The sequence below is a fragment of the Mytilus galloprovincialis genome, chromosome 14, assembly GCF_965363235.1.
Source record: "Mytilus galloprovincialis chromosome 14, xbMytGall1.hap1.1, whole genome shotgun sequence".
Classification (NCBI taxonomy): domain Eukaryota; kingdom Metazoa; phylum Mollusca; class Bivalvia; order Mytilida; family Mytilidae; genus Mytilus; species Mytilus galloprovincialis.
The window spans coordinates 18,163,380-18,307,543 of record NC_134851.1 but is presented as its reverse complement, the minus strand read 5'-3'; the positions used below and the strand labels follow the sequence as shown (position 1 = coordinate 18,307,543).

Sequence of the window (144,164 nt, the reverse complement as noted above, 5' to 3'; positions counted from 1 at the left end):
CAGTTTATGTTCTTCTCATATATTTTATGATAGTATTATACTAAACCCCTAACGGGAGGGATTGTGCCTGATATTCATGTGATGAAGACATAATCTGTCAATCAGTTTATTGGGGTCTAGAGCTTGCATGTCAGTTAGCTGCTAGTAGTCTGTTGTTATTTATGATGTATTGTCATTTTATTTATTTCCTTTTGTTACATCTTCTTACATCGCACTCGGACTTCTCTTGAACTGAATTGGAATGTGCGTATTGATATGCGTTTACTTGTCTACATTGGCTAGAGGTATAGGGGGAGGGTTGAGATCGCATAAACATGTTTAACCCCTCCGCAATTTTGCGCCTGTTCCAAGTCAGGAGCCTCTGGCCTTTGTTAGTTTTGTATGATTTTTAATTTTAGTTTCTTGTGTATAATTCGGAGTTTAGTATGACGTCCATTATCACTATACTAGTATAAATATTTTTTAAGGGACCAGCTGAAGGATTCCTACGGGTGCGGGAGTTTCTCGCGACATTGGAGACCCATTGGTGGCCTTCGGCTGTTGTCTGCTCTATGGTCGGGTTGTTGTCGCTTTGACACATTCCCCATTTCCTTTCTCAATTTTAACAAAATATGAACTCAAATAAAGTGAGTAAGTAAGAAATTTGTTTAATTGAAATAAAATGCAGACATTGGACTATTATCAAATGAACATATACATACATGTGTTTGCACATTTGAAGGGGATTATTAAACAACAATATATTGAACAGAACAAGTTTAATCTTTTTCATTTTTTTGTTTTTTTCGTCTTTTTCATTTTTAGCCAGGCGTTGTCAGTTTCTTTCGATAATGAGTTTGACTGTATACTTATGTCTTTGTTATAACAAGGCGTTTACAGGTTATTTCCCTTACTATACAACAACAAAAATACTGTAATTCAGTAGAAATAAATTGCATCGAGGTATACCAGATATAAAATTTTATTTTAAATCTTACCTTGTATTGTTAAGTTTTAAGTCTGCCTCATATCTTTACTTACATCTAGAAATTGACAATAAGGGTCAATTGAAAACAAAACATCACGACAGAAAAGATGATTTTAGCTTCCCAATTGTGAACTTTCCATTTCTATGTCAATGTATGTTGCATCATTCCAGCAGTATCTGCATACAGAGTATATATCTCTCAATTGATACAATATTCCCGTTTTTGTATTTCCTATCATGATTTCATTGATAGAGGGTTACTGCTCACAATTAAGCTATTAAACCGAGAGTTACAAATGGTGAAGTTTGAATCATCCCTTCGTAAATTTTACGGACGCAATCACGAGGTTTTTATTACCGTTATGGAATAACCGTTTTACAGATAATACCAGATATGTTCCTTCTGTCGTAACTTCAATCCCTTTCCCTTTTCATGAATGTGACCTACCGAATAAGACTATTTACCGGATTTGCCAAAAGATGAGCAACACGATTGTTGCCACATGTGGAGCCGGATCTGACTACTTTTCCCGATCACCTGAGATCTCCCCCAGTTTTTGTGGGGTTCGTGATGCTTAGTATTTAGTATTCTATGTGGTGTCTTGTGTTCTATTATTTGTCTGTTTTGTCTCTTTCTTTTTTAGCTATGGCGTTGTCAGATTATTTTCGATCTTAAAAGACTGTGTTTAGGTCACCCGTTGTTGTCAATATAATAAAAATCTTTTCGGCTTTTATACAAGTAAGAGATTTGTTGAGCTATAAAACCAGATTTAACCCACTATGTCCTACATAAACAAAAACCAATACCAAAAGAGGAAGAGTTTTACATTGTTAATGTCGTTGATATTGCCATTTGTTATGGGATTTACGGTTTAAGAAATGTTCTTGTTTGATATTTTTGTTATCTCACTTTTACTTTTCACCTTCTGTGCCGTTTATTTTTCTTTTCTTTTTTAAGTAAGGCATATATACGTTTTATAAAGACAATACCAATATATTTGGTCTTATTCATCTACCTGTCATTGACTTTTACCATTGTATTATTATTCTATAGTATAAATCTGAAGACTTATTTTCATTCAAACATTTAACTAATTGAACGCCAAAGTATGACTTGGTTAATATATGTTCAAGTTTCCTTTATGACGGAGGAAATAATTTAAATATCCCAAAATCGAACGCCCCACAAAGTAAGTAATGTGTATCAAGATTGTATCATACCAGAATACGGAACAACCATTCGAAATTATAATGAACGGCAACACAAAAATAGTATCACAGTTATCCGCTTCTCGCATATTTCACTCTCTGACCCTGCTGATCCTTCAATGTTCACGTAGAGTTTCAATTAGGTTCATAGTGTTCTATCAGTAGTACAATTTCAATTCGTCATTTATCGTTTGATTATGCCACTGCTTTTCTTTCGTCTCAGGTTTTGTTTGCCTCATTTGTTTTGTTCTCTATATTTTCTTGCCTAATACAATATGAATTTTAAAAAAAGACTCTAACTTGACGAACAGTAACAAAAGATTTGTTTTAGTAAGACTATTTGTTTTATCATGTTGTAATGACCGAAGGCATGATATGATTTATTCCCAATTGTTATATGTTTCCAAATGCATTTATGATCATTTAATCAGAATTCATCACAAAAAAATCACGAGAAATTAGAGAACAGATAGAAAAACATAGCGTTATAAGATTATAAAGTTGATAGTTTTCTTTTAAAGATGACTTTTAAATTCTATAATTTCTTTAATGACAACATGAGCGAGCCTTTATGCCACAACTGTTAAATTGTAGTGTTCAAATATTGTATGCATTGAAAGCTAGTCATCCTCTTTTGTAAGGAAACATATTTATTATTCAGAAAAATTAGAAATAAATTGTACTTTCCTGCTTTTGAATTAATTTTGATATTTTGACTGTACTCGTAGTTAAATGTATGAATAAGAAAACGTATCACCTAAATAATAATGTCATGTTGTATTACAAAATTTTTGTTCAATAGTATGTCCAATCATTACATACCATTAATCTACAGCTATTATATTTTGTAAATCAACAGATATACCAAAAAAGGTAAATAAACTTCATCAGCAAGGATTTATATAGAGAACATGCACGATCAAGTCACATAATAGTACTTTTATAAAACTGAAAACATTTGGCGTATGTCTTAAACTTGTCAACCTAAGATCAATGATTTTAATATCCGAAATAACAGGTTATTTTTTTTAAGGATGTAGGTAGGTGAAATTAAAAACAAATATCTAAAAAGGTAGATGAGCATTAGTTAAGGAACAAAATATGCTTAACATATAAGGCGATATAACTCCTCCTTTTTAAGATATCTTAAAAATGTAAGAAAAAGATGACTCGGACTTTTACCTTATTCAACATTGACATTTTAGGGTCTCAAATCATAAGAAACAAAATCTACAAGCTTCTTATTTGTTGGTAATGACCTTTTTACAAACTATTAAAGTATTCAATAATGACAAAAACTCCTAAACCTGTCCTCACTACATTCTTCAGTTGACACATTTCATAACGTTTTACACGTGAATTATGTCTAATATCATGAACTGCAAATAAGTGAGGCCACTCTATCTCATGGCAGCTTTTATACTAAATTAAAGTAATGTAGGTTTTTAGATTATTTTTTTTTAATTGACACTATCTTCAAGTCTTGTTTCTCTTTCTAAAGTCTCATAAGATCTAGACAATTGCATTTGTTGTGACGTGCTACCAACTAATGCTTGATATGAATCGCTATAAATATCTTTCGGATCCGTGGTATGTCTGCTAGCTTCTGAACTGCTACTCCCGTCTTCCGATAATTCAGAAGAATTATTGCCACTGATTTCACTATGAATAGAACCGATAACCTGAATATTGATAACGTTGGAAGATGAAGCATTTTCTCGCAATTCCGGGATTACTTCATCCATGTCATGCACTTCTATTTCTTCGTAAGGACTTTCATCTTCCATGTGTTGTCTCGATACATTTATATCCATTTTTTTCTTTTTCTTTTTCCAACATAAATAGAATGAAACGTATACAATCAGAACGGCCAAACAAATGACGGAAACTGTGGAAACTATCACAGTTGCATTCTCAACAGAACTTCGTTGTATTACTCCTGAAATACAATGTTAGTATGTTCATGAAATATTTTCTATATCTATATTATTTATTATTATTATAAATTACATGAAAGAAGATGTTGTATGAGTGCCAATGAAACAACTCTTCACAAGAGACCAAATGACACAGAGATTAACAATTACATATGTATCATTTAATTATAGGTTAAGCCTAGCATCCATTAACAACTGTTTTATTTCCAACATGGCAACAGTTGGTCTTACTTAGTATTACACATAAAAATGTTTATTGCAATAGCTTACATAGTAGTAGATAAAAATTGTAGATGTCTCATATTTTCCACTGAAGTACAAAAACACATATATTTCTCAAAATGAGTTATATGTTACTATGGAAGATTTAAATCAATGTATAGCATCTTACGAAGTCGGAAAAAAAATAATGTATCAATGTAGAGCACCTTACGAATTCGGAATAAGATAATGTATCAATGTAGGGCACCTTACGTATTCGGAATAAGATAATGTATCAATGTAAATCTGATGTTTAATGGCAGTTCGAGGTTGGTATATATTTTCGTTCAATGGAACGTAATTAAATGATGCATTTGTATTAAACATTAACATTTTCATGTTTGTGTATACTTCTTCCCTTCGAGTTGTACTTTTAATTTGTTTATCAGCAATATATATCAGTTCCGAAATCTTAACTTTTTTATGTCTAATTCTGTGATTTTATAACTAATAAAATGCTCTTGCAATTTGAAGACTAGATAATTCTAGAATTTAATCACTTAAATTTTCGTAATTGAAAGAATAGTATAGTGTGTATGCTTAATTTTGGCAGCCATGGTATTTGTTTAGGGCGTACTCGGTTGATTCATTGATTGATGGTTTTAACGTCAATAAAGTAAATTTCAAATAAGATTGTTTTGAAAGAGTAAAACAAACACATAGATTAAAATTAAACAACTTATGCTAATTTTCTCTTCTTAATCTACATATTTTGATATCTCCCTTATAAATATAGACCTCTCGACCTCAATCTGATATAGTTAAATCAAAATATGACGACTGTATCATCTTTCACACAAAATACCCCAACTATAAATTCTGTTATGGTACCTTTGTCATACTTCTAGGAATGTAATTTGTTAAAGCAAAAATTTGGAAGCAGTGTATATTTCATTTAAAGTCAGTGGGCGTGTTTTATTTGAAATACACAATGAGAAATGTTAGAAGTAGAGTTATGTTTCTTAAAAAAATACGGTGTTGTTCTCAAATCAACATAGATTGTAAACATACATAATTTTCATTGGTCATACTTTGAGAATAAAAACAGGTCATAGATACATGAGAGGTGCTGTCTTTCACTCATTTTGATCACTGTAACAACAACTGAAAAAACTACGTATAAATGCCCCAAATTTTATAGCAGAAAAGATAAATGAGTTACATAGTCTGATAGTGACATAATACCACTGGCCGCATCTGGAATATACTAACCCTGTATATATCATATTTGGTCACACGCACAGTGTGTAACTAATGCTAATACTTGATACTAATACTTACTTTCAGTTTCTACTGAGATGTTATACTGTCTTTCTCCAAATTCATTCTTTACAGTAAACGTGTATTTCTGTATCTGATCAGGTCTTAAATTTGCTATTTTGATTGTAATTTTGTATCCTTTCACTTTAACTATCGAGTTATAGATAATATCATCGATGTAGGTATGTTCCTCAAGTATTTTGACCTTTTCCCCATCAGCTGAAACTCTAATGCCATTATGATTCTGTATGAGCAATTCTGAATACTTCGGATGGCTAAATACGTTCACTGTTATATCAATTGATGCATTAAGTATTCCATAGAAAGTAGGTTTATTTTCAGCTGTAAATACTGGCATGCCTATACATAATACAAAAATAAACTCAAGTTAGTTACAAATTTAGATAAGCCTTTTTGCCACAGTAATCAATATCAAACTTCCTTTATAGCACAACTTATCGAACTAAGATTACATGAACTAATTTTTTTTTTTATCTGAACACCTCTTTAAAGACTAAAAAAATATATTATACTAAAAATCTCCTTTAATAATCAACAATGTTTTATTTAAAAACAAATGCAGGATTCGCATGTTAATAGGTTAATTACTTTTCACATTCAAGTAAGCTGAACCACTCCGTCTGGTTATTCCATTTTTATGTGGTATTCCATTGCTGACAGTACATGTATATAACCCATTGTCTTGATAAGGATGTTTGCTAGAAGGAAACTGAAGAATACCATCTTTCGATCCACTTATAAAGCGAATATGATCTCCGTAGTCTGATCGGTGCTCCCAATCGTAAAACGTATACATCTTCGGGATGCCGGAGGGGTTACACTGCAGTTTTCTGACACCTCTATTCTGAGTAACGTTTTGATATTGGATGGTAACATCCGGTGCATCTATAAAGAAAAAGGAAGGAAGTTGCTCTCTCTTTCTTCATCTCTCCCTGGTCTAAACACAGACCACACACATGACCAGTCTTACGTACAGCAATTGATTAATCTATATTTATTTCACTTTATGATGCCAACCTTTTGGCGAGATACACCCAATTGCGATCTATAGAAATGTAAGATCTCACAAAAAGCAATGTCTAAAAAGTTCATGTTAAGTATATTAATTAAAAAAAATATTCCATTTATCCAGCAAATACTTGTTGTAATATAAAAATATCCATGAACTGCTGTAGCCATGAATTAAATAAATCGGACATATGCTTGTACTATAGACTGATTGAAAGGGATATTACAGTATTGTAAATGGTATTTAACTGCAGAAATACTTACACATGACTGTTATGCTTGTTTCAGATAAACCTTTGCCAATGCTATTCTCAGCTATGCAAACATATGAACCCGAGTCTCTTCGTGTAACCAGATTTATTTGTAGCTTAGCACCAGTTCCAATTTCTTTATCTTCATGTGTTTCTCTTTTATACCATGAGATGTTTACCTCTTTCGGGTTACTATCAATGTTGCAGTATAAAACTATGGCATTTCCTTCTAATACGTTAGAACTACCATCTATATTGATTGAAACTCGTGGTCTATCTACAAGTGTAAAAAAGGAGGGAGCACATGCAAAAACTCGAAGGTTATTTAACAGCAATGCATATAATGTTTGGCCTGCTAACATGAACAAAAACAAACATTTTAAACTGGTTCGCTTTGAACTAGCTGTCAGTAACTGCGAGTACTCTCAGAACTGTACTACAAAGTGTCCTGTTTGTTGTTAGGAATGTATAAATTCCCTGTCACGTCTAATATGTGTTTTGTTAGATGGGTTTCTTTCTGCTTTGTATCAATCTATTTTCAACTGATTTATATAGTATGTTTTTATGTTGTGCTTTACACCACTGTCCATGGTTAGGGGAGTGTTTAGCGCTCACAAACATGTTTAACCCGGTCGCATTCTTTATCACATGTATGTGCCCGTCCCAAGTGAGGAGTTTGTAGTTCAGTGGTTGTCTTCGGTTTATGTCTGTCATATTTGTTTTTCGTAAATTATTTTGTCAAAAATTAGAACATTTGTTTTCTCTATTAAATTGATTCAAATTATTCATATCGGAACCTTCTATATTATAGCCGATTATACGTTATGGATTTTGCTAGTTTTTTAAGGCCGAACGGTTGCAATAAGTGCTTACACCCACTTCATTTGAACTTAGGTGGATATTTGTTTCATTGCCAATCATACCACAGCTTCTACTTTATATCGATATAAAGCCATTTTTATTGATGCCTTTTCGGGGGAAAGTTGAGGGGCGCTATATGGCTGTAAAGTAAAAACACTGTAGAGGCGTCTAAACCTATTAGACCTTTAAAGTCAATGAAACTAAACATATCATAGCCAAAAAGTAAGACAGTAAGACAATAAAATCGGTCCATTACAAACTATACACAAAACTAACTACCCGAAGTCCAACAAAACATGAGGCGAAAGGGATTGCAGTATCTTCTCCATGCACAATACAAAGACCTATTTTGTTTCAAATTTTTGTAAAAGTGGAAAAGTGAAACGATATTTCGCTATTCGTTGTCAGTTTTGTTCAATTTGATTAAAGATACGATCGTTTTATTGGTTTGCAAGTCAACTATTCGACCTGATTTTAATCCGCATTCATGTAACCCAAACTTGAACCTTAGCTAAAGATGGATTACGTAAGCCCTAAACTTGTTCCCTTACTGAAAAGAAAAGAATGTCAACACAATGGAGCCACCATTAAAAAAGTTGACCGATTCGGCCCATAAAAATCATACATATACAGGTAAAACGACGATTTACATAATTTTTAAATGTTTTTTTTTTCATAAAACCAACCAGACCTTGAAAAAAATATACTGACCGACTCTTGAAACGCATTACTTGATTATTTTTTTTTAATTCCTATTTTCAAATATGCAATTTTTGTTAAACAAAAGTATGAACATAAATTTCATTCATTACTTCATTGTCTAAACAAATTTTGCTGTTAGAGAGTTGAATTGATTACGTAACTTTTTATGTTCAAATCATGTGGTATGCACTGAAACCCTGATTTCCCCCTTATCAATGGATTTGTCACCGTTGAAGGCAATCACTACCTGTAACCAAATCCAAAATTATTGTCAGAAAGGTGAACCAATTATGTTGGGCATGTTAGAGTTCAGTTTTGTACTGTCTGATTTTGCCTTTGTCCAACCCATTACAGTGTGTTTTGGCAATGAAGCGGTTTGAATTTAAGAGCTTTAAATGTTTTTTTATGCAGTCGATTCTTTGGCATTCATTTTATGGGGAACATTTGTGGCATGAATCTGTCTGCCATGGCATTTGGCGATTTGATTAGCTATTGGCGTTTCGGCCGTTAAACATGTATTTTGCGTGTGACGTTGCGTAATCAAATTCTATTTACGTTGCGTTGTCACTGCATATTAATCTGGTTATTGATCGTCATCAACAAATCCCACCTGCCTGTATCGTTGTTGGAAGAACTTTAAGACGAGTGGCTGACGTGGTTCTCCGTCTTTTTATCTTTATACTTATGTTTATATCGGGTCGCATGACTACCAGCAGTCTTCAGAGATTATCTCGATTGTTAACGAGATTGCGTTTAATCTGAAATACGCGCGGAATGCTGATACGTTAAAACGAGTCCATGCTTTGTAATTGTTTTCTTTGATTTACATTTCAGTATATTATGAATCAAATATGAAAATCAATGTCAAATCTTTGATCAATAATTTGAAAGATAATGCCACTTTAAAGTCGAATATCTACACATTCGATTAAAACCTGCGTTTCCCTTTTGTTACTGCTACATTTGATTACATCAAAAGCAATTGATCTATAGAAATATAACACTGTTTTAATTTGCTGTGCAAACATTTCTGAAAATTATTGTTCGCTATATAGTTCAATTACACTGTTTAAATAAATCGGATGTACGTCTTTTCCAAATGTTTTAGTTTATATGTAATGAATTGATCAACAATATTCGCTCCGTTTTATTATCTAACATTAAAATAGTTTCTTTAAATTCAAAACAAAGTTAGTACATGTGCATTTCGACCAGAACGTTATCAGTGTAGAGACTTTGTATTCTCGTCTACACTATCAAAGTCAATGATCACTAAGGTCAAGTAGGTATTGCTTTTACTTCCTGATTACATATTTATCAACACGATAAAAATCTTTGTCCTCGTTCAGAGACAAAAAAACTTGGATGTTTAATTATCCATTAACATTTGTAAGTTAACGCAAAAGTAAACCGGTCAATTACGCTTACAACAATTGAAGGTAGTGAAATATTAATCAAACGAAATAATTTGTATGTTTAACTTTTTTACGTATTTTGTTTTTTGTCCATCGTATCAGTGTTCATAATATTATAGCAACTAAGCAATAGTATTAACATTGTATAATTTAAAAAAAAACACCCTAATTGAAACATGAACGAAACATCATTTGTTGAAATAAGATGTAGGAATAACTGTCGAAATGTTAATTATGGATGGTCGTTGTTTAAAACCGTCAGTTGAGCAGATTGCACCCAGTTATGTCACGATTAGAACAAAAGTAATGCTTTGTTGATTTCCTGCATGATGCCAATATAAAACATAGAATAAATACTGTTAAGGTTTTCAATCCTGGAAACGGTAATTGATAGGAAAATGTAACAGTTCTTTTGATGGAATAAACCTCTGTGTTCAGGTAGATTCCTCCCACGTCCCCACGTTAACTCAAATCTAATCATTTTATACGAACTGCTACCTTATTCTTTTTTACAAAAGTAATGTTGGAATAATTTTTTTAAGTGTGTTATCGTTATGAAAGTCTATGGTAAAAATGACAAATTACATACTTTGAAAACATTAACTGATATCGTATATGATTGCAAAACTAGTCACTATAATGAATAATGACGATTTACCGCTTTAATCACAGGTAGTGTAAATGTACACACAACTAATTTAAGATATACTCACACAAAACAGTTAAAGCAATGGTTCTGACTAACGGTGTCTCTAGAACAGAACTATTTGCGCTACATGCGTATATTCCAGAATCAGATGGTTTTAGCTTTAGAATAAGTTCAAGTGACCCAGCGGCATCCCTCTTTATTGTGTGGTCTCTATGGGACCACATCATATCTTCCTTTGGAACACCACTTGACAAGTTGCAGTGTAAAGTCAATGTTTCGTTTTCTATTCCATAAATCGTCATAGCGTCTTGGTCATAGTTACTAGTGATCTGACTTGTTTTTCTAACAAAAGAATAAATTTGTAGGTCAGATGGAAGCTCTGAAAAAATAAATTAATTCATATTAAAATATAATTGATAGAAAATCAGTATTTAACTAATGTATAAATCTACTCCTAAATCTATATATGATATTCCTTTAATAGAACAGAAACTTTATCAAACAGAGGAAAATTGCACGCTTCGAAAGGACACGCGACTCTTTCTAGAAATACAACATATTCATTTCTTTTTCAAATAAAAATTAACCCTGCATTGTGTGTGTACTTGCTCGAAGTTCTGAATCTTTTTTACAAAATTGACCCCAAACCTCCTTATATGTATGAGTTGGAAAATGTACATTGTTTTAAGAATTGCACAGATTTACGTTTAAAGTGGAACGGGATAACCAAAATATTTCAGAATTTACCGCAAATCTGTCTTCAGATGATAAAATTCGCTATGTATTTTGTTAAAGAGAATATTCAGGGAAATATTGAGTTCATGAACAGAAGTCATCACGTCTTGTCAAAATGCATGTTTCTGTTGACTAGTATGTTACAATATAAGTAGCATGGATTCAATTACGATGCTTGTAAAACTAGTTATTAAAACAAAAAGTGTTTTTTTGAATCTATGTCACTTTTCAAATTATGCGTATGATGTTTTTGTAATTTTCAGAGTCGATGAAAACTTGATGGACTTTTCGTAGCAGTTAGTATTGTGAGCACACTTCTAATCAGGTAACATGCAAAATAGTTGAAACGGTTATTCTTGTAAATGTACTGTTGAAAACTGTTTATTTTTTGAAACACTAAGGATAGTTTAGTCATGGAGATGGATAACCTTAGCTTATTCGTAATAAATACACTATTTCGAGATATTTAGATTTCAATGCTTCTTCGTTTTATTTTGTTTTGTATAAACATTATCAATTCAGCATTTTCGTTCCACATGTCAGGTCACACGTTAATCGTGTTAATATATAATTGCGTAAAACATCGGCAAACAAATAATAATATCATGAACATTTCCTGGCCAAAAAACATTCAGAATTCTAACATTTTATAATCATGTAAATACTATCAATTAAAGCCCTCTTTTGCATGAAACGTTGATAACAATAATAATACTAATAACGGACATTATAGTGATGAAAATAAGGCAATCCAAAGAAGGCAATAATAATCATATATCAAAGGACGGACACCCTGGCATACTGATAAAAGAGAAAACAGAAAACAGAAAACTGATAATAAATTATATGAAAACGGTAAATATCTGACAAATGTCTCTAACAATTGAAAAAGAATTTGTCATTTCATAGTTAAACAGAACTCATTTTTTAGGTTACAATACCCTAATCTGTGTAAAATGCATTTACTTGTTTGTGTTAAGATTTTTACTGATCATCATCACGTGCATGCGAACTATTCCTTCTCTGTTTGACTTACTGCTATAAATCATATGAATGTTTAATATCTTCAGAGGGTGTTGTGATTGGAGACTTGCATAAAGTCTTTCTCACGATAGAATTCGAAGCTTTGCATATTCGTTCTATCTATATATATGAAATATACTTAAAAGTGTTAAATTGGCGATCAGAGAATTATATGGACTTGTTTATCATATATAAATGTAGATACATTTGATTTACTCAAAGTACCCCGTAAAAAGGAAGAGATTTCGGTTGACCGTGCTGATCAGACAAATTTATGAAAAAAAAATTGGGTCCATATCTTTGTTCGTATTCACTTGGAATAGCCTAACTGGACACCAAATAACGTAAAGAATAATTGTGACATTTTTTTGTCACTTTAGCATATTTTGCTTCTCTTCCTTAATGAAGAACGCATGGAATATGCTCTGGCTATTTTATAACAATCCTCAATGGCACTCAAATAAGACAGTTGTAAATTTATAACGACTTTTGAAAGTGTTGGACACAACAACATCCACAAGGTTTGTTAAATCTTTTTTTCAGATCATATCACTATGTTTTCTAGTGATACGCATAATGTTTATATCTAATCTATTTTCAGTTCGTGTAAACAATACTTTTTAAAAATTTCACAAATGTAGTCATTTTATCTTTCCACTAATTATTTAGATAGAAAAATTACATCAAAACAAAAATAAAAATATTTTTCCAATCAAATCAAAAATCATCATATATCGAATCTCATTTTTCATCTTAGCATACATGCATGTATAAAATATCTGTCATAATTGCTATTAGATAAAAAGGTAGGTTTTTACTTAAATATCCTCCCTTCTAAATTGTTATGGTAGGCATTTAATGTTTGTTTAAATATTCAATTGCAACATAAATAGCCTCCTATATGACGACTTAAACTCTGTATTGTTTATTATTGTTTATTATTGTGTATCATTGGATCTTATTCTAATAATATAAAAAAAAAAAGTTTACCGTTGAATTTTACACTACTAATATAAAAAAAGAAAAAAAAAAGAAGTTGCAGTATGAATAAAAAAAGAGACAACTCTCCACAGGACTATGAAACATAACCGAACTATACATTTTAAAACGATTTACGATTCTCTTTCTTTGTGACAAATGAGCATTTCAAAGAGTTTTTTGAAGAAGTCAAGTCAGCATGAAAACTTTGATTTATCATTTAATTTATTTTTCAGTCACAGTGATTTTCTTGTGAATTATAGATTCAAACTGATATGTCATATTTACATCAATGTAACAGTAGTTTACAGTAAAAATTAAACTAAACATATTACTGATTTGGTACCATTTACTAGGAGAAATTCACCTTTTTTATTTGAAATGATGTTGCTAAATATGAAGGGTTTGCAAAAAATAGACTCGGACAATTTTGTATCTATATTAGCAACGATATTTCATCAGTGATACGAATAAGATCCAATTTTAAATAATAAACTAAACATATAACTAATTTAGTACCATTTACTAGGAGAAATTCACTGCTTTCATTGAATCTGTGTAACAGGAACATCATGTGAAATGTTTTTGCTAAATATGAAGGGTTTGCAAAAAATAGACTCGGACAATCTTGTATCTTTATTAGCTACGATACACTGATATTTTATGCTTTAAACTTCTATTGAAATATCGTATGTTCTAAATCCATCATAGATATTGCTTATCAAATTAAGGTCATCATGTAACACAGTACGTGATATATTAGGCATGACGATGGAATTGATTGCAGATTTGCTAAATTATCTATATATATAGATAGATACATGTAGCATTCAAACACCTGATATAACTTCAGGTGATCAATACCAAGGGTTTAGCATTGCTATATTCGTTAAATACCTTTAAGGGTCCTTTCTGTCCATGGACTATAAACCTTATATTTTATGCTACCATAGCTGAGGCCAATGTATTGCATAGCGAAAATATATGCATGCTGCTTTATCTAATAGAAATGAAACAAAGTATCATGATATGTCAATAACATTATTTATACTAATCATTATGTCAATAGATGTACACAATTTGTGTTAAATATAGTTTGTTTACGCATAAGTCATGCTTTACACCATATGATGTAAAACTCTCGTACTTACTTATCAAAATCAGATTAAACTTGAACTCAAATGTTATGTCCTTTAACGCTCTGGCACAAACATAAATTCCAAAGTCCTCCTTCTGAATATTTCTTATTTCTAAATTATAGTCTCCTAATTTGGAATTGCCTGTTATACTGAAACGTTTTTTGTCGATGTATTCGTTCAGTTTTTGGCCTTCTGATATCTGTAAAATGCCCTTTTCTCTAAACCATGCTGTTGTTGATATAAGTGATCGATTTGGACATTTTATTTCTATTGACGACCCCAGACTAGCATAGAGTTGTTTTCCTGCAAAAACCTAAAAATACAAGAAATTCAGATTTTGCTCAATAATTTTTTCTGATAATGCAATATTTTTCCAGCCATCATTTAAAAACAATAAGCATCAGGAGAATGTAAAAATAGGTGAACATTTTGTCGTTTATTGTCTATATTAATTATAGAATCTAATATGAATATATTAACATGTATCTTCTACATTACCATTCGTTGACCAGGTTGGAACCATCCAATTAGCCATACCATTAGAACTGATATTACTTTATCGAACGAAATAATTTTTCGTATATACATCTAGAATGCTATTTTTCAATGGGATATTAAATTGAAATTCATGATCGAAAACGATATTTAACATATGAATAGAATAAAATGTCTAATGTTGAATGTTTCCTGCATTGATTGTCCAAAGTCCTGTTATATTATAGAGTTTGATCTCTTTTCCGTTCATTCCGTTTTCATAAAGCTTAAAACAACTTTAGTATAAATTCCAATAAACGGACATGACAGCATAAAGATGTTGTACAAAATGATACGACACAGAAAATGTGAAACTTAAACGTTTCTTAAATTAAAAGGTCTATTTACAAATTGCAATAAAAGCTATCTTAAAACAAATGTTAAAAATTCAATAGCTTAAATCTGGTTACATAACTCATGTTATGATAGTAATAGTCCCTAATGTAATAGCAGAAAATAATATTTGTACACGAGTCTCACTAATTATGCTGATTTAGAAGATCATTTTAGAGTTAAAAAGAAATCAAGAATATATTAAACATGTTAAAGGGAAATTTAAACGCATACGTCGAAATCAAACAAACATCGACATGACAAAAATATTTTCTGGATTGATAAGTATCCAACGGAGTTCAAATGACTTGGATTTAAGCGAATATAGTTCACAATAAGACCTTCAACAAATTTGAAAAACTAAAACAAAAGTCAGCTTTAAAAGTGTATTAACATAAATCACATTATTCGTCAATTATTTGATAATGAACTAACGCTTTTGGTTTACTGTCTGAATCCTCTGTAGATCATTATAATCTCAAATGAAACGTGAGTTTTACGACTATTTTTTGTTTGGTACATGTATATTATGAAATAAATTGAATTGAATTTCGAAGTAATCCATTATTTTAGCTATTTTTTGAAATAACGTAAAACAGAAATAACTCAAAAGTCAAGGGTTTATTCAATGCTACCATTCTAACATTTTCCAAAGATGAAATATTTTGCTTAAGAATTAAAAATTTTCCATGGTGAATTTATAATGAATGTAAATCCAGAACAGCATTTCGGACCACACAACTTATAAAGTACATCAAGATATCAAACAAACAAACTGTAACATATCTGCTCCTTAAACAGGTTAGATGGGTTAGCTATAAATTAAGAAGATTTGGATTTGTATTCTTGATCCAGTGCAAATGGAAATTAAATCATCAATTAACATATATTTGTTTATGATTTACATTCCTCGTAAGAATACTATCTATTTCAAGGTTGAATACATTTTATAAATGCAGGCCATGGAGTAAAAATAAAAGAATATATTATGATAATCTGATCTGTTGAAGATAAGGACGAAAGGCACCAAATTTTCATTCACAGCTCATGAGTCGAGAGAAATTGAAAACTCCATGTCAAAACAAAAGACAAAAATAAGACAGAGAAGTCTCCTCCTGATCAATTAGTTGTATCCGTTGGTCACTCTTGTCCGTCAGAAACAAAGCTGTCCTGCCCTGAAAGCCTCAATAACAGGCTTATTGTATTTTCTATCTTTTCAGAAAAAGTATGAGTTTGTTCAATATTGGAACGTTCCTGGTGTGGATTGCAGTACTGATGGTGACAGGTAAAATTATTTTGTGTAGGAAACGGGGAAAGCTTGAGATTATAAAAAAATATTACATTTGAAATAAGTTTCTAAATCAATCATATCATATCATATAGTATGCTTTGGTTGTAAATATATCATACATTAAAATTGGAAAATGCAGTTTTACTTAGTAGTACTATCAAGAAAGGCATGAAAATTGTGGGGTGGTTCTTTTTTTGCTCCTTATTGAAGGCCTCATTGTGACTTTGATATGAAGAACAGCAACAAAAAAATAATTTTTAATTTGAATTAGTGTCGTAACATCATCCACGACTCACTCCGTACTTACTGCTTAAAATGGATAAAACGAGAACAAGCTGTCAAGATTTCATTAGATTCTTTTTTTAATTCGGTAATGAACATAGTTGATATACGTATTCAACATTTTAAAGATCATTTCACTCCTTACAACAACCCGATAGTCATTATTGTTGACGTAAAGTCTACATTGAGGTTCTACAAAAGGAAATCACGAATTCACCGACATTCCAACTGACTTATTTTTCTGGAAATGACATCTGTAACAAACATAAACTTTTAACTGCCTCTTTACAAGCAGAACCAAATACAATGAAAGTTCCAACTATGTACTGGCTTCCGAAGCTGCACAAAACTCCTTACAATATAGATGTATTTCGTCTTTAAGCCATTGTTCCACTACTAAACTATCTATTCTAGTTACTAGTACACTTGGTACAATAAAAAAAACCTGGTAATTAATTCTTCAAGTAAGGCCTTTGAAAATATTGGAATTGATTACTTTTGGAGTGTCAAAAATTCGATGGAAGTACTTGATAAATTTCATGCTTATGTCAGTGATTTCGAATCTGATCAAAGTTTTGATTTTTCTACCCTATATATCACTTTGCCTCATAATCGCATAAAAAAAAATTTACACTCCTGATTAAATGGGCATTTAAAAAGTCGGAATGTGAATATATGTCTTCAAACTCTTTTAGGTCATTTTTTAGTAACAACAAACAAAAGAACTATGTCAATTGGACCTGTTTTGATACTATAACTGCCCTTGAATTTTTACTAGATAAAATTTTTGTTCGCTATGGAGATTCCATGAACACTGACCTTTCCTGGATCTTGATATCTTTATCTTAAACAGGAAGCATAATACCAAAATTTATGATAAAAGATATGATTTTTCTTTTCCTATTGTTAATTATCCATTTTTAGATGGTGACGTTCCCTTGTCACCATCTTATGGTGTTTATATATCTCAACTTGTTTGATTCGCTCGTGTATGTAATAACGTTTTTGATATTCAACGAAAGAAATCTCTGTATTACTGAAAAATTAATACACCAGGGTTTTCGATATCACAAACTAGTCAAAACATTTACTTAATTTTATCATTGGTACAAGGACATCATTCGTAAATATAAATCAACATCCAAATATCTTATACGTTCAAGAATTTCACATCCAATATTTTATGGTAATATTCTTTACAATGCAACAAAATGTCGGCATTCACCTCAAAAGCTAACCAAACCTATAAACAGACTTACTCGGAAAAAATATAGTAACGATACTGTTGTCCGGGTCATTAAGGATAGCGTATTTTGGTATTAATATTGATTCACTCATAAGGTCTTTGCATCGGAAATAAACACATTTATTTAAAAACCAGTTGTTGGAATGATACAGGTTATGTTCTTCTCATAAATTTTATGATGGTATGATATTAAACGCCTAACGGGAGGGAATGCACTTGATTTCCATATAATGTAAACATAATCTTCCAATCAGTTTAATTGAGGTCTGGAGCTGGGTCAGTAACTGCTAGTAGTCCTTTGTTAATTTATGTATCATTGTCATTTTGCTTAGTTTCTTTTGTTACCATTTCTGACATCGGACTCGTACTGTGCGTATTGCTAAGTGTCTCTTTATTCTACATTGGCTGGAGGTAAAGGGGAGGGTTGAGATATCACAAAACATGTTTAACCCCACCGCATTTGTGCGCCTGTCCGAAGTCAGAGGCCTCTGGCCTTTGTTAGTCTTGTATGTTTTTTTTAATTTGAGTTCATTTATATGTTTTGGAGTTTAGTGTGACGACCATTATCACTGAACTAGTACACAATTTCATTTAAGGGGCCAGCTGAGGACCACATCAGGGTGCGGGATTTTCTCGTTGCGTTGAAGACCCATTGGTGGCCCTCGACTGTTGTCTGCTGTTTGGTCGGGTTGTTGTCTCTTTGACATATTCTCCATTTTCATTCTCAATTTTACTGTTTTGTGTTATGGATGGATACCCCATACCCCGTTTGCAAAATGAATATGCCGCTTTACTGTTATTCCACATGATACTGTATCATTGTGGCTTAAACGTTGAAAATGCAATTTTTGTACCTATATTATCAGTGAAATCATCAATTTGAAAGGCCAAAGATAAAACGATGACATGGCATTAACGTATTGTCCTTAAAAACATAAAGATGGCTTTTTCATTTATTAAATATAATATAGGGGTAAGATAGCAAGATAGAAGTGTAGGCTTAGTAACGGGTCAGAATTGATTACAGAATATAGACATCCTTTTTTTTTCATTGTTTGGTATTTGACATTTACAGTGCGTCTTTGTTTAAATATTGTTTCATTTTAAATATCATTTTTGTGTTTTTGGGAAGAATTTTGTATTGTGGGGAGATCTTTAATAGTAAGTATGATTCTATATCTGTGTGATGGGTTCTGATAATATCTGTTATCATGGTTATTGTCATCTGAAGTCTTATCAACATTTTCTTTCATTCGAGGAGTCACAGTAGAATGATACATTTTATATCATACTAGTGTAAGTGTCGTTTTGTTAACCCATTAAAACAACGGCATATGCACAATTAGATAATATTAATCACTATATCAAATTTTTTAAATCTCAATATTTTAGGGCTGACGGATTTACATATAGACACAGAACCAGTGATTTACGGCCAGGAATTATGTTTTGTTTGTTCGTCTAATGTCACTGATACATCTTCGTGGTATTGGTTTCTGAACAACAATATTTTGTTCAGAAGTGGTCTCCCTGGCAACGACGTTGATATACACAAGTATAAAGAAAATAGAGTCACAGAAAATATTAGAAATCTTACGATTTCAGATTTTGAATTTTCTGATATTCAAAATTACACATGTGTGCATGCATTAGAAGGTGCCGTGCTTGATCTCACCAGTGAAGCATACAATTTTGTGTGTAAGTAGGTTTTTGACATTTTATCATATTTTTTTGATAATGTAAACAAGTAAAAACTCTTCGTGAAACTTTTTACATATCCCGTTGAGTTCTTCTATTAATCTTTGTGATGCTTTGAATTAGTGGAAGTCTCGTAAATAAAAAGTGTCAAAAATAGAGTTTAATGTACTCACTATTCGTCAATACATGTTTTTGGAACCTATCATTCATGACAGTTGACCCTTTTTAATAACCTATTAATCAAGTTTTGTTTTGTTTACGTTTCAGTTTTATGGCTAACATTTGATGAGATAGCTTCGCGTTATCATTTTATGCATTTATTTGAAGTTAAACCTTAAATAATCTAAATTAGCAATGTAAAATAAATTGTTGTGTATAAAAACTTGTGAATTCATATTCGAGTAGATTTTTCTTTTGAAATCAAATTGACAAAAATTATAGGAATTGTCTAGATATAATCAGTTACACTAGAAATGCCATATTTAAGGATCCAGTTCATTATGTAACCGTTTTACACTTTCCTTTTCTTTCATTTAATCACTTTGAAAATGCATTAAACGTTGTTGTATCATGCACAAACCTTTTCAATTGGTCAATCAACTTTTCGATTCAAACATTTTATTCTTTTTTCAAGTCTTAGATAACTCGACCAGTATTGAAACTAGACTTCACGGCAATCTGACTATTGTCGATCTTTTCAACGTCTCACCAGTACCAACATGCAGTATTTTCGTTAAGGTAATGTAGTTATTCTCAACATGAAGTACCATAACGAGTTGAATGTGTTGCTAGTATATATGTTTTATTGTGCACAGATGAATCAAATGTTCAAATACCTATGGTAACTGTAATTTCCGGTGTCTCATTTGTAAAGATATTGTGTAATCGTTTATGTCCTGTGGTTTAATTTTATCTTCATATGTAATGATTATGCGTTTGCATTTGATGTTTTCAAGCACAATATATATTTAATTGCAATACGTATAGAAGAAGACCCTATATCAATACTGAACGAATAACAATGAGATGAAGAACAACGATCAAGAGTTGTTGACGTATTTTCTAAACTATGTTGAAGTCCTTCCTTTAATCACAAAGGGGTTACAAATTAATCTAGAGTTGTCTCTCTTTGTCTGTTGTTAATTGTAATTAACAAATACCAAAATTAAAGTACTAAAGACTTTCTGTATATTATACTCATTTGTGTAGAGGTTCCATCCTCTGTTTTTCATTTATAACTTTTACAACTTATACAAAAACAATCCTTTGAATAAAACATACATTTGATTACACCAACTTGTATTTACATTTTCATGACTAGAATATACATTTTTACTTTGTGGCATTACTTTGGTTAACAGAGTATTCTTTAATATTTTGTTGAGGCGCCAGAGTGACTACCGATTACCTATACACAATGGCTATCAGCTGACCTATGTTGACATAGTGTCATAAAACCCTTGGTGGTTAAACACGGTTACACCATTACCTACCATGGGGAGTGACCGGGGAAAACACTCGTATTACCAATGCTCCAGATATCAGTGCCCAACCTGTTGGCAGGTGTAGGCCTCCCCTCTTTAAGATGAGGAGGTCCCAGAGTTACCCATCTGTAGACCCCATCGTTACCACTAACCACATTTTCGAAACCTGCCAATTGTAGAACTTGTCAGGCCCAAAGCAAAGGCTGAGTGAAATAATCCACCAATCACTACCAGTCTCCCTGGACAGCCACATGAGACCCCAAGTCAGCTACCAAATCTAACTTGGGTTCTCACCTCCACAAAATTTTCATTATTGAAGCATTGGAAAAGTGGATTTTGTTGTACGTAGGAAAGACTCGACCCCTCTGTATATTATTTAAGAAAAACTGATTTCCAGTTTGTGACAACTGCGTTCCATCTGTTCTGAATAAAGACACTTCACTTGCCCTAATGTTCTCATGTAATATAGCTTCCCCCCCCCCCCCCCATTTTCTATTACAAAATTTTTGACCACTGAATTTACTCTTTGTCTCTTCTGTTCGATTATTGCACCCGCATTTAAGGGTGCAAAATGCCAGTATCTGCACTGTAGTATCAAAGACCATATTATAATAACATTTCTAAATAAAGCCTGGTAACGTATGATAGAACATTTTACATTTTCAATCAAACACTTCCCTGTCAATTCTAAATCTGTCAAATCATTAGCTCCACAGTGAATAATAATAAAATTAGGAGAAGGTAACAAAAATCTTTTTGCATCCAGTAGGGAGTCCAAATCTTTAATCTGTAAACCAGGTTGCCCAATCCAGTATGTTATAAAACCATTTGACCCCAGTCCCAGGTTGTTCTTACCATATTTCTTCGCCTCTTGTTTGGCCCAATAAACAAGGGAACTTCCAACAATCCATAAAATCTTGGGACCTGTTAAAACCTGTAGCTTGTTTTTAGCCTATTGAAACTAGAAAAATTGCAACCTAATAGAGCTAGAATAAGCATGCGATTTCCATCTGCCTAATCTCATAATTACCTCCTCTGAGACCCCCTGTCTGGCTAGTTCCGTGGCTCCCCCAATTCTTAAACTATGTGACCTAAAATGACCTTTACTTATATGAAGAAAACGTGAAGCCTTTTCCAGTATACTACTGAATTAGTATCTAGTTAAAGGCATACCAGTATTATGAATAAACAAATCTGTATTGTTACAGGTAGGTCGTACCTTTAATTATTCGTTAATGAGTCGTATCGGACAGTAGTTTTTTTCTGTTCTCAGGTATCAATAAAGTAACAGACTTTCCCTTTTGGTCAGTTTTTGACCACCTTACTCTTAGCTCCAGGACTTTTTTCCTAACTTAAATATCAGAAATTGTGACGTTGGAGCCATTTATAACAGACGTAGTTTTTGAAGTAGTGATTTCCCCTACCCTTAGGAAACCAAAGAAGGCAACTGAAAAAGCTGCTGAAAATAAAACAGCTTCATATTTATTCGTACATACTGTATCTAAACAACTAATCATATCTGATAACAATTGCACTGTAATTGGTGCTGTAATGTCATTACGTTTCCCTCCTTGAATTCTTTTTATTCCTTCTAATGCCTTTCCAATTATTAAGAATTTTGTAGTATATTGTATGCCTTGTATTTTATGATGGTATGAGACTGCTGTTATATTAGATGCTATGGTACCCCCCGAAAGACCCTGTACTGACAAAAACGCTATAAAATTTAGTAAATCATTGACTGGCACCGGCCAATCTTGTTTCAATTTGTAAGATGATCTAAAATTTAAAAGTTTTGACAGAGCCAAATTGTATGATTTTTGTGTATTTTTGGACACACCTTGATTGACAATATAATCAGCCACATGACTTAAATGTTCCAGATCTGTGTTGGAATTTTGGTTGGCCTCTGGTCTGCTTCTGGAGCTAGGCTTCTGAACTTCCCCCACTGAGAACGAGAAAGACAATCAGCAATTTGGTTTTGTTTTGAAGGGATATAAATTGCCTTAACTGACGTATTGTTTTTTAAGTTCATTAAAACCATTTGTCTAACTAAAGTTATAACTCTACTTGATTTGCTAGTTTTCATAGTAATGATTTGAATAACCGCCTGATTATCAACATGAAAAATAACTTTTTTGTTAACAAAATACGATTCCCAGGACATAAGTGCTGCTACAACTGGAAACAACTCTAACAATGTCATATCTCTGGTGATTCCAGTTTCAACCCAATGTTTTTGCCATATGCCTTGGGCCCACTGACCTGCAAAATAGATCCCATACCCACCTTTGGACCTCCTTGCACTATTCGTGAACAATTCTTATTTTTCATTTGAAACCCATACATTGTCTGTTATTACAGTGACACCATTGTATTGTTTTAAAAAGTCTAATCAAACTTCTAAATGTGCTTTCATCTGCCTGTTTACTCGAATTTTGTAATATGATTTTCTTACCCCGATTGTTGAATTTATGAGTCTGCGACAGAAGGTACGGCCTGGAGCAACCATCTTACAAGCAAAATTTAGGAGCCCAAGAAGGGATTGCATATCTTTAGGAGTTATTTTAGAACTGTCTAAGGTATCTTTGAGTTTGACAAGTTTTTCATTAGGAAGCCGCATGATTAAATTCTGTGTATCAAATTCTATACCCAAAAACATGAGTAATGTAGAAGGCAAAGTAGTCTTGTCACTTGCAAGAGGAATACATATTTTGTTGCATACCTCTTTGAATATCTTCAAAGTATTGCCAACTTTTGATGTTTGGCTCGACTTGACAAAAGAAAATCATCTAAATAATGGAGGATATCATCATTTCCGCTTTTTTGCTGAATTATCCAATGCAAAGCTTTTACAAATTTCTCCCGCAGGGCACAACTTATTGAGGCCCCCATTGGGAGCATTTTATTAAGACAATATTCACCCTGAAATTTTATCCCCAACATGTCAAAATCGTGCGGGGCAATTGGCAACATACGAAATGGCGCTTTTACATCACAATGACTTAAACGGGCAAATATTTTGTGTCTATTAATCAAACATGCTGCTTCGTCCATTGAACTGTACTGCACTGAACAATGATCTTTATCAATAAAATCGTTTATTGAATTATTCTCAGGATAGGATAAATGTTGAATAGGTCTGAAATCCCAATCCTCTTTTTGCACTAGCCCCATTGATGATTCCTGACGTGTGGGAAAAGGCGCGTATCTGAAAGGACCAGCAATGCGACCAAGTTTAACTTCCTTCATTAATTTTTCTTTAAAAAATTTGGGTAGCTGTAATGCGCTTTTTAAATTGGAACTCTCCCTTGGTTCCCTAGAGCCAAAATATTTTAATGAAAACCCGTATTTGAAACCAGATATAATTCCATGTGCTACATTGTTAGGTGTGTAGAATTCTAAATAATTTTCCAAGACTGATACTTTAATAGGAGTATTTCCTAATGAATAAAAATTAATACTTTTTGTTACTTCTTCCTTGGGCCCGGTTATTACATTTGGCCTTTCTGTGTTTGCCACTGCATATTTCACATACGTGTTTAAACCTACAACGAGAGAAGTAGGGACAGTCATTACCATTATTACAGTATTAACATGACATATTTACACTTCCACTAGTTACCTGTGATTGTTGATGTGTTCTAGTGTTTGAAAGTGTAGCTGCATTTGAGTTATAATTACCACGATTTTGTGTATTTGTTCCATAACCCTGTTATGCACTGACACACTGTTTTGTAATGTGGGAGATGTGATCTGTAATAGCCAATATTCAACGTGTATATTTCCCCAAGATAAATTTGGATTCTTCTCTATTTTTAGTCTAAATTGCTCGTCATAGGTGGCCCAGTTTTCTGACCTCGTTGCCGCTATTCTTATATCGCGTATATATTTTAACAATTCCTCTGCCCATGTGTTGTATTTCTCAATGTAGACACTCATAAAAACCATGAATGCTGAAGTCCATTCATTTAGGGACAAATAAACACCCGACGATCTTTTTTCAATGCAAATTTTCCCCCTTTTTAATTTCAAATCACTCTCGTCAACCTCTTCCATTTCTTTTTGTGTTCTGAAAAGAGAATGAAGCTCTATACACTTTCCCTACCAAATCTTTTCCTTAATTTCAAAATGGCACGTATTCCTCCACTGTGTCATGAATGCTAGATTCTTGTGACGGAGTGAAATCAATGGAATTATTTGCAATGTCAAAGTTTTTGTGTAACGGGTCATGCCTTAAAGAGGGGAATGCCCGTGCATCCTCCTCCGACTCATTACCTGATGATATATCAGCAGTTTCCTCCGGTCCTGCTGCAACCACGTGCCCCACCTCTTGTGTTTTCTTGGCCATTCTTTTCCGGCCAGATCCGTCCTTCTTTTGGGGGATTTCTTCGTTTTGCACTCCCTGTCCTCCTGTCCTGCTGATCGTTCTTCTCTTCTTTCCCATGGCCCTTGATGGCGATCCCCTTGCATTCGTTTTGTTTGGCATCTTTTCTTTTTAAATAGTTTAACTAATTTGTGTAACACCTGCTTTGTTTTCGACAGCAAATAAACAAGTGCTCGATACGGGAATTCCAAAATTCTGATTCAAGCTGCGAGCGCCATCTATGGCCATGCCAAATATGGCAATGAGCTACAGGCTGCAGCACCCACGCATCCATACAAATATTTGATTGAATTAAACCAGATAATTGAAATATAATTTTTTATAATCTCTACTATTCTACATTTTCAGTTGCTCCAATTATATTTTTCTTGTGTTTGGTAGCTATACAGATTGCTGTTATCATTTGTCTGCGACTGATGAGATTGAATATTTCTTTTGTCTTCTGCCTCTATATTTCAGATCATACTATATTTCACTAAATATGAACATTTCCGATATGTTCTGCAACTTTATAATACACAATTGAACCAATATAATGAATTAACATACAAAAGTATCATGACATGTACTTGCCCGATTTCTCACCAGCCGATCCCATACGAAGAATCGTTTATCGTGCGCGCAACTTTTATTGAATTACCTTCAACGGGTACACTATATATCATGATCAAAACGTTTATATTATTAAGACAAGACCACATTTCAGACTTTTTTCCCTATGAATTTGTACTGTGATATGTTAATATGCTACTCTCCCTTTAAAATAGTTATATTATTCAATATGTCGACCATAATGTACATTGAAGGAAAATTGATTTCTCTATCTCACTATAGCCACAATCTTGTTTAGAATCACGATTTATCAATCAAATATCCGATAACATGTTTGAACTTGTTGAAGATAAATAATCAAATGTGCTGATTGAAGAAACTTTTAACCCGCTTATGTATTTGTAGAGTTATTACCAATTCAAGAAAGGGGATATAACCTCTTCGTTGTTTTACTTTCTAGAATAGCTACATACCTATGAAAGAACATAGTATATACAAAGATGTCTACCTTTACAATGTATCTTTCCAACTAAATTTGCAGTGTAGCAATCAAGTTTTAATCACACACGTCCGGTGTGATGTTGGTGGATTAAATTTAAATAAAAGTGTAAACATCAACTGTCCTTTGTCAGGTGAGAATTTTTTAAAGCCTGTTATACAATTTGATAAATGAATAAATACCAAAGAGGTCAGAAAAATCCAGCTTCAGGGTATTGCATCAATACGGATACATGTATGGTGTAGGTGCTGTTACACTTTTCATATAATATAGAAAATAGCGCATATGCACGCGCAATGAATGAAAATCTACATTTTCCTTCCAATTACATAATACGATATTTAAACAAAAGTTTATGTTTTGATTTTTGTATTACTGGATGTTGTTTTATCTCATTATTTCTCCTAGATGACAAGACAAAACCACATACATTGGGAATAGCAGTTACCATTTCCTTTGTATTGATTGCAGTTGTCATGGTAATATCAATAACGCTAGTTATAGTGCAAAGGAAAAGAAACCTGTTGTTATCAGGAGGCATGGAGATAGGTAATTAAAGATGAGTTTGTCATACAATGATATCTTGTTTATCTTCAAAAACTAAAAACAAACAATATAAAATAGAACTGGCAAGCACATATCACCATAATCAGAATTTGTCTTGAAGGATGATGAAATAACTCATTTTTTTTGTCAGACCCCCATTTTGTATTGATCAGGCTCTTTATGTTGGTCCGTGAAAAAAAGTTGTGTTTTTTCTTTTTTAGCCTGTTAACTTGACTTGTAAAATCTGATTTGTCTTTTTAGTTCGTGATATATACATAACATAGACAGGGCGAATGCTGTTCGGAGCTCAGAGTTTTTTACGTTAATAAGATATGCAAAACAGTGCATGTTTACTTTTACACGTTCAACGATATATGATTGCCAATGTATCCAATTTGTAAAACCTGCACAAAACGAAATTTTAGATTATCTTTTCTGTTATTTATGGAATTAATGAAATAAATATAGTGACGTTAATCATATGTAGTTTTCTTATGATATGTAGGTTTTTTGTATGAAAGGTAAAACAACAATAATAAAACGAACTCTAAGTAAAATGCTAAACGGAAAGTCCCAAAACAAAAGTCAAAATCAAAAGCTCAAACACTTCAATCGAATGGATAACAACTGTCATATCCCTGACTTGTTACAGGCATTTTCTTATGCAGACAAAGGGGGATTAAACCTTGTTTTATAGCTAGCTAAACCTCTTCCGTGTACGACAGTCGTATAAAAATTCCATATTGGCAACGATGTGTGAATAAAACAAATGAAATAATACTGTAAACCGAAAAAATTTCGCGAGCGATTTATTATCGATAAAAATAACGCAAATTTTAATCGCCGCAAACCATCGTGTATTATTTTTGAAGTAGATACGGATTATATATCGACTAGGTCTTGGTATCTTCCGATGAACGTTTTTAGAAAAAATTATGAGTGACTACAAGGTTTTATTAAGAATAATATAGAGACAAAGAGTTCTCTGTGACATAACCAAATTTTAAAAGCTTAAACAGTTTCTCGGGTCACAAAAATGATAATAATAGACATGGTTGTGCAACCTTTCCTAACAAACTTGATACGGAAAATGCAATTATTCTTTTAAGAACTATATATGGTCTGTCGTTTTTAAACTGTTTTTTTAACTAAGTTTTTGCTGAGACTACTATATCAACATAAAGTAGTCTCAGGTATTTAAAACAAGAAATTTAAATGGGAATTAGTTAAAAAAAGTCAAAGTTCAAAATCATAAATAAGTGTTCTGTATTAGATTGTTTTCAAAAATCATTTTTTTTTTCATAATTCTTTAATGTAATAAACGTATTTAAATAAATTCGGATCTTCCCTTCTCGATCACCAGCATGGTTAAAAGAATTATTCCCATAGGTATTGTTAGGTGACACGTCCAGGTATTCAAGCGATTTACTGTCGGGATTAAAAACTCTTATTACACAATTACATGATGCAAGTTCATGCATCGCTTCACTTCTGAGGGTATTGATCAGTGTACACGGTCGATAACTTGTAACTTTTCATTCAAAACTATCAGATGTAATATACATCTGTGTCTTGCGTGTCCGATAGTGATATACTAGTCATTACTAAACTCATACGCTTGTTTATAAATAACGTTTCTGGTGTAAATAATGATATTTATGGAAATCTCAATAATTCCAAAAAAAAATTATAAAATAAAAATCTATTTGAATATTTTCAAATGTAAGTATATACTCGTTGTCAATAGTAATGGACATTTTGAAACTTACAAATATTGATATTAACAAATATGTACGGAATAGATTACTTTAGCTGTATTTGGCAAAACTTTAAGGATTTGTTGGTCCTCAATGCTCGTCAACTTCGTACTTTATTTGGTCTTTTTTACATTTTTTGATTTGAGCGTCACTGATGAATCTTGTGTAGACTTTGCCATGGTACATTCTGTATCGGTAGTGATTATTAACCTTGACAGTTCCGGGTATAACAGAGCTACTTGTATATTACCTGTATGTGGTAAGGTGACGTCCCATGAGTTCTTACGTATACAGGTTCACATTTATAATGGTTTCTAATATAACAATGTTTTATGACATTCACACTTCTGCATGTTCTGTATACCAAAATTGAAATTCTCATCTTTTTTTCAGACTGAATGAATCAAATATTTCGGGATTTTTTTTCTTTCCTGTTATCAGATCACAAAAATTTAAAAAATATATACTGCTTGTCCGCTTTAGGAGTATTCTTGTCAGTTTAGACAGACATATATATGTCTCTGGTTTAGAGTAGTTTAAGAATGAATGATAAGTCTTGCAAAGGTACAAGATATAAAGCACATTGAAAATTTATTCCGCCGGTCTGTCTCCATTCAAAAAATGGAAAATTGACGTTATTAACATCGTTGGTCAAATAGCTAAAGTATTTATACGTTATGAGATTCAAAATATTTTAATAAGGGAATTCCCGATTAGATAAATGGACATCGCTTTGAACGGACCATACTATATTAATGTAACTGATAATTTTCTCTGCACATTTAAATATTCAAGGTTACCGGTGATAATTTAAATAGTACAGTTTTTCGTTATTACGCTCGTTTTTGTGGACAATTTTCATTAATAAAATTATTTAATTGTAAGTTATCCAGAATTTCGATGTTACAACAAAGTACTCTTCTATTTATTTAAAAACTGAGCTAACCTAAAATATAAAAAAAATGTATAACGGCGATTTAGGTATTTTGCCACCATATTCCTCTCTTAATAATTTTTGTTTGTCTCAAACTCGCACTTCTCTTTTATCATTTCTTTTATGTTTTTCACACACTCTAGTGAATATCAAAAGATAAAAATAAAATAATGCTAATTTTTTAATTATCGTGAATTTAACCACGCCTTTACAAGGTAGTGTCAGGGTATAGTAAGATTCTTACAAATGTAACACAGTACTGGCAGGAAATGTTTGCTAGACTGAAATAAAAGGTGGGAATACAAACATGCATTTTTATAACACTATCAGTTATATATGTTTGTTCAACATATCCGTCGAAAAAAAAGTCATGAAAATAATCTTTTGTATGATTTACTCTTATTACTATACGATGCAGTCCGGTGTATCCGCGAACCTAAGACTTATGACTTCACTTTATTAAACTGATAAAACCAATAATCGGATATTATTTTGTGTACAAATTCATTACATACTTTTATTTCATAAAATCCTCTATATGTATGGTTTCACCCGTAACACTTTGAGTAACGTGTGTCAAAAATTAGGGAAACCCTTGTTTTGAGAGTTCTTCAAATGTCCGGTGATTTCGCGTTCTAAAAATAGATTTTTTTGCATAGAGGAAAATTTGTATAGAACGAAATATAGTTGAATTAGAACCGAACATTCTGCCAAGGAGGCAGAGAAAAAAATATTTCAATCTGAAAAAGATTTGACTTATATGAAACAATTTTTCTCTGGTGATGTAATCTTTTTAATTGAAATTGGCTTAATATGGTTAATCATCGAATTGTAGTTATAAATTTACTTTTGAACTTATCAATTTTAATCTTTTCTGTTCCTTCGGAATACTCAATCAATTACAAGAACGATTATATTTGTGTAACTGTTACATTGTCGATATGATGAAATCAGGTAGTGCGCAATATCGCCGGCCGTGCGGACACCGGGGACTCAACTGTAATCATATCAGAAATCCCTAAAATATAAATCGTACATTTTAATTTTAAAAATTACACGGCTGATCACTTTTCTCACCTAAATATTAGTTGGTTAATAGATACGCAAAATAGTCGTCGATGCGCCTTAAATCGCGTTATTAGATGATTACCTTATTAAGACTTAATATGAGATTAAATCCACTTCCGGCATTTAGACTAAAACTACGCCACAGTAGTCAGGAAAATCGATTTAATAAAATTAATATTTCCAAATTTTCTTCTTTATTAGTGTTCATATCCAGATAAAACTTGGTGAATATGTTTTTAATGTTATTATGAACATAATAAGATGATAGGTAAGAAATCGCGACTTTTCCCTTCATCTTAATAAAAAATACTTTGAAACAACCATCTTAGTCCCGGTAAAATTGTATTCCACTCTAGGAGTGGTGAATTATTGTTTTAACCTTATATATCCATTCGGTCGTACAGTCGTTCAACAATTTTTTCACCAGTACTTCTAAATAGAATAGCCTCAAGTTGAAGAAACCTGTAAGTGATTGTTTATTAGTTCTAAATAAACTCATCATACACACACAAAAAAATATTACTAAGTAATTATATTTTACTTGAATTAAGTATTCTTTTTTATTACTCATTACTAGGAATTACTTACCAATTACTCACTATTACTAGCAATTACTTATATTTTACTAGATATGAAAATAGTTACTTGAAACAAGTAATTGTTTTACTGAAAAAGTGTGTCTATCAAAAAAAATACTTAAATTAAAACAAATACTAATAATAATTTTACTCACTTGAGTAAATGAATTACTTAATCCATATTTAGGTAATACCTTACCCGTACTGTTTTTAGTAGAAAGAAATAACTTAGATTACGTCATATATTCAAGAACTACACATTTTTTTTAATTTATACTAAAAAGCTGTACGAAAGTTACTGGAATTACTTCTGAAAACATGGATATAAAACTTGTTATTACTAAGTAGGTTAAGGCACTATATCATGTTGTTTTCTTGCATAAGGCTTATCATATATAATAGTAAATGCTTCCTATGAAATTTGACTCCATAATTTAACAATTTCAACAATATGTAGGTTTAAGTCTGAAAATTGCATAATTTTGGATAACAATTTTCTTTAAACAGGCAATTATTCCAACTTGGTAATATTTTTAATTATATGGAATTTGCATAATTTCCTGTGCTTGAATTTTTTTATAAATTTCATGTATATTCTGTAGTTTAATGTTCAGTGTTCAACACTTTCTATTCCAAAGTAGATAACACATTTTCAATAGAATGTACTGTGCTGCGCAGAAAACTATCTCTACAAAATACATTGTATGGAAAGTATTATGTAATGCTTACAAATAATAATGCAGAATAAACATGGAATTTCAAGCACAAGACATCAATCATGCAAATTACATAATCAAAATTTATTCCAAATTGAAAAAATAGCCTGTTTTTAGATAATACTTTGAAATGCTTAAAAAATTTGATCGGAATTACTTAGTGTAAGAATTACTAGTCATTACTTAACCTATTTTCATATCAAAATATCTTCAAATTATTATTATCTATTTTTAATATAATTTTTATAATGTAAAATAACATGACTTAGTTTTACTAAAATTAAAAATTACCTATTTATTATAAATGTACAAAATTGTATAATATTTCCTGTATTTTTAAGTAGTTTTTGATTTGAGACTGAAAAAATATTCGGCCAATCAGAATTAAGGTTTCATTTGACTTTGGTAAGCTATTTTTGAAAATTGTCTGGAGCTCATTCAGTTTTGAATTTGAACAAAAGTTTACAGAGTTTGTTGAAATACTTACACGAATTACACACATGAAAGGAAAGGGGAACCTTACAAAAAGGACACTTTGCGGGTTTTCATGTTTCTGGCTACTCTTTGTGTACTAATTCAATTAAAGGAAAATGTAAAACAAAGAGTTGTTGGGGAGGTAGCCCATGTTAACTTACAACAAACAAGAGAAATGGATTATAACAAAGGATATAGTATATAATAATTCTATAAAAAGGTATGTTACTATTTCAAATTATATGCATTTATAATAAAACAGTGTAGAATTTTTATTTTAATCTATAAATATATTATAAATATATATATAATTTATGTGTAAAAGAATTACTCAATAAATATTAAAAGAATTACTTACTTTTATTCATATAAATAATCAATATGCATTAAAAGAATTACTTACTACCATTATCGATACGTATGATGACGAGTGGCATGTTTGTCAAACAATACATTGCGTACAATGTCTTGTCCAGAATAAACAAATGTCAGTACAATAAACATTTTGGTTATCTACAAAATGTTTACAATCCTTACTATTAAAATAGAAACATTCTTAACTAGACTGTGTCTGAAATTGAAAGTTGTTCAAATGTATGATAAGGAAAACTTGCAGGGTTTATATTATGTGAAATTATTTTATTATTTGTAATTTTGAAATCAATTAGAAAATTTAAAGTACATCTAATCACAATGGAAAATTGTAAGACGATCTCATAAGTTACGCATATACCACCAGTCATTACGGTGGGAAAGGATGGAAAACCAAACAAATAGACAAAGCTCAATATTATTCCAAACGATACTTGTTTGAATGCAGAAGCTCTGGAAGAGTACTTATTCTTGTCTGACTGACAAACATGCTAGGTTGATTTGGTCAGGTAGGATATCAAGAACGAGAAAAGACATCAAGTATTGTGTTGTTTGATTTTTGATAGAAGAGTCAAAACTCTGCATAGTTACAACTTAATGTTCGTGATGTCTTTGTCGGTAATCATCATGAAAGAAAGTAATTCAAATAATACATTGTCGTCCATCGAATAAATTGCCCAGTAATAAGATGTCTGATATATTCAATTATTTTCATTTTAGATTCTGATGCTGATAACACTACCAATGCAGAACCATTATTAGATGAAAACGTATCATCGATCAACATACAGTCTTAGTTTTCCTGGGTTTAAAACAAATGTTTGTTTCTGAAAATTATTCAGTTTCGTCTAATTTTCTCCATAATTCTTGATACTTCAATTTGTATGATAAAATATACAAAATAGTCTACTACACAATAAGAACAATTACAGTGATTTCCCGTTGCATTTATTTCATTTTTAAATAATAGGAATTGACCGTTTTTATCTAAACATAGTAACTGCTCAATCATTGCATGTTATGGATATGGAACATGTGGAAGGAAGACTAACGATGATAAACATGTTTTCCCTCATGAGATTACTTTTAATTATTTAGTTTTTTTTATTTAATTACAGTTTTGATAATTATTGTTAGATTTATTTTGTGTATTCGTTCTCTAAAACGTATGATCAGTGTAAGAAAGGATTAAATTGATCGATGATTGTTTGGTTTTTTTAAATATAAGTCGCTTAATTGTCATAATTCATAATTTCCAGATGAGATTAAAAACAAATCAAAAGTTTCTCCACATACTTTTACGCCCTGAACTCCTTTAATATGTAGAAAATAGGCATTTTTACTACTTGTGTTAAATGTCAGAATATGCGTACAGTTTGTAGGTAAACGCAGATTTAAAAAAAAACACCATTGTCACATCCAGTTATTACTATTATGATTTCAACAGAAATGTTTTGATTCTTCTTTTTTAAATGTATAACTGGGTTTTTTTTTCAGTACAGTAAAAATTTGTCCCAAATTCTGATCTGGAAATTATCTCAGATTAGGAACTCAATATATACAATTGAACAATTCGTTACATAGCATTAGGATATTAGTTTGTGGTCTTCTGTATTTTTTTAGCTTTTATGTTCAAAAATGCACAAAAAATGTTATATTTCTACACCTTGTTTTATACTGTACTGATTAGGTGCCTATCTAATACTTGTATTTATTATTTTTAACTTAGCATTCATATACATAAAACGGCTCATCCAAGAGAACAAAATTGTTATTTTCGATATTGTATTGTCAAGGTAAGTTACAGGGTAATATATTTGAAAAAATGAGTCTTTTACAAAATAGCATTTTCGCACTGTGAACATATAAGTGGTTGTTTGATGTTTGCTGTGCTTAAAACTTTAATGCCATATACAAAATTGACAAATCTAAAGTCCAATCATTTTACAAATAGGTTTGGAATTTAATAGTCTAAACAATAAAAGGATATTTTTCACACGAGATTGTCATAGCAAAGTATTTAATAAAATATTTCAAGATGAGAATATTTTGGCTGTCTTTTTTATTCAGTTTAGCAATTATACATAGTAAAATAGATTTCACTTATGACCACGTTATTTTCTCCTCAAGAAAACCCTTAGTGTCTTCTCCGTTTAAAACTTTAGATAAAACAAAGTTTACAAAAAGCATTTTGCTACCAATATGATACTGATATATGTTTTTGTGATTGTCTATTTGTGTTTGTGTAATTTTGCACGTGTTTGTATGTGTTGTAACTAATTTTTCATGTCAAATATGTCCTAAATAAATACAGATTTTTTTCACACTACAAGTTCGTTTATTATTTTGTCATCTAAATTGAAGGCTCAACAAACTATTTAATAAACAAAGCATAATTATACTCGACATTTGTAATGCCACGCATTAACTATGGATCCCGCTATAATGTTTAATCATGCAACATTATATATGTATGTGTCTGTCCCAAGTCATGTGCCTGTTTAAAGTTATGAGCCTGTATTTCATTGGTTGTCGTTTGTTGATGTGTTACATATTTGATTTTCGTTTATATTTTTGTACATAAATTAGGCCGTCAGTTTTTTAGTTTGAATGGTTTTTACATTTGCCATTTCGGGGCCTTTCATAACTGATTATGCGGTATGGGCTTAGCTCATTGTTTAAGGCCGTACGTTGAACTTAACCTGTCAAATTCCTTTGTCATTTGGTCTCTTGTTGAGAGTCGTCTCATTGGCAATCATACCACATCTTCTTTTTTATATTATGAAAGTAATACTCATCATCAGAACTATTTTGTGTTTCATATATCTTATTTTCTGGTATGTGCGTTCTGGCAGTACCCGATTTAGTGGTGTTAAACATGAACTCGCAAAGCGACTAATATATGCATAGCAGGGTACACATACCTTGTTGGTGAACAGTCTTGCTCCTTTTGGAGTCAATGCAATTTCTTTTGTGGGTGTTTGTTACTTTGATTTACCTCTTTTTTATCGACATACGACATTAGCAAAACGGTAAGGTATATCAGTTTACAAAATCATTGAAAAAAGTAAGAAGGCACCGATTGGACAAAAAAAAACGTAATTATAAAGGTTGAGATCGTGAATAGCGGCGAGCATTTCCTGCTCTTTATGTCATTTAAATACGTTCAATCATAAGCAGGGTCGTGGTGTATGTTGTATTTTGGTCTTAACATGCTAAGCGAAAAACAAAGAATGGCAGGTAGGAGTCACAACGATTTCAATGACATGTTTATTCCAGCGTGTACTTGCTTAATCATTCTTAAACTTTGCGTGTCGAATACATATATGCAAGTTGGCATATAGCATATTCACTTTAGAATGCAACGGTTATTATTCTGTGTAGTTGCATTTGCTTCATAAAATATTTTAATATTTTGTTTTTACCTTTCAAAATTACAATGAAGCGCTGTGTGTTTCCTTGCAACTTGAACCATAAACAAATCACATCCTTTCTATTTTACTTTACCAATTAACATAATTTCCTAAAATCAAAAAACTTTCAGGACGCAGATTTATAAGAAAAATAAGATTGTTTGAATATCTTCGTGTTGCTTGATACATGTTTTTGCGAAATCAAATTATTTGTTTATCTTAGCTTAAATGATTTGATTCAAAAATAGAATTGTTACAATTTTGACCAATATGCAGCATAAGGGAAATAGGAGTTCATATATTATTTTCTCTTCCCACATAATGGTGTCTTTTCTTACTCGAAGACTTACAATCGTTTGATAAATGTGTTATGTGATATGAGCGTCACTGATTAGTCTTATGTAGACAAAACGCGCGTCTGGCGTGCTAAATTATAATCCTGGTACCTTTGATAACTATTGCGTACTCGCTTATGTGGAAGTTTTCATATAGAGTATCGATCAGACCTTCGTCTTTTGGAGTCTAGGGGCTGGTTAGCTAACCTCTATTTGCATAACTAACACAACAAACGTCAGTTAATAATGCAATAACATATTTTCAAAAAATTTGTGACGGAAGCTAGCATAGTGACGCCGTTTACCAAACCAAATGAAAGCTTAAGTGTGACGGAGTGATGGCACAATTTAACATCAAATAACTTTTTAGCTATGCAGCACATAGTTTTAAAAATAGATTAAGGATAACTGTCACTTTTCATAAGTAATATTTAGTTCATACTATTCTTCAATTGTGAAATGAGGCACTTATAGACAAATATGAGCTTTTACAAATGTGGAACTTAAATCAAAATTGAAATATATTGGACTTTGCCGTTTACAGAATTTTACAAACCGACTAATTAACAACAGTTTCAAGTGTGTCATATGGTAATGGAATTGGTCGATCTCCAGTTAACTGTTTATATGAAATTAAGATCAAATCTTTTGTAAACGTGTCATCTTCATCAATGTCGTTTTCGCTACTTTCACTGCTGCTTCCCGACGGAAAATTCCTCTGGTCACTGTTGCTTCTTTGTATAATAACAAAATTTTCGGGTTGTTCATAATCGCCGTCTATATCTGTGACAGGTATTACATCGCTAGCAGCGGTTTCTACATCATGCACATGTACTATTTGATTCTCGTCGATTTCATCATATTGACTTGCTTCAATTTTGTAAGTTTGAGTAAAACTGTGATTAATCTGGATCTTTCTTCGAAGACATCTTCTTATACCATACGCAGTGAAGACGATACTGAATGCCAATATGAAAGAAGCAGACCCAAACAAAATATTATAGGAAGAAAATCCTGCGTTTTCATCTGAAAAAAAAACAATGCTTATTTTTTTTTTTTAAATACATAAAATCAAATGATCGATGAATAACAAAAAGATATTATACAATTACTGTCTTTTGATGGGGTTAATGTGTGGTTTTATTGAATTTTGAAAACCTGATATTCACTTAGGCCAACGGTCGAAGTGAATATCAGTTTTTCAAATTTCAATTAAACCACATATTTACCGAAACAAAAGATAGTTAATGTTTTATTCCATATTCCGAGAGAAATGAATGTTATGGAAAATATTTACCAAAACCAATTGTACATCAAACGTGTTGACCAAAACTATACACGTAAAAGCACGCGACGTTTTGCGCGGAGAATATCCTTTTTACGCAGGTGAATATGCTTATGTATTCAAAATCCCATTTATATAGAAAAACCTACTAAAATTTTATCAATATGGAATAAAAGAGTTTATTTAACATTGACAAATGTTATCACTGACGGGTTGCAAACCTTATGCATTTACCATCTGTTATGATAAAATATTTTGCCTGCTTTAAATATAAAAACCGCTTAGCTGATTTGTCAAAAATATATAACAAAAGGCGCTATTCTGAATTTACCTCTTATTTCTAAAATATCGGTTCAAATGAAAAATTTTGCAACTGTTTTATGTTATAGGTTTTTTAAACGTATTTACTTATGTCGAAATATCCGATAATCATAAATAAACTCATCATAGATACCAGGATAAAATTTTGTATTAACGCCAGACGCGCGCTTCACTACAAATACACATCAGTGACGCTCGAATAAAAAAAAAGTTAAAAAAATACCAAATAAAGTACGAAGTTGAAGAGCATTGGGGACCAAAATTCCTAAAAGTTTTGCCAAATACAGCTCAGGTAATCTATTCCTAAGGTAAAAAAAACCTTAGTATTCCAAAAATTCGAAAGATTTGTAACTGTTAATTTATAAATATGACCATATCAATAATAACTCATGTCAGCACAGAAGTGTTGACTACTGGGCTGGTGATACCCTCGAGGAAATAAAACTCCACCAGCCGTGGCATCGAAAACCTATGTGATTAAATATACATATGTCTAATTAAAACTTTAACATACTTTTAATTTCTAAAAATTTTTCGTTAGTTCGGTTACTATCACCAATTCTATTTCTAGCAAACATTCTAAAGACATATAAAAACCCAGCCTGAAGATGTTGAATAGTCCAGGATACTCTAACATTTTGTGTATTGTTTAATGTATTAACTGTTTTCCACACACTACTGTCTTGTTTTCGATATTCTATGAAAAAGTTCTGTTTCAATCCACCATTGAAGTTTGGTGTCCAATCAATTCTTGCGTACTTTGCAACTGGCTGTACGGTGAAATTCAGAGGTGTATCTGGATAACCTGAAATAGTTATCAAAGGTACCAGTCTTATATTTTGATACGCCAGATGCGCGTTTTGTCTACATAAGACTTAACAGTGACGCTCAAATCACCATAGTAAGAAATCCAAACACGTCTTAATTTGAAGAGCATTAGGGACCCAAAATTCTAAAACATTGTGGCAAATACGGCCAAGGTAGTCTATTAGATAACTTGTGAGATGCATCACAATTATATGCAATAAGCGGTAAATATTTATTGCTATCTTTTAAATCAAAATATGTCATGTTTGTATCTATATTATTATTCGAGTAAATAGCGATCATTTCCATGTTTTAAATTGTATTTGTTGCAGAATTGTCGGATCTTTACAGTGTTTACTTGCTTATTTGATTTAGCTTTGCAAAGTTTTTAAATGGCCGTTACTAAAAAAAACAATTGATTGGTCGAATTGATAGAAAATACTCAACTACTAAACAACCATCGTATTTTGTGAGGCAGTACAATGATTTCACTATTGGACAAATTCTTATACCTCACTGCATGTTCAAGACTCAGCGCAGGTTTTTAGGAATGTTTAGAATATGTTTACCATGCTACAATATCCAATCATGATAAACCTTTTAACAAATGCAGTTAATGATTGACTGACAGGGTAAGGATGCATATTCCATACCCCAAATCAAAACCAAAAGTTATTTATATATTATCTTTTTAACTAATTTCTGAAAGATGCAATGCTTCGAGATCATAAAATAATACATTCAAAGGGATATACTACCATGTGGTAGAAATGGAGGCATTTGCTATGATAGCGAACAAGAAATCATCATACATATTATTTCAAGAAACTTACTTGCAAATAAGACACTTGTTTGAAACTGGTTATTCCCATAATCATTCAGCACGAAAACAGTGTAGTTTTGAACCATATCAGATCTCAACGTGGTTATTATAAAGGTAGTTCTATAACATTTTACTCGTACTCTTGATGTATGGATAACATCTGTGACAAACATGTGTTGTTCGCGCATTTTCATACCAATACCATTGCTTAAAAGCCTATTTCCATCTTTATACTTTATGATAACATCTGAATACTTTGGATTACTAAAAATACTGACAGTTATTTCTGCAGGTTCGTTTACAACGCCGTAGTATATATTTTTGTTTTCAGCAAGAAATACTGGAATGCCTAAAATTTAAATTTGTTTTATGTTTACCATAGTTTGTAAATATCGTAACTGATATAGATATTTTTTATCCCTAAATAAGATATATGATGTATAAATTACACTATGGAATATACTTAAAAACTGCAAAAACAAATGTTATGTTTCGATACACTATATTAAGTACATGTATGTATGATGTTCAATATTATATTTATCAATTGGTATGACTCGTTTTGTTTTATTCAAATTCATCACTTCTTTGACTTTCTTCTAAATTGTGCAATCCTATGTCAACAAAACTCTTAAAACATGATAATTATATCATACCTGTGATACTAAGATACACATAAGCTGATCCATTTGTTTCGCCTTTACTGTCAGCTATTCCATTAGTTGCAGTACACATATAATATCCGTTATCCTGATATTGCTTCGACGAATCTGTTATTTCCGGCAATAGTAAACTACCATCTGCTATACCGGATAACAAACAAATGTGGTCTCCAAAATCGGATGTGTGCTCCCAACTATAAAAAGTGTACACATCGGGAAAGCCTTTTGGTACACACTTCAGCTTTCTATTTTTTGAATTTTGTGTGTAATTTTCATATTGAATGCTGATATCAGGAGCATCTGAAATAGGATCTTAGATTGTAACTGTTCTACAACATTTTATCCACTGAAGTCAAAATGCAATTTGCATACATTCATGAGTATAAGTCGGGAATAGACAGCAGCAAAAAGGTAAAATTTCTGAACAAAGCATAAATAGTATATATTGAAATGTAACTGTTTTATATACAATGTGTGTGGTATCGACGATTGTCATATCGAATTGTCAAGTTTAACGAGATCAATTTTATTGTACAAGATGCCAATTATGACTGTTCATCTCTTTAGACACTTGTGCTCGAGACCAACGCATTTTCAACATTTACTACATAATATAAACATTTAAGAGATGAAAGTCTCAAGAAGAGCATATGGAAGACGAATTCGGACGAGAGTATACTTTTGAAGGAGATACATTCTAATTAATTAATGATTTCAAAATACTAAAGCATTCAATGTATATAAAACTACAACCGTACCATTTGATACTAACTAATTTATTTGATTAGGGAGCCTGGCATATAATGCAGTCGTCGCATATATGAAGCTGTATCGTGTCATATTTATTGATCATTCAGTTTTTATAGAAATGTGCATATTTTATAAAGATTCATCTAAATTAAATGTGATCACAGCAATATAAAAATCATGTGTAGTAGAAATGTACTAGAAAAAGAAAAAAATAATCTTTTTTTTTTATACCGATAACTTACACATAACCATGATTTCTGTATAAGCCATACCGCGTCCTTTTATATTTTCTGCTTCACAAACATACTTTGCAGAATCCCGTCGTGTGGCTAGATTCACATGCAGTATTTTTCCAGAACTGATTGTTTTATTATCATTATCGAAGGTACGCCACCAGGTTACGTTTATTATTTCCGGATTGCTCTTCACATTGCAATAAGCAGTCAATGAACTTCCTTCCACAATATGTAAAGTGCTGTTTACACTGAGTGATACTCGTGGCTTGTCTAACAAAGAGAAAATTGACAGCACTATACATATGTGGTAGAAATTAATTAATACGATAAAATATCAAATCAAACATATCAAATGCAAGAAAAAAGAAAAAATAAACTGTTATAAATCTGAAAAAACTTCATATCAAAAAAATTGATTCATTTGTAATAATTTGCATAATTCAACACACTGGGGGACCAGAAAGAAAAAAACGTCGGATTAAGCAGGGTGTCGTAATATTCATTTTTTTTCTGAAAGGATAGGAATATTTTTGGACCATGAAAATATGTCGGTTAAAGCAGGATGTTGGAATACTCAGGTGTCGGATTTGGCAGGTGACACTGTAGTAGTGAATAATTTCACTATATAATTGATACATATAAAAATTACAATTCAATATGTCGATATAATTTAATCTTGAATCATAATTGGTTAAAAGTTAAGTAATTACTAACGTTTTGAATATGTCTATAAAAAGATCAAAACATCTTTCAGTCTTGTAATGATCGTAGTCAGTATTGTATACAGTGCAATAATATGATGTTCAGATTAATAATCTAGTAATGTGTCACTACGAACGTTTATGACTTTTCTGTAAGTCTTCGCGTCATGTTTTGACCTAAGTGAGAATAAATACATAGTACATATGTGGTGATTACTACCTGACAGTTAAGCATATTGTTTTTTTCTGACGGAAAATAAATTATACTTCAATTGTAAAATTTCATCACTTATGAGCTTTATTGGTAACGAAAACCGGAATGTCCGGAAAAAAGAACGACCCATCGGTAGGAAAACTGAAAAATTTAGTCAATTGAGATTTGAGTCGAGCGCATCTTCGCCGAACCTCAGTGTTGACATGCTAGTGATACAGTAGGTAATGGAGAGGCAAAATACAAAACCACACAAAGAGCACTCAAATCTAGTATGGGTCATCTACATGCATAAGATGCTCATTAGAATTATGAACTTATTTTCAGATTAAGAAAAAAGATTTTGGTTAGTTTAAATAAAAATAGGGAAATTTGGTACTATTGCCAAAAGACAAAAGCAAAGCAGAGATCAAAGGGCGTGATTATAAACTCCTACATGGATTTTATATTTGTTTTGATTCCTTTGCAGATGAACGATAAACTCCACTAGCATTGGTGTTGATCTAGGTGTTGTTTACGGTTTTAATGTTTTATTACAATTAATAGCGCGAAGGCATCAAATAATTTCTGTCAATCAATATTTGAAAATCAATCTGTATTTCCCTTTAGCAAATACATTTTGTAGTCCTCCTAAAAAGTGTTTATGAAACATTACAAAAGGTAAAGTATACCTAAGAGTTGATTTTGTGTTAATATTTGAATAAACAAAAACTAAATTTCAGACTGTTTGTCCTCTCGAGTTTGTTATTAAAAACACTGATGCCCGTTTTCAATGTGGTTGGAGCAACAAAAAAGCTGCATAATCATTTTCATAGAAATTCAAAATATATCGTCCTTGCTTATTGATCATTCAAATGTAAGTTCGAAAACTTTATTATCTTTTTCATTTTCAAATACATGTGAATTTGTATTACATGAATCAGCTACACGTAGTCGTTGTTTCACAATGTTATATTGACGTTTTATTTTCAATTTTAACATTTCCTTGTCTTTTTATAAATAACCTGATCATAGATGCCAGGATTGAAATTTGGTATTTGCTCTAGATGCGCGCTTCGTCTACAAAAGACTCATCATTACCGCTCGATTTACAAAAGGCTAAAAAGGCCAAATACAAAACGAAGTTGAAGATTATCTATGACATTATCTGTCGTTTAGCTGTAAATGGTTTGTGATGATAGAAAGTTTATTTCTAAACTTTGTAATGTGTTATTTTATACTTTTGTAGTTTATGTAAATCACGTGATCAATGCGGAAACAGATCTGAACAAACAATGTATAATTTTGAATTGTATTAATTTACACTTCCGTTTAACCATCGTACAATGTGAAACGTTGGTACATAAAAACAAAAGAGGAAGTTGTTCATTAAAAACCTGACATCCATTATTCGCAATGATTTACGTTATAAATGTAATTCTAGAAAGCGACTCAAGGTAGCTGAAGTTCCCAAAAGCAAAAATATTTTATAGTAAATGACAAAAAATATTCATCATTTGCCATTTTTTGGTATATGTTTCAAATGAAAATCATTCTTTCAACAACAAAAAATCAAGTGCATTTATTGTTTGATTTTCACAAGCACAGCTGTAAAAGACGCAGAATTGATTGTCTAAACAAAAGTGGAGGAGGTGTGATAGTCAATGAGACAACTATTCACCAAAGCTGAAATAAAGTTGTTGTTAGTAGTTATACGCTTCCGTGAGGCCTTCAACAATGAGAGAAATACATACCGTATAGTCGGACATAAAAATCTCCGACATGAATAATTTATTATGACATATTTACTACGTCCATTCAATTGCATTAGAAATATTAATAATAGAAGGAAATATGATGACTTACAGAGAACGTCAATGTTGACTGTTTTTATCATAGCTTCTTCAAGTGCAGAACTATTTGCTTTGCAGACATATCGTCCGATATCCTTCGGCAATAAGGTGAGTTTCAAATTTAATGATCCAGGCCCTCCGAAATTAAGTATTTTTCCTTTGTAAAACCACATTAAATTTTCCTCGGGTATACCACTGGTAATATTACACACAAGATGAATAGTTTCTCCTTCATTTGCAGTAATTCTATCGCTTCCTGCAATGTTGCTGTGGAATATAACTTCATTTTTATGAAATGAATAGATTTGCATGCCTATTGGAGATCCTGAAAATATAATCTTTCATTATTCGTTACACCCACAAAGATACTAAACTTTATATTGACATCAAGTTTTTGTTTTCACACAGCTAGAATTAAAGGATATGTTAAATTTGCTAAGTATGCTTCTATTTTTAAATAATTCAAATGTTGCATTGTTTCTCTAAATGCAGTACCGCGCTCATAACTTGCTTAAACTAATTTTTAAATATAATACACTCCATTAAAAAGCAAGATGATTTTCAAAACATATACATTATGCCATTATCCTGTTAAGCTCACTAAAATTGATGTTTCAAGCATCTTAAAATAAAACACAAAGTTATAACTGATACATAGAGAAACTTACTTAGTTGTATGAGATTCAAAGTAAATAATTGCGAAACATTTCTGTCCGTTATTGAACATGAGTACTCTCCGAAATCTGACTGTATGATATTCAAAATCTTCAGGTTATATATTTTAGAGCTGCTATTTCCTATAATCTTGAAACGGTTAGAATCTATTTTTTCATTCAATTCATTTCCAATAGAGATTTGCGAAATATGATCTGATCGAAACCAGGCTGTTTCCGAACTTGTTGTATGCTGTGGACATTTCATTTCAGCTGAACTACCAAGCTTAGTATACACATTGGACCTGACTGCAATTTTAAGATATGATAATGAGATTGGTCATGCAAAGTATGTTTACAATAAATCGTTAAACTTACATGTAGTTCTTTAAATACTATTAATTTTACGAATCAAGTCTTTACAATGAAATAGATTTATTTACTACGGGCAACTCCGTATTTTTTATGTTGCAGTGTGCAAGATGTTGTCGTATAAAGTGTTCAGAAAAGTTAAACTTGGAGGAGTATTACTTCTATAACCGCCTGAAAATTTTTAGTTACATAGTGTGCTAGTGAACTAATATGGTATATATGGGGTCAGTAAATTCCATATGGGGTGAAAGCGTGTGAAATTTAGACTATTGGGTTCGTGTTGTTTATTCTTTAGTTTTCTATGTTGTGTCATGTTTTCTATTGTTTTTCTGTTTGTCTTTTTCATTTTTAGCCATGGCGTTGTCAGTTTGTTTTAGATTTATGAGTTTGACTGTCCCTTTGGTATCTTTCGTCCCTCTTTTAGACTAGTTACCTATCAAAATGAGCAAGTATTCAATACTGTAAACATTCAGAAATTACTTACATTGATCCTACAAAAAAATGAATGTGTTTTATGAACTTATTTAAATCTTGATCATCAAATGAATGTCTTCGTGTGTTGAAAGCTTTAAGTTTATCCTCAGTACCATTTTGTTTTAATAAAGGGACGTAACACCAGTACTAACCGTGTATGAAATAAGCCCCGCCTCCTTTCTAACCTAATATAGAATGTAAAGGGACGTAACACCACTACTAACCGAGTATGAAATAAGCCCCGCCTCCCTACTAACCTAATATGAAATATACACGTTCTCCACGTGGACGCTTTTAACCAATCATATTCCTAGAAATATATAGGCGGTAAGAAAAAGAAATATACCTTGTATTTGTTTTTGTAACTGTCATCTAACTTTTTATAGTATTATATTTACTTTTTTTTTAAGACTTCAACATAAATATAACTTCAGTCGGTAACACACTTTCAAAGATACTTTTACAAGACTTGTACAGTATGGAAGTAATTGAATCTTGAAAAAAAGAAGACTTTTCTGAAGCGCTCCAGAACTGTTATAAAAGACCAAAATTATTTCCTTTACTGAGCTGAATTTCGTTGTAAATTTTGGGTTTTATTCGTTGATAAATTATGCAAATAGGAGAGTTGAGCGCCAAATAATCGTCATATGTGAATGAGTATGTACAAAATATGAAACCTTGTATGAGTGATTTAATTGTCAATGTATGTAATGTTTACCTTTAACTGTTTAATAGGTTTGTACAATTTATTATACTGCATAATGGTTCCGAAATATAATTACCTTCTCGCAAATTTACGGTCAGAAATAAGAACTGAAGCAACCAGACACACTGCCTGGCAAAAGAAAATGAATATATAAGCCATGATAAATTTCAGATCATAGTTAGAAAGCTCTTTAAAATTGTGTATATATGTTCATGTAATAATGCCTTTTTTGCGAACGAAATGGCAATCAAGAAAACAAGACTGAAAATAATCCGACCTACCGTAAAATCATGTCAACTGATCCGTGTGGTTATATACTGCGTTGTCAATTTTCGATTTTATTTGTTAGATTTATATAGGTGATAATTTTTGCATTTCAATGTTTCAGTCTATCTGTTATCATGGTTAAATAACTCAGGACCTACATGTTATAGAAACTAATGGTTAAAATTTACCTTTTAATGATTGAAATCCTTTAAGGTGTCAAATGACGATTCCTGGTAATCTTTGCTATTTACAGTCTCAATCTCCAATTGTATTTATTCAAAACACAAACATGGTGTAAACTATGATTGAAATTGATTGGTGATTTGACAGTGGTGACTATTTAGATCTAATAAAGCTGTTCATAGTTTCTCATTTTTTTCCTTTGCCATTATTGTTTTTCAAAATATAGCCGAAATCACAAACATATGATTCAACCATCAAAGCTAAATTACTGCTAAAAAAATTAACTTAAGAGTAAGTCTACTTATTGTCGGTTGACTCATTTAGCTATTTGTCCACGCATTTACAAATTTTGTCCTGCATATCATTTTTGTTATTTACATTTTTAAAACAAAAGCAGATAAAAGCAAAAATTGCTTTTTTTTTAAAGGGGAACAAGAAGTCGTATTACTTAGTTTATTCAAATTTAAAATAGGTTCATGCAATCTATGTTCAATTTGATCTTTATTACCTTTTGTAGAGCAAGCTGAATCAGCAGATTATTTGTTCAAACTAGATTAAGTAGATATTTATAGATACTTGTTTCTAAGGAGTAGAATTTTGTAAAATTTATCGGATGACGGATGACAGACGCCAAGTAATGGTAATAGTTCACACTGACCTTGAAAGAATACGTATATATATATAGTTAATCATTGCATGAGGTAAAAAGGGGTGACTGAAAGCAGTTTTGACCAATCGCTGCGCAAAGGCTTATACATTGATTGATTCATTGTTGGTTGCTAAACGTCCAGTGGAAATTATGTTCTGCATGTGCAGGACGAGAACAAATTTACAATTCATACAATGTGTACACATGTAAATTTAATTCATACAATGTGTACACATGCCAATTTAATTCACATCAATTTCACGCGAAGTTAAATTCATGTGAATCTCACATAAAATTCACATCAATTTCACCTCAAACGAGCTTATACGTGAAACTCACGGGAAATCAGTTTATGTGAGTTTCACATGAGTCTCATTCGAATTTCAAGTGAATTTCATGTGAGGTTCACATGAATTTTGTTCACGTGAACTTCACACAAATTTTTAAAATAAAGTAATTCAAACAACATCTGAATTTTAAAATTTTATCAAAATCATGAAAAATATCAATTTTTGTTTAGAAAAGTTCACGTGAAATTCATGTGTAATATTTCACATGAGAATCATGTAAATCTCAATTCACGTGAAATTCACATGAAAATAGTCACGTGAGTTACATGTATTAGTTCGTTTGAGGTGAATTGTGAAATGTAAAATTCACGTGAGCAAATGTTGACTGTCTAGGTGCCGCAATAGTGATAGGACTGCATGAAGGTCGGCAATATTTAAACTGCTATTTAAAAAAGAGGGCATAATAGATAAGAACGAACCTTTTTTTTCCTTTCAACAGGCCACCTACGGACCCTGCAAAAAGTTATTTAAATGGTTGTTAAGAGCGTGACTCTCTCTATCTCTAGTCGAAACATCGGATTTTACGTTATTAATCTAACCGGTCAATGCTGCGAACTTGTATATCAAACACAGCCAAACGGATGCCCCACTTCGACAAGGTTTCTACTGTAGATAGATAGTCGATATAAGACCTAAGTGACCCTATTTGTATTCCCCAATCACCTGTACAGTGGTGGGCAAACTTAAATACAAGATTCGTGGTTAATTTAAAATCATCAAATGATACACGAAGTTCGAAATGCAAAATCAAATCAAATCAGCTGAAACATAAAAAAAAATATTTTGACAAGAAAAGAAACATTTGAAAATAGAATCTGCTAAAAAAAACTTATGTCCATTGACTAAACCGTTGCTATTGAGTGCTTTAAATGTAATCAAAGATACCTGGATTATATTTTAATATGCCAGACGGGCGTTTCGTCTACACAAGACTCATCAGTGACACCCAGATCAAAATAGTCATAAAGCCAAACAAGTAAAAAAGACGCATTTTGCATCAAACCTTTATTTAAAGAGAAACAGAGGTATACTACTGTTGCCTTTATTTAATAGATTCTTTATCTTTCTTTCAAAATAAGTTAAAATTATCCATTCCAAAACAGGGTTCAATGTTTAACGCCACGATATTAATTTCTTTTTGTCAAATTCCAATTCTGCGTCGACACGTACTATGTGTTCCATCCTTAGTAAATAAATTTGCAGACCATTCTGCTATCGGAAAGTACTAGTTCAAAACTTAAATAAAGAACCTAAAACACGGTAAATCCTCACATATTATATTACTTTGTTTTATCTAATGAACTTATTTGCAGATAATGAAATACATTGGGTTGATGTAATTGTCCTAAGTTAATTACCTAGCCAGTGATTGCGTCTGTTATATCTACAAATGTTTAGTGAATTTAAGATTGTCACTTTAAAATGTCTTCCCGTTTTTATCAAACAGGGCAAATGAGAGCTTGATATACCGTAAAGGTATATATGGTGATAGTTTAAAACAGTATGATGACCTCTTGATGGTGTTTTTTTCCTTTGTAGTTTGTTTGCTGTCTCATTGACGTATGACCAACATGTCCTCATCTAAACATTGTTAGAAACAAGATTCAAACACTGTATCTGGTTAGTGAATATGTAAAACGCTCGGCAAGTTTTACGCTTTCATTTTACGTTTTTGAAGTTTCATCGTCTCGAGAAGTGAAACGTCTTACTTGTTATAGTTTCTCTAAAACAAAACGTATTTCATAATATTAAGTGACAATTTATTATCATGATTAAATCTGCGTTGTGTCATAACCAAAATGACACATACAAATCATCTAATGCAATACACTTTCAATATATCAGTCTTAATAAAATTAACGGTACCAATTTTCTTGCACCAGATGCGCATTTCGACAATACATGTCTCTTCAGTGATGCTCGTGGCCAAAATATTTGAAATCCAAAGCTTATATAAAAGATGAAGAGCTATAATCCATAAGGTCCAAAAAGTATAGCCAAATCCGTGAAAGGAATCAGAGCTTTCCATGAGGGAGATACATTCCTTAATTTATAATAATTTCTATCATTTTGTAACTGTTTCAGTAAATTTTAATAACACAAAAAATCCATATTTTCATGCCAGTACCAAAGTACTGGCTACTGGGGTGGTGATACCCTCGCGGACTAATAGTCCACCAGCAGAGGCATCGATCTTAAATGTTTGTTTATAAGATTACCCTATTATTATTATTAGTCATGATACTTTTTTGACTCATCTAGCGTATAATAAAAGAGGAAAACAAAATAACGGTTTGGTAATCTACAAATCTAAATCAATTGATATGACTTAAATAGTTAACGTAATGATTAAATGCCTATGACTTACAATAAACGAATATATAAACATCTTGACATTGTGTGTTAGTTTCCTTAATGGTTCCTGCAAACATACGTTTTCCTATATGTTTACGTGATTCCAAATCATTAGCAGTATCCAGTTGTGCAATTTGTTAAGTCTGTATATATATATATACATATATATATATATATTCATATATTCAATCATGTATTTTATTGCCTGTTTACTTCCTTATTATAGCTGTTACGTTGTATTCACTTGTGATCAATGTAAGTGCGGTATAAAAATGTGCAATTCATGTTTATTCTATAACTCTATTACCAAAAGAGACAAATATCGCAGTTACCAAATTAATGCATGAACTTAAACTAAAACAAAGTTGTCACGTAGGGATTGGTATGGTCAGCGTTGCTGTGTGTGCATTGGTCTTCGAACGATTTTCATATTAAGGCAACAGTAGTATACCGGTGTTCAAAAGTAATGAATCGATATTGACATAATACAAATCTGGGTTACAAACTTAAACACACGAACTAAGAAAACAAAGGAACACCGGAAAACTGCAGTGCATACCCCCACTTTCATAGAATCAAACTATTTTCTTAACGGAGGAGTCGATTTTTTCTATGTTGATGTGGTTGGAGCTGTATATGATGTGATATACTGTCTTTTTAAGAAATATCTGTTATCTTTGTTAGAACAACAATGACGACGACGGCATGTTGCCATGGTATACGCGTATCCATTTAAATGAGTAAAAACGTTTGAAATCTAGTTATCTGCAAATAGTTTCCACACATGGGTCAAAATCTTTAATTGTTTATACATACGCGGTAATGGTAACGTTTTTTCCTGTAGCTCAGTCCATATCGTAAACTTGGATATGTATGATAGATCGTTTCGAAGCTGTGACATTTTCACATATGTGGTTAAATTTTCGGGGTACGAAGTGAGATTACTTTTTCCGTAAATTAGCATACCCCGGACATCCTTTTGTGATGCGGCTCCTTGTGGTAAAATATGACCTTTTTAACACAATAAGGTATTTGAAAATTTAATACTTTGAACACATTTAATAGCTCCATAGTTTTTACACATTTATTCTATGTTCCTCTTCTTTCCTAATCACCACAAATGGTTAAGTTCAGTCATTTGTAAAAAATAGAAACATGTCCAATATCACTACACAGAGATTTTTTTCTTTACACGTGACTTTTGAGTTCCTCATTTCGAGGCGCATTAGGGATGCTGTCCCATATTGAAATCCATAGTTCTGATTTTTCCAAATATTTTTATGTGATCTTCATCGGTATGACATTTTGAATAAATCTGTGTATTTTTGTCCATTTCTGAAAAAAAATAAAGTTGTTTCAGCACTATAAGGCAATGACCTTTCATCGCTATATTTATTTATTTTGAATACAATGTGTATGCATAATTAATTTCTTCCAGTATACCTTCACTAGTCAAAAGAAGGACAAAACATCTAAAGATAACCTTAAATTATAATACACAGACCCTGTTAAAGCATTCAATAACATTTTCTGGTGCCAAAAAGTGCATTTTGACAGAGAAATTATGCAAAAATGAAGATTTCATAAAAAAAAAACACCAAAATACTTAATTCTTAATACCAGTGGAAACCTGGTATTTTATACTGTAGAAACCACTATAAACTACTGTAAAAGTCATTTTCATCATATAATTAGAGTGCAATGAAGTGCAAATTTTCAAAACTTGTCCTTTCACATAATTCTATTTGAGAAAAGAAGGTTTTTTACATGTATTTCAGAGAAAACCTTTTATCAGTGAGAAATCCACATGAGGTATTAAAGGAAACATTGTGACATCACATGTATTATGGCGTCATTAAATAACAACAGATCAAAATAGTGCTAAATATAGTTTGCAGTGTTACATGAGAAACAGTAGCCGCAAGATTTAACTGGAAATATCGAGTCGAAAAGATCAGCAACTAAGCCTTTTCATTTAATATCAAGACCATAGCAACAGTTTTCATATTGGCATATTTCTAACATTCCGACTGTAATTTCAATTGCACAAATACCATGAATAAACAATTAAGAGCTTGCCTAATAAAACAAAATGCTTACCAGTTATTCAGGATTTTTTAAAACCTCTAGTTTGCCCTCTCATGTTAAATAGTAATGTATGTCTGGAACTGAAATAAGATAAAAAATTTACTCAGGCTGTGTTCTCATTTAATTTAAATACATTTAAGTATTATTGAGAGAAAAAAATCTAATTCTTGAAAGTTTTATCACAAAGAAAGAAAATTGCTTCTCCCTTGTGGCTTTGCCATCTTCATTTAAATCTTTTATATTAGAAGCAATGGGTGGTAGCTAACTAGCTTAATAGTTGAAAAGGTGCAGCAATATTGTTTTCAAAAGGTTTGATCCTCCCCCTTTTTCACTGAGAAAAGACAATATCTTGTGATTTGCTAGTGTGCATTAGAAATAATAATTCATGATTTTCTTAATACATGGACATGTTTGTCTGTTTATTTATTTATGTATTTGCATATGATATCTACTGACCAGGGGTCAAATTATTGGATAAAAGCACATATAATGATGTATCTCACTTTACTCGTATGAAGTGTGTTATCTCCCTTGATTATCAGTTATTCCTGTAAACCGGACTGATAATTACATAACAAGGACTGTATTGTATCATGTTTACTTACAGCTAAAACTATTATGTTAGTTCATGCCTTTTTCAATTAATAAACAAATGACTTTCGGATCTCTCGGGGGTAAACAAAGTTAGAATTGTGCCTAAAAAAGTGTTCAGCCCCGTGCCAGTAATGCATTTTAAAAGCAAAAATTCCATAGAGTTTTTGCTGGTATTTATCGATAATGTTTATCTAAAACCATCTGGGATATCTAGGTATAAATAAAAAAGTACTAACCATCATTTTCACAATTTTTTCTGGTGTACAAGGTGAAATCATTCATAGATCACTCTGAGAACTTCCGATAATCTTCTTGTAATTTGGGTCAAAATCTTTAATTGTTTTTACATACGCGGTAATGGTAACGTTTTTTCCTGTAGCTCAGTCCATATCGTAAACTTTGATATGATAGCTCGTTTCGAAGCTGTGACATTTTCACATATGTGGTTAAATTTTCGGGGTACGAAGTGAGATTACTTTTTCCGTAAATTAGCATACCCCGAACATCCTCTTGTGATGCTGCTCCTTGTGGTAAAATATGACCTTTTTAACATAATAAGGTCTTTGAAAATTTAATACTTTGAACACATTTAATAGCTCCATAGTTTTTACACATTTATTGTATGTCCCTCTTCTTTCCTAATCACCACAAATGGTTAAATTCAGTCATTTGTAAAAAATAGAAACATGTCCAGTATTACTATACAGAGATTTTTCTTTACACATGACTTTTGAGTTCCTCATTTCGAGGCGCATTAGGGACTAAACATGTAAGCGGGATCCCAACCCTCCCATAACCACCTAAACTTCCTTTCTTAAAAAAATGTTGAAAATCAAGACTCTTTCTAGTAATGTGCATTGTTACGTAATAGTTTTAGAAAATGAAACAACACTTTACTGCATCTGAAACTACTTAACAATGTTTAAACAAAATAAACATGTTTATCAGCTCCACATACCACTTGGTACAAATGCAATTTTGGCAGTATAATACTTGTTTAAATCATAAGACCTGTGTCTAACACACTTGTGGAAACCTACCCGGATATGCAAACAAACAAATATTTACCTGAGATTCATTAAATCATAGGGGTGTTTCTGTTTTTGACGGATAATTTTATTTTGAATTGAAGGGTATTAGTTTGATTCCACTTACTTTTAACTTTAAAATTGTAAAGTTGCAGGATTATAACCATTTTCAAAATACAATCTCGTATATTTAAGCTGTATGTTTCATCTTGAATACCCGATCTCCCTATATCATTGTTACACTGATGACGCATGCGTTCTCGTCTCATTTGGATCTTGGGTTTGTCGATAAAAAGATGGTAAGTCTTTTATAACTTAAAGCAATGAAATAATATGATTTAGACTTATTAGTTTTTGCAAGGATATTAAGTTATTTACTATATAAATCCTTATTTTTCTAAATCAGTCGTTGAGAAAATCCAATGATGCTATTTAATTATTATTGATAAGTGCATAAAATATCAAACTATTTTTTTTCCAGATTCTGATCTGAATTGATTAATCTATAATACCAAAAATATTGGAATTTTTGGGAAATCTAATTTCATTGATATGTTCACCCAAAAAAGATTTTAGATAGTTAACATGTTGTTTATTTTGAAACCGAAAGTTAAATCGTATGTGTTATCAACGTAATACCTGGTTGTGTGTCCTTGTTCAACTTTTAAACTAGGACACCTGTATATTTTTTTTCTATTTCAACATTTAAGCTTAGTCATGTCTATTTTTAGCTTTATCACGTGGTCGTTATTATACATTTACATATTAGTCTGCAGTGTTGATGTTTTGCAAAATGGGTGTATTTAAAAGATTTACCTAATAATTTATTTTTGTTTATAAATATTTTGTAAACCAAAACTTTAACGTCATCGTTTACACATTTGACACCAATAATATTCTAATATAAGAAGAGCCATATGAAAATAACTTCACTCTAATTGATAAAAAAGAAACGGAAATAGCCAATCTATTGTACAATTTTCTCTTATTTCTCAAACTTAATTTTTTGATTGACTAAAATCAATGTGTGTTCCCCTAGGGACTGTAGGTATATCATGCTGGTATTTAAATGTGAAGGCTAATGAGGTATGTGTACTGCTATTGTAGCGTTAGATCGTGTGAATCGCTTAGAGTTTAAAAAATGTCATATGATTGTCCAGGTCCAATCTAATTCAGGTAGAAAAACATATATACGAGATTACAGGACCGCGTTTTGTCATTCGCAACAAAGTAATCCCCTAACCTCTGACCTATGAACCAACATGTCGTTATGAGGTTATATCCTATTGCATCAGAATGCAATGAGGGAATACTAACATACTACATAATGCTGCATCTAGAGTATTTTGACAACTTTAGATCAGATTAAGTACTTCAGCATAACCATCAAATAATTATTGTTTTTCCTGATGGTAGCGGTAGAGCGGTGACAATTATAACATGTGTGCAGCTATATTTCCATAAAGGTAGCGAAGCTTAGTAGTGAAGGTGGTAATGAAGCCGTCGGAACAACATAGAATTTTCATTTGGGAGGTGCAAGGAACTTTTGGTTACCAAATGTCGAAAATTTGGAATTTGGCAATGGCTGGGAAGTTGGATGATTGTATGTTGGTCACGATGTAGGAACCTGTGATCTCAGCCACACGGAAGTGGCTGTTGCCATTGTTGGGCAGCTACTCCTCTTTAATATGACGAAATCAGAGTTTTGTTAGTTGGATTGACGCACGTATAGACATTTTATAGTCTGACATCATGCAAGCCACAGTTTTTGGTGCCGATGGTGACATGTTTTGAAGCACATTTTGAAGATCCAAAACAGTTTCAATTGTCATTAAGAAGACAAAACAATCATCCGTTACGATAATCAGTTCAATTCGATCTATAATATGTCGGTATGAATGAAGTTAACAATAGTTGATCATATTCAATTAAATAACTCACATTCTGTAGTGTTTATCAATGAGCGAACAATTTAGTTTTTTTTATATCTATTTTTAGAACTATATTAGCTATAAATAAATTGTCAACATAAATAGATAAGTCGCAAAAAGATCAACACATAGGTTATGTTTTAACATAACTAAGTTGCTATTCGAGTCCCTACAGAAGTTTTGTGCTTTACTGATGATTTTCACACTTTTTTACGATTTGATTATTATCAAAGAACTTTGAAAGATGAAAACAAATGAATGTTTCAATAAACTCCATCGAAGTGTTAATGTTCTTCGGTAATCATTTGTTACGATTTTTTGTAAGAAAAGAAATCATGAATAGCTTGGATTAGCAACAGATATACAATGTACAAATAGTTAAAAATTACTAATGTTTTCTAAACCAGCCATGGTTCGATTAGCTTATACCAATTTTTCAATTAAGTATAATTTATCAATCAAACTATATCAGTTGAGGATGAACAATAAATACCAAGACGAAGTGTGTTTTTGTTTATTTCATAAAATGAAATAAAATAAAATAAAATAAAATAAAATGATCGTGTTTCAGCACTATAAGAGGTTATGAATACCATGTGGAAGTATATTTGATGTCTTCCAGTATACCGTCATATGTCACAATGAAACATCTGTTGATTATCGTCAATTACAATATACAGACCCTGTTTAACCATTACTGAAATTTTCTTATGTCTAAAAGTGTATTTTCCCAGAGAAGGAATTCAGAAATGCATATTCTTTGCAAAAATCTTAACATAATCTTACTCAAAATTGATTGATTTTCTAAATATATTTCAATGATAAACTCTTTATCACTGAGAAATGCACTTTTGGTAAGTTAATAAGTGAATGAGGTGAACTCAGGTGTTCCGAAATATTTCATTTTATCTTACCTCCTATGTATTTCGAGAAATATGATTGATTAAAAGCGTCCGCGTGGAGAACGTGTATAATTCATATTAGTTAAGTAGGGAGGTGGGGGCTTATGTCATACACTGTTAGTAGTGATGTTACGTCCCTTTATATTCCATATTAGGTTATGAGGGAGGCGGGGCTTATTTCATACACGGTTAGTTGTGGTGTTACGTCCCTTTATAAAAACAAAACGGTACTGAAAAAACTCTTAAAGGTTTCAACAGACGAAGAAAGATTGAAATAAATTCCTCCTGTTCAACTAGTGATATTAACCGTCGTACAATTTGTGTATATGCGTTATAACTACTGCGTACAAAGTATTATGCAGTTAAGATATTAGCCGTTTGAAAAAGTCATGCGCTTAAATTATCTAGCGATTACACCTGTTTGAGTGTCGGTTTTACATGAAAAACGTATATTTTTTGTATTGAGTATGACCTCAATACTTTCTTGGTGATCATTTAAATGTGGGAGTGAGTCAGTCCACACAACAAAAATGAAATACTTGTTTTAATAGTGTGTCCCTTACAAAATTATCCGATTTATCAACTGATATACAAGAACATATAACAAAAGTAATTGTATATTACAAACACCTATAATATTTTTTTATTTCCCACAATCCCGAACTACCATGCATCAAGCTCTACGAAAACAGTGAACTGAACATTTTATTATCTTTCTTATTTCATAAAACATCTGTTTTTCATGCTAACTTTGTCTTTGGGTAGGATTTTATAACAGTACAAGATCTGGTTATCATTGACCGTCCTTATCACGTCAGCTTTCCGTGACATATTCATGAAAAGGAAAGTGTTAACCTCCTGAGCAGAATTGTAGAATAGTCTAATGATATGCCATAAAATAAATCTGCGTTTCTCATGTTTTTATGACCTTACCTCTTATTTTTTTAATAAATCGTTACACAAAACATTTGATAACTTTCATTTTTGGACAAAATCGTAACAATAGGTTAAATCAACTACTTGAAAAATGTTGATATGTTGGTTTTCAAGACAAAACTTTGTTTCATTTTCAAACTATTTAAAAATTGCTACATTTCTTATTAAAAAAAAACGAAATCAGTTCATGCAGTTTAAGTTGTTTTCTTGTCAAATTGATGTCTACTGTTAGTCTTTAAGTAAATATTGGCAACCATAGATATGATGAATCATGAACTTGAATGTATGCCTTCAAGTTATAGGAAGATAATTAAAATGGGTCGACTTTTATACAAGAATATGAGGCCTTAATGATTAACCTTCATATATTTAGCGTATAAATGTGCAAACTAAACTCAACATGTTTACTTATAGAAAGTGATATCAATTCATTCTGATTACCGATTTTGCTTATTTCAGAGGGATATTTAACTTGTGTTAAAATGGCTAGATTGACTATTTTGGTGTTTGTTATGAACTGCTTCATTTGTTCAGGTATATATATTTTGTTTCTTCAATGCAATTCACAACCACTTACACAGATCTTTTTTATTATTAAATCTTTAATATTAAAAATTGTGAAAAAATATGCCCGGGAATTTTAACTATTATTCAACATCAAGACATTTAATTTTGATTTTATTGAGTGTCTGATATTGCACATTTTACAATTATGGATTTTTGTTGTAACTGGAGATGAATAAGAATCAAAGAAAGGACACTTACATTATGAAGGTTTTTAATCGCAATTTCAAGTTTCCTGCAAGTTCACTTTAATTTACAATACTGTAAAAATGTCTTTTTTGTATTATTTGTACAGTTTAATTTAAATATGAAATTTAAGTACATGCTATATGGTTTTTATATCATGACTTTTGTATTTTAGCCCAAGTTACAGTTTCTCTTCAGTCGTATCCTGTGCGGTATGGAAAGGTTCTAAAGTTGGTGTGTTCCTCAAGAGAGTATCATAGAGTTTGGCACTGGTTTAAGGGCAAGGCACTGTTATACAGAAACAACCAACCATCTCGTGATATTGATGTTGATAAGTACACGGAGGAGATAATTGATAGCTCTCATAGACAACTCACCATTTACGATTTCGAATTTGATGACATCGGTCGATATGTCTGCTCCAATGGATTTTTCCAAGATTTTATTGATTTATCAAAGGAATCTGGAAAATTCATATGTAAGCAAAATGTAATCTTAATAGCAATTTTTAATGATGCCATTTATTTATTAACTATACATTTAATATAATACGTGAGAGGAAACCAATTACAGAGACAAACTCTCATTCGAGGACAAACTTACAATCCATACAAATAAAAACTGAAGCAAAATCACAGTCCACATAATCCAACATAAAAAATTTAAAACAAAGCATCACAAATTACACAAAACAATTAAGGCAATCTAAAGTTCTCAGAGAGGGTCAGAAATCAAAATCTTATCACATTTTATGTTTTGCAGCATTACTAACAATCACGTTACAATTACAGTGTGTTCAATTGAGGCATGATTTTTTTTTTGATTTTTTAATTTCTGAACATATGTAGTCTATCAACTGTTAAGCGAATGCCAATTATTAGTTGTAATAGAAATATCTGACACATGCCATGATACAATATAAAATTGAGAATGGAAATGTGGAATGTGTCAAAGAGACAACAACCCGACCATGCAAGGAACAGACAACAGCAGAAGGTCACCAACCGGTCTTCAATTCAACGAGAAACTCCCGCACCCGGAGGCGTCCTTCAGCTGGCCCATAAACCAATATATATATACTAGTTCAGACTAGTGATAATAAATGCCATACTAATTAAATAATCTTTTTTTTTTTTTCATTGTTGGCTAAGCCATTTCATCATTCCAACTGAGTTTAGATAATTATTTTCAGCTTAGATGTGTTAACGAGATTTATATGTATGTATATTGAATTTTAGATTGTGATAATTCAACAAAAACTAAAGTGAGACAACAAAAGCAAGTTTTTGGTATAGGTATATCTACAGGCGTATCGAATGTATCTCCGACACCAGTATGTCAGTTAGAGGTTGAGGTAAACTATTCTTTATGCTCACATATGTTTGAGAAAAAAAATCTCATATTTTATATGGGGCGTATAATTTTATGTGTATAAACACTCTTAAAAGTATCAAATGTTTTTCAATTGAAGAAATAATTCTCGGATGACATAATTTGTTTGATGTAGATTGTTAAGCAAATAAGGCCAAATAATTCAAGATCATCATTGATTAACACATGAAATTGATCTGTAGGGATACACTTGTTCTGTATAAAGTTAAACGTAGTATAGTTGGAGGGAGGAGACACACCTGTGCTGTTGATATATGCTTGACTTCACTTTTGTCAATTCATAGAATTTTTCTTTTTTTATGTCCTTTCAGTATTGGTCATTTTTAATCCACTCATACCTTTGCATCTGAATATCATTCTGACTTGTGAGATTTCTTACTTTTGCATATTAAAACCAAATTAACAACACACTTATCATAGATACCAGGATCAAATTTTGTATTTACGCCAGACACGCATTTCGTTTACAAAAGACTTTTCAATGAGGCTCGAATCCAACAAAGTTAAAAAGGCCAAATAATGTAAGAAGCTGAAGAGCATTGCTGACCAAAATTCTTAAAATGTTTGCAAAATACTACCATAGTAACATTTCATTGCCGTTGTCTATCATTTTCCGACAAATCAATAGTTGTATTATATTATTAAGGAGTAAACAACCAAGTTGACTGGTTGTAACAAAAAAGAAAATCCTCTTTAATTTACTTATAAGGTGTTTTGTTCTAACAAAAATATATCTTACTCATATTTAATTATATTCGTGTATATTCGTGTTATATATACATGATATACATGTATGAATAACGTTTATAGAAAAAATGAGCCTGTTTTATAAGTTATGATATTTCTTTGTTTCAGAACAATACTTTTCCTGTGACAATATTTAAAACAACAGGCAAAGATCGAATAGTTGATGTCATTTTCAAGACAACACTATTTAATACTTCATTTTTCTGCAAAAAGCCTGGGAATCCATTCATTTTTGCCTGTAATATAAGTGGAATTGTCTTACGAAAAAAAGTTACCAAAATATGCCCAGGTAAATTATATAAGACCTTTTTATACTGGCACATTTTATATCGTTTCATTCTATGTTACATCTTGAGTCATGCTTTTGCTCATATTCAATGTTTCGAAACGTTCTGTGCCAAATAGCAATTGCGTGTTACATATGTTAATCTAAATATAACACATAATACATATCAGTAATATTTCAACGTTGAGGTAAACAATAACATTCTTACAAGTCATAAAAGTGAGAGATTTAACTATCTATAAAACCAGGTTTCATGCACAAAAGCTTTCTATATAAGAAAATGCATGTACCAAGTCAGAAATATGACAATTGTTATCTATTCGTTTGATGTATTTGAGATTTGGTTTTGTCATATGATTACTGACTTTCCGTTTTGAATTTTCCTCGGAATTTCAATATTTTTTTATGTATTTAACTTTTCATCTACATGAGACTCCCAAGTGACCTTTTTATCAAAACAGTTAGAAAGAAAATCAAAATTTAAAGCCACAAAAAGACATAATTTTATAAAATGGTTTACAAGATAACCAAGTACCAAGGATAATAAGGAAAAGCATAATGATGACAATCCTTTAAACGCAAGATAAGCCTCTATAAGACCAAAGCTATTTGTGCTTTGACTCCCAGCTTCATTTTTTTTTATATATGTTGTAAGCGTATGAAGCTTAAATTCCATATTATTAACAATGATGTGTGAACAAAACAAACAGACATAATAGATTAAAAAAAATCAAAATGAGGAGAACTTACGTCTTTCGAATTATTTATAAGCACGGTTTCTCATAACACAAATAACATATATGTGTTTCAATTCACTATCGATATGATTTTGAAGTTTAATATCTTACTTAAGATACCAGAAAAGTCATCTTATCTTTTATTTTACTAGTAGTGAAAGTTTGACTATCTTAGAATTCGCATGGCGGGTGGTGTATGCAAATCAGGTAACGCTTATCTTCTGAACGTACCAAATCTCGCTATTTTTTTTTTTTATTTAATGAGAATCTCTCAGTTTTTTGTTTGTTTGTTTTGTTTATTTGAGGTTATTTTTTATTTCCTTAACATATTTTTTTCGCTGTCGACAAACCCATTGAACCAAAGATTGTACCCATTGCTTTTATGATTAGGTAGACCGTTGCAGTATAACTGTGTCGAATATGAACTATGGAGAAATACTACTTTTCGTAGCCACAATCCTGTCCCTTTTTACTGGATAGTGATTGTAATTAATGCCCCTGAATGTATTCTAGCTAATGCATCCTACTGTTCAAAAAGGTTCACATTATGGCACGTGGCAGATATTTAACGATATCAATGTGTAGAAAAACCTAATATTTACTTATATTTTTCAGATTTCAAGAACAGAAACCATGAAAAGTCATCTCCTGAATATTCACAGACTTTAATAATTATAAGTGGTATCGTGGCCTTAATTGTCTGTATAACAGTGTTAACATGTATTATAAGGAGACAAACAGCCTCGTGTAAGTATTTAAACCAATTCAAAATAAATGTGTTCGTTATTGCATCTATCGGCAGGATTTTTTAAAACAACATGTCTGTCTTTCACAAAACATATTCTCATTCCAGACGACACTCAAATTTCCTGCCATTTATCATGAAATTACCTAGTGGATTTACCTTCAGTTTATTCCCGTCCCGTTATAAATGATTGATTTGCTATTGCACTTTTGACAGACAACAATCAGTCGATCGAAAATAATGTCATTTTTTTTCCTGTTCCATATTATAAATCTGTGTACACACTTTTGTTTTGAATATATATTTCTATGAACTATAACTATTCAATCTTATTTTTAGAACATATTGTCCTCTTTTAATAATGAAAAATAACTTCTGAAGTACTAATCATAGACACAAACAATTGTATTTGAAGATTAATCTCAATTTAAATGACTCATTATTATTGTTTCGTAACAAGAGTTGTATATTGGTTGTGTAGAGAATCTCATTGATATTAGTTAATTATAAATAACCTGAAATTTTATAAAATTAGCAGGCCTATGTAATAATTTTTTGTAATACCAGTCAATGTTAGGCGTTTTAAACCATTCATTGAAAATTAAGATATTTCACAAGACGACAAAACTTTGAAACAGAATATCGTATATGCATATCTAATCGGGAATTATTCTCCCGCAATATCAAAGGTTTGTTTTAAATAGAAGTTGTATTATACTACTTGTGTTCTTTCTTTGCAGTTATACTTCAATTTTGCATGTAGTATGTTCATCCTTGATTTCCAATTTAACATATAATAATGATCATATGTTCTTCTAATTTTCTTTTTTTCAGTACAAACGGTTAACGATGAAGCGAAAGGAACTGTCGTTGACCCTTTGGTTGAGGTTCCAGAAAGTTCAAATATTGCTTAGAATTTTTTTATTTTGTTTCATCCAGCTTTTATTTATAATAACACTATGTTTTATAATAGCTTGATTTGTTATAATGAGGCGATGAAAGCATTGGATAGATCAAGGCAAAAGATCTATGATGAAAACTGTCTGAAAAAATTAACATGTTAAATATTTAATATGATCTCTCCATGACTGCTGTAAAATCAATATGATTAAAATGCACATTTATCTAAAGAGAATATGTCTGGTACATGTAAGTTATTTTATAACTATTCAAACAATTATGTTCAAAATAAATAAGCATTTCTTGAGATTCTTGTTCACTGTAGTGAAGATGTCTCATTGTGAATTTAGACAATTACAAGTATCCGTTTGGCTGAAAAATATATATTTGTATTATTACTACACTTTGTGTACTCGTGGTTTGAAAATTAATGAAAAATGGACTTTCTACACATGATTGCTTTATCATTGGAAAGGTGTACGGTGCAATGTACGTCAGTGTATTGATTAGTTCATTTTGATGATTTTTACAAATGTGTATATTGCTTACTTGCCTGGTGTTGTATTTGCATTCCTCATTAATTATATCATGCATGTACAGTTAAAGATTGGTTTTTTTATCTAGTTGAAAACAAAAAGGAATATGGAAAAAAAACTTGACGAATTTTGATTAAACTACTGTTATAACGTTCTAACATTGTGACATATATTATGGAAACTGGGAAAACAATAATCATAATAACTGACTGCACATGAAAATGCAATATGATAAAAGGAAAGTCTATTGGAATAATTCATTTAGATCGGAAGTGTGTTTGATTAAGCATTCACTAAATGCTGCTGACTAAATGCTTACTCAAATAAATTTGCTCATTTGATGATGTGATAAATAATTTGACAGTTTCAACATTGTATCCATTTTCTTTTATGTGCTTCCTATTTAAGTTATTTGAATCAAAATAATTTATATGATTTTTCAAATTACAGTGCACTATGGTATTCATTGATATGCATATATTACATTATGAGTGTGAAACTATTACGTTTTGTTAATTTGAAGACAGATAACTGAATTTTGCTTTTGTTTATCTACACAATGTATACTATGTATGGTAAAGAAAATGACAATCTTGTATTAGCTCAAGGAAATTCAAAGTATTCACTGACTGCATGTATTTGAAATCTTGGGTAAAGCTTGCATAATATCAATTATACATTTTTGTCTATTTTAAGTCTTTAATTTTGAAATCCTATTGGTTTGAACATGGAATAAAATGTTCTACTTCGTAAATTTGTTTTGCTCAATTTCTATTAATGTGCATTTCTACAATTTCATGGTTTTTAATAGACAAGTGCACAATTGTATACATTTTTATGTCTTTTTTATATGTAGTTTTAGGCAATTACGTCTGGTTAACTTTTATACACTTTGAAAACCCTGCTGGTTGGGAAATGAAAATATTTTTTTTTCTAAGGAAAGGTGTATAGTACAATGTACTACGGTGTATTGATAAGAAAAAATCAATTAGCATTTTACAAATGTATATATTTTTTTACATATAGGTCTAGTTATTGTTTTTAATTATATCATGTATGTACAGTTAAAGATCAAATTTTATGTTTGAGTTGTAACTGAATACAATTAAGAAGATAAGGGGTATAATGTAGTAAACTTCCCTTGATGAATTTTGATTAAACTACTGTTTCATATACGTGTATTTATAACGTTCAAACATTGTGACATGTGTTGTGAAAACTGGGAAAACAATAACCATGATGACTTACTGCACATCGAAATACAATATCGTAAAATGAACTGTTGAAATAATTAATTTGAACTTTACGTCATTTGATTCAGAATGTAGCATCGATAAGTAAAACAAGACTCTAAATGTTAACTGAAAAAGCTTGTTTGCATACCATCATATAATTGATTGATGTCATAAATAATTTGACAGTTTCAACTTTTCATCTATTTCCCTGTATAAGTGGTTGGAAACAAAATATATATGATATTTCAAATAAAAATCCCCAATGGTATACATTGTTATTTCTATATTAGTATGTACTAAGTACATCATAAGTGTGAAAGTATCTGGTTAACTTTTAGACATTTTGAAACCCTGCTGGTCAGGAAATGAAAATGATTAATTATTTTATATGGAAAGATGTAAGGTACAATGTACTACAGTGTATTGAATAATTTCTTTTAAATGGTAGTTCACAAATGTATATATTTGTACTTAGATTATTGTACTTGTTGTTTTTTCTCAGTTATTCCATGTTACAAATTAATTTTCACTTTTGAGTAAAGTTTTGTCTTTGTAAATAATTAATTCCTCACATTTCGTGGTGTATATGTTTATACTTTTTATTTAAATAAATGATTTACTAACAAAAAACGTGTTTGAATTTTTCATAAATTACAAGTCATATTTCGGTATCCTTGAATATTTGGAAAGTCCATATAGGTCGATGTGGTATATACGTCAATGAAATTGTAACTCAATTACAACAACTTCTAAAATACACATGAAGGTCTGTAAAATCTGCAAACGTCTCAATCGTCAAAATTTTTGGTAAAACTAAACAGAAGCTTTAAAAAATCTTGCATCAACACGATGTTCTCCAATTCAAAAAGCTTATAGACGAGGTTACTGACAAGGACATAAATATCTTGCGGGGTTAAGCTAGTTGAGTAGATCTGACTAACATCCCATGCTAAGTTAGCTCCCCTAGCCCCAAAAGGCTAAGTAAGCTGTTCTCAGCATACTGCGTATGATCTTGGCAATTTTAATAAAAAAAAAACGTAAACATTAAAAAGAATTGACCTGGTAAATGTTTTTTATGAGTCAACGTAACCAAAATCGTCAATCGTCCATTTATTGGAGTTACTTTCCTTTGATGGCGATGTGTTATGGCCTATTTTGCTTTTATCTTAAAAACTGGGAAAACAATAACCATGGTAACCAAAATCGTCAATCGTCCATTTATTGGAGTTACTTTCCTTTGATGGCGATGTGTTATGGCCTATTTTGCTTTTATCTTAAAAACTGGGAAAACAATAACCATGATGACTTACTGCACATCGAAATACAATATCGTAAAATGAACTGTTGAAATAATTAATTTGAACTTAACGTCATTTGATTCAGAATGTAGCATCGATAAGTAAAACAAGACTCTAAATGTTAACTGAAAAAGCTTGTTTGCATACCATCATATAATTGATTGATGTCATAAATAATTTGACAGTTTCAACTTTTCATCTATTTCCCTGTATAAGTGGTTGGAAACAAAATATATATGATATTTCAAATAAAAATCCCCAATGGCATACATTGTTATTTCTATATTAGTATGTACTAAGTACATCATAAGTGTGAAAGTATAGACGAGGTTACTGACAAGGACATAAATATCTTGCGGGGTTAAGCTAGTTGAGTAGATCTGACTAAAATCCCATGCTAAGTTAGCTCCCCTAGCCCCAAAAGGCTAAGTAAGCTGTTCTCAGCATACTGCGTATGATCTTGGCAATTTTAATAAAAAAAAAACGTAAACATTAAAAAGAATTGACCTGGTAAATGTTTTTTATGAGTCAACGTAACCAAAATCGTCAATCGTCCATTTATTGGAGTTACTTTCCTTTGATGGCGATGTGTTATGGCCTATTTTGCTTTTATCTTAAAAACTATGATACTTTTTTGATAGATTAAATGTTCGAAAAGAAAAGAGCAAGACAAAATCTTCAAAAAGCGGATATTACCAAATCATATATCTGCATTTAAAAAGAATTATTCCTGTTGAAAATGCACATTGATCTAGCTTTTAAGAATTTTTGGTTTATATTGTTCAGTTGTCTTACAATACGTAATGGACAAACATAAATATTAAGCCGACAATAACATGAATAACTAAAAAAAACTAAAAACAGTAGTATTGATTGTAGACTGGTTCCCGATCGCAATATTCAGTATGTTACACATATACTTCGAACTAGAATATGTTGATAGCAAAACGACATAATACCCTAAAAGTATTCAGTGAGGGACCTGAGAGTAATTATCATATATATATGCCTATACAATAAATTACATGTATTTGTTGAACATTTGAATAAATGTACAATCACTGTATAAAGTTTCAAAAAGACTGAGGAAAACTAAAGGAAGTATATGAGAACTTCATTATACATCTATACTGTATTACGGTTCTTTTGAAATATTTGAACATAACTTCTTCCACAGTATTACATTTTGTACCAAATTCGATCTAGGGATCACATTTAAGGTGGCTCGGCCCTTTACCAATGCGCATATGTTAACGCATGTTTCTTACGACGAGTGCCTTGGAAATGGTCCCTTTAAGGGGTCTTCTCAAAAATAGCTTTGACGACCTTGGAACGCGGGCGGGTATGAAAGCACCCTTGACGATGTAAACAAGTGATGCAAAACGTTCTTCAAAACAGGAAATACGAACGGTCAGAAATTCAGAGTGCTTTCTTCATTTTTCGCATAAAAGTCTAAAAGGAGAAAACTATACATGATTTAAGCATAACATTAAAAAAAAAAAAGAATATATAAATACTGACAAAGTCACATGTATGACGTCGACGGTATTTGGTGCCGCTTCGCCCCCAAAACGCATTCCCATCTTACACGGTCGCCTCTTGGGTCCGTTCATACCATATTTTGAATTCACTTAAATACCGGTTGAATTAAATGATGTCTTGGAGATTTATTTTTGAAAATGTTTTGCCAATGTCGCAATGATTAACTGTATATATGTCTCTGCGGCCGTATAGTATGCTTTAAAAGCATCGGGGCGGGTTTATTTTCAAGCTATAATCCGTTTGGCGTTTTATAACAGTTTGTTTCTGTCATAAATATATTTAAAACTTGAAATATCTTTATTTCAAAGTATTTTTAGGAGTTTATCATCGAGTATGCGATATATTTTACCACTGCAAAATTTTGATAATTACAGTTAAATATTTTTTATTTCCCCAAAACAAATTAGAACATGCAAATTTTCCAACAGACTTAATACTTGACAGGCACACATAACATTTTCATTTAAAGATTTGTTTACCTGCACGAAAATCATCTGATAGTTTTTCTCGCATCACAATTCCATGATTTCCGGAACACTAGACTAAGTCCTATAATCTGAGACCTCGGGCCAATGTTTTCTATTTTTATGATACTTTTCTATTACTTATTTTGCTGAATTGTTATTCTGTTGACTTGCAATTTTCTGTTGTATCTATCATAATGTCAACCGAGTTCATATTAAAAAAAAGAAATAACAGCATTAAAACTAAAATAATCATGAATCAGAGCACTGAGTGTTATTAAAATAGACTAATGGATCCAGCAACTTGTTACACTAAAATGATTATTTGTTTTCCTGCAGAAATAAAACGATACTTCAATAATTTGCTGTTTTCCGCCTTTTCATGAAGATGAAAATTGAACAATCGGGGCAGATCCAGTCATTTTAAAAGGGGGTTCCCAACCCACGACAAAAAGGGGGTGTTCCAACTATATTTCCCCATTCAAAAGCATTGATCGTCCAAAAAAGGGGGTTCCAATCCCCGGAACCCTCCCCCTGGATCCACCACTGTCAAAAGTAACCGGGAAAGGCCTAGTATTCCGACCTTATATATCGGTCTATGATATAATTCTTCAATACTACATGCTTTGCAGAGAACCGCAACATTTTTGGTTTCACCATGTCGGGATTTTGCTAGGATATACACCCGCAGCGTGCTTGGCAGTCTCAAACACTACGAAAGACTTTATATATAAAAAAAAATCTATACTACTACTAGGTTCAGGAAAAGTTTGGATTTTAATTTAAAAACTACGCCCAGTACACAGGAACGCTAAATTCGCCGGTGATGTTGCCAAACTTTAACTTCTATCTTAATTTTTGACATGCTTCTTTAAAAGGTAAGTTCTTGATAAAAAAAATATAGTTGAGTGATGTCATTGCGGCAAAAAACGTGAATGACAATTTTGTTTGTGAACACTAACTTGATCTTTATACCGTGGCAAAGAAATGCATAACTATTCATCGATCTATGCGTGATGATAAAAGGAGATAATATTTTTTTTATTTATAATATATTGAATTTTAAATTTGAACTTTGGTGGATAGTTGGTTCATTGGCAATCATACCACATCTGCTTATTTTCATATCGTATGGCTAACATAAAAAGATGACTAATCTGACAGATGATCCCTTGATTATACTTGGTGTTCAAACAGCTGGATGTATACATACGAAGCCTCGTAGGGTAAAAAGGGGGAATTTTGCCTATACATGCACCAAGCATAATTGTCCATTCATTTTCTTATGGCAGTCCATATATCTAGCTCCTCTTACTTTGCATAACTTTCATAATTGATACTTATCTGCATTTTTCTCATTCGTATTATGCTTGAAATATTTGCCAGTGATCATTCAGAATGCGCAAATTAAATTTTCATTAATGTGTGCAATCATATAAAAAAACGTCATTTCTGGGACTTTTATGTGACTATGTGGTATATCAGTTTATAGTAATTGTTGAAGTCCGTGAGGGGACATAATTGTTATCTTCTATGATAATTGGTCTATGGTGAAGAGTTGCCTCATAAACAATTATACCCCATCTTCATATTTTTACACCCTACGCAACGAAGTGGCGCAGGGTATAACGTTTTTGACCCGTCCATCCGTCCATCAGTCTGTCTATCAGTCCTGTTTCTTGTCATCACAACTCCTCTCAAACCGCCCAACAAAATTTCAGGAAACCCTTTTAGATAATAAGGACATACTATGCAGATGTGCATATCGACAGGAAATTACGATTCAAATTGTTTCTAGGAGTTACGCCCCTTTGAACTTATTTACTTCAATATACTACTGAAAGTTTTCATCGCATCTCCTCTCAAACCGCACAATAGAATTTTATGAAACCTTTTTAGATAGTAAGGACATACTATGTAGATGTGCATATCGACAGTAAATTACGAATTATTTTTCTAGGAGTTACGCCCCTTTGAACTTATTTGCTGCAGTATACTACTGCAAACAGCTGGTCATCGAAACTCCTCTGAAACCACACAACAGAATTTTATGAAACTTATAATAATAAGGACATACTATGTAGATGTGCATATAGACAGGAAATTATCGTGATTCAATTATTTTTTCTTATACCATTGTTTTTCTTAGTTATTTTATTTCTCAAGTGGCAATGTGGGGACTGACTGCCAAAGCAGGGCCGGCTTCAGTTATTCGCAATATAATCAACCAATGAGCCTGCACCCTATGGCGGACTCTGTAACAATCATCCCATCAACCAAATATTTTGAAACATATTTAGAATTCAAGAAACAGACAAGTCCATGAAAATGAGGTTAAGTTCAGATAAACCCTGTAAGACAGACATATTTGTTTTTCATTCATTATTTTGTACATAAATCACCCATTAGTTTGCTCATTTGAAATGTTTGAAATTGTTCATTTGTCATTTCGAGGCCTTTAAAACCAACTATGCAGATTACTCATTGTTGAAGTCCATATGGTGACCTACATGTATAGTTATTTCTGTATTATTTGGTCTTTTGTGTCTCATTTACAATCATATCACATCCTCTTTTTTGATTTTTTAATTTGTTATAATACATTTAATAATCATGTCATACACCAAATATACATGAATATGACTTATTGATTACACAATATAGCATATTACAAGAGGACTTACTGTTGACCAATAAACCATACAAACGATTATGTCGTCAATGACAATTGCCAGACAGAATTGTAAATTATTGCATGCAAGTAGTTTATCTACTACATGTACCTTTTCGTATTTATTATTTTTTAATATATGTCCGACATGTTGAAGACGAACAGTCAATGGTATACCATAATATGTCCTGAAAACAGGCGTAAATAAAAGGCTCAACTAAATCAAATTTTTGAAACATGATTGATTTTATTCCTCTAATATCTATGAGACCAAATTTATAAAACATTTATTAATATAATTAATTTCAATGTACTAGTATAAATGTAAGAATTATTGCCATTTATACATCAAGTACATGTACAATCATTTGCTGATCAGCTCTATATTTTCATTATTTGTATTCTCCTTCACTGTTTTTTTATAAGACTCATATATATGATCTGTATTCATCATTGGGACAGGTAGCTATATATATATAGGTGAAGTAGGTCCTTTTCATTGGATTTTTTTCAAGGATTTTTGACAGCACTAAAACATATACATGTAGTTTCAATTTATAGTTGATCTTAGCTCCTTAAGTGAATTGTGGCAACACATATTGCATATACATGTAGAATGTTGTTCTTAAGTTTCAGCACTTTACGCATAGTTTCCCGTTGCAAGACTAGAATCTGATACTGGCTTCTCATGAAATTCTGTCAGTACTTTGCCAATAGTTTCCAAGTAAAGTTGAACTTTCCAAGATCACTCATGCCATTTGCAATGCACATGTACAAATGTACTTGCAGCCTGAAATTAAATATCAGAGTAATTCTGTCAGAAAATCAACAATTATTGACATTCAAAAGCATATAGATGTAGACTAGTTCATAAAATGGGTAATGTGTCCATGGGACACAGATGAGCAGCAGCTTGCATATAAAGAATGAAAAGAGTGACACCACCCACATTTGTTGTTGTAGTAAGCATTGTATATAAGTTTCAGAATATTTGGATGAAGCAAAGTTGTGTTAAAGAAAGGAACAAAAATTCAGCATTTTTTTAATTTGTATAGGGGCATAACTCTAGAAAAGTAAAAGCGACTGCACCAAAAATTCAAAATTCATGTGTGTTTGCTGGTAGTAAGCATATATATGCATTAATTGTGTATAAGTTTCATAACATTGGTAGAGGCAAACTGAAGTTGGAGAACAGAAACCAAATTTGGGAGATACATGCAAGTTTGATAAGACTGACAATGCAAGGGTAACCTTAAAAGAAGTAGAATGGTCTAAATTAGTATGTGTTTATTTGATAATAGGTTCGTTTTCATGTGTTTTTGTTTTCGCTTGAGAACACATAAAATGTCTTTATAATTTAATTAGGTTGAATATATATTGAATTTCTGAACAGAAAATAATGAAAATGAGACACACAAAAATCTAACCAAAAAATAACCTGTGATAATACTGCTTCTATTGGTACCAGGATGCTTAAAATCAATCTAAAATTAAAAAAATTAAAAGATATAGTTTTATATACAATATACATGAGCAGCTAAAAATCTCAAGTGACAAATACTTATTGCCACACTCTGTACATGTTTAATCCTGATACTTCTATTACTAGACCTTAAGACATTTGTATACCTAACAGAATTAGGGGGGGGGGTTAATGGTAAACAAATTGTGATTGATCAAGACGAATCCTTCAATAAGATGTATTGCCTCCTACTGTGAATTTATCATTTACAAATTAGGCCAATTATATCATATTCTTAAGAAAATAAACAAGTCAATCAAACCCCTTGAGGACCTTAATTGAGGGGTTGACGGAGTAAGGTCACAGGGGAATAAGGGATCAGAGAAAAGAGGGTATCTTGGAAATATGTTTTGTCATTTTTTGTTTTGTCTTGGAGCAAGGAGATGAAAGTATTGAAGTAAAAAGGGGGGATTTTAGGGTAAAAAGGGAAGGGAAATATAGTTGGGGCTAAGGAGTAGAAACTGTCCCGAGGGAAGTTATGGGGTACCCCACATACATATGACCCTAACTTGGCTACGAAATTAGATAATACAAATGATGATTAAAAGAGACTGATTCATTGACACTAACGGTAGCGTAAACATGACAGTTGTGGTGCTTCATAGTAGATGTCACCCCTTCCTCTTCGGCCGTTTAATTTGCACACGGATATTTTTCAAAAACTGGCCAGACATGTTTACAACTTATATGTAAAGGGTGAAATAAACACATAAATAAGACACCAGCTATAACGATCTATAACATAAAACATGGAGCAGAAATTGAGCCCGTACATGATTTCAGCCGCAGTGATTTTCAACAGAAGCGAGTATTTTGAGACAACCCCCAAGTTTGTATTTTTCGTTATACTTATAACGTTTGGCTGCCTAACATATCGAAATCTATGTTTTCTTATGTAATACTACCTTCATCGTTGTATATTCGCCACAATGTCTATTATGCATGTACATGGTCGTATTCATCAATATGGTATGCTGCTCGGCAATGGCGACCTTGAAATTCCTCTTGTCCGATAATGGCGCCAGATTAGAGGGAAGCAACTCGCGCCAGACAAATTTACCGTATTTCACCAAAATAATCAAAATTTTGCTTTTTGATAACAAACAGTAATACAATAACCACATTTATATTCAGCCATCGTTTATTGATATAATTACAAACATTATTTTATTAAAGCCATCAATAAAGAATTCACAATTAAGTAATTAATGGAGTGCATTGAAATCAGACCTTATGGGGTAGAGGGGTTAAACAAAAGCTCGTAACTTTTTTGAAAGCCTGGTGACCCCCATTTTATTTTACCTTAAAATGTTCGAAAAGTTCATAGCTTTAACATATCTGTTTTTAAAAAAAATCTACCGGGAAAATTTTACGAAAAATCGATTAAACCAACATTTTTTGCCTTAAACTGAAATTAGAAAATGCAAAATTTAGACATTAATCTGAAAATAAAAAAGGATTTTTAAGTCAAAAACAACCAAGGGAAAGGTTTACATTTCAAATTCTAATGTTTTTTTCACATAAAAATCATACTGACTTGGTTTTAAAAGTCTTTGAATTTGATGTAACCGTTATTGTTGAAAAGGGTGGGCATGTTTGGAAATAGGGTCAAAATCGCACATTTCGCTTCAATTTGAGGGGAAAACGAGCCTGGTGACCCCTTTTTTTCTTTGCATTTTTGGATTTAGCATAAAAAAATCTACAAAATATGTGAAAATAAAAAAAAATCTACCGGGGGTCACTATTGGGGTGAGCCACCTTAAGGGTGCAGATTTAGCTTATCATTTTCTACTGAACATGCTTTTAACCAGTCAGGTAGTTTTATATAGGTGGTAAAGTTTGATTTTGTCAATTTGTATGGACTTTTTTTATGTTAATACTTTAAAGCTCGGTATTTTTACTATACCTTTTTTAACCACAAAATTTGATAACGATTGACATTTACATCTTGTTTAATAAAGTCAGCGAAAATATAATTATATAATGATGATATCAACTCATAAACAACCACATATTAAATAAATGCAAATAAACTCATCATAGATGCCAGGAATAAAATTTTATATTACAGCCGACGCGCGTTTCGTCTACAAAAGACTCATCAGTTACGCTCGAATCAAAAATGTTTAAAAGGTCAAATAAATACGAAGTGGAAGAGTTTGAAGACCAAAAATTCCTAAAAATTTTGCTAAATACAGCTAAAGTTATCTATTCCTGAGGTAAAAAAACCTTAGTTTTTTCAAAAATTCATAGGCTTTTTAACAGTAAATTTATTATTATAAACATATCAATGATTACTCTTGTCAACACAGAAGTTCTAACTTCTGGGCTGGTGATAACCTCGGGGAAATAAATCTCCACCAGCAGTGGCATCGACCCAGTGGTTATAAATAATCTCATCATAGATACCAGGAATAAAATTGTATATTACAGCCGACGCGCGTTTCGTCTACAAAAGACTTATCAGTGACGCTCAAATCCAAAAAAGTTAAAAAGGCCAAATAAAGTACGACGTTGAAGAGCATTGAGGACCAAAATTCCTAAATGTTTTTCCAAATACAGCTAAAGAATATTCCTGAGGTAGAAAAACCTTAGTTTTTCAAAAATCCAAAGGTTTATTTAACATTAAATTTATTATTATGAACATATCAATGATAACTTTTGTCAACACAGAAGTGCTGACTACTGGGCTGGTGATACCCTCGGGGAAATAAATCTCCAACAGCAATGGAATCGACCCAGTGGTTGTTAATAAACTATCATAGAGACCTGGAATAACATTTTATATCAACGCCGACGCGCGTTTCGCCTACAAAAGACTCATCAGTGACGCTCGAATCCAAAATGTTTAAAAGGCCAAATAAATACGAAGTTGAAGAGCATTGAAGACCAAAAATTCCTAAAAGTTTTGCCAAATACAGCTAAGGTAATCTATTCCTGAGGTAGAGAAACCTTAATTTTAAAAAAAATTAAAGGTTTTTTAACAGTAAATTTATTATTATGAATATATCAATGACAACTCTTGTCAACACAGAAGTGCTGACTACTAGACTGGTGATACCCTCAAGAAAATAAAATTTTATATTAACGCTACGCGCGTTTCGTCTAAATAATCTATAAATACCTTTAATGGATATGATTATAAAATAAAATGTAACGAGATTATTAATGTGGAAAATGTGTACTGAGAGAACAATCTTCTTTGATGTCTCGTGAACTTTCCTGTTAAATATATAAACGGTATGTTTTATACAATCATATGAACTTGATACATGGGTCTCCAAATATACAATAGAAAAAACTATCAATAGAATTCTGATTCTCAGAATAGCTGCCATCTTTACCTCAAACATGTTTTGATTTGTAGCTATACTTGTTATGTATGTGGATACGGTTAGTAATGATGAGATCATTAATAGTTATCCCACAAGGACGCGGTCTGTCAGTGTAAGATAACCCCGATGGCCGGAGGACAGCGGTGATCTAACACTGTCAAACCAAGTCCAAATGGGATAACTATTTTACATCCCTGCTGTTTTAGATTAGACGGAAAACCATTTACAATTCATAAAATCTAGTTTAGAATGCCACACAACCATTAAAATATACATTATATATTACTCTATGATGTATACCCTTAATGACCCTCAAGCACGATGAGTGGATATCAATTAATGTCAATTCGCCCCACTTGCCAAAAGGCCCATACAATATCGCCACTTTATAAAAAAAAATCGCCCCACGCTTGTTTACCGACTCTCCCCACTTTAAAAAAAAAAGTGTAAAATCAAATTGAAACATTGTCAATCAGACTGAAAAGTCACTTATTCATGTTCTTAATGAAAAAGGTTTAAACCCCACTGAATAAAGGATTGACAACTCGCCCAACTTATAAAAATATCTTGTTTCCTTTAAGTGTGTCAAATTACTTTTAATTCGTATCCAGCCGTCCTGGTGTAGTGGTATGTGAGGTGGATTGATATGCTGAAGGTCTTGAGTTCGAATACCAGCATATACATTGGATTTTTTCTACGTGAATTTTGATAGATAGTCTTTTCCGTATAATTGATTTAAAGTTTTATAGTGGATTTGACATTCCCGCCAAAATGTTACAGAACAAAGGAAAGCATGCAAAATAAAGAAACTCAAACTTGGGTGATCTGGTAGGGGTGATCTGGCTCAGATTTTAATGCCAAATTGAGACTTTTCACCTCAATTTCACGGTCCATTGAACATACAAAATGATAGTGCAAGTGGGACATCCGTGTACTATGGACTCATTCTTGTTTCATTTTACGTTTTACTCTTGTTTTATCGACGTTGAAAATTACAATGTTCTCACTGATCATTATTTGAAGTAATATTCCAGTCCGTTTGGCAGTAGTTATCACTGACAGCTTGTAATATAGAACAGGTATAATACTAGTTGCGTCTTTAGGGTTCTTTCTTTTGTGGCAAGCCATAATCTTTCTTAAACACAAATTGCAATTATCTTTTGTAGGTCTAGTTGGTGCTAGGCTTTAAAACTTTTCAACGCACAAACAAGTCTCAACTCCGAGTACTTTTTTAAGGTGTAAACAACCATTTTGGTCCATTTATTATGCTGAACCTCTTAACAATTTTGTTTTATTAGAGCACACACGCCTTCTTTCTCCAATTGTGACCATATGTTGTAATCACACCTAACATATTCAGGTATAGAGCATATTTAAGCTTAAATGACTCACCTGCTTGACCTATCAAAGTTTATTGGTAGTATTCTTCAGGATAAATATAAAATAAATATAAAATATATGAGGCAAAAGATACTAAACGGACATTCAAACCCATAAGTATTAAATACACTGACAAAGCCATGACAAAAAAAGAAAAAGACAACAAGACTAACATGAAACATCTAACGGCTTAAAGCCCTCTTTCCCCAAAAAGGGAATGTTTTTCTAGATTTAAAAAAATTAAGGATGTAAAATCGGTACCCCTACAAATATGTTGAGTGTAATCTCTCAGACTATGTTCGTTATTGGAAGTACTGTGTATTAATTCCGTATTTCGTTGATTCACAGTACCGAACATAATATTCATAAAATTGCACGGAAGGGTGTCTTTGAAGAAGCTGGAATTGCTCATCTTTACGGTACACATATTTCGTCCTTTTTGTCTTCTTAACTTTTAGGACCTGGGTTTATATTTGGGTCTTTGTTTTCTCATTATGACTGACGCTACAATAGACGCTAATTTCAGCGAATAATTGCAATAATCATTTGTATCAACTCCAAAATACTGCGAAAAATATCACGCACGAGAAGAATACTTGGAATCAAAACGGACAACACGTATTATAGAGAACGGAGTTGGTCTTTTTAGAGAAAATTTACCCATACATTTAAGGTTCATCATGACCTTTTGGCAAAGTTGGTCGTACTTAAACCACAAATGTTACTCTGAGTACAGACAAACATATGCACCTGCAAAAGTTTTAAGGGACAGCAGGAACTAGATATATAAATTTTAAATGCATTTATGTTTTAGAACATTATAAACTTTACTAGATTTTGCTATCCAGTTTTTTTCGTTCCTGCAGAAGGTGCATATATACTAAGTTGAGGAATAGGTTTGAGAATCTCCCCTCATATAATACATGTTTTTAGTAGTATTGATTCAAATGGACAATAGATGGACAATAGACATCTGCAGACAATTAAAAAATAATTGATGCAAGCTATACTTTATTGCAGTTTTAACATGGGTACGTCTTATAGTCGTGATTGTTTTTGCCCGAGCGATAGCAAATATGTCAATTTCGAAGTGCAACACGTTACAGTTATAATAAATGAATTAGTAACAATACATGCATCTTTTAAGCGGTTGGAAATGTTTAACGATAATCAAATATATTAAATGCATGCCAATTTGATAAAACTCATTATTCTGTAGTAGTCATTCTTTTTTTAGTAGCAATAAACAAAAAAACTATGTCAATTGGACATGCTTTGATACTATATATGCCCTTGAATTTTTACTTGATAACATTTTTGTTCGCTTTGGGGATTCCGTATATCGTCAGATTATCGGAATTCCAATGGGGACTAACTGTGCACCACTTATTGCGGACCTGTTTTTGTATTGCTATGAGTTACAATTTATGACAAAAATAAGCAAAGACCCATCGAAACAACATCTGATAAACAAATTTAATAATACTTTTAGATATTTGGATGATATTTTGGCTCTCAATAATGACGACTTTAGTGTGTATATTAAAGAAATATATCCTGTTGAACTTACTTTAAATATAGCTAATACTAACAATGACCACTGCCCTTTCCTCCATCTTGATATCTATATCACTAACGGAAAGCTGAATACTAAAATTTATGATAAAAGAGATGATTTTTCATTTCCTATCGTTAATTATCCATTTTTAGATGGTGACGTTCCCTTGTCACCATCTTACGGTGTTTATATATCTCAACTTGTACGATTCGCTCGTGTATGTAACAATATTTTAGAATTTAACGAGAGAAATTTATGTATTACTAAAAAATTATTACACCAGGGTTTTCGATATCACATACTAGTCAAAACATTTACTAAATTTTATCATTGGTATAAGGACATCATTCGTAAATATAGCTGAACATGCAGACTTCTTATACGTTCAGGTATTTCACATCCAATTTTTTATGGAAATATTTTTTATAAAGCACAAAGGTGTCAGTATTCACCTCAAAAACTAACAAAACCTTTGAATAGACTTATTAAGAAGGGATATACTTACGATACTGTTGTCAGGTCATTAAAGATTGCATATTTTGGCGTTAATATTGATTCACTTATAGGGTCTTTGCATCGGAACTAAACACATTTATTCAAAAATCAGTTGTTGGCATGACACGGGTTATGTTCTTCTCATATATGTTATGATGGTATGATACTAAACCCCTAACGGGAAGGGCTGTGCCTGATGTTCATATGATGGAATCATAATCTTTCAGTCAGTTTAATTGAAGTCTGGAGCTGGCATGTCAGTTAACGGCTAGTAGTCTGTTGTTATTTATGTATTATTGTCATTTTGTTTATTTTCTTCGGTTACATCTTCTGACATCAGACTCGGACTTCTCTTGAACTGAATTTTAATGTGCGTATTGTTATGCGTTTACTTTTCTACATTGGCTAGAGGTATAGGGGGAGGGTTGAGATCTCACAAACATGTTTAACCCCGCCGCATTTTTGCACCTGTCCCAAGTCAGGAGTGTCTGGCCTTTGTTAGTCTTGTATTATTTTAATTTTAGTTTCTTGTGTACAATTTGGAAATTAGTATGGCGTTCATTATCACTGAACTAGTATATATTTGTTTAGGGGCCAGCTGAAGGACGCCTCCGGGTGCGGGAATTTCTCGCTACATTGAAGACCTGTTGGTGACCTTCTGCTGTTGTTTTTTTCTATTGTCGGGTTGTTGTCTCTTTGGCACATTCCCCATTTCCATTCTCAATTTTATTATACGCATGTGCAAACACATTTTATTGGATTTACAGCCTGTGTTTATTCATAAAGCGAATGAAGCACGTCATATTAGAATAGGAGATTTAAACTGCGTAACTGAGTTGACTGTGCGAAATGAAACTCGGATTTTTGTTAATTTTGCTATCTTCTGCAGACTGGAAAAAATGAACATCAAACAACATCCAGGTACGTTTTTAATTTTCTGAAACGTATAATACATGTAACTTTTATATATCTAGTTCCTGCCATGCCTTAACACTTTCCTAGATATACCAGTTTGTCTGTACTCATAGTAATTTTTTAGGTGTTAACACGGCCATATTATTCAATTCCTTATGATGAACCCTAAGACAGGTGTATTGTCGGAATAATGAGCTGTCGGAATATGGGTTGTCGGAATAATGGGTTGTCGGAGTAATGGGCTGTCGGAATAGTGGGCTGTCGGAGTAATGGGATGTCGGAATAATGATTGTCGGACGTTATATGTAAGAAAGAAATACGAAAAGCCCTATTGACAAAACATATTAGCAAAAATGAAAGAAAAAAATTCAACAATCATCATGGAACAATAACCCAATGACGGGGTGTATGAGTACAGAGCCGGTAGGTGTTAATCAACGTCAGTGCCTTTGATCCCAACTGTGAGCAATCGTGTTTTTGCAAAACAAATAGGAATCTTGTTTTAAGGAGGGATAAATCGTCAAGGGAGAATAAACTTAATTCACTAGTTTTTATTAGCTTTAAGTCACCGCGGGTACTCTCATTTTTGTTCGTTTTTTTTAGTGTTGTTACTTTGTTTGACGAACGTGACGTCAATGTTATATAAAAAGCAAAATTACCTTAGACAGCATAGTTCTAGTCAGTTTCTGCTTCAATGGAAACGATTGAAGTTTTGTGTAGTCGTTAAGAAAAATTGTATGCAAAAGATAACGTAAAAATTCATAAGCATGTTTAAAGGGATTTACTTAATAATGGATTGCTTAATGGTCTCGAATCATGCATATTGATCTATAAATTTAGCTATAAACAGGTAAATTATGTGGTGTATGAAAAAAAGTTCCGATTGGAATATCATGTATAAATTTATTATATAGATTAGTAATTTCAAATAAGTAAAACAATAAAACTTATATATACATGACACAAATTCGATTGATCTCCATAAGTATCTTCATTTTTTTTTCAGGAGAAACATACCAATGGGACATTTAAACTCATAAGTAAAACAAAACTTGACAATGTCATGGCAAAAATGTAAAACATCCAAAGGGCGAACAACAGTATACAAAACACAACATAGAAAACCAACAACTTGTCAACACAAATCCTTACTATAAAAAACATATAGTGAATTACGGGTGACGACCGTGTCAACATACATGGGTAGAGCAAAAAAAAGATACACCATGTACAGTATTAAACATGTTAAAACAAAACGAAAAGAATTTATTATACGTCCATTTACAGTGAATTAATTATGTTCTTCCTTTACTATAACTAGTATATTAATCAGTACTTATTCAGCCTATTTATCAAAAAGACATCATACAGTCTGAGAAACGAAGTATATTTTGCATTGCGAATGTGCTATGAAAACAGGGAAAGATACAAAACAGGAAATAATGAATATAAACCATTTTGAACATTTATTATAAATCAATTATTTTCGGAATGATCATATAGACCTAATTCAGAGTAACTGGTATTCGTAATATGTGTCGTTTTATCATACACATCTTCTATAGTTCGATCAAATTGTTCTGTATCGTTGATTTTCAGTGGGTGAATGTTCAAAATATTATAGGCTTCTCCTTGATCCATATATTCGCTGCCATTTGCTTCAAATTTTTGGGGAGTTTTAATGACTGTTTGAATTTCAGGTTCTCCGTTGTAACTGTCCGATAAATCATAATAAGAACTTTCAGCATTGTGATTGCTACTCGATGTATCGTCGGTTAATAGGTTGGAATATGAATACTCATTATCTATTTCATCATTTGCACTGCCCTCTTCATTCATTTCTGCGTCACCTGTATGTATTTCTTTTTCCAAATCGGTATTCGCATTTTCCATGCTGTACTCGACAGAGTTTGAAGTGCTGCAGTGATCAATGTTTATCACGTTATTGTAAACATGGCATGATTTTTCCATAAGCTCTGTAGGATGTTTTCTGTAGAAAAGAGTTCAAGATTAAACATTTCAATCTATTTTTATTCAATATATCAAGTTGCTTAACTAAAGTCACTGTGTGACATTACTGTAAGAGACGAATATTCACGATAAGTATTAGAAATTATTCAAATTGATCGTATGTACGGAGTAGGGACTTTAATTTAATTTAATTCTGACATTTAACTGAAAGAAAATTCCAATTTATTTGTAAATTGTTTTGTTTGCACAAATTTCGAATGGTCTTTTGACGTGAAACTCGCAAGTATTTGTTATTTTTCAATCATTATGTATACAGTCTAAGGATAATATCTTCTCAAAATACTAATGAAGTCATCTTAAGATTTTATTTCATAAATATACCACATGTACCAGTACAGCTTACGTGAAAATGAAGACGTTTTTTCTTCTTCTGAATTACAGTGTTTTAATAAGATATGTGTTCTTATATTCTGTACAGGTGCAGTCTTGCAACTAAGCCCGAGAAATCACATCAAAATGATGTTGTGCTTATCATCTACACCACTTAGAAAATCACCATAATTTCAAATTAAACTGTCACTCCAATTAAAATTTGTTAGATGACAGGAACCACATGTTATTTTATTCTGATCCACAAGTGGTAATTGTTGCATAAATTGAACTAATAGTACATACACAGCACTGTCCTCCCCTTTTTGAGAGGTTATATATAAAATTGACCTTCCTTCTTCTTTTTAATATCTGATGAAGTAATGTGTAGATGTAAAACTAAATCAGAATATTTACTATTTACTTTGTAATTTCTTTACTTGAGGGTTTATCAAAACTTTTAAGACTCAGTTTCTGTTTTAAACATCTGTTTTATGTAATATCATCTGTCCCCTAATCAGTAGTGGATGACATATTTATAGCTCTACTTAAACATTTTATAATTGAGAAAAGATGTGAAATTTTCACTCTGAAGGGCTTAGTTGCAATACTGAGGTGTATACTGTTTATTCTCTAGCTATAAACACGATGCTTTCTAATCCAGGTTTGACCCAAAGAAATTAAATCGAGTTATTGTGAACGTCTTAGCTCGGGTTGAACCCGGTTTATATTAATACTCGATTAAGGTAGAAGTTATGTAGGCCAATCCGGCGTAATTGCATTGACTTCTCTGTGTGAATCTAAAATGAAGTTAATGTGATGTTTTTGCTTTGCTGACACCATACGTGACATTTTGTTTTTGGTAAACTGGATTTCTATGAGACTGTCAGGATTGCGGAAAATAATTTCAGAATTTGAAATGATGCAACGTTTATGCAAAGAAAGTAAACACGTACAGTGAAGACATTATGGTTACAATTTTGTTGCATAAATTTGTTTTAATGAGAGGGAAAGTACCAAAGTGAATTTATCTTCTATCATGTGTGAGATGGGGTACTTTATTCGAATATTTAATGGTTTACACTAGTCATTTTGGGCCCTTTACAGTTTGCTGTTCGGTATAAACCAAGACTCCGTGTTGAAGGTCGTGATTTGGTAGTGGAATGAACAATTTATGGATTCTTATAAATTCTATATAACTTTTGGAATATTTTGAATCTCGGTCTATTTCTGAAATTATTTCTTACATTCTTTTGATTTTTTAACCTTGTATGTTAACATTGCCTATGTGAAATTTTAAAATTGTTTGTATATACATTGAACGACAAATATATGTGACGTAAAAAATTTCTGACGTCCGACACGCGAATCAATGAATGTGTTTGTAGATAGATGTTTTTGTGTTCTGTTAAATTGTTCCTTTTAAAATTGTTACACGATGCATATGATGACTGCTGTACCCATATTTTGACTATTTTATTTATTATGTCTGTTTACTTCACGCATCATTGTAAATATAACGGCATTTGATGAGTCTGTCATCAAAGTAAGAGGGTTAGCGATATAAATCCAGGTTTAATTCACCATTTTCTATATTTGAAAATGCCTGTACCAAGTCAGGAATATGACAGTTCTTGTCCATTTGTCTTTGATGTGTTTTGTAATTTGATTTTGCCATGTGATTATGGACTTTCCGAATAGATTTTCTTCTAAGTTCAGTATGTTTGTGATTTTACTTTTTTTACCTATAAGCGTTAACATATTTTGCATTATGACCTGGATAGAGAATTGACACTCATACCACTACTTCTTATTTATTTTGAAAACGGAGCAGATTGCATTGTGGGAACACGGAATAAATGTGTTATTTTTTTACAAGTGTGGAGAGGGACAGTTGATTGCGACAAAACTATCCCCGGGTTCGACATGACGCAGATTTCATAATTTGAACAAGCTACTAGAGTTTCTCCCTACTGCAATGCATTGGGTACAATTTTTATCTTTTCTTACTGAAACGATACTCCAAAATCTATGACAGATGTTTATAGTACAATCAAATAAACTCATCAGAGACACCAGGATTAAATTTTGGTTTTACGCCAGACGCGCGTTTCGTCTACAGAATACTCATCATTGACGTTTGAAACCAAAAAAGTCAAACAGGTCAAATAAAGTACGAAGTTCAAGAGTATTTAGGACCACAATTCCTAAACATTTTGCCAAATACAGTTAATGTAATCTATTCATGAGGTATAAAAGCCTAAGTATTTAAAACAAAATAGTTTTGCGAACAGTAAATTTATAAATATGACCATATCAATGATAATTCATGTCGGCACAGAAGTGCTAACTACTGGGCTGGTGATACTCTCGGGGAATTAAAGCTCAATATTCTGAACCTGTATAAGAGGGGAACGAAAGATACCACAGGGAATGTCAAACTCATAAATCGGAAATGAACTGACAACGCCATGGCTAAAAATGAAAAAGACAAACAGACAAACAATAGTACACATGCCACAACACAGAAAACTTAAGAATAAGCAACCCAACCAAAAACTAGGGGTGATCGCAGGTGCTCTGGAAGGATAAGCAGACTCTGCTCCATATGTGGCAAATCCGGTAAATAGTCTAATTCGGTAGGTCACATTCATGAAAGGGAAGGGGATTGTAGTAACGACGTTAGAAACATATCCGATACCATTTGTGAAACGGTTATTCCATACTCGTTATGGCGTCTGTTAAATTTATGGTCAACTTAACCATTTGGAACTCTTGGTTTAATAGCTTCCTTGTGAGCAGTAACCCTCTATCAAGAAAATCGTGATAGGAAATACAAGCCCGGGAATATCGTATCAATTTGGAGATATATACCCCGTATGCAGGTGCTGCTAGAATGTTACTACATTTTGTACTTAGAAATGGAACGTTTTGTAGGTTTTTACCGAGTAATTACTAACGCGGTTTAAATAAGTAGGTGAACGTATAACTCCTATCGTTGATTTTGTTTACATACTCTACCTTTTTATTCCATTTGTCTCGGTTCTCTTCTGTCGACCTACTATGACACAAATAATAGTAATCACAGCTATCACTCCAATTAGTCCACCAGTAGCAACGCCGATAACAACTGAAATCGGTATATGTGTTTTGCAAATAAACTCAATTTTTCATTCAAACAGATAATAAAAATATGTCAATGACTACGTGTGTATAAAGATTACTTAACTGTATGATTACATAGAAACACGAACTGTTTTGCATTTATTTTTTTTCAAGTTTTGCAAACGATCAATAGGGGTTCAGAATTCTTGTTATTATAAATTAAATCAAAGGATTTCCAAATCATAATAAAATTACCAGCAGATTTCGATTTAAAGCTTAAAGGTTAATTTATAGAATGCTGTCTTCTATAACCAACTTTAGGTAGTTCAGGGGTATACCGCCATCTTAAATTGTTCAATCACAGTACATAATCTGTCTTATTCTTTGCCCAAATCTGCAAATTTGGAGACAGGGGTGAAATTTATTGGTTACACTATTTATTTATATAAAGAAAAGTTAGTTATTCATTGCATAATCGAAAATGATTTAACAATGTCTAAATATTTGTGTTTTTTTTTTTTAAATTTCATATAAGCCATTTAAATGGAGTTACCTGTTTTCTAATAAAAGTAATACTGGAAATATAGGGAATTTTCATTTTGTTTACTTGTAGCAAAAAACAAGTTGGGTGACACCATTTTTTTTCATTTTTCTTTCTTGAATAATATTATAAAACCTATCTTCATGAACAATCTAAGCAAATGTTGGTTATTTAAAACGACTCGTAGCTTGACAACATAACCTATACTATCATTAAAAACAACATAGTTAAATCTTCATTTTAGCAAAGTATAAGACGTTCTGTCATTTTTTTCCTAAACTTCTAAACTTCCTTAACGTTATTTCGTCAAGTATTTTTTTTAACTTCTCATTGGGTTTTTTTTTTTTTGGGGGGGGAGGATGTAAAGGAAAGTTCGTTTTATTGCAAAATAGCGATTAAATATTATCGTGTACAATTTTTTCAACCTGTTGCCAAATAATAATGATAAACCATTTACCTAGTATACAAAAAATATCATGAAAGCTGTTGAGCTGATAGTTTCGGACTGTTTCTGTACATATAACTATGATATTGTGCTGGCAGAGATATCGATATTAAAAAGTGCCTCCCTCTTAAAGGACTTGTGAACTAGTTGGATGGGTTAATTCTACCCAACATTTATGTTTGGATATAGAAACAGATGTGGTATGATTGCCAATGAGACAACTCTCCACAAGAGACAAAATGACACAAAAATTAACAACTATAGGTCACCGTACGGCCTTCAACAATGAGCAAATCCCATACCGCATAGTCCGCTTTTAAAGGCCCCGTAATGACAATGTAAAAAAATTCTAACAAGAAAACAAACGGCTTAATATATGTACAAAAATTAAACGAAAAACAAATATGTAACACATAAACATACGACCGTCGCTGAATAACAGGTTCCTGACTTGATACAGGCACAAACATTCAGAATGTGGCGGGGTTAATCAAGTTAGCGGGAATCAAACCTTCCCCTAACCTGGGACAGTTTTTTAACAGTACAACATAAGAACGAACTATAAAAATCAGTTGAAAAAGGCTTAGCTCATCAGATAGATTTTTTTTTATTTTAACGATAACAAATGTTTTATTCAATCATTCCCTGATATATAAATACCTAAGTAGACCAGGTCGCATAGTTAGGGGCCCCTGATGGATATAATTTATATATACACATTGAAAAAAGTATTGCAACACCTTGATTTTTTAAAACTTGAAAAATCAGCCTCATACTTTGGATTGAATATGATAAATTATTTGTAAAATAATATTGAAACGTAGTTAATGATAACACTGGCATTAAAATTAACAAAAAATGTTTTATCTAACCAAAATCTTTATAACAAAATGAAGTGTTTTTTGTACAAAAAAATGATTTTACAACTTTTACTGTAGACGAACTTTACAATGTCAGACGAAATTACAAAATTAATCTTTAGATAATTGTTCACATCATGGTTGATCGTTATACTCCAAAGAATTAGTACTTTGTGCGCAGCCTCCATTCAAACGGATAACCGCATCTTAACGTCTTCTGATTCCTGCTGAGGTAGCAGCAACCATTCCTGACGAAGGGAATTGTTTATTTCATAACGTGTTTGAACTGGGGTATGCTTTTGTGCACTTTATGCAAAATAGTGTCCCATGTATGCTCGATATGGTTGAGATTCGGGCTACGATCGGGCCAAGGAAGATAAACCAAATTCCATTGCAACAATGGATCTTCCTCCCCGATGCTAATTTCAAACTTTGGCGAGCTCTGCACTATATTGGATACGGGCAACTGTGTGTCTGTTCGTATGCAAAGGTCCTCGAAATTGTCTTATCGCACGATAACTAGTAGCGATGAGCTGATCTCGAACAGATCTTGTTTAAAGCCTATATGGTCACACTCTCTTTTAAGGATTGTATTGTTTGCAATGGGTTTCCTGCTGACCAAACTTCATTATGCTTGATTTCCCATAGTAGATGTAATAGGCGGTCTTCTTGATCTCGGAATGTCTTTAACATCGTTTGTTGCCAGCTTTTTATTCTCAAAATGACTTATAGTGGAATGGTGATGACCAACAGTACGTGCAATTGTCACAGCGACATGTCTGCTTCTCTCATGCTGATTATCTGCAATCTTGCTGCAGTTATGAGTTTTGGATGACCAATTATAATACAAGGTGTCAATCACATAACTTTATAAACTTGGTTATTTAAAGTATTGAAAACAGTGAGGATAAAAACATCTGTTTTATTGTTATACGAGTACAGCAGCTGCATGTCGATATTTATTAAATAAACTGAGGTGATATTTAAATAATGTTTAACTCTTCAACTTCGAACTTTATTTGGCCTTTTGAACTTATTTGGATTAGAGCGTCACTGATGAGTCTTTTGTAGACAAAACGCGCGTCTGCCGTATATACAAAATGTGGTCCTGGTATCTATGATGAGTTTATCTATTTCAACAAATTATATCACAAAACAATAAAGAGTGTTTTTTTTTTACTTTGAATTTCAATTTGGTGTTGCAATACTTTTTTCCATGTGCATATGACAATACAAGTAGCCGTGGCCGGGAGTTTATTTTTAATATAAACCATGCTGACAACACTTAAATAGTAATATCTACTGAATTCTATGTCATAATAACTTCTATGATATTTTACTGTTGTGTTGCGGAGTAACATAATTCTGGTGTTTTTGCTTAAGATTAAGGTCAAGAATATTGAGTAAATCATCATGCATTTGAAGAGCTACCACCAAAGAAAATTAAGATGACATACAAATGTTTCTGATGTAACAAAACTTAAATGGCTTTGATTTTAAAGATTACCTGGGTTTACTGATGAGATGTTCGTATATGGTGCAATCGTGTTGTTCCAAATATTTCCAGATGTCGACGAAAACGGTACTATTGTCAGCACTTCGTCGGTTGTTTGATAGACTGAATGGGTAAAAAAACAATTTATCATTTTGTTTATGTAGACTGATCTATAAAAAGAAGAAGTGGTATGATTGCCAATAAGACTAAGTTATTAACAGTTCTGATATTTCAAAACTAAGTAGCATTGCATTTCTGTTAACATCTTTGAGTCTTAAAACTGATTTATTTTCTATATATAACGATTTTCATAGTACACCATATTTTGTCCATGTAAGTTGGTTTAGTCAAAAAGCTTTTATTGTATTTTTGTTTCTTCCGCAATCTTCCTGGTATATTTGCCATGGGACTGAATAAACATCATTTTGTTTAGATTGTCATTTCAAACCAATTTTAATTGCAAATAAGTCGAATAAACAAACAAATTCTTTAAATACATACATGTAATATAGATGAAATTGTCAAATTAGCACAATGTAGTAAAAAGGTAAATTAATAGCGTTCTTTTTTATGTCTACAATGTAAGATTTAATACGGCGTTTGGCATTCGTCAAAAATTTTTCATAGTTGAATGAATACCCTTTATCAAGTATCATTGTTCTATTTCAACACATATTTCACATCAAGGTTTGTATTTTCAGTTTGTTAGTTGTAGACTTCGTTGATTTTTATGTGTTGGCATCTCTCTCCTTTTTTAATTTAGATACATGCATATGTCGTTAATAGTCTTTTTATTTTATATTGCTCTTTGCTTATCACTTGTAATGATTTTTTTAATATCAATGATAAAATCTTAAAACCTGTTATTTCTGCAAAGTTGGCACTGAATCCTCTATAATGGTTTGTGATGTCTGAATGAAAATGTACCCGAACACTGCTTGATAATATAAACGTCAAACCAGGTTTTTGAAATCCACAAAATTTCCCAATACTAGTATTTGAGTCGTAAATCTACAATTATTCGAAAAAAATATATGTAATTATTTCACAATCTCCCTTTCTTGTTTTACACTAGCAGGATATTTCTTGTATTTTTAACTGCACGAACTTTTGCTTGGAAAAGAGGAAGATTTTATATTTTGATTTATCTCTCGATGTAGTAGTGGTCTTATGCTTGTTCAGATGTTAATTTTGTATTTTGTCGATTCCAGTTTCATATTATAGCTTTCCCTTTTTTCTCCCGTATCAAAATAAAAAGATTAAGTATAATTGCCAACTCGAAAACCATCCATCATTGTTCAAATGAAGCAAATATTTTGAATTATAGACCACCTTAAGTCCTTACATAATAAGAAAAACTCATATCACATATTCACTATAAAACGCCCCGGCATAAAAAATATGACATAATTCAAAAGAGAAAACTAACCGACTATAGATAACAAATCAATTAACTTGAGAATTTTTACTCTGTTATGAATGCAAGAATGGAAAACAACACGTTTAATAATTTCATGCGTCCGAAGCGCGTTTCTGGATTTACTTCCATCAGGAACGCTCAAAGACAAACATTTGAAATCCAACGTCACTTCTGGTGAACTCTTACACAGCATATATGTCTCAACAATTTTTCACTTAATGATATATGATAATTTAAACGTATGTCTCTGTTGGTGTTATTAACAAGTTGGACACATTTTTTAGATAAAAAAAAACCGACCACACAATTGCTTACATATCGTACTAAATATCATATAATTTATACTAATTTTACAAATTGATGTTCTCTTTGTCATCTTGATTGCTAAACTTCTTAGCGTGTCGTCGTGATATACGCTCATATGTATGGAATTTTGTTTGCACTATTATTTTATAAGTTAATGCAGTATGTGTCATATTTGCGCCGGTTAACACAAAACATGCAGACTATATTGATCTGTAAACGTAGTTTTAATTTCCAGTGTCATTTGGAAGTTGTCATAATAAAGTTTACATTTTCATTAATTTAACTTACTTCCACAAAATCGTAGGTACAATTTCCAAGATCTCCCTTTTCCATTTCGAAGAACGTAAAAGTTAAGTTGATCCGACCATTAAATTGACTAGCAAGCGTATATACGCAGTCTGTGTTTTTATCGTATACCTCCGGATATTTTGGGGATTGAATACGACCCAAAGAGACGTTCAGAAAACCGCTACAATCTAAATAGAAATTGATGACCGATAGTTTATCGAGTGTTCGTCATAGACATTATGAACACATAACACCGTCTAAAATAAGACAAATATGAATTTCTTAGGTGAAACAAATATTCAAATCAAGAAAAAGACAATTATTGTTGTTTGTTTTGTTAACTCACTAGTTTTATAAATCAATCACCTTTTGTTATTCTTTTGCGGTCAATGTATACTTTAATAAATAAGTACGTTGTGTACGTATTATCTCAAGCATGAACATCAGTAGGGTTAAGAAACGTTTTCTCAAACTAGTCAGAAACTCTATGAAATCATTGAACAGATTGTATAGGTTAATGCTATAACGAAAGAGAACTTTCTGCATACAAAATTTATAATTATAATGATATACATGCACGTCAATGAGAAATTCAATAAATAATCTGTTAAAAACAATATTAAAGACTTGTTGTCCATTTTTATTTTTAATTGAAGTAAATTAACGTCAAGTCTTTAATGAAAATTTAAAAAGAAAAACGCCTCGGCAGGCACATAGAACAGTATTTATGTATGTGAAATCTCTGTCTGGTTAAGTATGCACATATGTGTAAAGATGTAGCTTTTTTTCTTCCATAATAGCAATTGGTTTTTTTGCAAAATTTTGCTACATATTTTTTTTTAAATACCTAAGAATGGTTCTTCCTCATATTCTGCTTTGAATCCTGCCCAAGATACAAACTTGTTTGACCTAAATATTATAAAAACAGTCCCAGTGAGTAGGACTGGAATAAGTGGTATCCTCCTTCCACAGAATTTTCCAATTTGTTTTGAATATTGTGATAAACCATCTCGTACCTGTCATAAAATTAATTTTCATTTAATCTCAGTTGATATTGCGCATTCGTTAGTTTTCTTAATGATTTTTTAAATTATTTAAACGAAAAATATATCTACTTCATGCAGAGCTCTGATTTCTTCATTGGCCTTTTATATTGTTTTCCTTTTTCTTAAAAAAATTATTATATTTCTCTCATATCATTCTTATAATGGTCAGCTAGTTCATTCTAAGAACACATAATTATGTAAAGACTTGTACGAAACTACAAATAATTACATGAGAAATAATTAGATTTTTTCCTGTTTATAACTTTATATGTGTTTGTTTATATTCGAGCCTTCCAATAATATTATACATTGTGTGTTTTACTTAATATATCAAAATTAAAATGCTTATTTATCATGTTTAATTTCATTTTTTATAGAATATAATTGTTTAGTTACACGATGCAAACCAAAAAGATCATATCACCTCAAAATATAATAAACAGCCATCCATGAAAAGGCAATGTGTGATGTCTACTTATGAAACTATACAGAAATCTTTAAAACTGGAACGAAATTTGAACTACTACAAATCTTCACCCACTCAAACGTTGTTTTTTTTTTGTTACAAATAAACAAAAGAAAAGGACATGGTAAACCTTTGAATTACCAACTATCTTCTACGTTTAAAAACACAATAAATAGTGGCACATGATTGCATGTTACAGGACTATTGATAGTCGTCCATAGTTTAGCTATTTGCAAAAAGCACCGCTATGCACATGCACCCACTGAAGAAATAAATGTCACTTTTATTCAGGATAAGTTGATGCAGCCAATTTAAACATGTTAAAACCCATTATCTTACTATTGAGTATGTATGGTAAAATTTCAGCAAAATACGTTATGAAGGTGCAACAACTCGTGGCGATCCTCTTAAAAACATTTATACTCAAAACATTAATAGAGTATAATTAGTTCTTACCATTATTTCATTGAAACAAAATTAAGATAAGCTAGAAATCTAAGTAATTCATTAATTAAACATGTCTTAAAGGGACATTAGCTACGATTTAGATCAAATATAAAAAAATCGTTAAAGTATTATTTTCTTGCAAGACATTGATTCAACCTCATGTGAATCCGTATTCACGCAATCTTTAATGTAATCTTGGCTAGAGATGGGTAACGCATGTGTTAAAGAGAGTGTTCAGTTATTTGAGTCATTAAAAGGAAAAGAATGTCAACATTGAAACTTAAAATAGTCATTCATAGACAAGTTAAATGATGCATTACACTTGTCATCTATGACTTGAAATCAAACCCTAAGCAGAATACGATTGCACGTGTTTAGCTGTCTGTGTTCGGAGATCATCTAAAAATTTGGATTGAAACAGGGAATTTGTCGAAGGGACAAAACTCGACCAAAGCACAGAAAACAGCCCAAGGCTGCCAATGCGAGAAAGTCCACACCTGTAGGAGAACTTCAGCTTCAGATTGCATGCTCCATATTACCACCATTTTCAACGACTACGATGAATAACTTATACTCACTATGACATAGTCATTTGCACATCCTTTAATGCTATATCCCAAATCAAAGTTTGTGAACGTTATATTTAAGGACATTCCTTTCCGACTTTCAATGTAATACAGGCAAAAAATGTTCTTTGGATAATTGTCAGGATAATTTGGAGACTGGATGGTACCATTGGAATCTTTTGTTACATAAACACACTCTAAAATGACAGATAGGCAAAATTGAATATGTATTATCCAATTATTCCGTGTAAAAAAGAATTATGCTATCGTAGCTTGGTAACTTGAGAATACCAATTAAGACCAGTAATAAACCATGTATGTATAACATTAAAAAGGTGTAGTATGATAGCCAATGAGACAACCGAATACGTAGAAAATTAATATATAAATAAATGAAAAATGATTTCATGTTGTGCTTCAATACGATATTTGTCGAATGATTCCTCAACAGTGATCTACTATCGTTGTAACTTAAAATTTAAAAAGAAAAAAAAACAATAGTGCGACAAGTTGATCAGAACGTAATGGGATCCAAGACACAATGTATCTGTGTTCAGTGCATATCGTGATTAAACTTAAAGAAAATTGTTTTAGAGACGACTTCTTAAATTCAACTCTGCAATTCATAGATAAAACAAAACATTGTCGAATCGATGACAGTTAAATAGATATAGGAGGATGTAGTATGAGTGCCAATGAGACCACTCTCCATCCAAGTAACAATTTATAAAAGTAAACAGGTAAAGGTACGGCCTTCAACACAGAGCCTTGGCTCACACCAAACAGCCAGTTATAAAGGGCCCCAATAATTATTAATGTAAAACTTTTCAAGCGGGAAAACCAATGGTCTAATCTATAAACAAGAAAAGAGAAACACTTATGCACCACATAAACAGACGACAACCACTAAACATCATATTCATGACTTAGGACAGGTGCAAATAATTGCAGCGGGTTTAAACGTTTTAATGGTACCAAATAGTTATCAAAGGTACCAAGATTATAACCTTCTTCTTATTCTGAAATAATAGTATAACATCACAACATAGAAAGACACACTATAAAATGTCGATTGGAGGGTTTAACTCAATCAAAAACGTAGTAACAGAAATTAACACACAATGAACGAATAAATTTGATATGTGATACAATGAAAATACATAACTAAGGTAGAAGTATAAAACCGCTGTAAAATGTTAAACAATTTTTAGAAAAACATCCAACTTGAAAGAATAATACATTATATTATACACAGGTATATGCAATTAATTTCGTTGTTAATTATACTTCTTCTTCTATGTGTTTAATCTTTCGTTAAAGAATACCAAGAAATTTCTTGTATATCAATAAAAATAATCTAAAACTTGCTACATATTGGGTGAATATCAACAATAAAACTATACAATGGTTAACTATCCAATAGAAAATGCTTAATGCTCAATTGATATTTGCTTTATGTTCAGTGGCAAATATTTCAATGATAAAAACAAAGTTTTCAATTTACAAGAAACATGTATATTCCTTGTTGTATTAAGTTTGTTGAAGGGGAAAAGTATGACAATTTCTTCTTAAAAATTTAAGAAGAATGATGTGGTATGGTTTCCAATGAGACAACTTTACACCAAAGACTAAATGACATTCAACAATGACCAAAACTAATAACGCATTCTAAGCTTGTTCATTTTGAACCGCTTGTGTTGGATTTGTTTTCACTCTTATATTACGGGTGTTCATTTTCCTGTCTTTCTTGTTTATATTATTTAACGTTCTTCTAAAGTCGTTTTACCTTGACTGTCATTAAAAACTGCTCGAAATCCTTTTTCACTATCCTCATTATTACTGTGAAATTTCAGAATAATAACACCTGACAAAGCAAGCAGTGGATAAGGAATGTTGTCTCCACAGAAAGTTCCAAGTAATATGTTATCGCCGTCTTTTACCTGCAATGAAAGAAAATATAGAAATGAATAAATCATAGGTTTTTAAAATCTTGGACAATTAATTATTTAAAAAAAAAAACGTTACACGTATGCAATTATCATTTTAAGGTATCTATCTGTATGTAACATGATTTATTATGAGGTTAAATCGTAAATTGTCTACTACTTGTCGATATATTTGTGTTGTCTTTTCACACGTCATGTCTTCTATGACTGTCATAAGCGTTTGAAATCTAAATCACTGAGATGCGATTAAATTGATTTTAGTCTCTGATGCTTAATTTTTTGTTATTAATGTTTTCGTTTTTGTGGGGTTTTATTTTGCTTTTAACTAGCTTTCAGTAACTGCGAGTACTATCAAAACGTACTATATTGTTAATTCAAGCGGTTGACAAAACTTGTAATGCATTTTTGTTATTCTTTTTTTTTTGCTTGTTTTATGTAGTATCTTGTCTCACTTTTTGAATTTGTACCACCATTGAAAAGTATTCAGTACGACGATAAATTTTCAAATCAGTAATCGTACTATGAACAAACAAAAAATATTTATTTTGTTAAACATATTTCCGTACTCCTTACAACAATATTATTACCTTTAGATTCACCTATGAATTATTTTAACTTTAATGACCGAGTTATTCTATTTAACACCGTTTTGTACAATGTTATAATTGTCTTTTTGGCATTGGTTTACATCCAAATTTTTATTGATATTGTATTTATCGTGTATCAAAGATCAAATTTATTTAGTTTTTTTACTAGCTTTTGTTAATGTATCATGTTGATCGACTTAACCAATCTAACTTGATACTTTTTAGTGTGTTTTACCTGTAAGTTGTAATTTTACATTAGTGTTCAGGTTATGGTCAAGGCAGGCTCATGTTAAATGTTAAAACCCTATGCATTTGGTTGCACCTGTCTAAATTCGGGAATGTGTTGTTCAGTGATTATCGTTTTTGATAGTTATTCATAAGTGAATCTCGGTTTTCATTTTTTTTAAATATATATATAGATATATATATATATAGGTCAGACCTTTGGTTGTTTTTACACTTATATTATGTTGTTCGGTATGAGCCAATGATCCATGTTGAAGACCGTATTTTTACCTATAAATGTTTACTATTTACAAATTGTGACTTAGATGGAAAGTTGTCTCCTCGACACTCATACCAAATATTCTTATTTCTAATAATGTTCATCTTTACCTCAAGATGACGCTGTTTTAATTCTGATTGTTACAAACTTCCATTTTTTTGTGCCTTAACTAAATCAAAATGATTATCACACACGATGTGTCATTTCTCCTGATTGTTACATAATTATCATGGCTTCCTATTTGTTAAAGAATTCAATGCTTCAAGTTTTTTCTTTTATTTACCTGTGCACTTTCTTGTGGAAGCTCGTATTATTATGAATGTTTCATTTCATTTAAAAATTAAGGTTGATTTCAGTATAACGCAAGATTGCTGTAAGCCAATCTAAAATGTATTAAAATGAAACATGCATGTGATGCTATTATATAATTGACGTACCGATACATAATCTTTTGTGCAGTCATCATCGTCCTCTATATCAAAATCTTCAAACACCAGAGTTATTGGCTGTTTGGTCGGACTTTGAATGATGTATTCACAATCTAAATCATTATTGTAATCACTAGGATAATTAGGTGAAGTGATTATACCAGATGTGTTAGTAACAGCAATTGAGTTTCCTAAAAAACAAATAGATTAGGTCATGCTGTTCATGATTTATATTCTATTGCATGCATGATTTATCATTGATCATCTGAATAACGATTATTAAGGATTACACTATGTCCGTTCATAAAAAAGTAAAAAAAATAAGTTGAAATCTAAGGGTACACTAGATCCGAAACATGTGACGAGCTATTTAAACGACATACAATTATACATGAACTTCCTTTACGCATATGTGTTCTATGAGTATATAATATCAGTACAAGGACCGTTCAGAAAAATAACAATTAAAACATCGAAGTCGAATGTACCTTGTTGGATCGGTTAGAGACCACTCTCAATGAACGAACTACACTGCATTGGGATCAAATTTCCGACAAAAATAGGGAGTGAATTAAACCAACAACAAATGCAATCCTAATGCATCTGAACAAGTTCTAGTTTTAAAGTCGATTATATAGTAAAGTAAGCTGATCGTTGTTTTACCTTTAGATTGATTGAACAATAATGAGTATACAACAATATATAGACCTCCATAAGACATTTTTATGTACACATATTTCTCCATGCTTATGTTTAAAATGTATTTAATTTGTTAACGGAAACTTTAAATTTTATGTACACAATGAATGACTTCATCTTGCGGAAATCTTCAATAACCGACAAGTATTTCCTTTCTATCCTTCAAAATAAGATGTCCGGTAATTTTTGTACAAAGAGTGAAATTTCTTAATCGTAAAATTTTGCCATATTCACAAGTACTTATTCAATATAATGAAAAAGATTGCTGCATTTCTTATAAGATTATGTAATGTGAAATGTGATAATATACTAATAAAACAAAAGTGCATTTCTTAGTAAGTAAACATGATTCATCAAATTAAACTTTATTACCAATGGTAATTATTTTTTCTATACTTGTATTTATTCATTTTCTAGATTTTGTAAATCTAAATTATGTTTTTCCCTACTTTTATGAAGACGACAGAAGTCAATACCAGTAGCAGTCCTAGTATAATCAACTCATTCATAATACGAAGAAATGCCGTAAAACTATTACTTCTAATTCCCAACTAACATTTTTGTATATGACCCGTAGATGAATATATCATTAGAAATTTACTGAATTGAATCAATTGACCATTTTTAACTGTTAGTGAAAGATTGATCGTTCTAACTGCATGTGTCTACATCTGCATATATGTGAACCCGAACCACTCATTGAGATTGAAAACGAATGGCCCTCATGTGAACATAGGCGGGTCTTTTCTTTTGTGTTTGCTTTTTCTTCACAAACTATTGATGGCATAAGTTAAGAGGTGTACATATTCCATGTTTTCTTGGTATGTGTTTTTTTTTTTATTAATCGGATATACTTGCGTTTCATATATTTTAACAATTTTTTCAGGATTAAACACAACAAAAATAAAAATTGCAAAACATATAAATTAAGAAACATCGTTTCTTAATCAGCATTCAACGAGAGTAAACATAACTAAGTTCAGGACATCGAAGATTTCTTTAGCCATATAATTGGCTGTACGAGATGTAATGATAACTCTGTCGGATGGCCTGGTTGGATTCTATAAAGGGTCTTTGGCAATGCTACTGGCGATATTCGTATAAAAAAGGATGGTTGGAATGGCTATCTCATTGACTTGTGTATGGTTTACAGAGCATTCCTACATGACAGTACGAAATCTAAGTCTAAAACTCTAATGCTAGAAAGGGCGATTTCACTTCCACTCGATTTAATGACATTAAACTCTTTGCTCATACCTTAACTTAACTGTTCAGCGTTTCTTTGACCTTACCAATCATCATTTGTAGTAGAGAAACTAATCCTCAAAAACGTATTAGCAAATCAAATAACGTCTGTGACTAAACAGATATAGGAAGATGTGGTGTGAGTGCCAATGAGACAACTCTCCATTAAATAACAATTTAAAAAAAGTAAACCATTATAGGTCAATGTACGGCCTTCAACACGGAGCCTTGGCTCCCACCGAACAACAAGCTATAAAGGGCCCCAAAATTACTAGTGTAAAACCATTCAAACGGGAAAACCAACGGTCTAATCTACATAAAATAAAAAAAAACGAGAAACGAGAAATACGTATAAATTACATAAACAAACGACAACTACTGTACATCAGATTCCTGACTTAGGACAGGTGCAAACATTTGCAACGGGATTAAACGGTTTTAATGGACAAACACTCTACTTATTTAGAATAGGTTTTTATGGCATTTTATAATAAATCACAAAATAAAACGTTTCGAGTCGCTAGCGATATCAAGTAAACTCCTTCAGATAGGTTATATAGCTATAACTTCAAGAGAAGCACACCTCCAGAATCGTGTGTATTTGTAAATGTTCTACTTTTCAACGAGTAAAGTGAACAATTAATTTAAAACCATGGGTATATAACACACTCTTAAATTAAATCCAATGTATATCAATCAATATCTTAGAATACCACAAAATGGTTGTAGTAACATTGGTATCAGATCCGATAGTTTTATCAGCATTGTGCTAAGTATTACATTGGTATTAGATAAAACAATACCATCCGTATTAGTACAACGCCAAAAAGTGATGGTGTTGATTAAAACACTTTAATGCGTTAGAAACACGAAGAAATTGCAAAACAATTTGAATGCAAAAAGTACTTTTAAATGTCATTCACATATCAACTATAAACTAACTGTAAAAAAACGAAAAATTGGGTTTTGTTAGTTGACTAGAAAATGATAACCCTTCATAAGCAATTCACAGTATCTGGCATGGAAAACAATGTACTGTGTTATTAAAACTTGGTGTAACAAGATTTCAAAAATCATTTTAAATTACAAAACACATTTCTAACGTCTTCTATTAAATGAATAAAACAGAAGATGGTCGTATTTGTGTTAACAGAACCGTAATTGGTTACACCTATTGGTGAATACAACAAACACATAATGTGTAATGCAATTCAACACCTTCTAATTAGTCTTCTTTATTATTTTATTGAAAAAAATCAAATCATTCACAATACTGTTATGATTATAATATAGGTCAAAATATATAACATTTGTATAATGTAGTTTTAAAATTATATGAAACAACAGTATATTTCCATTTTTTGACATTTTTTAAAAATATACATGTGATTATCAAGCCACGAATTGCAAACTTTGCATAACTTATTTCTGTGCAACTAATGCATTCAAACTAATGTAGCTGTTAACCCGGAAAGAAACGTTACTGCTACAAGATATGTTCCAGTTAGGCAAATGTATAAATATTTGTGCACACATAATATAAATAATAGTCGCTAAACCGATCAAAATTGTCATACATAAGGAAAGATATATATCTATAATTAATTCTAAAGAGCAGTTTTTTCGAAGTTCATATATTGTGATATTTCTGTGATCTGTATACTACAAAATATCTTAAAAATTTGTTATTTTTATTGAAAGACTTATACCAACAATTTGATAATATAAAAAAAAAGAAGATGTGGTATGATTGCCAATAAGACAGTTTAGTGAAAAGACGTCACAAACAGTCAGAGTAAAACATGACCTTGTGCAATGCAAGATACAGGTATCGACATATTGAAGATCCATGAATGTGTATATGTATATAACATACTACACATTCTGCATCTGTACATATCTGCATTTGCATTCAGATATCGCTGATCAAATTTATTCGTTCATAGTGTATTAATTTACGTTTTTTTGATTGAGTTAGGCCTGCCAATTGATATTTTATCGTGTGTTTTTCTATGTTGCGATGTTATGCTATTGTTTCAGAAAAAGGGAGAAGGTTTGGATCCATTAAAACGTTTAATCCCGCTGCAAATGTTTGCATCTGTCCTAAGTCTGGAATCTGATGTACAGTAGTTGTCGTTTGTTTATGTAATTTATACGTGTTTCTCGTTTCTCGTTTTTTATATAGATTAGACCGTTGGTTTTCCCGTTTGACTGGTTTTACACTAGTAATTCTGGGGCCCTTTATAGCTTGATGTTTGGTGTGAGCCAAGGCTCCGTGTTGAAGGCCGTACATTGACCTATAATGGTTTACTTTTTTTTTTAATTGTTATTTGGATGGAGAGTTGTCTCATTGGCCTCACACCACATCTTCCTATATCTAGTTATATTTTGTTTGCTTTTAATTTACTGATAACATAATCAATATTTATACCAATAAAAACAATTTATTCAATGATCTTATTACAGTGTTGAATTGGTAACCTTTTAGAATAAGTTTATTTAAAGGAGCGATAAGTTTACCAGAATCATTTCTAAATTTTCGGGCACGGTTAACAACATTTCCGTAAAAATGAGGATGTGCTATCCCGTTTGAAATAAGTTTTCTACTGGTACAACCAAATTTCAAAACCAAATCTATATGGAAAACTTTAGTAAAGGTTTTAAGTAATTTATGGTAACGATATCCCTGGTTTAAAAATTTATCAGTACTGCATAGATTTCGTTCGTTAAAATCAAAAACGTCACAACAGACACTGGCATAGCGTCCGACCTGTGAAATATAAACACCGTAAGATGGTGCCAAAGGAACATCACTATCGAAAAATGGAAAATTAACAATAGGGAACGAAAAATAGTAACTTTTGTCGTAAATTTTAGTGTGGAATTTTCCCGTTTAAAACCGAAATATCTAAATCTAGGAAAGGACAGTTATTACTGTTTAAATTTAATTAATTTAAAGTAAGTTCCTTAGGGTACATTTCAGCAGTATATTGAGAAAATTGTTGAGTTTTTAACGAAAAACATAATCAAGATATCGGTAAGTGTTGTTGAATTTAAGTGTCAATTAAATGTAATTTCGGCGGGTCCTCACTGAGTTTACTTATAAACTGTGATTCGTAACAGTAGCAAAACATGTCTGCTATAAAAGGGGGGACAATTAGGTCCCATAGGGATACCTACAACCTGTCGATAAACTTTGTTGCAAAAACGTACATAAATATTGTTAAGGAGAAAATTAACAGCTTCAATCATCCCATCACACCTCCAGTAAGTATATCTAGCATATTTACCTTTCTTATTAGAGGGGAAGGTTTTAAATGAGTTGCAGCACATTTATTTCCATTCAGATTTCCCAAACGACCATTTAATTTGATAGGAAAGCTTTTGTTCGATAAGATAATGTGGAAGTGTAGTGTAAAGAGTAGAAAAATAAAAACTGTCAACAGAATCAAAAGGACTATGTATACCTCCTTTTTAATTTAATTGCATCCTTTTAATTGCATCCTTTTAAACAATATGCATGACCATCTATCATTTTTACATTAAACTATCAGGAAACAAGCAAGTGCGGGAGTCTTCACATTTTGAATATGCATTGGTACTTGTATACACAATAATTGCCCTAAGGCTGTATGTACAAGTGTAAATCTATTACAACCGTGATGTTTGTTTTTCTTCATCACCAGTTACATAAAGGTATTATTCAGTAATTAAAATTTAAATTCCACATGTAATGTTGATCTTAGATGAAATTTGCTTAAAGTTTATTCCTGCATTTGTTTATATGACTCTTACCTTTGTAGCAATTAAAGCATATTTGACTTTGAATTGATTTGGTTTGAGCGTTCACAATGAAGGAAAAATAAAGCGCTTCATTTGCAGACAATCACTGGGGTAAAGCTGATGACCGTAACTGCATTCACGGTCATCCCAAGATGTCGGATGAAAAATGAGGTCAGTTTCTGTATTGTCTGTTAAAGTGTTTCTATATCATTTTCTTTACAAATCATACATTGAAACGATGTAAATTTATAAAAGAATCACTCGAAAATCATTAATTACTTCCGAGAAATGTGCATGAAACGGGAAAATCGATTTGAAAAAATCGTTAAGATGACCGTAAATCATAATCAAAATATTTTCAAGATGACCGTAACATAAAACAAGGATGACCGTGATTGGTAAAAAGATGACCGTAACTTGTAAAGGATGACCGTAAATTGCATTTTTCTCGTAAACAATGAAATATTTATTGATATCGATATTGATATTAAAATTTTAACACAAATTGACAGTGATACGACGAAAAATTGAAGAAACATGAATGTGTCCCTAGTACACGGATGCCTCATCTACACTATCATTTTCTATGTTTAGTGGACTATGAAAATGGGATAAAACTGTAATTTGGCATTAGAATTAAAAAGATCATACCATAGGGGAAAATGTGTACTAAGTTTCAATTCTATTTAACTTGAAGCTGGACAGACGGACAAACAAACAGACGAACGGAAGAACGTACGCACAGACCAGAAAAACATAATGCCAATAAATGGAGCATTAAAAACATTAATAATACATACGAATATTTGGTAATCGAGGCCATGTGTATGGTTCCAGAGGAAGCAGATTAAAATCTTAATTTGTCTTGATATATGCAGGCGGAAACACTTTTGAAATAGAACAAAAGAATCGAAGCTCTGTGTTTATCGAGAAAGCGATAAATGTTAACTGTAATGTTTGATATAGTAACAAAATTTTAAAAAGTTAATAGAAACAAATAAAACGACAATTTTTTTATTTTAAAAACACCATTTGCATAAGTTTTCAATGTATCTATTACATAGTAATGCAAAACAATAAGATATCAAGTCGACGACATGGTTCTTATCGGGGCCTTTTATAGCTGACTATGCAGTATGGACTTTGCTCATTGTTGAAGGCCTTACGGTTACCTATAGTTGTTAATGTTTGTGTCATTTTGGTCTTTTCTGGATAGTTGTCTCATTGGCAATAATACCACATCTTCTTTTTTATATATAGTATCTATAATTTGGATGTAGAAAATACATAACCTCCGATTTTTTTTTATCACGGACGGAGAACATATCAATCTTTTAGTTCAGAAATTTTCGTGTCTGTCCTTCTATTATGTGAATCAAGAAAAAATTCCCCAAAACAGGTAACGATTGTATCGAAACGTGAAAAATCGAGTGCACCTTTTTATGTTAGGGCATGTTTGGGGTGTATATTTTGTCTTTAAAACGTACAAAGCAAGAGTATTTTATATAGCATCTCGCTTCAGATTCTATCATTATTATATATCAAAGCTACAGGTTGACTTTATAACGTAAACAAATGACAGTACGAAAAGATGAAATATATGGGTCAAGTGAGATACCTATCTAAAGAATAAAAAAAAACAGAGTAGGTGTGTTCGAATAGCTATTTTTTCTAAAAGTACTTGACGACAGTCTTTTAATTTGGATGATGAAAATGGATATCTTCGAAAAAATATGATTTTCTTGTGTGTGATAACTAGGGTTTATAATCTTCAACTACTGAAAATGTTTAGTCTGCCCTTCCACGAAATATTTAATTAGAATTTTTTTAAATGCTTAAGAATTTTCAAAAATTCCATCTGACATCCGAACAGACAATATTTTTAAGTTGAATCAATGCAGACAAGATCATTAACTAATGCTCATTAGCTAGTAGATACATTTGTCTTTTAAAATATAACTGACATATAACGATCGATCGTAATGGTGCTATGTGGATAAATTTATCAGTTTTCAAGAACAAAATTGGCAGAGCGTCATCCCTACAATGGCTTCCATTTCTACGATTGTGAGCATGAACTGGCGTAATGGGGAGATAATTTTGAAGAAGTAGAATCCTGACTGTATGAATAACATTTCTGTATATATACAAATTGACAACGTTCCGCCTTGTGATACGCTTTTCGTACAATACTATTTTAAGGATCTACTTTGCTGGAGCTCACCTTCACTAGTTTATTCGAATGATATTTTCAAAATGTTTCTGTTATTTTATTTGCATGACAAAATGAAAGACGATATAATATCAATGGGTGTACATGCAAATTTTTGGCATTTTTAAAAATGTGTATTTATTATATGTCTTTTAAAGGAATCCCAGAAACAAACAAAAAATCTTTTGTCGAGCAGTTGAAGGCTGTGCACCGCATTTTTTTTATTATGCTTGTAAGGTGTCATTTTATCGCGCTTTTGTAGCATTTTTTCCCTTCCTGTTCATTTGAATGTCTTTTGTCAAATTCATTTTTAAAAATTAAACCCTCTACTGTAAAAAAGATACATATGGTAATCTTTGCATTTGAAGCACGTCTTATTTTCTTCTACCTATAGGATAAAACTCTCATATTTATATGTGTATACCAACACGATTAATCATTTGATATAAAAAGATAGTTATATAAATACGGATATTTCTTAGAATTGAGGGTCATCCTTTAAAAGTTACGGTCATCATTTACAAATTACGGTCATCTTAAAAGCAGTTACGGTCAGCCTTGTTATGAATCTCTGATTCTGTTACACGGTCATCTCGATTGTGATTTACGGTCATCTTGGCGATTTTTTCAAATCGAATTTCCCGTTTCATGCACATGTCTCGGAAGTAATTAGTGATTTCCGAGTGATTCTTTTATAAATTTACATCGTTTCAATGTATGATTTGTAAAGAAAATGATATAGAAACACTTTAACAGACAATACAGAAACTGACCTAATTTTTCATCCGACATCTTGGGATGACCGTGAATGCAGTTACGGTCATCAGCTTTACCCCAGTGACAATGGATAAAGTATTTATTTCATTTATCATGATTGTTCTGTAATTATAATAAACACAAACTTTACAATCGAGTGACATAGTGAATACTTCATTTGAAAACATGTAATATATCTAAACAATCTAATACTTTTAAAATATTTAACAATAATAGATAAATTGAAACCAACTCTTTGTTAATGCTTAACAAGAATGTGTCCAAAGTACACGGATGCCCCACTTGCATTATCATTTTCCATGTTCAATGGGCCGTGAAATTGGGTGTAAAATCTAATTTGGCCTTAAAAGTAAAAAGATCAACCAATAGGGAACATGTGTACTAAGTTTCAAGTTGATTGGACTTCAGCTTCATCAAAAACTACCTTGACCAAAAACTTTAACCTGAAACGAACGGACGCACAGACGAACGGACGGACGAACGGACGGACCAACAAACGCACGAACGGAGGCACAGACCAGAAAACACAATGCCTCTACAATGTACTACTATCGTAAGCGGGGCATAAAAAGGTGATTGCACGAAATGAACATATATAAACACGGCCGCCTAGTCGCAATACAAACAGGCGATTTGGAAAGTGAACTTTTACAGCTCAGTTTCTTGATGTTAATGTCTTAAATAACAAAGAGAGGTAATAAAAACACAAAAAAACACTATAACATAAATATATACCAACTGTTTACTCTTTTGAAAAAAGATATTCTAAGTGTTATATAAAAATTTGAAAGGATATTTTGTATATTCAACAACATGATATAACCGTTTAAAACATAATTGTCAGCTACGTCTATTATGCGATGTTGAAAAATGTGGAAAATATTCACACGGATAAAACATTGTAAAACACGAAAAAAAAGAAGAAAATTGAAAATACAAAAACGGTATGAAAAAAACTACATGTACCTATAGATATAAATTGGATCAAACAAAATTTTGAAAAAAGTGTTACTACAGGGTATGGTTTTGTTTTTTACGCTAGCACTGGTAAACTTCCGAGTTGACTAAAATCAAGATCGAAATTTGGTCTTTCTAAAAAAAACTTTTAAGAGATGAAGGATATGGAGGTGACAATCAAGACTAATGAAATGTTAAACATGAACATGAAACCGATGATCAAGTTTACCAAAAGTACATACAAGATTGAAATTTTGGGAGCACCAATTCCACTAAAATATTTAAAAAATCACAGGTGCTTTCTAAGAGTAAGAAGGTCCTGTTCCATTTGGGTTTCCATCATGTTGCTCATGCAAGTAAAATTCCTTCATATTCAAATCAAGAACACATTTAATACTTTAATATATCTGTTGTCAACTGTGACACAGTTATTCCTTTACGTTAGAACAAGTCTAAATACGCAATTAGTTTTATGTACTGTGTATAACCATGCGCATAAAGTCATAATAACAAGCACATCAATCGAAAGTACATGATTCTCATTGATTTTTCTCTGAGGTTTGATTACAAAAAAATCATTGAATGATTTTTTTTATTAATTTCGAAAAAGGCTACAGTAAGTTCAAATGTAGTCAAGATTGACAGTAGGTGGATCCTTACAGTCTCCACATTCGTGTTCAGATTAATTTTCTCTGTTTATAGTAGTGTACAAGATGAAATACATTACTTGCTTTTATGTTATGTTCTTATTAGAATACGGGATAATCGTTTGAATATTTTATTGGAATTTACACCCTTAAAGTATAATGTGGCAATATTTAATTAACGATTGGTCTAGTGGTTTCGGATAATATTTTTTTTTATTTCTTTTTAAATTTGACGTGCAACGAACGATGTTGACGGGGTTTGAGGAGGACGATATACAAGTTATATCGTAAATAACACCGAGTCTGTTGGTTAGTTGAATAAAAAGTAGAGACCAAAAACACAGGATAAACATAGAATAACAAATGTTCCCTTGACCTCAACTTACAGAAAATAAATCTTACTATGTGTGAATTTAGATACTTTGGAAATAGCTTATGGAAAGCGCGAAGTCTTTGTATAATGAAATCTGATAATATACAAAAATGTTTCCTCCTTTCACAGAAAATGTTACAAAGATTGTATTTTGTTTTGGTAATTGCATTAACAAATTCTTAACTCCATATTTCACTACACAGTACAATCGTATGATAAAGGTTTATCCCTGTTTTCAGTTAACTGTTCGTATGAATTGATACAAATATCTTTTGCAAGGGTTTCGTTTCCATCAATTTCTTCACTTTTGACACTGCCTGATGAAGAAATACTATTCTGACTATCGTCACTATTTACGTTTTGTGGCAATAGGTTGCACGGTAGTTCGTACTCACTGTCAATTACTGTTTCGGTTTCATTGTTACTTCCAATATTATCTTCTATCTGTTGTTCATCTATTTCGTCATATGGGCCACATTCGATATTGTATGTTTGACAAGAACCATGTTGAACCTCAGTTTTGCGTTGTGTGCAACCCGATCTTTTAATGAAATAAGTTGAAATGACAATCAGCAGTATCAGACATACTGAAGAAGAACCGGTCACAACTATAAGAAACAGGTTCCCAACTGTAGATTTCACTGAAAAATATCATCGATTTCAAATTTATAAGACGTGTTTTGAAAAGTTCAAATCGAAGCAGTGATGCAAATATTTCAAATCGATTTATTATGCGGACATTTTGTCTTGAATACCTTTCATCGGGTTCATACACTGGAATCAAAAGGTTTTCAATTTTGAACTTAGCATGTAAAATATCTAAGCGAGAAAAAAACATAATACAACCATTAAAATACTCCGGTCGATATTTGCTGCACATTGTTCACTACATTTCAATAATTGATTTACTAGTATATGAAAAAAATAATCAGTAACGTTTAAGGAGGCTCGAGGGTATAAAAATTTCAGAAAAAAATCAAACATTTGTTTTTCATTACAAATTTTATTTATTTCCTTTTGTAGTTGTTACTTTATCATATGGTACAAAAATCATTCAAAACAATCAATTCATGTTGGCCCCAGATGACTTTCAAAATGTATACATCATTGAAAAAGTTCCAAATTATCTCCCTTTGGTGGAAAAATGCCATTTTTTGGCTCTAAAATTGAAATATCTTTTTCAACTCATCGGTGACCTATCTTTTTTAATATAATTTCCATATAAGCTGTACTTAAACTAAATTATTGTAAAATTTTAGCGATTTCTGTAATAAATTTCTTTTTTTTTATTTCGATATTACCTTTATTTCTCCTATTACTTCAACAGAAAAAACCCGCATTTACAAAAATGTATGCTTCTTTTGAAGGCAAATTGTGAGCGCAAATGAACGGTGACCCCACTTTTTTATTTTATTTTTCTATTAACTATAAGATAAAGTTCATTTATAGAAAAATATAGAGAAATCCTATATAAATGATTTAGACCCGCGAACCCCCTTAAATATCAATAAAGCATCAATATATTACATTCAGAAAATGGTTGTCCATAGCAACGTCACTAATGATAGTAATGCAAATGTATGATTATAAATGAGTTCAAATCAAACTTTAAAATGTTAAACGCGTATGACAGAGGTTTCTAAATAGCTGTCATAACTTTCAACCATAACTTATGTTGGAATTCAGATACTTGGTTACTTAAACTTTTAAGAATATCGTAGGTGTCCCTTTGGGTAGTAACCAAGTTTTTAGGATTGTGTTTCTTTTACTGCAAATGATAGATGTTTTTGCCTCATCAGCATCAAAATGAAAAGCATATGTGCAAGAACACCTTTAAGTTTTCCGATGATATTTAATTACCAGAGATTATTATTTTTAAAACCCAGATAAACACATCAAGACAATGTTCAGACGCACAAAATATTAATTAGTCTCTTTCTATATGAATCACATTATTATTTGTTTGAATGATCCACACTTTTTCGGCGCTGTTAAATTAAAATACAGTTGATACATCGCATATAAAAATAAGGAGATATCGTATGGTTGCCAATCAGACAAATATCCATCAAAGTTCAGAAAGACAAAAAAAAGATAAGGAAATTAAAAGCGACCGTATGACAATACTTGTGTGAGAAAAGAAATTTTGAAAAGTCAAATGCGTCCGTTTGGAATTCCAACGAAGATATATCTTTTTCTCAGATTGAAAGATGTATACGAAAGACCTCGTATAGCCTAGATAATATTTGGTTAGTTGCGGGTAAATTTCGCAGTACATTTGGAGAATTTTGATTATCAAGATAACGGTATGTGCTGTTGGATTTATCTATTAGAGCCATAAACTATGATATAATTGCATAAATATTTCTAAAACACAATTTTTAAAGCTTTAACTGCATGTTTTAGCTATCTATATGCAACCAACGTAAATGAGTTGAATTATCCGATCTGGTTGTATGTATCCGAAATATTAGTTGCCTATTCTTGCAAAGTTTTGATGAGAGGTTATATGAATAACTTACCAGGTATTTGTACAGTTATTTGTTCTGTTTTGTTACTGTCTCCTATTGCATTTTGGGAAAACATTCTGAAAATGTATGTTTTACCCAGATGAAGATTTGGATTAGCCCACGAAATCCTATCGAAATTGCTGAAGTTCTTTGCCTGAATAGTCTTCCAAGTGTCAAGGTCTTTACGGCGATAATCTATGAAAAATGTCTGACTTAATCCTCCGTTGAAATTTCGAACCCATCTTATCCAAATCCCATTTGTAGTAGGAAATATGGTCACATTGAGAGGTATAGCGGGTGAACCTTAAAATGAAAGCATTAATTGTTCAGTCAGTAATCAGATTGATGTATTTTATAGATACATGAAAATAGTTTAAAAAAAAAGAAAATCATTTGCACTACTGTGTGACCTAAATGCAAATTGTTGCATGGTTGTACCGAGAAAAAACATGTTATGCCGCTGTAAAGTAAACCAACACGATATTTCTGTCGTCGACTTTTGTACGTTATTTTTTCTCGAAATGAACCAAACGTGTTGGTTTACTTTAAACATAAGTTCGAATACCAAACTTTCTTACAAACACATTCATGTTTTTTGCTACATAATCAGTTCTGTTCTTATGTTTGATGATTATATTACCAACAGTATTTCAAAGTGATACTAAAATCGGTTACTTGTAATCAAACACAACTATTTTACTTGTCCGAATGTTTAGTTTCTCTTTTCATGTTTTACGCTACTAATCTGAATTAGAATTAAGTCCCCAAAAACAATATTATCAATCAAATCTGAAGCTATTTGATCTATAAGTTATATCTGTTAGTGTAAGCTATCAAGTTAAAAGGAAGTTTCAAACACTTCCGAATAAAAAAGATGTACATGCATTAATTCTTATCTCTAACCACATTTAAAGATACTTTTGTCCGAGGTTAACATAAAATTGAGAATGGAAATGGAGAATGTGCCAAAGAGACAACAACCCGACCTTAGAAAAAAACAACAGCAGAAGGTCACCAACAGGTCTTCAATGTAGCGAGAAATTCCCGCACCCGGAGGCGTCCTTCAACTGGCCCCTAAACAAATATATACTAGTTCAGTGATAATGAACGCCATACTAATTTCCAAATTGTACACAAGAAACTAAAATTAAAATAATACAAGATTAACAAAGGCCAGAGGCTCCTGACTTGGGACAGGCGCAAAAATGCGGCGGACATGTTTGTGAGATCTCAACCCTCCCCCTATACCTCTAGCCAATGTAGAAAAGTAAACGCATAACAATACGCACATTAAAATTCAGTTCAAGAGAAGTCCGAGTCTGATGTCAGAAGATGTAACCAAAGAAAATAAACAAAATGACAATAATATATAATTAACAACAGACTACTAGCAGTTAACTGACATGCCAGCTCCAGACTTCAATTAAACTGACTGAAAGATTATGATTTCATCATATGAACATCAGGCACAATCCTTCCCGTTAGGGGTTTAGTATCATACCATCATAACATATATGAGAAGAACATAACCCGTGTCATGCCAACAACTGGTTTTTGAATAAATGTGTTTAGTTCCGATGCAAAGACCCTATACGTGAATTAATATTAACGCCAAAATATGAAATCTTTAATGACCTGACAACAGTATCGTAACTATATCCCTTCTTAATAAGTCTATTCAAAGGTTTTGTTAGTTTTTGAGGTTAATACTGACACCTTTGTGCTTTATAAAGAATATTTCCATAAAAAATTGGATGTGAAATACCTGAACGTATAAGAAGTCTGCATGTTGAACTATATTTACGAATGATGTCTTTATACCGATGATTAACAGTTTGATTACTGGTTAATTTATTACACAGTCCTTTTTTATTTCACTACACTTACTCCAACTTTATGTGTTAAATGCAAACTCAATAATATCAAACCGTAAGGTATTATGTGTACCAGATGTGCATTTCTACATGTGATTTTCTTTCATTGATAGAATGCAAAACATTTGAAAATATAAATGAAATAAACTCTGTAAGGACAATGAAGGAGGTGTTTTGAAAAAATAAATGAAATAAACTCTGTAAGAACAATGAAGGAGGTGACATAAAATTGACAGTACCAATAAAATTGCCAACCAAGGAAATAGAATAAAAACAGTACATTATGAAGATATATACTGGTATTTTAATATTTTTGAGTTTGATACCAACAAATTTCAGTAAAATAATAATTCATATTTTCAATTGTCGCATATTCAAAACCTTACTTGCAATCAAAACCGATGTCTTGTGGCCACTATGACCAAAGTCGTTGATCGCTCTGAAAGTATATTCTGTAAAGTATTCTTGTGTCAGCCTCTCTAATTTTAACGTCACTCTGTATCCCTTTACATTGACTATGGATCCATGAAAGGATGCTAAAACTGATCTGTATTCAAAGATAATCTTTACGTTGGTTCCCGACGTTACACGATGGCCATGTTTATCAAATATTTCTATCGCAGTATATTTTGGATTACTGTGAATGTTTACAACAATCGATGCTGACATATGGTATTCACCGTAAATTGAGTCATCATTGTCAAAAATGAAAACCGGTTTGCCTGAAATAAATGAAATAAATGTAAATTGTTGGAAAATAAAAAATGTTTTTGTACAACATTTAGAAACTTGTTCTGTGAGTTTTTATCCTATTTCGTAGTGCATATATACATCAACACATGATCAATGTGATATTTCCGACCATATATATATATATATTGTTGTATCCTGTATGTTACAACCAGTGCTTTAAGGTCTATGTGTTAAAATAAAAAAATAAACAAAAATATTCGCAATTCTGTTTGCTAAATAAAGAAAAAGAGTAAAAGGTTTTACAAATGAAGACACAATATTTGTTTACCTGTCGTTTTTAAAGTTCCAAACATTGAACGAAGGTGTACCCTTTGTCATTAGATAATAAATAGGGGTTAGACAACTTACATGTATAAATGATTATTAGTCATTTTATATTCAAGTGTTGAATAATACACATAACATTGAGTACGACTTATTAACAGACATACTGAAACACAGTTACGAACGTAAATTATCAGACTCAGCAGGACTAACATTGTTTTTGACGTCTCATTATCAATGCAATTGAAATTTCACTCTTTCTGTGCTTTACCAATACATATTATAAAAAAACTAATCAAAGATCTCAAGTCAATACATTATTATGCCAAATATTCGTTCATCTACATAACATACATCAACGGTGCTTGACTAGTTTTTATTTATCATCGATTTTATCTCGTTTTAAAAAAATGTAGTTGGTGAGTTCTGTTGATTTACATATTTTAGGGAGACCTATTTTTACAGATATGATGCTGATAACACCAATAAATAAGTTTAACAAACTACAGATCTCTGTGATGTTTGGTTGATAAGCTCTTTATTTTGAAATAATATTTAGATTTTCAATTCAATAGGCGTCAATCATCAATGAAAGAAATGTCTAAAAGCACATCCATTCAGATAAATTGGTACTTTTGTTATTGCAAATCAAACAGTTGTGTTGATAACAGGTTTTGTGCATATATGGTATATACATTTAAACATATCCATGCAAATCTGACCAGATGTGAAAATAAAAATATGGATACATCTATTCAGAAGAAGAACAAATGATATGGAAAGTAAAAATTGTTTCTTTTGTCGTATATTCCCTGTTTACAAAATCATAAAAGTACAACTAGTAAACTACATTTAAAGGATCAATATGATTGAGTTTATCTTTAGTGTTCATTAGAAGTATTAACTTGAAAGCGTACCTTTGACATCTAACAACATATCTGAATATTGCTTCATGAGACCATTGCTATCAGGTATTCCATTACTCACAGTACATCTGTAGAAACCATTATTCTGATAATCAGTTTCATTAACAGTGTCGACTGGTAATATAAAACTGCCATTTGTATTTCCAGTTAGAAATCAAATATGATCACCATAATCTGATTTATGTTCCCATTTACCAAATGGGTATGCTTCCGGATTTTAACTTGCAATGCATGTCAACATTTCAAATGTGACATCGTTGGTATAGTTAATATACTTTATCCTTTTCTTTTTATTAATTTAAAGTTTAATACGGGAATGACACACGCATGCTTATTTCCCAGTTGAAAGCTTCAATACTTACAAAAAAATGCTACGTCTACTTCAACATTCCCTGTTGAGATCAAATTACTAGTACTCGCTGTACACGTGTATCTCCCTGTATTTGTTCTTTTAACAACATGTATGTATAATGTAGATAAGGTTGAAATTAAATTAGTTCTTTTTTTCCACGTAAAACTATTGGGTTCCGGATTTCCCTCAGAATTACATCTAATTGTCAGGGAATGTCCCTCAATTATCATTATTTGAGATTCGTTCTTTTTCAGATATACACGTGGAGTATCTATAAAATAAGCATAACACAAATGTTTAGGTATGATAATTTTTTAAACACGAAATATAATTAATCTTATCAACAATCATTGTAATACTTTGGGATTTTCCTTATTACTATCTTTATCGCATATAGTTTATGTTCAAATATCAAAAAAAACATATAAGTACATGTTAAGATTCAGCATATCAAAAACACCCAAGAATTCAATTTTTGTTAAAATAAAGCTAAGATTAATTTTGAACCCTTTGGACCTTCATGTAGACCAATTTAAAAAAAAAAGGACCAAAAATTATGAATCTGAATACACGGTTAGATTTGGCATATCGAAGAACCCCAATAATTCATTTTTTGATGAAATCAAACAAAGTTTAATTTTGGACCCTTTTAGCCCCTAATTCATTGGGACCAAACCTCCCAAAATCAATCCAAACCTTCCTTTTGTGGTCATAAACCTTGTGTGAAAACTTCATAGATTTCTATTAACTTATAATAAAGTTATTGTGCAAAAACAAGAAAAATGATTGTTTGGGGCCTGTTTTTGGCCCCTAATTCCTAAACTGTTGGGACCAAAATCAATCCCAACCGTACTTTTGTGGTCATAGACCTTATGTTAATATTTCATAGATTTATGTTTACTTATACTAAAGTTATTGTGCGAAAACCAAGAAAAATGCTTATTTGGGCCCTTGTTGGCCTCTAATTCCTAAACTGTTGGGACCAAAACTCCCAAAATCAATCCAAACCTTCCTTTTATGGTCAACCTTGTTTAAATTTCATAGATTTCTATTTACTTTTACTAGAGTTAGAGTGCGAAAACCAAATGTCTTCGGACAACGACGACGTTAACGACGACGATGCCAACGTGATACCAATATAACGACTAAAAAAAATTTTCAATTTTTTCGGTCGTATAAAAATGAAAAGACATTTGTTACATAATAGCATTATGCGAACTAAAGTTTAAAATGACATTTACCGGAAATAAATTCACTAATAGAATATGTTATTTATATCAAAACTCACTAATACTTTAAGAAATATGTAAATTTTCTAGAAATTTGTGTTAAATTAATACGCTTCCGACTAGGTCTGGTCACATTAATTTTAAGTTGGATAGATCAAAGCTGTGTTTGCAGTATATGGGGCGCATTTGCTGATTTATTGCACAATTCAAAATATTTTAACAAATACCAAACATATGTGTTTAAGAATCATTTTATTTCAATTGATCCAATTAAGGGGAGATAACTCTTTTATTAAAAAAATATACTGGTCTGATAGGGAAATTTTTTTTTTACTTGTAACATGAAAACAAGTTCGGAAACACCGTTTTTTTTCTTTTTATTTTCTTACAACATATTATAAAACCCATATTCTCATAATCTATTTTAAAATTTTACCTCATAGATTTTTTTTAAACACAAAAATGTGTTTTTGCATGATCATTCTAAGCAAATTTAGGCAATTTCAACGATTTATATATTTATCAAATATTTGAAAAGAGCATAAAAAAATCTTCAATTTAGTAAAGTACAAAATAAAAATCTATATAAGGAAACTTATGATTTACTTTTGTATGCCATTTCCAAAATACCATAGAGCTCCTCTAGGAATACATAAATTTCAAAAGTTTCCGCACCATTCTCGTTGACTTTTTAATCATATTCTCAAGACCTGAATAGTAAAAATGTTATACCTTTTTAAATTGTAGTAATCTGTAAATGTGTAGCCTGTTTTTCTGATGATTCCCAAAGTTTGATATTTGCCAAAAGATCATGGTACTTTTCTTTGGGGTGTATGCTCCCTGTTTTCCTGATTTGAATTTAGACAGCAAAGATTCAAGAAATTTGTATTTAATAGGCATGTTGCAACTTAATGCTAATAGTGCAGATAAAGAAGTGAAAAAGACCTAGGGTTATTAAACAAAATTTACGAAAAGAAAATTTACTTAAGAACATTGGAAAAATGGTGTGAACAAAAAAATATATCTTTATTTTGGCTACGTTTTACCAGTTCAAACCAGCTGAAGTAGTAAAGTGTAAAATATTTCAAATCATCATTATAATTATTATTTTGAATCTAACCCACTTTTCTATCTTTTCTATTGGGTACAATCAAATTTTAAAATTCATTTTTTATTTTTTGTAATTTTACAATGTCAGTCCTTGTAATCCGCCGATCCGTAGATTTTTACATTAATAGGCTCGATATGCTATAGGCCGCAAAATTATACGAGTTAACTGTTAAACTTAGGAGTGTGAATTCGCATTGTAATAAGACGTGTCCCGGTATTGGTCAATCCACCGTTTATGTATTTACCTATGAAATTTTATTTGTAATTGTGATCGGATATTGATTTGAAATTAACCTGTGACGTTACGCTTTGTTACGTATATATCCACTCATGTTACAATGTGTTACATACACAACCTTCGTGTATTTTTCCAATTATAGTTGATGTGTTTCACTCGGCTTTAGTTTGTAACCCGCGGATTTCTATTTGTTGCATTCACTTATTACTTAGGTAATATTTGCGTGATGTTACACTATTGTTTCAGATAAGGGTGAAGGTTTGGTACAATCGAAAAACGTTCAAACCCTAGGTCATGAATCTAATGTTCAGTAGTTGTTGTTTGTTGATGTGGTTCATAAGTGTTTTACATTGTCTGTTTTTATATAGATTAGACCGTTGGTTTTACGGCGTTGGTATGGTTTCAGTATTTTTTGGGGGCCCTTTATAGCTTTCTGTTAGGTGTGAGCCGAGACTCCGTGTTGGAGACCGTACTTTTACCTATAATGTTTACTTTAACAAATTGCAACTTTGATAGAGAGTTGTCTAATTGGCACTACTACCACAGCTTTATATGTCTAATTATTAGCTCATCTAGCCAGGATCGGTCATGGCAAGCTTTTTTCAATCACTTGCTGACCATCTGTCCTCCTACATAAACACTTTTCAAAAAACCGCCTGCACTACAGTATAAACTGAAATTCATCGGAATGATTGTTAGGAAATTCCTATATTGATAATTTCTTGACTAAATAAGGGTTCACCAAACAACATGACTGCAAACATTTCTATAACTGAACATAGGACGAAAATGCAAGTAGTTATCCGATTTTTGAAAACCTTGTTGTCAATTTAAAAGAAATCTGACTGGGTTGGTGAAAATGCTGAAAATGACAAGGTAACATACTTAATTAATTATTTGTGACCAAGTTTTACTGATATTGACTTTTATCTTAGTTCAAATCTATCTATAGATACTATTAGAAATATATTCAAGACAGCAACAATATTCAAGAGTATTAAGATCCATAAAAACTAATGGAAAACTTTGCATATGATTTTTGTTTGTCCTGAATTTAATGTTAATATCAATATCGGGTATTCTACAAATTTAGAAATTCATGCTCCATGTAGCCTCCATGTTTTTTGCTAACCAAATAAAAAAGATGAAATGTGTTAATAGGACAATATTCCAACACGAAAAAGTCTTTGGACCTAGGACATTTTCAACTTAACAAGTTGCAATTGATTTACTGCATATGTTCATAAATTCATCAATGGTTTAATGCACATAACTAAATTAACAATTATTGGTAATGCCAACAGTATCAGGACATAATTTGGGTGTAACAGTAAGGTAACTGTTAGTTTAAATCTCAGTCCCCAATGATGTATATTAAATAATCGATATTAGTTGGAGATTTTATGGACATAATTGTGCAAATCGTGATACAAGCATGAATTTTGGTATAACGGTAGACTAAATGATACTTAAAAGAAACCGCTGCTGGCCAGAAAAAAAAATCATTTATTCAAGATGGCCACCACACATTTCGGAAATGGCGTCATTACAAAGTGACAATAATTCGTTAATCCTTTAAAAGGTGTGTTATATGTAAAATCCAATGTTATATTTGATAAAAAGTAAATGACAGTTCCTAAATTACGACTTGACAATACATTAATGAAACTAAAGGTGACTTCTGGTTTCAAAATACCTGCAAAAAAGTCAAAAATTTTAATTTTTATATTTTCAAGCAACTTCACAAGGGATGTATAATCCAATGTAAGTTATGATAAAACGTTTTTAAAATGTTCTAAGTAGGACAAAACAACTGATAAATGAAGAAAAATAGTGACTTCCAGTTCCAAAATGGCGGCAAATACGTAGAAAATATTTTATAATTTCCACCAACTAAACAAGTGTTAACACTCTTTGTTAAGTTAAAATGCCTAGTTTGGTTAGAAAGACAGGTTGCTTATTTTATAATTATCTGATAGTTGCCTGTACAAAAACCCGTACAAGGAAGGCTATAACGGTAGCATCTACAGTTAACAACACAGCGCGATTTTCGCCCCGGCATTTCAAAATTTTGTACACGAGTATGCAACGGCAGTCAAAGAAGTCCATTTGGGTTTCCAACTGTCATTGATTCTTTCTTTCATCCAATCCCAGAATTCATGACTTAGAACACGTACCTGTCGAATACATGAATCAGGCTGAGCCCAAACAACTCCTCCTTGATATACTTCTCTTTTGATGTGCTCTGGAAAAGAACCTCTTGTAGGCGGAATTGCATTACAATGCCGCTGCTTCCTTGTAAACCATTCACATCGTGCCTCGCTTCATACTTAAGCCTAAAAACATCCTTTACATCTGGAAAACCTTCCATTGTTAGCCAAGCTGACCTTTTGCCTTTCTCATGATAATTCGACAAAGTGCCACATCCACTAAATGCATGGACGAAAGAAAGAGCAGCTACAAAAGGACCAAACGCATTTGATATGTCACGTGCAGGAAGCCATCAACAGTCGTTATTCCTTCCATAACCTATCCAAAATTTGTTCTACCTAATTTTGCGATTGCTGCAATTATTGATACTATAACATCTGTGTCAGTACTACCTAAAATTACGTTTTACAACACTTTTCATAATCATGCCGAACATGGACAAACATTCGTTTATCTGCTTCTTCGTGATTACAAGGGGATATATAGCAAGTATCTTTATTGAAATTGCAAAGAATATTTTCACCATGAGTAATATACACATTTTTATTAGTCTCTTAAGAAGCAATTTTGTCAGCAAGAAACTTGAACAATTTCGTTTTGTGGACATCTTCACAGAGAAAATTACTCCATACCCTTGGTGTTCTACCAGAACCAACATCATCTTGCACAAGAACCTTGGTTTTGTCTTGTCACAGCCTTTAAATTATTCATTCAGTAAACATCAAATACAATTTCTACTTTTGAATACTTTTCGATGCAAGATTTTATATAAGGTAGTATGACATCATTAGCATAATCATCAACTATATTTGCCCAACTTTGTGACCTGGAATTAACCATTGCTGCCCCACCAACGATAAATGCGTCCAAATTTGGATCAGCAAATCGCAGAATGTTTCAAGTAAACCCATTTGCAGCGATTTATTACCACTATTTCAAGTGACATCCTGAGATAAAGACAGAGGAGCAGTTTGGTTTCTATGGATAAAGAAATTCTCCAAGTAAAACTGTCTACTGTGACAAGAAATGAAAAGTCTAGAAAAGATATCGCAATCACTTTTAATGTTCTCTAGCTTTGTTTTTGACAAAGACGTTTCCAGTTTCATTTTGCGGCCAAAATAGGAAGTTGGTCTTTTTTTTTTGGTTATAAAAAGCAGGTTCTCCTTCGTTTTGCATTTGCTTTTAAAAAATCTTCGTATTGTTTGGACCAATGTCTTGGAGTTTATTTACATATCTTACCTGTTTCCGAATCAACAATTTCCTAAATGGAGTATTCTTTTTTACAAATCTGACGACTCTTCTAGGATTGAATTTCCAACCTCGTTCAGCACTTTGCAAAGCATTTAAAGCTGTTTAAAGAAATCTTTTTGTCTTTTCGTAGAGTCTTCATTATGTCGTTCGTCTGTTTTAGAATGACCCAAACTACTAGATCTTTCAAATTAATCTTCTAGTATACTGACTCCTGGTCCAGCTACCATCCATTTGTCTAAATGGGATGTTCGGTTAATCTTATGGCACCAATATCGCCCTTCACAATTGCATTATTCTGTTTTTGTGCCTGATCAATTGTGTTACAAGAAAGAAAGTTACTGGTCTTACGTACAGTGAAATTATCATTTTCAAATTCCATTGCCACCTGTGGGTGATGTTCAGGAAGGGAAGTCATATCTCAGAGATGAGTTGGTAACGATCGAGCATAATTTACACGCTCAAGACCTAAAACAATACGCTATCATGCTTTATATGGACTGTATGAAAAGTACGAAATCTCACTCATGAAATGAGCATAATACCAAAATCAGAAGAAGTTCTTGATAATATAATATAATTGAACGCCAGGAATTAAACTGTGGTCGAGATGACTCTATTTCCTTACACCAGTCTTGTAAATCATTGAACGTCACAGAGTCATGACATAATTATATATTCTGAGTTTAGCTTTCATAATCTGAAATTAAAAATTTTTAAGCAAAATACATGCAGTTGTCTGATGCGCCTGTCGATTCCTAGGTACATTTGAACATACATAAAAAGAATCTGCCGTTCTTGGTGTTGCAATATTGGCTTCAGTAAGACAACTTGTCTATCCCCTATCACTCAATATATCACCCAGAGTTTTATAACAAGTCATTTCAATGTGCAATCCACCAAACATGACGATACACTTATATTTTCTTCACAAATCAGGCCATTCACACTGAATTTGCTTAAGCATTTCCAAAAGTGGCTGATCTGCAGTAACATTTGATGTTTCTCCAGATTAACTACATTTTCGCCTTAACCATCGAATACCTGAGAATTGCCTCGTAGTGCATACAAATCGCTCTTGATGTCTATAAATAGTTTGCACATGCGCAAAAGTGTGAAACACATGTGTATCATAACCTTGAAAAATGTTATTAAACCAATTCATAATATCATTAGAAATCCAAAAACACTAAATATATAGTAAATAGTTCAAATGTTTTTGAAAGAATTTTGTTACATTCTCGCGCATGCTCAAATACTGGATATGTCAAATATTCATTTTTGATAAATATGTGATGTAAGGATGGTAGCCACTAAACCTGGTAATTGGTTTTTACTAAAAGAAGTTCAAAGAAAAGTTTTCCAGAAAAATCGGTATTTTCAAACTAAAGAAAACAGCCATTTTAGAAAATGGCCGTGGCCATCTTGAAAAAAATATTTGTTTTAATGGCCAGCAATTATTTCTTACAAAGTATATAATAATGATGCTTTGTGGTAATTTTCATGCTTGTATCATCATTTGCACAATTCATTCGATTGTGTTTGTTAATATTTTCCACTATATTGGTTATGTGCAGTAACAGTAATAAACTGTTATCACAGAGATATGTCTCGCCTTTTTGTAAATTTGATAATGCAAATGTTGAAATTAAAATAACAATACTTTAACTTGTAAGTTGTGCAAGTATTAAAAGTCGATGAACCATGACTGAAGGTAAATCGCTAAACAATCTCCATGGAATGAGATGTGCCAATGTTAATACAACTGCATACCAAATACCATTGACTCATTATAAGTTGTTCCCTTTAAACAAACCTAAACACAAACATTAACTTGCAAAATATGTAAAAGTTTCAAAGTCAATGAACCATGATCAGAAGTGGGGCTATATAATCTCCATGGAAACAATGCTTTCATGCAAATACATTTGCATACCAAGTATCATTGGCTTTACATTAACAGTTCATCTTAAACTGATCTAATCACAAACTGATACATGTAAACAAAGCAAAAGTTTCAAAGTCAATAGACCATGACTGAGGGGACCGTGGAAATAAGATGTGCTAATGCTTATACAACTGAACACAAATTAACATTGACCTACCACTAATGGTTCCCCTTGAACTGACATAATCACAAAATAATGCATATTAACTTAGCAAAATTTTTAAAGTCTATAGACCATAACAAAGGGGGCGGAGCCAAATGATCTCCATGGAAATGAGATATGCTAAAGCTTATACAACTGCATACCAAATGTCGTTGACCTACCACTAGTGGTTCCCCATAAATTGACCTGATCACAAACTAGTACATGTAAACTAAGCAAAAGTTTCAAAATCAATAGACCATGACTGAGGGGACCATGGAAATTAGATGTGCTAATGCTTATACAACTAAACACCAATTTAAATTGGCCTACCACTAATGGTTCCCCTTGAACTGACATAATCACAAACTAATACATGTTAAATTAGCAAAATTTTCATAGTCTATAGACCATTACTAAGGGGGCGGAACCAAATAATCAAATAACTGCATACCAAATGTCATTGACCTACCGCTAGTGGTTCCCCATAAATTGACCTGATTACAAACTAGTACATGTAAACTATGAAAAGTTTTAAAATCAATAGACCTTGACTGAGGGGGCGGGGCCAAATAATCTCCATGGTAATGAGATGTACCAATGCTAATACAACTGCATACCAAATATCATTGACTTACCACTAGTGGTACACCACGAACTAGACCTAATCACAAACTAATACATTGTTGACGCCGGAAACATCATACCTATGTCTTTTTTACTCCGTCAAGGCGAGACAAAAATCCAATTGCATGTGTTGGTTCAATCTATTCATATCTTTATTTATGTTTACATCGCGTATATGGTCATCTGAGGTCAAATCGATAGTTAATTAGATAGCGTCTGGACTAAAATACACAAAATGAACCTACATATCATCTACCCCATGCTCTGTAAACTGTTTATTTTAGACTTTTGGTAGTTTGGATAAATGTTTCACATTGTTATAAATCAAATATGAGAATTTGAGTCAATTCGGTGACCATGAACTTGACAGCTATTGCCCCTATGACATCTTACACAAGTTATGCAAATATTCTCCAAGTCAAAGAAACATGACTGAGTTACATGGCTAAACAATCTCCAATCAACATTGGCCTACCACTAATGGTTCCCCTTGAAATGACCTTATCACAAACTAATACATGATAACTAAGAAAAATTACCAAAGTCAATAGACCATGACTAAGGGGGCGGAGCCAAATTATCTCCATGGAAATGAGATATGCCAATGATTATACAACTGCATACCAAATATTATTGACCTACCATAGTACCAATTGTGGTTCTTCATTAACTAACCTAATCACAAACGAATACATGTATTAAAAATAAGAAAAAAATTCAAAGTCGATAGACCATGACTAGAGGGCGGACCCAAATTATCTCCATGGAAATAAGATATGCCAATGCTTATACAACTGCATACCAATTATCATTGACCTACCACTTGCGGTTACCCATAAACTGACCTAATCACAAACTAATACATATAGAATAATCAAAAGTTCCTAAGTCAATAGACCATGACTGAGGGGGCAGGGCCAAATAAACAAAATGAAATGAGATGTGCCATTACTAATGCAACTGTATACCAAATATGATTGACCTACAACTTGTGGTTCACCATAAACTAGACCTAATCTCAAACTAAAACAGTGTTGACACCGTCGCCGCCTATGTCTCGCTTTTTGACTCCGTCAAGGCGAGACAAAAATTGCATGTTATACTTGGATTCTCATTCAGGATTTTGTAGTCAAAAAAATGGACTAAATTATTTTGGTCGTGATATGAAGTGATATCCCAATTTTGCCATGGTTAGTACAACAGCTGGAAGAAAATAAATAGAAATGCTTTATTGATATTTTTTTTGTATATTTTTTGCCCTTGATGGAACATTTCGCAACAAAAGACACAGATCAGGGTTAATACCAAAATTGTATTTTGATGATGGTGATGTGATTGTAGATCTTACTTTACTGACATTCTTCTACTTATAATTATCTCTTTACATAATGAACTTTGCCCATTAGTTACAGAGGATAATATTTTGTTAAAATTTACAAAAATTTACAAAATTTATAAAAATTGCAAAAAATTGACTGTAAACATGATAAAGGGCAATAACTCATTAAGGGGTCAACTGATCAATTTGGTCATGTTAACTCATGTATAGATCTTACTTTGCTGAACAATATTTCTGTTTACAATTTATCTCTTTTTATAATAATATTCAAGATAATAACCAAAAACGGCAAAATTTCCTTTCAAATTACCAATTCAGGGGCAGCAACTCAACAAGCCGTTGTCTGATTCGTCTGAAAATTACAGGGCAGATAGATCTTGACTTAATAAACAATTTAACCCATGTCTGATTTGCTCTAAATGCTTCGGTTTCAGGGTTATAGGCCAAAATCTACATTTATCCCTTTGTTCTATTTTTAGCCATGGCGACCATCTTGGTTGGTTGGCCGGGTCGTCGAACACATTTTTATAAACTAGATACCCCAATGATGATTGTGGCCAGTTTGGTTTAATTTGGCCCAGTAGTTTCAGACGAGAAGATTTAGTAAAAGTTAACGACGACGGACGACGATGACGGAAAATGTGTCTGTTGACCCAGCAAAGATGGCCACCATGGCTAAAAATAGAACATATGGGTAAAATGTAGATTTTTGCTTATATCTCTGAAACCAAGTCATTTAGCAGCAAATGAGACATGGAGTTATATTGTTTATCAGGTCAAAATCTGTCTGTTCTGAAATTTTCAGATGAATCAGACATCCTGTCCTTGGATTGCTGCCCCTTAATTGGTAATTTTAAGGACATTTTGCCTCTTTTGATTATTATCTGGAATATTATTATAGTTAGAGATAAGCTGTAGACAGCAATAATGTTCAGCAAAGTAAGATTTATAAAAAAAAATAAACATAACCAAAATGATCAGTTGACCCCTTAGAGAGTTATCGCCCTTTCTAGTCAATTTTGAACAATTATTCGTAAAATTTTGTAATCTTCTACAAAAATCTTCTCCTCTTAAACTATCAAGGCAAATTTGAGCAAACTTGTCTACAATCATCATTCGGGTATCTAGTTTCAAAAATGTGTCCGATGACCCAGCCTGGGAACAAAGATGGCCGACATGGCTTAAAATAGTACATAGGTTAATGCAGCTTTTGGCTCATATCACAGAAACAAAAACATTAAGACGTTGATAATTGTGTTCGTTAGGTCAAGGTCTATCTGCCCTGAAATTTTCAGACCAATCAGCCAGCATGTTGTTGGGTTGCTTCCCCTGAATTGGTAATTTAGAAACAAATTTGCAGCTTTTGGTTATTATTCTGAATATTATTATAGACAGAGATAATTTCTAAGTTTTTACAGTAATAATGTACAACAAAGTAAGACCTACAAATAAGTCAACATGATCAAAATGGTCAATTGACTCCTTAAGGAGGTGTTGCCCTTTATCATGTGTATAGTCAATTCTTAACAATTTTCAACAGTTTTTACAAAATATTTTAATTACTTGGCCAAATTCATTATAGATAGAGATAATTGTAAGCAACAAGAATGTTAGTAAGATCTACAAACACATCACTATCGTCAAAATACAATTTTGTCATGAATCCATCTGTGTCCTTCGTTTATGATATGCAAATATACCAAGGTGAACGACACAGGCTTTTCAGAGCATCTAGTTCTATTTTTAAAGTCACACAATGCATGATTAGAGCATTAAACACGATTTGGACAAGAAAAAAATGTTGAAAACCAGTTTACAGACTTTTTTTCTAAACACCTTCAGCTATTGGGCAGATTTTTTGGTATTCGAGTTTCCTATTATAAGTTTCTGATCAAGTTAAAGTTTCTTTCAACTCTGGTTTTTTTTTATCTATACACTTATTTGATATGTAAATCTTCCAAAGCTAATCATTACCTTTTTAATACACAAAATATAGTGCATTGATTGTAACATTCTATACATCCTTTCCATGAACATTTACAGATATTTATTAATTTAAATATCTATATATATATATATATATATATATATTATTCTAGTGGTCTCTTCTCCCGTTTTAGCTCACCTGGCCTTAAAGGCCAAGGGAGCTTTTCCTATCACTTGGCGTCCGTCGTCCGTCATCGTCGTCCGTCGTCGTTAACTTTAACAAAAATCTTCTCGTCAGAAACTACTGGGCCAAATTAAACCAAACTGGCTACAATCATCATTGGGGTATCTTGTTTAGAAAATGAGTTCGGTGACCCGGCCAACCAACCAAGATGGCCGCCATGGCTAGAAAAAGAACATAGGGGTAAAATTTAGATTTTGGCTTATAACTCTGTAACCGAAGCATTTAGAGCAAATCAGACATGAGTTAAATTGTTTATTAAGTCAAGATCTATCTCCCCTGAGATTTTCAGACGAATCAGACAACGGGTTGTTGAGTTGCTGCCCCTGAATTGGTAATTTGTAAGGAAATTTTGCCGTTTTTGGTTATTATCTTGAATATTATTATAAATAGAGATAAACTGTAAACAGCAATATTGTTCAGCAAAGTAAGATCTATAATTAGGTCAACATGACCAAATTGATCAGTTGACCTCTTAAGGAGTTATTGCCCTTTACCATGTTTACAGTCGATTTGTAGCAATTTTTAGCAATTTTTTAAATTTTTGTAAATTGTAACAAAATATTATTCTCTGTAACTAATGGACAAAGTTCATTATTTATAGAGATAATTGTAAGTAGCAAGAATGTTCAGTAAAGTGAGATCTACAAACACATCACCATCATCAAAATACAATTTTGGTATTAACCCTGATCTTTTTAATATGCACATAGACCAAGGTGAGTGACACAGGCTCTTAAAAACCTCTAGTTTTCAGCATCTTCATTCAAAAAGATTCTTTATTCTAGATAATTTTTCTGTTAATAAACCATTGTTTGTTTTTTTCTGTTTCTAAATGTTCCATCAAGGGCAAAACATATACACAAAAAAATATCAATAAAACATTTCTATTTATTTTCTTCTAGCTGTTGTACTAACCATGGCAAAATTGGGATGTCACTTCATATCACGACCAAAATAATTTAGTCCATTTTTTTTAGTACAAAATCCTGATTGAGAGTCCAAGTATTACATGCATTTTTTGTCTCGCCTTGACGGAAGCAAAATGCGAGACATAGGCGGCGACGGCGTCAACAATGTTTTAGTTTGTGGTTAGGTCTATTTTATGGTGAACCACAAGTGGAAGGTCAATCATATTTGGTATGAAGTTGGAGCTTATTTGGCCCTGCCCCCTCAGTCATGGTCTATTGACTTAGAATCTTTTGATTATTCTATATATATTAGTTTGTGATTAGGTCAGTATATGGGTAACAACAAGTGGTAGGTCAATGATATTTGGTATTCATTTGTATAAGCATTGGCATATCTCATTTCCGTGGAGATAATTTGTCTCCGCCCCCTTAGTCATTGTCTAATGACTTTGAATCTTTTGCTTACTTTACATGTATTAGTTTGTGATTAGGTCATTTTATGGGGAACCACAAGTGGTGGGTCAATGATATTTGGTATGCAGTTGTATAAGCATTGGCATATCTTATTTCCAAGGAGATAAATTGGCTCCGCCCCCTAGTCATGGTCTATTGACTCTGATTTGTTTTTCTTATTTTTAATACATGTATTAGTTTGTGATTAGGTTAGTTAATGGGGAACCACAAGTGGTGCTCTGGTAGGTCAATGAGATTTGGTATGCAGTTGTATAAGCATTGGCATATCTCATTTCCATGGAGATAATTTAGCTTCGCCCCCTTAGTCATGGTCTATTGACTTTGATAAGTTTTCTTATTTTTAATAAATGTATTAGTTTGTGATTAGGTCATTTCAAGGGGAACAATTAGTGATAGGCCAATGTTGATTGGAGATTATTTAGCCATGTAACTCAGTCATGTTTCATTGACTTGGAGAATATTTGCATAACTTGTGTAAGATGTTAAAGGGACACTAGCTGTCAAATTCGTGGTCACCGATTTGACTCAAATTATTTGATTCATAACAATGTAAAATATTTATCCAAACTACCAAAAGTCTAAAATCAACAGTTTAACAGAGCATGGGGTAGATACTATGTAGGTTCGTTTCGTGTGTATATTAGTCCAGACGCTAGTTTGTGATTAGGTCTAGTTCGTGGTGAACCACTAGTGGTAGGTCAATGATATTTGGTATGAAGTTGTATAAGCATTGGAACATCTCATTACCATGGCGATTATTTGGCCCCGCCCCTTCACTCAAGGTATATTGACTTTAAAACTTTTCATAGTTTACATGTACTAGTTCGTGATTAGATAATTTTTAGGGAAACACTAGTGGTAGGTCAATGATATTTGGTATGCAGTTGAATAAGCATTAGCATATCTCATTTCCATGGAGATAATTTGGCTCCGCCCCCTTAGTCATGCTCTATAGACTTTGAAAATTTTGCTCAGTTAACATGTATTATTTTGTGATTATTTCAGTTCATGGGGAACCATTAATGTTAGGCCAATGTAAATTGGTGTTCAGTTGTATAAGCATTAGCACATCTAATTTCCATGGTCCCTTCAGTCATGGTCTATTGACTTTGAAACGTTTGCTTAGTTTACATGTATTAGTTTGTGATTAGATCAGTTTGAGATGAACTGTTAATGTTAAGTCAATGATACTTGGTATGCAAATGTATTGGCATTTGAAAGCATTGTTTCCATGGAGATTATAAAGGCCCACCCCTGACCATGGTTCATTGACTTTTACATTTTTTACAAGTTAATGTTTGTGTTTAGTTTTGTTTAAAGGGAACAACTTATAATTAGTCAATGGTATTTGGTATACAGTTGTATTAGCATTGGCACATCTCATTCCATTGAGACTGTTTAGCCATTTACTTTCAGTCATGGTTCATCGAATATTTGAATAACTTACATGTTAAAGTATTGTTATTTTCATTTCAACATTTGCATTATCAAAAGGCGAGACATATCTCTGTGATAACAGTTAATTACTTTTACTGCACTTAACCAATATCGATTATTTAATATACATCATTGGGGACTGGGTTTTAAGCTAACGGTTACCTTGCTGTTACACCCAAATTTTGTCCTGATACTCTTGGCATTAACAATAATTGTTAATTTAGTTATGTGCATTAAACCATTGATGAATGTATGAACATATGCAGTAAATCAATTGCAACTTGTTAAGTTGAAAATGTCCTAGGTCCAAAGACCTTTTCGTGTTGGAATATTGTCTTATTAACACATTTCATCTTTTTTATTTGGTTAGCAAAAAAATAGAGGCTACATGGAGCATGAATTTCTAAAATAAGAAAATACGCCATACTGATATTAACATTAAACTCAGGACAAAAAAAATCATATACAAAGCTTTCCATTAGTTGTTATAGATCTTAATATTCTTGAATATTGTTGCTGTCTTAAATGTATGTCTACAAGTATCTATAGATAGATTTGAACTAAGATAAAAGTCAATATCAGTAAAAATTGGTCACAAATAATTAATTAAGTATGTTACGGACAGTATAACTCCTATAAGCGCAACAACTCCTATTAGAATCCATCTGATAATGTTGGTTAAACAGATATATGCAGATGAATCTTTTCATTTTCAGCATTTTCACCAACCCAGTCAGATTTCTTTTAAATTGACAACAAGGTTTTCAAAAATCGGATAACTACTTGCATTTTCTGCCTAAGTTCAGTTATAGAAATGGTTGCAGTCATGTTGGTTGGTGAACCCTTATTTAGTCAAGAAATTATAATCTAGGAATTTCCTAACAATCATTCCGATGAATTTCAGTTTATACTGTAGTGAAGGAGGTTTCTGAAAAGAGTTTATGTAGGAGGACAGATGGTCAGCAAGTGATTGAAAAAAGCTTGCCATGACCCATCCTGGTTAGATGAGCTAATAATTAGATATACAAATATGTGGTAGTAGTGCCAATGAAACAACTCTCCATCGAAGTTGCAATTTGTTAAAGTAAACATTATAGGTAAAAGTACGGTCTCCAACACGGAGTCTCGGCTCACACCTAACAGAAAGCTATAAAGGGCCCCCAAAAAATATTGAAACCATACAAACGCCGTAAAACCAACAGTCTAATCTATATAAAAACGAGCAATGTGAAACATCTATGAACCACATCAACAAACAACAACTACTGAATATTAGATTCATGACCTAGGGTTTGAACGGTTTTTTATTGTACCAAACCTTCACCCTTATCTGAAACAATAGTGTAACATCACGCAATATATTACCTAAGTAATAAGTGAATGCAACAAATAGTAATCCGCGGGTTACAAACTAAAACCGAGTGAAACACATCAACTATAATTGGAAAAATACACGAAGTGTGTGTATGTAACATGAGTGGATATACGTAACAAAGCGTAACGTCACAGGTTAATTTCAAATCAATATCCGATCACAATTACAAATAAAATTTCATAGGTAAATACATAAACGGTGGATAGACCAATACCGAGACACGTCTTATTACAAAGCGAATTCACACTACTCAGTAAAACAGTGATCTCGTAAAATTTGCGGCCTAAAGCATATCGAGCCTTTTAATGTAAAATTCGACGGATCGGCGGAATATAACGTCTGACAATGTAAAATTACAAAAAATAAACATAAATTTTAAAATTTGATTGTACCCAATTGAAAAGATGGTTAGATTCAAAATAATAATTATAATGATGATTTGAAATATTTTACACTTTACTACTTGAGCTGGTTTGAACTGATAAAACGTAGCCAAAATAAAGATATATTTTTTTGTTCACACCATTTTTCCAATGTTCTTATTGAATAAGTGAATTTTCTTTTTGAAAATTTTGTTTAATATTCCTAGGTCTTTTTCACTTCTTTATCTGCACTATTACCATTAAGTTGCAACATGCCTAGTATTCAAGAAAAATTTCTTTAATCTTTGCTGTCTAAATTCAAATCAGGAAAACAGGGATCATATACCCGAAGGAAAAGTACCATGATCTTTTGGCAAATATCAAACTTTGGGAATCATCAGAAAAACAGGCTACAGATTTACAGATTACTACAATTTAAAAAGGTATAACATTTTTACCATTTGAGGCCTTGCGAATATGATTATAAAGTCAACGAGAATGGTGAGGAGCTCTATGGGATTTTGGAAATGGCATAAAAAAAGTAAATTATAGTTATAAATTTCCCGAGATAGATTTTTATTTTGTAATTTGCTAAATTGAAGATTATTTTATGCTCTTTTCAAATATATGATAAATATATAAGTCAACGAATTAAACATCGTATAAATGACACATGTAGTAATCTCTTATCATATATTTAAGAACAATGGTAGGCATCAATTTTTATGTAAACTGGGTCAAAAACCAATTACTGTAGAAGCAGAAATTTTCGTGGAGGACTACATTTCGTTTATTTCGTAGAAAGAATATAACTACGAAATTAAAAACCCCACGAAAATTTAACATTTATATGATATTAATTCCATTTATTGGAATCCACGACATTAAATCCCCATGAAATCTTATTAAGACACAAAAAACATGAAATTGTAACCCTACGAAAATTAGGGTTTCTAAAGTAGTAAATTAAATATTTTCAATGAGTGTGACACAATCTCTTCTTCAGCCCAGTGTATGAATATTCGCGTATAACTACTTTTTTTGCCACCAAATGCTGTTACAGCATATCGAAAAACCTGAATATCATAAACGTCAGTTTCTGAAAATTGAATATATTAGCAGAGGTGTGGATTTTATCAATTATCTAGTATATGTAATGACTACCTTTCAAAACTTTCTACCTCCTTATTTTAATAACACAGAACGACCTATTATTTTATACATATACAAATAAAAAAACAGCAGAAGTTTATATTTTAATTATACGTCGGTAACATTAGACTTCATATTGAAAATAATACTCCATTAACTTGAAACTGTGAATCGTCGAAGTTTAGATATGTTCCCTATGGTCATGTTATTCAGGAACCGTCCAGGACAAAGAGGTTAAAAACGTTTTGAAAAAAAGACCACAATTTCGTTCTTCATCTAAAATAGATTTGAAACAGTGTCGTCAGGTCACCAAATATTTTCTTTACTCCTTTTGTTAAAAAAAATGGTGTAACGGGAAAAATGAGATTAAAAATTTGCTCTACTTTTATTTAAATAAATATACGAATGTTTTAGATATATATAGAATATCACATTTTGAAAATAATTGAGAAGGAAATAATAGAGTACTTATTAAACCAGTTTCCATAATAAGAAATAATCTCCATGAACTTTTAAAGCGGTTTGTGTTTGTACAGGCCAACAAAGCAGCCAACACTGTGGTGGTGGTATGCCGTAAATACTACACGAACATTCTTAAGAATGAAATTTTAAATTCATTTAAATTCAAGTCCATGCGCTCCACAGAGAGTCATATAGTAAACACACATGTCATTACCACATTACAGCTTAAAGCTTCTTCTGCACATTTGAAGGTCCCTATTATGTAGTGGTTACCTAAACTATACCATAAACCAGCTCATCTCGGTCTCTAGTAAGTGTTCTACAACTAATCTTTCAGTGCTTTTAACAAGTTCCTTTAATACTATCAAAGAGCTTATCATAAAATATTGTACATTGTTGTAATAAAGTATATGAAAATAGTGGAATTAACTTTTTTTGGAGTGTAAACAACTATTTGGATGTACGTATAGATACATAACATCTTTTTGGTGGTTCTTTTGATTCTGTTGATAGTTTTGACTCTTCACTCTTTACACTACACATCCACCCAATCTAATTATCAAACAGAAGTTTTCCTATTTAAATAAATGATTGTTTGGTAAATCTGAATGCAAATACATTTGCTGCAACTCATTAAAAGCCTTCTTCCTTAATGGGAAAGGTAAATATGCTAGATATACTTACTGGAGGTGTGATGAGATGATTGAAGCTGTTAATTATTTCCTTGATAATATTTATGTACGTTTTGTCAAGAAATATTATCGACAGGTTGTAGGTATTCCTATATGGACATTAATTGTGCTCCTTTAATAGCAGACTTGTTTTTGTACTGTTATGAATCACAATTTATGACCAAACTCAGTAATGACCCGTCTAAATTGCCTTTAATTGATAAATTTAACAGCACTTACCGTTATTATGATGACATTTTTCTCAATATTCTGCCGAAATTTACCCAAAGGAACTTCCTTTAAATCAATTTAATCTCAACGGTAATAATTTTCCTTCCCTATATATATAGTTCAGTTTTACACGGGAAACTCCACACTGAAATGTATCCAAAAGGGGACGATTTTTCTATCCCTTTTGTTAACTTTCCCATTTTGGCTGGTGATTTTCCTTTGGCACCATCTTACAGTGTTTATATTTCACAACTCGTTCGATTATGCCCGTGTTAGCAAATCTTATAGGACATCCTCTATTTTACAGAAATATTGTTTACCGTGCCCGGAAATCAAGGAACGATCCTGGTAAACTTATTGATCCTTTAAATAAAGTTATCCTAAAAGTTTATCATATAGATATAGGAAGATGTGGTGTGAGTGCCAATGAGACAACTCTCCATACAAATAACAATTTAAAAAGTAAACCATTATAGGTTAAAGTACGGCCTTCAACACGGAGCCTTAGCTCACACCGAACAACAAGCTATAAAGGGCCCCAAAATTACTAGTGTAAAACCATTCAAACGGGAAAACCAACGGTCTAATCTATATAAACAAAACGAGAAACGAGAAACACGTATATATTACATAAACAAACGACAACTACTGTACATCAGATTCCTGACTTAGGACAGGTGCAAACATTTGCAGCGGTATTTACTGAAATCTTCACAATTTTAGCATTTTAGTTAAATTTTAGACGGTTTCTGTCGCAAATGAACGTGGCCGCATTTGTGTTCATTCTTAATATTGAAAGGTAAGTTGTATTTGATGATAATACATAGCATATATAAAAGTTAAGGATGAACAACGATGCGGCCACTTTCATTTCTGACAAAAGCTATCTGAAAAGTGACATTTTTTGGCATATTTGATGGAATTTACATATTTAAGCTTGGATGGGAGCGTTTTAAATAACTGAATCAGTTAAAATCTTCACATAAACGAATTGAATCAACTGAAATAGACACTTAATTGTTTAAAAAGGATCCAAAATCTTTCGTCAGATGATCCTGAAATTTGAGCCCAAACTCGGCCCTTACCGGACCTACTTTTATTGTTATATACATGTCTACACAGGCATTGAATTTCAATCTGTCGATATCTGTATCTTGGCATTGTACCCGTCCACGTCCACGTCAACTTGTTACTTTGTCCATCTGATGAGTTGAGCCTAAACAACTGATTTTAATACGACCGCAAAATTTTTGCGGTCGTATATTGGTATCACGTCGGCGTCGCCCGAAGACGGATGGTTTCCAGATAATAACTTTAGTATAAGTGAATAGAAATCGATAAAATATTAACACAATGTATATAACCACAAAAGGAAGGTTGGGATTGATTTTGGGGGATATGTTTCCATCGGTATAGGAATAAGGGACCAAAAGTGGCCCAAAACATACATTTATCTAGTTTCAGGACAATAAGTTGTGATTATGTATTTCAATTACTCTGAAATTATACCACAATGTCCACACCATTAATTAGAATGTTGAAATGTATTTAAAGGGTTATGGGGCAAACAGTCTAGGAATTAAGGACCAAAAAGGGGCAAAAAACTAGCTGTATGGATCTCTCTTACATTGTACCACAAGGTTCCATATGATGAAGGGAAGGCTTTGTCAGTTTGGGGTTAATATCCCTAATTATTTAGGAATAAGGGGCCAAAAAGAAGCATTTTTCTAGTTTACAGTCAATATCTTGTGTTTACGTGTATGGATCTCTCTGCAAATATACTACAAGGTTTCATACTACACAGGAAAGGCTGGAATTGAGTTGTGTGGTTTTTGCTTCATGGGAGTTTCAATAAGTGAGGGGCCAAAAAGGGGGCCAATGAAGCATTTTTGTTGTTTGTTTAAGTGTATAAATATCTCTGAAATTATACCACAACTTTCCATACTACATAGAGATGGTTATAGGGGGTAATGAATCAAATCAATAAGCAATTAGTGGCAGAAAAGGGGAAAAACAAGGGTTTTTCTTGTTCAAGGACAATTTAGACAATTTAAAAGCAGTGTAAGGGAGGTAATTTAATTCCAATTAAAATTTAAAGAATACTGTTATATATGTAGGACTCTAAAGTGCGATGGTTCTCTAAAGTGCGATGGTCACGCTAAAGTTCGATGGTCTACGCTAAAGTACGATGGTATCTCACGCTAAAATACGATGGTATCTCACGCTAAAGTACGATGGTCATGGTGGTGTAGCACGCTTAAGTACGATTGAACAAAAGAGAAAGGTTCAAGGGCACTAATGTTAAAAACAAGTCTTTTTGGGAAATCTCGTTTGCTATGATATAACATATAATGCGATAGGCTTTAACTTTACCAGTAGTCTTATGTGACTGTTTCTAAATTTAGAAGACTGACCTAGTAATAATTGCTAAAAAGGGCACTAATGTTAAAAACAAGTCTTATTGCAAAATCTAGTTTGCTATGATATAACATATAATGTGATAGGCTTTTACTTTACCGGTAGTCTTATGTGACTGTTTCTAAATTTAGAAGACTGACCTAGTAAGAATTGCTAAAAAGGTTATTAGCCCTCTTGCTGCCGGAGGGACACATATGTCCATGGTTAAATTTCTGCAAGCTTCTCGACAATGCCGTATCGTTTTCAATTAAAAGACTAAAGATTAGATAGTGTTATGTTTTTTCAATCAGTCCCAAATGTAACGGTCATTATGTCGTGACGTCATATATCGAATGACGTCGTTGTTTGACATGATACATCACAGACGTCGAGCTGTCGTATTTTCCAGCATATGAAATGCAACCTTGAAAAACGGTCGGCAGCAAGAGGGTTAGGTGTAACAAAATACTGTATTTCCTTTAAATAAATTTTTAACAATTCGGTCGTATTGGATTAATTGTTGGTTGCTTATCGTCCAGTCGCAAATATTTCATGCACGAGGATAATTGATGTAGCTTGCCGTTCACACAACATATTAATGTAAACACATCCCCTTAAAGTTGTCAGTTGCAAATACAAAATTCGATCATTGTTGGAATAAATAAAATTTATTTGTACAAGCTTTAATTTAAATGCGAGAGAAAGGGGCTGTTGGTCGAGCTTTCCCCTTTATTTTGTAGCGAGTACTAGTACATGTTACATTTAACTACGATGAGCACACTGATGTTTTAATGGACAATTTATTATTTACGCTTGAAAACGTGTATCTTTCTTTTACCGACGTTACTCTTCAATAAAATCGACAATATTTTAACGTAAACTTAAATATTAATATGCATCTGCTCGTTTCCACTCTTTATTTCATCTTCCGTCATGTTTATTTTTGGTTTGTATAAACAACTGTTAACGTCATAATCCAACTACGTTTCGTACGTCTATACTTTCGCGGACCAACGCACTTTAGATTGTGGAGGCATCGCACTTTAGCGTAGACCATCGCACTTTAACGTGACCATCGTACTTTAGCATCCCCATCGTACTTTAGAGTCCTACAGATATATGTTAGATTACTTGATTACCTCCCTTACACTGCTTGAAAATTGTGTTAAAGGAAGTGATAATTGTCTTGAGATGTATAGCTGTAGATTTATTTTTAGAAGTTACTGTTAATTAGTATTAATGTTAACCATGACTGTAAGATATTTTATATTTTGTAATACTTTATGATGTATTTAAGGTAGATGCATGGTATACCGCCATCTTGGATTGTACAATCAAAGTACAAAATCGGTCTAGTTATTTTCCCAAATCAGCAAATTTGGAAACAGATTTGCAATTTTAAAATGGTTAGACTGTTTATTTATATAAAGAAAACTTGTTGATTTATTGAATTATTCAAAATGTTTTAACAAATATCAACCTTTTTGGTTTTAAAAATCATTTTTTTCAAATGAGCCATTTAAGGGGAGATAACTCTTTTAGTACAAAATTAATACTGGGCTAATAGGGAAATTTTTTATTTTTACTTTTGGAAAGAAAACAAGTTCGGTGACACCATGTTTTCTTTTTATTTTCTTAAAACATATTATGAAACCTATCTTCTCACAATTTTTTTCAAAATTCTATCTCATATGTGTTTTTTCATGAACAAACTAACCAAATTTAGGCAATTTTCAACGACTCATAGCTTGAAAAATAGCACGGTGACCCATACTTTTTATTATATTTTTGAGAAAAAAACATAGTAAATTCTTCATTTTGGCAAATTGTAAAAAAAATCTGTCTCAAAAAACAAAAAAAACATTTACTTATGATCTGCCTTAAATGAGTAGTTATTGTTGCCAACTTAATTAGAAATTTGAATTGAGATTTTTTTTTTGAATAAGGGATTTGGGGAGGGGGGAATGGGGAGGGTAAGGGGTAAAAAAATTTTCATTTCAGATTTCAGAAATTAAAAAGACTTTTTTTTCAAATATTTTCTTTTGAGGCGATTTATTTTCATAGTGTATAGCTCAAGAGCAAAATTAATATTTTTTTAAGTTCATTATACGACATTTATTCTGTGTCAGAAACCTTTGCTGTGTCAATTTTAATCATAATCCAAATACAGAGCTGTATCAAGCTTGAATGTTGTGTCCATACTTGCCCCAACTGATCATGGTTCGACCTCTGCTGTCGTATAAAGCTGCGCCCTGCGAATCATCTGGTTATATTTCGTCCTTATGTTGTACTGTTATATCACTGTCCAATGTAAGGAAGAGTGTTAAGATCCAGCTAACATGTTTAACCTCTCCACATTCTGTATGTATGTGCCTGTCCCAAGTCGGGAGCCTGTTATTCAGTTGTTATCCTTTGTTTATGTATGCTGAGCCGGACTCAACTAGTTTAACCAGGTGACTGCAATCGCAATCTCGATGAATATATAACGAACACAACTTGTTTTGAAAATTGTAATTAATATATTCCACCAGAAAGGTTTACAAGTAGTCAGTAGATTGGTAAACTGAAAGAAATAAAAATACAATATTTTACAATGTGTACGAATTAAATATGAATGTTAAATACAAGATTATTAATCGAGTCAAAAAACGAAAGTAGAATTTACAGTTCATTTCTCGGAAATAAATAACTTACAGTTCGTATGTATTTATAAACCACTTATCTAAAAATAACGGAGTTAAAACAGATTAATTTATCACAGTTTATGATTGAATCAAACGTACTTGACAGTGGTATGTCTCGATTTCCGTAGGAAGTTCAAATGTCGTCCATTTTCCATGTGTTGAAATATTGAGGCGGACGGTGTCACAGAAATTAAAGGTAGTCGATAATACGGTGATTTGAGAAATCGGTCCAGTTCAATTTGTTCCGGATAAATATGAAAACATGTAATAAACATTGAATGTGAAACAGAATACTCCCCGTCTGAAATCTATCTGATATCACTATTCCATAAAATATAACACATGTGAATGTCCTATCTAAATCCAATATATATATATATATATATATATATATATATATATATATATATATATATATATATATATATATATATATATATATATATATATATATATATATATATATATATATATATATATATATATATATACACATAATTACACAGGGTTGTTCTCTACGAGAAGAATCATGTCCACGATAGGGCGTGTGTAGATTGTGGCTTTTCCGTTAACGATTACTCGCACTTCTGCTTTTCGGACATGTTCGTCTGAACTTTTAAATGAGTTCACTATAATTCCAACGGGCCATTGGGTACGGCAAAGGTTTTTGTCCTTTAGAAGAATGACGTCTCCTTCGATGAGATCACGGCGATCTTCGGTCCATTTTCGTCGTTGTTGTAGTAACGGCAGGTACTCTTTCCTCCAACGGGACCAGAACACACTGGCAAGAGCCTGTACTCGTCTCCATTCGGCAAGACATAGATCTCGTTTATCGAATTCTCCAAGATGATCTGAGGTGAATATGTAGTCGGTTTTCTGTGTCAATAACATAGCCGGAGTTAATATTAACGGATTCTCTGGATCTGTTGATACCGGTACCAGAGGTCTAGAGTTCACTATTACTGAAACTTCTGCCATTAGTGTGTTGAGCACGTCATGCGTAAGGCTTCTTCCGGCTGCATTTAGAAGCATAGAATCAAGAATTCTCCTGGTGATACCAATCATTCTCTCCCAGGCTCCACCCATGTGGGACGAATGCGGCGGATTGAAGATCCAAGTTGTACCAGAATTGTACAGAAAGTTCTTGAAGGGTCCATCTTCAACGTTGATTGAGTCAATCTTTAAATCGTCGATTGCGCCAATAAAGTTTGTTCCACGGTCGGATCGGAAAATTTTAACTTGACCTCTTATAGCGGCGAATCTTCTGACGGCGTTTATGAAGGCTGAAGAGCTCATTTCCTCGATTAGTTCGATGTGAACAGCTCTAGTCACTAAGCATGTGAAAAGAATTGCCCAACGTTTTGAGTTTTCGTATCCACCACGTGTTTTACGTGAAACAATTGTCCAGGGTCCAAATGTGTCTATTCCAACGTTGGTAAACGGAGGTGACGGTTCAAGACGGTCCTCTGGCAAATCAGACATGATTTGACACTCAGTTTTTCCTCTTAGTTTGCGGCATGTCACACATTTGTGAATGAGAGAAGAGATCAAGCGCTTTGCTCCGACGATCCAGAATCCTGCGGATCGAATCGCTCCATCTGTGAAGTGGCGACCTTGATGTTTTATCTTGTCATGGTAGTGTCGGACTAATAATGTCGCTATATGATGGCGTCCAGGGACGATCAATGGTTTCTTTTCACGGAGGTTTAAGTCAGATTTAGCAATACGACCTCCTACTCGTAATAGTCCTAGTTCGTCCAAAAACGGTTTAAGTTAGCTATCGGGCTCCGCTTATGAATTTGTTCCCGACGTTTAATGCAATCTATTTCTTCTCCGTAAACTTCAAATTGAGCAGATATTAAGATGAAATTTTCGGCATTCGAAAATCCTTCCAGAGAATTCACTGGTGCTGCTTGTTTTGACCCGTGTAAACGGGAGAAACGTTCTAAAAAGGCTATCGCTCGCACAAGTGATGTCCAGTTTGAGAATCTGTTGAATCTTTCAGTTCCGATACCTTTATGTTCAAGTGTGGCAAATGTTTTTGCAACATTGACAGTTGCACGAATTTCTCCATCTTCCTCTGGATCTATTAGCTGATATATGTCTTCAGAATTCTTCTGTTCTGAGGAAAGAAGTTGTCTTGGTCCCAATAACCATTCACTGCTATGAATTTCGTGGGCTGGTACGGACTTTGTTCCCGAATCTGCGGGATTACGGTTAGTTGGTACGTAATTCCATTGACTTGGAGAGCTAAATTTCCTTATTTTCTCTACTCTATTGGCGACATAGATAAAGAACCTTCTTGTCTCATTACTGATGTAACCTAAGACAACTTTACTGTCTGTATAGAATTTCACGGTGTCTATATGTAAATCTAAATTATCCACAATGGTTTGTGTAATTTCAACTGCTAATACAGCAGCAGATAATTCAAGTCGTGGAATAGTGTGACCACTCGTTGGTGCAACTTTAGCTTTCCCAAGAATGAACCCTATGTTAGGTTCACCACTACTGTCGGTCGTGCGTAGATATGCAACAGCTGCTATGGCTTTTTCTGATGCATCAGAGAAGACGTGCAACTCCTTTGTGGCTGTTTTGCTGAGATACGGTACGTAGGTACGTGGAATGCGTAATGTTTCGATAGAAATTAGAGTATCTCTCCAAGATTTCCACTCCGCTGCTGTTTCATCAGAGAGAGGTTGGTCCTAATCGACGGTTTCTGATACTATTTTCCTTAATAGGAGTTTCCCTTGAATAATCACTGGAGCCAAAAATCCAAGAGGATCGTAGAGACTGTTTATCGTAGATAAAATTCCTCTCCGAGTGATCGGTTTGTTTTCTGATGATAATTGAAATAAGAAGTTATCTGTGTTTACGTCCCAGCTGAGACCAAGACTACGTTGTAGGGGTTTGCTGTCGCATTCTAAGTCTAGATCTTTAAGATTTGAAGCCAAATCACTGGCATGAAATGCAGACATAACTTCCGCACAATTAGAGGCAAACTTGTGAAGGCGTAAGTTTCCATATTTTGATAATGCTTGCTGTGTGTCCTTCATGAGCTTTACAGCTTCCTCTTTAGTAGGACATGACGTTAGACCGTCGTCGACATAGAAGTCTCTTGTAACAAAGCTAGTCACGTGACTGCCAAACTCTTGTTCTGATGCTTGAGCTGCTTTTCTGAGTCCAAGCGTAGCAACGGCAGGTGACGGACTATTTCCGAAAACATGAACCCTCATGCGGTATTCGACAAGGTTCTCTTGTAGGTCATTGTTTTTATGCCATAAAAATCTCAGGTAATTTCGGTGGTCTTTTCTGACAACAAAGCAGTGAAACATATGTTGAACGTCTGCAGTTACTGCGATCATTTCTTTCCTGAAACGCAGCAGTACTCCCAAGAGATCATTGGTCAAGTCTGGACCTGTAAGCAGGACGCTGTTAAGTGAAACTCCGTTAAATTTGGCGGAAGAATCAAACACACCTCTTATCTGATCGGGTTTCTTCGGATGATAAACACCAAACAATGGCAAATACCAGCACTCCTCATGTTCGTGCAATGGTGGAGCAAGTTCTGCATGGTTATTGTCTAGGATCTTACTCATAAATGTAAGAAAGTGTTCCCGCTTAACTGGGTTTCTATTCAGACTGGTGTCTAACATATTAGCACGATGAAGAGCTTGTTGTCTGTTGCTTGGCAATGGCTGTCTTGGCACTCGGAACGGCAACGGTGCTACCCAACTTCCTTCTGAGTCTCTCACAAATTCGTTGTCCATCTGCTTCATGAACATTTTGTCCTCATATGACTGTCCAGGCTTATCATCGTTCTTTGTTTTTTCAAAGAGTGGCGATTGTAAATCTTTCGTTACAGGGTCTGTGTAATTTTCCCGGATGTCAAACTTGCTTGTGCATGGTTGAAAGGTTGACGGTTGTCCAGTAGGTAAAATGTTGGTTATTTTGACGTTTAATTCAAAAGGTACGTGCTGCTTGTTAATGCAGGTTTCTCCTATCACTACCCAACCAAGTTTCAATTGTTGTGCATATGGAGTTCTGGGTGGTCCTATGCGCTGGTCAAGGACGTGGTGTGCCTCTATAAGGTCTCTGCCAATTAGGAGAAGAATTTGGCAATTTTCGTCTAATGGTGGAATGCTTCCTCTGAGTTCTTTTAGATGAGGGTGATGCATTGTGACTTCCGGAGTAGGAATTTCGTCCCTATTATTGGGAATATGATCACATTCTATCAGGACCGGCAGGTCAAATCTGTTATTACCATCAATTGATTCCATGATGAAACCTCTTCCTCTTTTCCCGGAAGTGACTACTTTGCCGGAGCATGTTGATAAAGTATAGTTCTCCGGTTTATCTTTGACGTCGAAAAGATTAAAGAATTCGGGCGATGCTAGTGACCGGTTGCTTTGGTCATCAATGATGGCGTACATGCGAAAAACTTTGTCCTGGTTATCTTTGTGATAAACATTCACAGGAAGTATTTTAGCACAGGATTTCCCGCTATATGTTTCTTTGCAGATCTCAGTACAGGTAGAGTTAACTGAGGTTGCCTTAGTTTCAGCCGATTCTATAGGCTCCCTGCCGTAGGCTTGCTTAGGCGAGCTAGACTGAGAACTTGCAGGTTGCTGTGGTCTAGTGATGTGAAGTGCGGTAGTGTGTTGTTTACTTCCACATTCTTTACAACTTATGCGTGCATTGCATTCCCGGCTTCTGTGTTTGGTAGAATCACAACACTTGTAACAGACATTGTTTTCTTTTAAAAGACCTTTGCGTTCCTCTATTGATTTGGCTCGGAACGCTCGACATTCATTTAAGGAATGCTTTGTATTGTGCAGAATACAAAGACCTTGTTTGCTGGTGTCTCCGGATTGCTGCTCAACCGCTGTTTTATGAGTACCAACTTTAGTCTTGGGGTAAGACGTGAACCTTGGCGCAGCACCTTTTGTATTTGGTGTGACTTTTGACCCAAAGATTAATCCAGGATCGTTTTTAATTCTACTGATTTCACTGATGAATGCAGATAACTCTGTAAAGGGAGGAAATG

General features: G+C 32.2%; 2 protein-coding genes and 1 long non-coding RNA gene across 3 annotated transcripts; 1 reads left to right on the top strand and 2 right to left on the bottom strand.

Annotated features, from left to right (window-relative positions):
- Positions 1-39,119: 39,119 nt before the first annotated feature.
- LOC143059100 (uncharacterized) lies at positions 39,120-44,825 on the bottom strand. Its single transcript, XR_012973383.1, has 5 exons — positions 44,557-44,825; positions 41,806-42,069; positions 40,808-41,113; positions 40,162-40,500; positions 39,120-39,326 (listed from the first exon to the last, which is right to left on the bottom strand). It is a non-coding gene; the product is annotated as an uncharacterized LOC143059100 (long non-coding RNA).
- Positions 44,826-54,471: 9,646 nt separating this feature from the next.
- LOC143058737 (uncharacterized) lies at positions 54,472-65,978 on the top strand. The gene is made up of 7 exons (XM_076232187.1): positions 54,472-54,561; positions 58,491-58,565; positions 58,957-59,259; positions 60,020-60,135; positions 61,029-61,209; positions 62,559-62,690; positions 63,523-65,978. Exons 2-7 carry the CDS (start codon positions 58,514-58,516, stop codon positions 63,600-63,602), a joined length of 864 nt encoding a protein of 287 aa, XP_076088302.1. The 5' UTR covers positions 54,472-54,561; positions 58,491-58,513; the 3' UTR covers positions 63,603-65,978.
- A 15,593-nt stretch (positions 65,979-81,571) lies between these two features.
- On the bottom strand, positions 81,572-97,517 carry LOC143058686 (uncharacterized). Its single transcript, XM_076232150.1, has 9 exons — positions 97,340-97,517; positions 95,651-95,804; positions 93,877-94,061; positions 92,187-92,355; positions 91,340-91,527; positions 90,186-90,336; positions 89,338-89,448; positions 85,901-86,009; positions 81,572-82,529 (listed from the first exon to the last, which is right to left on the bottom strand). Exons 3-9 carry the CDS (start codon positions 93,949-93,951, stop codon positions 82,016-82,018), a joined length of 1,317 nt encoding a protein of 438 aa, XP_076088265.1. The 5' UTR covers positions 93,952-94,061; positions 95,651-95,804; positions 97,340-97,517; the 3' UTR covers positions 81,572-82,015.
- Positions 97,518-144,164: the final 46,647 nt, after the last annotated feature.

Bases quoted from the DNA above. Each gene is read 5' to 3' on its own strand.
- LOC143058737 (XM_076232187.1), top strand. From the start codon at position 58,514: ATGGCTAGATTGACTATTTTGGTGTTTGTTATGAACTGCTTCATTTGT. The intron at 58,566-58,956 runs GTATATATATTT...TTTGTATTTTAG, and splicing joins GAACTGCTTCATTTGTTCAG to CCCAAGTTACAGTTTCTCTT. The intron at 59,260-60,019 runs GTAAGCAAAATG...ATTGAATTTTAG, and splicing joins GGAATCTGGAAAATTCATAT to ATTGTGATAATTCAACAAAA.
- LOC143058686 (XM_076232150.1), bottom strand. From the start codon at position 93,951: ATGTCCTTAAATATAACGTTCACAAACTTTGATTTGGGATATAGCATT. The intron at 92,356-93,876 runs GTGAGTATAAGT...ATTTTATGACAG, and splicing joins GTGCAAATGACTATGTCATA to GTACGAGATGGTTTATCACA. The intron at 91,528-92,186 runs GTATTTAAAAAA...ATTTCTATTTAG, and splicing joins TGAGGAAGAACCATTCTTAG to ATTGTAGCGGTTTTCTGAAC.